The following is a 144,179-nucleotide window of genomic DNA, read 5'->3' as shown; positions in this document are numbered from 1 at the left end:
TGGAAATTTCAGATAAGCGTTTGGAGATGCTTTGTTACTTCTGAACCTCTTCTTTCCTATTGTCTTCTTCCAACCATGCGTGCTCCCTTCCATGGCAAGCTGTATGATCCTCTCGGATGAAAAATACCAGGTACGGTTTCTGCACGGCTAATCAACTGTCGGATTTCTCGTCTCGGATGAAAAATACCAGGTACAGCTACCGCACGGCTAATCATCTGTCGGTTCTCACTAGCGTCGGAATAGGATCTCTCTATCTTTTGCACACTGTCACTGTGCCCAACATTCACGAGTTTGAAGCTCGTCACAATCATCCCTTCCTAGATCCTACTCGGAATACCATAGACAAGGTTTAGACTTTCCGGATCTCAGGAATGCTGCCAATTGATTCTAGCCTATACCACGAAGGTTCTAATCTTTCAGAATCAGTCCGTAGATCAGAGACTCAAGAGAATATACTCCGGCTATCATCCAATGACTACGTTGAACATCATGTAGACCGCTTGTGGTTGTCAGGCACGCGGATCTTGGTTAAGCGAGTAACGAAGATAGTGGGTGATTGTCACGGGTCACCCCTTCATTCTGACTTAACTAAATTAAGTACGAGAGTATATCTTGGAGAAGAAGTAAGCGTGAATTGAAAGAGAAACAATAGTATTTGCATTAATTCATGAAGAACAGCAGAGCTCCGCACCTTAATCTATGAGTTGCAGAAACTCCACCGTAGAAAATACATAAGAGAAAGAGGTCTAGGCATGACCGTGTGGCCAGCCTCCAAATGTAACATAAGATGATCAAAAGATGATAGCATGCGAATACAATAGTAAAAAGTGCTATTTATATTAAACTAGTTACTAGGGTTTACAGAAAGTAAGTAACTAAGTGCAGATAGTGCAGAAATCCACTTCTGGGGCCCACTTGGTGTGTGCTTGGGCTGAGAATTAAAGCTTTCACGTGCATAGGCTGTTCTTGGAGTTAAACGCCAGCTTGGGTGCCAGTTTAGGCGTTTAACTCCAGTTTTGGTGCCAGTTCTGGCGTTTTACGCCAGAAAATTTTTGGCTGGCATTTAACGCCAGTTTGGGCCATCAAATCTCGAGCAAAATATAAACTATTATATATTGCTGGAAAGCCCAAGATGTCTACTTTCCAACACAATTAAGAGCGCGCCAATTGGGCTTTTGTAGCTCCAGAAAATTTCCTTCGAGTGCAGGAGGGTCAGAATCCAACAGCATCTGCAGTCCTTTTTTAGCCTCTGAATCAGATTTTTGCTCAGGTCCCTCAATTTCAACCAGAAAATACCTGAAATTACAGAAAAATACACAAAATCATAGTAAAGTTCAGAAATATGATTTTTGAATAAAACTAATAAAAATATAACAAAAAGTAACTAAAATATACTAAAAACTATGTAAAAACAATGCCAAAAAGGGTATAAATTATCCGCTCATCACCCCAGAAAGCTTCTGATTGCCTTAACATTGGCCGGTGGTGGTAATTTTTCAATTACCTCTACCTTAGATTGATCCATATCTCTTTCCTTGTTCAAAATTTTGTGTCCAAGGACAATTCCTTCAATCACCATAAAGAGACATTTCTTCCAATTTAAAACCAAATTAGTCTCTTGGCACCTTTTCAGAACAAGTGCTAGATGGTCAAGACATGAGCTGAATGAGTCTCCAAATACTGAGAAGTCGTCCATGAAGACTTCCAGAAACTTCTCTACCATATCAGAGAAGATAGAGAGCATGCACCTCTGAAAGGTTGCAAGTGCATTGCACAGACCAAATGGCATCCTTCTGTAGGCAAATACTCTAGATGGACATGTGAAAGCTGTTTTCTCTTGGTCCTGAGGATCTACTGCAATTTGGTTGTAACCTGAATAGCCATCCAAAAAGAAATAGTATTCATGGCCTGCTAGTCTCTCTAACATCTGGTCTATGAATGGTAAAGGAAAATGATCCTTCCTGGTGGTTGTATTGAGCCTTTTGTAGTCAATACACATACACCACCCTGTAACTGTTCTCGTAGGAACCAATTCATTCTTTTCATTATGAACCACTGTCATTCCTCCCTTCTTGGGGATAACTTGGACAGGGCTCACCCAGGGGCTATCAGAAATAGGATAGATAATCCCAGCCTCTAGTAACTTAGTAACCTCTTTCTGTACCACCTCCTTCATGGCGGGATTTAGCCGCCTCTGTGGTTGAACCACTGGCGTAGCATCATCCTCCAATAGGATCTTGATACCATATTAGAAACAAGAGAGTTATCTGAAGAGTATATTATTCAGTCTGTGAAAAATGAATAATACATAGAGGTATATATAGGAGATAGAATAATCAAAACAATGAATGCATACAATCTTATAATTAATATACAGATATTCTATATAAATATGAATGATACTAATTGATCTAAATTGATTCTAATTATTTTCTAACAGATTTTAAGGATATTTTAGAATTTTAAGTTTTAAGTAAAATTTTAATGGAATAGAATTTTATATTGAACCTATTTGGATTGGAATTGATTTTGAGAGAAAACAATAAAATTAAATTAAATTTCATCTAAACTAATTTAATTATTTTTATTTCGAACACTAAAATTGAATTCAATTTATATAGAAATTAAATTTTAAAGAATTTTTAAATATTCTATTAATCTAATTTTTTTAATTTACTAATTTAATAACATATTTATTTTATATATTTAAATATTAATAACTAACTAATAAGAAACAAGAGAGTTATCTGAATTTTGATCTTCTTATTTCAACAAGTCAATGCATGAATCAACTTTTGGAAGTTTTAACTGTAGTACAATACTTTCTTGGTACATTGATATTCCATTCTTTTTTAGCATTAAGATATATAATAAAATAATTAGAAAGATAAGATTGAATAGAAATATATTGAGTGGTTTTGATATTTTGGAGAGCACCGTAAAAAAGAGATAAGTTATTCTCTTAGTCTACAGACAAAATGAGAAAATTATTGTCTTGTATTTGTGTTGTGTTGTTTCCTTTTGATACACTTTTACTTTTCTTTTTTTTTCTAACCAATTTTCATTGATCATTTTATCTCTCTATTATTTTTTTCCCTCCTTTTTGTTTTTCCAAAACAGATGGCTTCTTTGACACAATGTACTTTATTTGTCTATTTATTTTACAGGAATATTATTATTATTATATGAGATAATACTATTTTGTAATTTAGTTTTGTTTCTCTTGTACATATATAGTTCTACTTATTAATCCAACTTTTTTTCTATTATATCGAAAACATATTATTTTACTAAATGCATATTATTTTTCAAAATTTTAAATATTAATTATTTTAAATATTAATCTATTTTTATTAATTATTTAAAAAAGAGAAAAATTAAAAAATAAAGGATAAAAAGACCATTTTAATAATAGTATAAGTTAAATTTAATTGCTCAAGTAAGTACCATTATAATAATATTAATAAAAATTTGTGCAAGAACAATATTACTTATATTTTAATTTTATCAATTAAACTCATTTCAAAGTATAATTATTAAATTTATTCTGCTAAATTTTTAAGGATAATATAGAATTTCACAATAAATTAATTTTATCTAATATTCGTTAACTAAAAAAATAATTTATTAAAATTTTTTTAATTAATTAATTAATGATAAACTTTAGAAAAAAAATAATCTCATCATTCTTGTTAATTAAATTATGATATAGGATACTGGTATAGATAGTTTTATGGGTAGGACTCGTCAAGAAATGACTTAGAAATTGACAATAGATAAGTAATAAGTGATTCATAAAAAAATAATAAATTTTGTGCATCATTAACATTATAGGTGAAAATTATTTATTAAAAAAAATTAAAATATTAAGTCATTAATTAACATCTTTAGGTAAAAGACATATGTAGTCAAATTAAAAAAAAAAAACTAAAATTATGGACTCGTAAATTTTGTAAAGTTATAATGAATTAATTTTTTTTAATATAAAAAACCATTTAATAACAAAATTTAAAATTAATATTAAATCTATTTTTGTTAAATTATATTAATTAATAATTGCTTACACTTGTAAGTTAAGAATAACTACTTATGCTACTTATAATTGATTAAATAAAAAATTTTAGGATCATAATGGTGCTAAATTAATATTTTTTTTTAAGTCTTTTCTTCCATTTTGTTTTATGATAAAATTTAGTTTAACATGTTAAAAAATAATGATAATTCTTATCAAAGAAATAATGAGCAGATATGAACTTTTTTGTTGTAATTTTTTAGAATCTATTTAGTGTAATCATCTTTTAATTTAGATTTTAATAAGTATTATTATTAATATTTTTTCCATACCTTATGATAATTAAGAAAAGTAAACGAAACAAAAAGGATCTTAATATTAGTAAATTAAAGATGGACGAAAAAAATATTGAACGGAAAACAATATGTCAACTTCACTATTAAGATATATGTGCAATATTTTTTACTTATATTATGTGTTAGTTTTCAAGATAATAATATTTAGTTTTACTTTGGGTTAAGTATTGTTTTTGTCCCTAACGTCTTGGGTCAAAATCAAAATCGTCTCCGACCTTTTTTCGTTATTAAAATCATTCTCAACGTTCAAAAACGCTTTAAAATCATCCTTTCCTAAATTCTTGGACCAAAATAATTACCAAACATGAAAATGAAGTGTAGAAATCACTTCTGTATTCGCAGGATAAAAAAGTTACCAAACATGAAAATGAAGTGTTCAAAAGACTCAAATGCACCATCAATTTAATTCTTTTACCGCTTATTTAAAAACTTTTAATAGTACATAATTGTATTAAATTTTAGTGTTTAAAATAAATTAGTAAAATTGTAAAATTAAATTGAATTTTGTTGTATGAAAGATTTATCAGATGGATTAAAATTTTATAGTAGACAACTTTATCTTTTATTAATATATATCATTATATTTAAATAATAAATATATTTATTTATTAAATTATATGAAATAATTAAAAAATTTGTGTTTTTTAACCAAAATTTTCTTCAACTAAAATTTATTCACCTTTTTTTTAAACAAAAATGGATTAATCTAAAAATATTAAATTTAAATAACATAACATTGTTATTAATTAAAAATATTAAGTGGTTCTTCATGATTAATTCCAACGACAAACGAACAACAAAAAATAAACATAAATTATTAAGAACGAACCAATTTATTGAGTGATTTAATGACATAGCAAGTAAAAAAAAGATAATTATTATTAACAACAAATTATAGCAACTAATTAATGTCATTAAAATGAAACAAAATTATGCCATGTTTTATTAGTATCATGATTGACACAACTTCACTTAAAATATTAAGATGTAGCATACTGACAAATGTTTAGCATTATTAATCTAAATTAAACACATAAAATTTATACGTGTGAATTTTTTTTAATTTACATAGTAGACTTTTCAAAAAAAAATAGATATATATTATATTAAGTGAGTTGAAAAAAAAAGAAAAGTGAATGAAGTAATTATGTTATATTAGAAACAAGAGAGTTATCTGAAGAGTGTATTATTCAGTCTATAAAAAAGGTACAATATATAGGGGTATATATAGGAGTTAGAAGAATCAAAGTAATAAAAGCATACAATCCTACAATTAATATACATATATTCTATATAAATATAAACGATACTAATTGATCTAAATTGATTTTAATTATTCTCAAACATTCCCTCTCAAACTCAAGTGAGAGCTAAAAATACCATCTTGAGTTTGGATACTAGAGCCCGGAAACGAGTAGAATGATGAGCCTTCATGAAGATATCAGCAGTCTGATCCAGAGTTCCAACAGCGATGAGGTGAACAGCATCAATAAGGAGACGTTGCCGAAGAAAATGACAATCAATCTCAATGTGTTTGGTGCATTCATGAACCACATCATTGTGTACAATTTGAATAGCACTGTGATTGTCAAAAAAAAATATTGGTTGGAAATGACTGAGGAGCACCCAAATATGCAATAAGCTAATGAATTGAGACAACCTCAACAGTGGTGTCAGCGAGAGCACGGTATTCAGCTTCTGTACTTGATCGGGCAGTGAATGTTTGCTTCTTAGCTCGCCAAGAGATGAGAGTCACCAAGGAACAAACAATAACTAGTAATAGAACGACGATCAGTGGGTTCACCAGTCCAATCAGCATCTGAGTACGCCTGAAGGGATAAAGATGAATGGAAAGAAAAATAAAGGCCATGAAATAAAGTGCCTCTGATGTAGCAAAGAATACAAAGAGCTACCGCATACTGAGTAGTACGAGAAGCTGACAAGAACTGGCTAGGAACATGAACTGGATAGGCGACATCTAGTCGGGTGACAATCAAGTAGACGAGACATCCAATTAACTATCGATAAATAGTGGGATTATCTAAAATAGTGCCATCTATAGGGGTAAATCAAGCATTAGGCTCAAGGAGAGTAGACTCAGTGCGACTATCTGTAATCCCAACGCGAGCAAGAAGATCTGAAGCATACTTAACTTGAGAGAAATAGATACCATCATATGTGGAATTGACCTTGAGACCAAGAAAATAACTGAGAGAACCAAGATCTTTTATCTCAAAAGTATGGTGAAGAGAGGCTTTGAGATCAGAAATACCATCAACATCATCTCCGGTAATGATTATGTCATCAACATACAAAAGCAGAAGAACAACTCCACATTCACTTTTACGAATAAAGAGAGCATTCTCATTAGGGCTACAAGTGAAACCGAGATTACATATATGGTGCTGAACTTGTTAAACCATTCACGAGGAGCTTACTTAAGACCATAAAGTGCCTTGCGAAGGAGACAGACTTTGCTAGAAGGACAAGGATAACCCAGAGGTGGTTTCATATATACCTTATTTTTCAAATCTCCATTAAGAAATGCATTCTTCACATCCATCTGACTGAGAGACTATTTTTTGACCACAGCAATGGCAAGAAGAGCTTGAACAAATGTGAGACGAGCAACAGGAGCAAAAGTCTCTTCATAGACAATACCATACACTTGCGTACAACCTTGAGCAACCAATTGTGCCTTATAACGGTCAATAGAACCATCAAAGTGAGTTTTAATCTTGTATACCCATCAACTACCCACAACTTTCTGATCAGAAGGGGGATCAACCAAATTCCAAGTGTGTATTTTTTCAAGTGCTTGGATTTCTTCCTGCATTGCTTACTGCTAATTTGGATTTGTGGAGGCTTCTCTGAAAGACTTAGGTTCATGTTGATGAAGAATAGTAGAAAAATAATGATAATCAAGAAGATGAGGAGGTGGATTCCTTACCATAACAGAATGAGTAGAAGGAGGAGGCATGACGGCAGGAGCAGGATCATCGCCTGGTCTGTAATCATCGGGAGATGGAAAAGGTGGAAGAGTAGGAGGCATTATAGGTTGACTCGAGATAGAACCTCTAGAATCATCACTAGAAAAAAGATCAACATTTGGGTTTGTGATAAAGGGTGACAGAGTAGGAAGAATGGACACAAAGGAGGAGAACCCAGAAAATATGTGATGCTCCCAGAAGACAACATGACGAGATATACAAATACATATAGATAGAGGATCCCAAAAACGATAACCCTTGTGTTTAGTGCCATAACTAAGGAAACAATACATGTGAGCCCAAGGTTTAAGTTTACTATGTTTATGAGGCTAAAAAAGAACAAAACTGACACAACCAAAAACTTGAAGAGAACTATAATCTGCAGAGGTATGATAAAGACGCTCAAAGGGAGTAACGTTACCAAGGAAAGAAGAAGGAAGTCTATTGATAACATGAACAGTAGTAAAAACAGCTTCACCTCAAGTACGCTCAGGACACGAAGAAGAAAGAAGAATTGCACGAACAGATTCAAGAATGTGACTGTATTTGCGTTCATCTCATCCATTTTGTTGAGACGTACCAGGACAAAAAAAACTCAGACAAAGTACCCTGTTCTCAGAGAAAAGTTAAAAGTTTGGAATCACGATATTCCATAGTATTATCGCGTCGTAAAACCTTTATGTCCTTGGAAACCTGAGTTTTAATCATAGAGGCAAAGTTAATATAAATTTGAGGTAGCTTATGGCGATTAGACGGATTAGTCATCAAATAAACCTAAGTAAATCGTGAATAATGATCAATGAAAACGACAAAGTATTGAGCTCCTCCCATAGAAGCGGTAGGAGCGGAGCCCCAAACATCAGAGTGGATAAGATCAAACGGAAGCAAGCAAGAGATGAATTATTATGAAAAGATAAAGTAGGTTGTTTGGCAGTTTGACAAGAAATTCAATCAAATGACTAATTATTAACCTGACCCAAAACACTCTCACACAAGAGGACGCAATTTTTTCAAGGAGCTGTGGGCAAGATGGTGATGCCACAATTGAAGGGTAGATGGAGAAGAAGCAGCGCAGAGATTTGGCACAGGAGGAATATGAAGATTCTCGAGTTCAAACAACCTTCTGACCTTACGTCCAGTCCCGATGATTTGTCCTGTCTAACAATCCTGTACACGACACCCAGAAATGGAGAAATTAACATCAAAACCGAGATCAACAATTTGACTAACAGAAATAAGATTAATGTTCAATTTGGGAATATAATAAATATCAAGGAGATTAAGAGTTGACTCAGAAATAGAACCCTTGTGTATCATGTGCAAGAGGGAACCATTAGCAGTATTGACAAAAGGTGAATTTGTAGTGGTAGACAAAGATGAAAAAAATGAGAAAAATGAGACATGTGATTAAAGCAACCAAAGTCAAAATACAATTTAGAATTATCTGGAGGAGTCGAAAAAGCAGCAGGACTGTAAAAGGAAAGAAGATGCTTAAAAAAAGATGCAATATCAGATAGAGAGACAGAAGAATGGTTGAGAGGAGCAGAAGTGGCAGATTCAGTAGTAGCAGCAATAGCAGAAGTAGACACAGTTGAGTTTTCTATAATAGTAGATACAAGGAACAAAGAGAGGAGAGAAGACTGCAAATCCGGGGCCAAAAACAAGAAAACAGACAGCCAAATAAAAAAGAGCTCATAAAAAAATCTTAGGAAAGGTCTCACTATCTACCATATCAGCTGCTACGTCAGATGCCATGTCAGCAGGGTAGGACACATGGCAACGCGTGACAAGAGGAAGCAGACGCGCAGGCGCTGACACAGACAGAAAGCTGGCACGCGAGTCGGAGCGGCATACCGGGTCGGGTTAGACGAGGGTTGGAGCGGGTCCGTGTGCTTGTTGGGTTCAACACGTGGCTCGACAGCGGTAGGGGCGTCTGGAGAGAGGAGAACTTAAAGTGGACATCGATCTTAAGGTGGTGCGTGAGGGCACGTCCAGTGCCGGCAGACGACAAGTCTAGCGGCATTGGAATCTTGACGAAGAGACGAACACGATAGTGGCGGCGGTGACGAACCAAAGCGTCAGGAAAAGATCAAAAAATGAGGGCAAAAAGGCACTGACGAAAGAGAAAAATAAAGGAACTATGAACGAATTTTCATGGAAAAAAAAAAGAACTTATGCTCTTGATACCATATTAGAAACAAGAGAGTTATCTGAAGAGTATATTATTCGGTCTATGAAAAATGAATAATATATAGGGGTATATATAAGAGTTAGAATAATCAAAACAATAAATGCATACAATTCTATAATTAATATACAGATATTCTATATAAATATGAACGATACTAATTGATCTAAATTGATTCTATATATTCTCTAACAGATTTTAAGGATATTTTAGAATTTTAAGTTTTAAGTAAAACTCTAATGGAATAGAATTCTATATTGGACCTATTTGGATTGGAATTGATTTTGAGAGAAAACAATGAAATTAAATTAAATTTCATCTAAACTAATTTAATTATTTTTATTTCAAACACTAAAATTGAATTCAATTTATATAGAAATTAAATTTTAAAGAATTTTTAAATATTCTATTAATCTGATTTTTTAATTTACTAATTTAATAATATATTTATTTTATATATTTAAATATTAATAACTAACTAATAATTAAAAAATAATAAATTTTGATCTTCTTATTTCAACAAGTCAATGCATGAATCAACTTTTGAAAGGTTTTCACTGTAGCACAGTATTTTCTTGGTACATTGATATTCTATTCCTTTTTAGCATTAAGATATATAATAAAATAATTAAAAGGATAAGATTGAATAGAAATACATTAAGTGATTTTGATATTTTGGAGAGCACCGTAAAAAAAGATAAGTTATTTTCTTAATCTACAGAAAAAATGAAAAAATTATTGTCTTGCATTTGTGTTGTGTTGTTTTCTTTTGATACACTTTTACTTTTCTTTTTTTTTAACCAATTTTTATTGATCATTTTATCTCTCTATTATTTTTTTCCCTCCTTTTTGTTTCTCCAAAACAGATGGCTTCCTTTGACACAATGTATTTTTTTTTGGTGACTTCACAATGTACTTTATTTGTCTACTTATTTTACAGGAATATTATTATTATTATATGAGATAATACTATTTTATAATTTAGTTTTGTTTCTCTTGTACATATATAGTAATTACTTATTAATCCAATTTTTTTCCATTATATTGGAAACATGTTATTTTACTAAATGCGTATTATTTTTCAAAATTTTAAATATTAATCTATTTTTATTAAGTTATTTAAAAAAAGAGAAAAAAATTAAAAAAAAAAGGGTAAAAAGACGATTTTAATATTAGTATAAGTTAAATTTAATTGCTCAAGTAAGTACCATTATAATAATATTAATAAAAATTTGTGCAAGAACAATATTACTTATATTTTAATTTTATCAATAAATTTATTCTGCTAAAATTTTAAGGATAATATAGAATTTCACAATAAATTAATTTTATCTGATATTCGTTAACTAAAGAAATAATTTATTAAAATTTTTTAATTAATTAATTAATGATAAACTTTAAGAAAAAAAACTAATCTCATCGTTCTTGTTAATTAAATTATGATATAGGATACTAGTATAGATAGTTTTATGGGTAGGACTCGTCAAGAAATGACTTAGAAATTGACAATAGATAAGTAATAAGTAGTTCATAAAAAAATAATAAATTTTGTGCGTCATTAACATTATAGGTGAAAATTATTTATTAAAAAAATTAAAATATTAAGTCATTAATTAACATCTTTAGGTGAAAGACATATGTAGTCAAATTATAAAAAAAAAAAAAAAAACTAAAATTATGGACTCGTAAATTTTGTAAAGTTATAATGAATTAATTTTTTAATATAAAAAATCATTTAATAACAAAATTTAAAATTAATATTAAATATATTTTTGTTAAATTATATTAACTAATAATTGCTTACACTTGTAAGTTAAAGATAACTAATTATGCTACTTATAATTGATTAAATAAAAAATTTTAGAATCATAATTGTGCTAAATTAATTTTTTTTTAAGTCTTTTCTTCCATTTTGTTTTATGATAAAATTTAGTTTAACATTTTAAAAAATAATGATAATTCTTATCAAAGAAATAATGGGCAGATATGAACTTTTTTGTTGTGATTTTTTAGAATCTATTTAGTGTAATCATCTTTTAGTTTAGATTTTAATAAGTATTATTATTAATTTTTTTTTTCATACCTTATGATAATTAAGAAAAGTAAACAAAACAAAACGGATCTTAATATTAGTAAATTAAAGATGGACGAAAAAAATATTGAATGGAAAACAATATGTCAACTTCACTATTAAGATATATGTGCAATATTTTTTACTTATATTATGTGTTAGTTTTCAAGAAAATAATATTTAGTTTTATTTTGCGTTAAGTATTGTTTTTGTCCCTAAAGTCTAGGGTCAAAATCAAAATCGTTCCCGACCTTTTTTCGTTATTAAAATCATCATCAACGTTCAAAAACACTTTAAAATCATCCTTTCTCGAATTCTTGGACCCTACAGAAATTAAACTCGAATGCAGACTCAGAAATTCGCTGGGGATGTGAGTGTGCTTGAGTGTATTTCTGAAGAAAAGTTCCAACCCCTATTCCCTAAAATTTACTAATATTTATAACCTATTGTTTGTAACCGATCCTTAATTACACCACATTGTCTTGTATGCAGATTCTTAGGTAACTGTTCCCGCTCTTTTGCCCACAGACGTTACCCATTAACTCCTCCTTTAGAGAAAACCTTCAACTTCTTCATTTATGTAACTGTTCGATTCCCTATTCGAACAATTATTCGATTTCTCATTCACTTGCTCGACTATGCTTGCTCGATTTAATAAGGTGTCTAAATCGAGTCCGTGTCGAGTAATTCCCAATTAATGCTCGTACGTGCGCCTTTTTTACCTCTACTTCCATCCTAACATCTTTTCAAAATTTTGAATTAGCTTACCCTAGTCGAAAAGATTTCTCGACTAACAAATTGCTCCCTAGGATTAATGTGTTTACTTTCGAAGTCACTCCTTGGAAGATGAAACACTTAATCCTAATCCAGTTTTCGATCACTTTAACTGACCATAATTATCATTTACCTTCTCCATTAATTCTGACCCGTTTGACACATTTCCCATGACTTGCGCTCTCTCTCTCCACCACTTTGCCTTCTTCGCAAAGTTACCTCTTTTCTCTTTGAATTTCCTCTGAAATAATGGCTACAATGAAACTCCCTTTAAATTCGACACTTCCATCTTTATTCAACTTTCTCGAGCCCTTGTTTCCTACATTTCTCTTGCATTCATCCTTCTTGTGCAACTTTTACTCTTCAAACTTCATTCTTCTTTACTCTGCAATGGCTGCTTTCTCATCTCATGCCGCTACCCAAGACAAAGGCAAAGACCCCATGGTACAACCACCAGCCCCACCAGCTATCCATATTTTAAATCAAGTCAATGACGAAGTTATCGGTGACCCACAACTTCAAATCAACGACCCCAGAATCCTTATTCCTTTTACTGTGGGTGAATACATCTATTATTTCATTGGTCCCATCGAGAATTTGGAAAGGGCAAACAAAAAACTACCTTTCTTCCCCAGTACTCAAGGGGAAGACTTGTTGATCAATCAAGACCTTGATATCTCCTTCTTCACTAACAAAAAATCCTTTCAGAATAATCCCAAAATCACTCCTCGAGGAACTGACTTCACAGCCTGGTATGAACGTCTTGCTCCCATCGAAGAGCGCCGCTTGAGGGCTCTGGGGATTCAGGATCTTTTGAGACTTTCTCACTTTTCTCCTTCGACGCTCCTTTGGATGATCGGAGCCGTGACCTTTTTCTGGAATAGGACTACCAATAATTTCCACATTCCTTATGGAATGATTGGTATGTCACTGCTAGATGTGGCTGCTATTACAGGACTCCCGATTAGTCCTCCAGACTTCACCTCTGATATGCAGCCCAGACAACAGTACAACATTGCCCCCACAACTTCTTATAGTGACTTCATTGCTCATCACATGGGTGCAGAGAACACTATTATCACAGATGATGAGCATGTAGTCTTTCTGTTCTATTGGCTAAATGCAGTCGTCTTCTGCTCTCGAAGTGTCCAAATGTCAAAGCTTTTTCTTCCTCTTGCTGCTCTGCTTCATGAAGGAAACAATCTTAATTTGGCCAAGCTTCTTCTAGGGCATATCTTCAAAGAACTTGACCAATCTGTCAACTGTCTTCGAAACAACTATTTGATCAGTACAGGTGGCTCTCTTTGGCTTCTTCAACTATGACTTAATGCCATTTTCGAAAAATACATGATTACACCTGGAGGTGGTGCTACGGACAAACAGCACATTGAAGATTTTCGATTGGCCAATTTTAAGCCAAATTTTTCAGAAGCAGAATCGGACGAAGACCCATTTTGGGCTGTATTTTCTCTTCTCCATTCTTGCAAAGACTTTCACAATGAGGATCTCAATTTCACCCCCTTTTTGCGTTAAAATTGCGGTCCTACTTGGCTCGAACGCCTCCTCTTCCCCAACGATGCTGAAGAAAATGAGCTTGCTAACAGGAATTGGGCAATTTTACTGGCCGTACAAGCGATTCCTACAGGGTTACCTCAACACAAAAAAGAACATTTCAAAGTAATTCTGTATGCCCCTCATTACACAGCCAGGCAACTTGGATTTTCACAAGCTATCCCAACTCCACTTCCCCGAAACAGTAAACTGCTTTGCCATATCACTTTGACTTCTCAGAAAGAACTTGATCTTTCCTTCTTAAAAAATCAAAAACAAAAAGAGGGCTATAATTTCTTGGTTTACGATCGAAGTTCATACATCACAGAATCTTGCTTCGATTGGTGGACTACTTACTGCTCTAGGTACAATCGTACTCTAGAGGAGATCAAGCGTTCTGCTGTTCAAACGATCCCTGCTGCTGAGGGTTCTCCAAGGAGGACTCAAAAAAGAAAAGCTGAAACCATAACTTCTTCACGCCAACCATTAAGAAAAAGTCGACGGACACCTTCGAAAACTTCTAGGAAGGTAACTATATTCATATGATTATTCTTTAACTGGAATTCTTCGATAATCACATTCACTCGTAACTTCTTTTAATGTCAACTTCTCTTTAGTTACAGTTGCAACCGTCGAGTGAGAGCTCTGATGAAAGTGAGCCATCTATTCGGAATATTCATGTTGCATCCTCACAGTCAGAGGATACGATTGACTCAGATTCAGCCTCTCAGCTAGTTCGAAGGAAAAGACCCATTCTGGTAATATTATATCATTTCTACATATATTTCAATTGAGTTAAAATAAATCTCGACTTCTAGTGATGTACCTTTCATTTTAGCCTGTGACTGCTGCACAATCAATCACCTCATCTTTGGCATCAGATCAGCCTCAACAACAACAACCACAAGACCTAGGACAAACTACATCTCATTCATCAATCCAAGTCACAGATCCTGTTCAGCCTCTCCAAGTCGATTTTCCAATTTCGATTGGGACACAGGTAGTCGACTTAATAAAGGAGCACACCCATCACTCTCCAACACAAACTTTGATCCTTGGACATGCCTCTCCAACCAATCAGGCTACACTTTCTTCTGAATATCAAGTGGCTCCTGATTCTGACTCCCCTTCTCGAGTCGCTGAAACTACTGCTTCAGATTCTCCATCTAGAGTTCTGAAAACCTTTCTTTCTCCTCAAAGAACCTCCAGTCCTCCTCAACAAGCTGAACTTCAAACTCCCCATGGTCAAGGTTATGGAAATCTGGGTATTTCCACGGGGTCTGTAAATATCACCTTGGTTAACCTAGTCACCATTCTAAATCAAGCTATTCAAAAAGACCAAGTGCCTATTCCTACCCCTGTACTCCTTGAACTTTCTACATCTAGTCCTTCATCCGAGCTGACTCTTAATGCTCGAGAACAACTTCTATCACTTCTCAAACTTCTGGACCATTCACCCATCGAATGGACCAATGATGCAGCCCTGAACAAGCTTTTGTCCGATCTTCTGAGTTCACCTTTCGAACTCCAGGCTTCATCCCCATACTATGCCATAATTCATCAATTCAAATAAATTGCCAACAGAAATGTAACTACCCAGGAAAAACTTCAAGAAATCACAAATGAAGAAGTTAAACTCAAAACTGAGGCAGAAAGCTATACTGCGGCCCTTCAACCAATCAAAGCTTCTCGTGAAGAATTTGATTTAAAGATCTCTCAAGCTATTTTCATTCAAGATCACTATGATAATGAAGAGAGAAAACTCGAAGCAGAATTGGCTCAGATTAATAAAAAACTTGCCAAAATTTAGAAAAGAAAAGCTGATATAGCTACACCTCTAGCCACTGCCCAGCAAGAGCAACAACAACTTATTCAAGAAACCGTTTCTATTGACACCAAACAAGAAGAATGTGAGAAACAACTTGACAAGGTCCAATATGAAAAATTCAAGCATGCTAAGGCACTTTCAGTTCTGGACAATGAAAGGGTAAAACTCCGTTCAGACTTAGCAAAACTTATGGCACCTTATATTTCTCCACCTTAGACTTCAGTACTTGTAATAGTTTTCTTTGTTCTCGAACTTATGCATTTTTAATTTTAAGTCAGCAAACAATGATATTGCTTTAAATACTTTCCATTAGTCGAATTGATTATATTTTCTGATTCGATATCCTTGATTCGATATGCATTTCCAGAATATAATCCTATCACTTGGAAAGGGCCTTCCCAAGTATGGGACCATTTGCCAAGAACTTTCAATTTCTTTTCCATTGGCAAAATAACTTTCAAAACCAATTCACCTATACTGAAGTATTTCTCCTTTATTCGACGATTGTAATTTCGAGCAACACTTTCTTTTTGTCGAATCATATTTTCAAGTGCCAATACTCGCTCTGAATCTAATTCATTCAACTCATCGAACATTACATTCCAATAATCATCGACTGACAAATCATTTTGTTTTGACACTCTCAAAGTATTCAGATTGATTTCCAATGGAAGGACAGCATCATGGCTATAGACTAATTTATAAGGCGACGTATCAGTCGACCTTCTTGGTGAATTTCGATAAGTCCATAGTACTTGACTTATCGTTTCATGCCAAGTTCAAGGTCTATTTTTGATTTTTTTTAATCAAACTTATCATAATTTTATTTGCTGCTCAACTTGTCCATTAGCCTGTGCATAATAGGGGGTTGAAGTAACCATATTAATATTCCTCGAAGCTGCAAAATTTTTAATTCGCTGACCAGTAAACATAGTCCTTTGATTAGTTCTCAATGTTTGAGGAATTCCAAATCGATGGATTATATGTTCCTCAATAAAATCTATTATTTCATTTTGACTAACTTCTATTAGAGGAACTGCTTCAACCCACTTTGTAAAATAATCAATTACAACCAAAATAAATTTATGATATTTCGATGAAGGAGGGTGAATCAATCTAATCAGATCCAAAACCCAACCTCTAAAAGGCCATGGCTTTATAATTGAATGCAACCCAGATGCTGGGATCTGTTGTATCGAACCATGCTTTTGACACTCTTAACACGCCTTTGCATATTAGATACAATCTTTGATCATAGTTGGCCAGTACACATGATTGCGATATAACACCCATTTCATCTTCTTCCCAGCTTGATGAGCACCACATATCCCTTTATGGACTTCGCCCAAAGCAATGTCTTTATCACCTTGACTTAGACATCTCGACAAACTTCCATCGATTCCCTTCTTATACAATTCATCAGCCATCAAAACAAAATTTATTGCTCGCAATTTTACCTTTTTATCAACTGGGATATTGGGATTCTTGAAATACTCAGCAATAGGATTTCTCCAATCATTATCCTCCCACTCGCCTATACATAAAGCCTCCCTTTCATCTGCAGGCACTAAAATTTGATGGATACTAGCTAATTTTCTTAAAGTTTATGGACCGATTCTATATCTCGAAGCAATTTGGGCTAACTTATTAGCTATCTCATTATGAATTCTTGGTATATGAACCAAAGAAACTTTTTGAAAAGAAGCTAACAACTCCCAAGTCGTTGATAAATATTTTTGCAACTTCTCATTATTGCATTTAAACTCCTTTGATAACTGCTTTAGGACTAACTGAGAGTCTCTTAGGATTTGGACTTCCAAAGTCCCTTTATCGATCAATATTTCAAGACCCAAAATTAAAGTTTCATACTCTGCCATATTATTCGAGCAAGGATATTCAAGCTCGAACAAGAACTCTGATGGAATCCCTTCTGGCGAGATAATAAGAATTCCGACCCCTGCACCATCTTTGTGCTTTGATCCATCAAAATATAACTTCCAATAATCGACTTTAATGTCGAGTACATTTGCCTCTTGGTCATTCAGATTATTCGAATTATCAACGAGAAAATCTGCAATGACCTAACCTTTCACAGCCTTGGCCAGGACATATTGTAAATCAAATTCTGTCAATGCTAGCATCCATTTCCCTAACCATCCTCGTAACATCAGAAAACTCAACATATATTTAACAAGATCAGTTTGTGCTACAACTTTTACCGATTTAGCAACCATATAGCACTTTAATTTCATACAAGTATAGTACAAAGACAAACACAATTTCTCTATCGGGGAATACCTTGTTTCAATATCAGTCAGAACTCGACTAAGGTAATAAACTACCCGTTCATGCCCATGCTCATCATCCTGGGCTAGCATACACCCAATTATGTTTGCAGATGTTGCAATATACAATTTTAAAGGCTCATGTGGGCGAATATTTGCCATAATCGGAGCCTTAGATAAGTAAGCCTTTATGGAGTCGAATGCCTGTTGGTGCTCATTTGTCCATTCGAACTGTAAATCATTCTTTAGTTTCACTAAAGATGCAAACACTCGAGTTTGATCAGAAAGATTCGAAATAAACCTTCAAAGATAATTTACTTTTCCCATAAAAGATTGCACTTCTTTTTTCGATTTAGGCGAAGACAATGCTAATATTGCATCATCCTTACTCTTATCGATTGCAATTCCTTTTTTATGAACAACAAAACCTAGAAAATTCCCAGCCGATACACCAAAGGCACATTTTAAAGGATTAATCTTTGATCCTTTCTTCCTCATGGTGACAAATGCTTTTCTTAAATGATCAATGTGTTGATTTACCGAAATCGATTTTACCATAACGTCATCGATATACACCTCCATAAATTTCCCAATGTACTCATGAAATATAGCATTCATTGCTCGCTGGTAAGTTGCGCCAGCATTTTTCAAACCAAAAGGCATAACTACCCATTCATAAGTGCCTAATGCCCCAGGACAATGAAAGGCAGTTTTGGACACATCATTTTCAGTAATGAAGATTTGGTTATATCCCAAATAACCGTCCATAAAACTTAGAATTTCATTTTCTGCTGTAGAATCGATTAACATATCTACGATTGTCATAAAATACTCATCTTTTGGTGTAGCATTATTCAAGTCTCTAAAATCAATGCATACTCTTAAATTTTCATTTTTCTTCATTACAGGAACAATATTCAAAACCCGTTCAACATAACGTACAGTTCAAATAAACTTTGCTTTAATTAACCGTTCTATTTCTTCCTTAATCTTTTGATTGATTTATTGAGAAAAATGACAAAGAGTTTGCTTCACAGGTCTATCATTTGATTTCAACGCTAATCAATGTTCTACAAGAGAACAATCGAAACCAGGCATCTCATGATAATCACAAGCAAAATAATCTTTAAATTCATGTAAAAGATGGAAAAGTTCAAATAAAAAAGGATCCACCAGATCTTTACAAATATAAGTGATTCGAACATCATCAAGAGACCCTAAATTAATTTCTTGTAAGGGATCTTGAGATTCAAACCCTTTAAAATGATCTTCATCTTTTGCTGACTGTTTTTTAAAACCCCAAGGTTCCAAATCATAAATGTAATCAAAAGAGAAATCAACAGATTCACTATAAACAGAACGGACATGATCTTTTACTGGATTAACAACAGCTTTATTTTTAACACAATGGACTTCTGCTATTAAATCAGTAGTTGAACTAACAATGTCACTTGCATTACATAACGAAGAGAAACTTAAACCATGACTAAACTCGATCAAAGACATCGAGTTGTTATAACTAAGAAAAGAACTTGCATCCCTAAATGATTCCACTTCATCAGAGGAACCACTTTTATTTTCTACAGAAGAGAAATGACTTAAATAATTATTTAAAGTTACCAGGTAATCAGAGACATCTCGAACATGCTCCATCGAATAATGCCTCAGATTCTTTAAGACGAGCAATCCCAGCCAGTCGAGGTCACGTTCAAATAACGATGACGTAATTTCACTATTAAACCTTCTGAAGACAAATAACAACATTCACAATTATACGAATTCAACGCCCTGTCAACATGCAAAGGCTTCAGTTTCGAGCTATATACCCTGAAATCGACATGCAGTTGTTCAACATAAAGATTTGAATCTGCCTTAACAACTTCAGGCTTGTCATCCTCTGTCCAAAGGATGACACTTTGATGCACAGTCGATGGTACAGCCCCAACTCCGTGAATCTAGTCTTGACCCAGGAAAGCATTGTAACTTGCTTTTGTTGGCACCACCACAAATACAACATTTCGTTCAGATGACCCTACTTTGACCCCCAAAGTAACCAGACCCTTTGCAGGGGTAGAAGAGCCACTAAAGTCTATTACAGCAATATTGGTGGGAACCAAGTCATCAGGATGCTTACCAACTTTTATCAGCATCCTTTCTGGTAAGAGACTAATTACTGCTCCACCATCAATCAAAACATTATTTACTTTAATCCCACTCAAAGTAGTAGTAATATGGAGTGGGAAAAGATGAGACTTTTGCTTCTCAGTAGGCCTCAGGAAATATCCTGGTTCGTCTTCATATCGGATAAAGGAAAAAGCCTCTTCAGAATCCTTATCATAGTCCTCTTCTGGAACACCTTCATACTCACCCACATACTCAGTTGGAATAATTGAAATAGTTCTAACCATCTCATCATCTCCTTCTTCGAAATACTCCTCATCCAAATCAGCCTCTTTTCCTTTATCAATTCCTGAAGAATGAGCTATTGCCTTACCTTTCTCTAACTTTGCAGGAGAAAGAATTTCCTTTGGGCATGTCTCCCCATCAGAAGGAAAGACTATTCGGGAATGCACTGAAGGCGTTGCCCCCTTGCTTTTGTCTGATTGAGGCTTCTTGTTCTGATTTAGATTCCTTCTTTCTCTACCCCTTGGATATCCCCTTGCTCAACCATGGTTATAGGGATATTGGTTTCGAGGAGGTCCTCGATGTCCTACTGTGGGTTTCGTCGATAAAGAGCATCTCGATTTTGGAATTCCTGACAATTCCGAATCTACTGGACACCTATGGCCTGAAAACGGCTCAATGGGGCAACAACATTTTGTTGAGGGGCCTTAGAACTTTGCCCCTCTATACGCCGAATAGGTTGCCTTTGACGAGCTTGCTCCTCTCTATGAGCTAACTCCTTCTTCATCCTTTCCTTTTCAAAAATTGCTGCAGCTTCAGCATCAAATACAGCATTACATCTTGGACACAAAGATACATCTCGATCTTTATTTTTTGTTGTACTAAGAAATATAATAGGCCATCTCCTGCTCAAGGATATACCGATCGAACTTGTGACTCGAAATCATCCAGAGCCACATCAAAGTCATAAGACATACCAACCATATTCACTCCAAAATATGGTTAAGCAAAACTAGCTTCAGCATCAAAAGGATCGGTATCCACTTTCATCTCTTTCTTCCCATCATCGAACTTCAACCGTCCTTCCATTATAGCTTCCTGTATCAAATTCCTAAAACGAACACAGCTGTTAGTCGAATGACTGTTGCTTGATGAAATTTACAATAAGGTTTCCCTTTTAAATCTTTCACCGAAAGTAAAGTTTTATCCTCAGACAGGATTAATTGTTTATCTTTAAGCAACACATCGAAAATCTTATTAGATTTTGAAATATCAAAACTATATTATTTTCCACTCTTTATTTTGAATCATTCGACCTTTCTTTACTAGGAAACTTTTTGAGTAAGCAACAAACATATGGAGGACCCTTCTTAAGTTCGGCCAAATCAACCTCTGCTTCGAGATCGAATTCCTCATCTGAGGACTCCATGGTCACATAAGCAACCTTCTTCTTTCGAGTAAAAGGTTTACTCTTTAACTTTTGTTCATTCCTATATTTCTCATTTTCTTTCTTCATTAATTCAACCTGACAAACCCTTTCAGCCAAATGGGCTAAATCAGGGATATGCACATTAAGCAGTTTTCGACGCATATAAAACCCTAACCCCATAACTGTTATTTTCACCACTTCACTCTCGGGTAATGACAAATAGCATATACTTCTAGCATTTTTGAAACGTATCATATAATCATCAATGGTTTCACCATCCTCATATTTCAAAGCAACTAGATCAGTAACTGCCACATTCAATTCCCCTCGATAAAATTGAGCATGAAAAGCAGTTTCCAACTCATTCTATATCGTTATCGAATTTGGCCTGAGATTCAAAAACCAAGTAAACGCATTCTTCGTCAACGAAGAAGGAAAGAACTTCATTTTCAAATTCTCATCATTGGCTAAATTCCCAATCTCGACCAAATATCGAGCGACATGTTCAGTGGTTGATTCTCCAACTTTTTCTATAAATTTTGTGATTATCTTTGGATTTTTCACCCCTCTTGGCACTTCAACCATTTGAACTACTTGAGGGAAAGCAGACACAAAATGGGGTCGATTCATAAAACCAACATTCAAACCAACTCGATTGAGCACTTTTTCCACAATTCTTGTGACTTGATAACATTCACCACCATAATTAGCACGTAACCTGGCTAAAACGTCATCTGCTTTTTGACCACGGGGAATTATTTGAGGATTCTCTTTATTTAAAATATTGTTTTCATTTGAAATATATTCTCGAATCCTTCGTTGTTTCCCTGACATCATGCCTTTCACCATCATCATAATCAACGATTCGAGCAATTCATTCGACTTACCTCGCAAGACGTTCGAATTTCAATTCATGATCAACCATCATGGGATTTAGAATTGTGGTCATTTGTTGAGTCAACAAGTTGACTAAATCATGATGATTTTCCTCTACATGCTGTCGAAATACCACCATGGAATTTGAGGCATTTGAGTAGATCCCACATTATAATCACGTGAGTACTCAGAATAGTATTGTGGGTTTTGAGAATTACTTTCTCCATTTACACTCCCGAAACGAACAGGAGGAACAAAACTATTCACCGGGGAGTATAACCGAGAGGAAGGCCATAAGGAGGCCAACCAATAGTTATTGGAGGCTGGATTGGTGGTAAAGTACCACGTGGACGAATATTACGTCCAATATTTTGAGTTTGTACACTAGTAACCACTATACTTTCACTTAGAACCACTCCTTCTGAACGTGAAGTAACGTCCGAAGATTGCACAGTTACTGGTATGCTATCATTGGTGGACGAACCACCATTCACATTTGACGCTTCATCAGCCATGTGAATAATCTTTCCACTTCTTAATTGCATACACTAAATGACACCATGATAAGTTTTTCGACACACTTTAGTTTAAAACTGTCCCACCGGGCGTGTCAATTTGTTTTGTCGATTTTTAGCAAATCGATGGTGGTTCGATTCTAATGACCTGGGAGTGAAACATACTCCTCTTTTGCAGGTACCAGTTCTATAAGTGCATCAAAGGTTCTTGAATTAGACGAGTATTACAACAAGAAATAAAATCGAAAAAGTGCCAAAAAGATAAAAGAAGTGTAAAAGAAAAGATTCGAAAAGTAAATTGACTGAAATCGAAATGTTTTGCATTGAATTGAAACAAAGCAGTAAAATGCCTTCGACTGAATCAAAGGGTTTTTGACATAGAAATTAAAGGTGCTAGGATGTAAATTGGGCAAAGAAATTAAGCATTGCTTGAAAGATAAATTGGGCAAGAAAAGTAAAGTTTAAAGACAATGGAAGGAACCCTACAAAAATTAAACTCGAACGCAGACTCAGGAATTCGCTGGGGATGTGAGTGTGCTTGAGTGTATTTCTGAAGAAAAGTTCCAACCCCCTATTCCCTAAAATTTACTAATATTTATAACCTATTGTTTGTAACCGATCCTTAATTACACCATATTGTCTTGTATGCGGATTCTTAGGTAACTGTTCCCGCTCTTTTACCCACAGACGTTACCCATAAACTCCTCCTTTAGAGAAACCTTCAACTTCTTCATTTATGTAACCGTTCGATTCCCTATTTGAGCAACTATTCAATTTCTCATTCACTAGCTCGACTATGCTTGCTCGATTTAATAAGGTGTCTAAGTCAAATCCGTGTCGAGTAATTCCCAATTAATGCCTGCACGTGCGCTTTTTTTACCTTTGCTTTCATCCTAACATCTTTTTGAAATTTTGAATTAGCTTACCCTAGTCAAAAATATTTTTCGACTAACAATATTATAAATAAGTAGATAAATAAAAGCAAAGAAACAGAAAATTTAAAAAGAATGAGAAAAAAATAAAAGGTAAAAAAATCATTTTTAATTATAGAGATATATTTAACATTTATCACCTTTTTTTTTCTTTTATTTCTCTTTGTTTTTATTATTTAAAATAATATAGTAAAAGACAAATCTCAATAATATATTATAAAAATATTTTTAAAACGATATGTTCATGCTATATTTAAATATTATTATATAAGAAAGAACTAAGAAATTCATTATAAGTAAGACACATATAATTGTCTTTTTAGTTCATCTATATTTATTAAAGAGAAATAATATTAACATTAAATACAGTGAATAACCTAAAGAAAAAAAAAATAATGCTATACATTTTAAGTTTTTTTGTTAACCAAGTTAGTTTAACATAATAAAAATTAGCTAGTATTATTCCAAGTCTTATTGTTTAATTTAGTTGGATTTAGTGCATAAAAAGATTTGATGTGTAGCATTACTCAAAAAAATATTTATTTGGATTAGAAATTTTTTTTTTTGTGAAAAAACACTTTTTTAAGTGATAAAGTATTTTTATTAAATTTTAAACATATTTAGATACATTTAAAAGAAAAATGTTTACTAAAAAATTAAATTATTTGATTTTTTTAAAAATCAATAATACTTTGATGTTTAAAAAATAGAAGTAAAATAAGTTTTAATTATTTTCTTTATTAGGCATATCATTTATCATAATTAATAATTACAATTTATACCTTTAAAAATAAAAAATAAATTACTCAAATTAAATAATTTTATTTGAGCAATGAAAAAGTAAATTGTAGCAACATAATGTTATCATTTTTGCAAATATTAAATTTAATAATTTGTTATACATAAATATTAAATTTAATAATTTGTCATGTATGAGATAAGATTAAAGTTTATGATTTTAATTTTTTTTCAATTAAAATTAATGTGCCAATTATATAAATCATAACTTCTCAAATTAAAAAATAATATATAAAATAAATATATAATTATTTAATCAATATAAAATAACATGATATATATAATTTTTAAAATATAAAAAAGTGTTATTTCTTTTATTAAATTTGTTATTTTTATACGTTTACCTCAAACTGTTGCAAATAATTTTATTTTTAAGTATCTTCTAAACAAAATTCTCTTTTTTTTTATGAGACTTCATAAACAATATAATTTTAATAAATAAAGAAATAAAATTTCTGCACGACTTTATTGTGCAGCTGTGCAAGTTTCTTCAAGCTATGTGTTACCTTTTTGTGTTTTTTTTTCCCTTTATGATTAAAGGGTTATTTTTGTTTTTTTATAAATAACTACAAGATAAAAAATTAACTTGCAACTTAATGGTATATAGAACATTGAAATTCCAATAAAGTAAGTGGAGCACCTGAAAATTTTTTCCTAAACTTTTTTTAATTTTATTCACACATTTTGAACTTTCCCCTTCTCCCTAGATTAAAGTACAAAATATTTTAACGTAAAACAAAAGGGCACAGGATTCGGTGGTCCAGGAACCTTTGGATCACTTAGTAATCCAAGTAAAAAATATATTTTTGGAGTTTTTTTATCAATTGCTACGTAGTCTTTGAACTAATTTTAATTACAAATCAACCCCATATATTTTATTTAATTATAAAAATAGTTTTTTATTTATAAATTATTATTTTATCAATTATCTATTATATTTATTAACAATCAAAAACAAAAATAACAACCAATTATATCCTCCATTCATCCTAATAATTCCAATTAATTAAAAAATTAACTTTGATCTCGTTACGTTCGTCCATGGCTTCCAAATCGTGTTTCCTTGAAATTCAATCGATTGGTTTTTCAAAACAATCGATTGAATGATAACTCAATCGATTGGTTTACACTATATCACAAAACAATCGATTGAAAGTTGTAAGGTAGAATGGTAAAAAGTTTAAACCAATCGATTGTTTATACTTTCCAATCGAATGAATACCTCAAAACAATCGATTGTTGTTGTTACTCAATCGATTGAATTCACGAAAACAACATGGATTTGCCCAATACAATTGATTGGAAAGTGATGACATTGAAGTTTTAGCCAAATTCAATCGATTGGTAATGTAATCCAATCGATTGGAAGGTGATGAAGTTGAATGTTTTGCCAATTTCAATCGATTGATAATGGTACCCATCTACTCAATCAATTGTTTTTTATTATACCAATAAGCTATTGAACCAACTTGGTTAAACTTGGTTACCAAAATAATTTCGTCATGTAGTATCACGGATTTAATTAATACTAGTAGAAATACATTTCCTTCGTCCAAACTAGACCAAACTACAGGATCAATGATTTAAGTTAAGTGATAAAAATTGTTCTTATATTAATACATTGATATTGGTGCAAGAAGATAATAAGATCCTGATCATGGTGATTGAAAAAAAAAATTGGATTAATGAGGATTTGTACAACCTATTTGTGATTTATGAAAGTAGAATAGAATAAATTGTGCAAAATCCTACAGAATTATGAAAAATGATAACATTACCAATTGATTGAATAGATGGATATTCCATTACCAATCGATTGAAATTGGCAAAACATTCAACTTCATCACCTTCCAATCGATTGGATTACATTACCAATCGATTGAATTTGGCTAAAACTTCAATGTCATCACTTTCCAATCGATTGTATTTGGCAAATCCATGTTGTTTTCGTGAATTCAATCAATTGAGTAACAACAACAATCGATTGTTTTGAGGCATTCATTCGATTGGAAAGTATAAACAATCGATTGCTTTAAGCTTTTTACCATTCTACCTTACAACTTTCAATTGATTGTTTTGTGATATAGTGTAAACCAATCGATTGAATTTCAAGGAAACACGATTTGGAAGCCATGGACGAACGTAACGAGATCAAAGTTAATTTTTTAATCAATTGGAATTATTAGGATGAATGGAGGATATAATTGGTTGTTATTTTTGTATTTGATTGTTAATAAATATAATAGATAATTGATAAAATAATAATTTATAAATAAAAAACTATTTTTATAATTAAATAAAATATATGGGGTTGATTTGTAATTAAAATTAGTTCAAAGACTACGTAGTAATTGATAAAAAAACTCCAAAAACATGTTTTCTACTTGGACTACTAAGTGGTCCAAAGGTTCCTGGACCACCGAATCCTGTGCCAAGTAAGTGCTATATATGTACAAGAGAAACAAAACTAAATTACAAAATAGTATTATCTCATATAATAATAATAATATCCTGTAAAATAAATAGACAAATAAAGTACATTGTGTTAAAGGAAGTCATCTGTTTTGGAGAAACAAAAAGGAGGGAAAAAAATAATAGAGAGATAAAATGATCAATAAAAATTAGTTAGGAAAAAAAAGAAAAGAAAAAGCGTATCAAAAGGAAACAACACAACACAAATGCAAGACAATATATTTCTATTCAATGTTATCCTTCTAATCATTTTATTATATATCTTTATGCTAAAAAAGAATGGAATATCAATGTACCAAGAAAGTAATGTGCTACAGTGAAAACCTTCCAAAAGTTGATTCATGCATTGACTTGTTGAAATAAGAAGATCAAAATTTATTATTTTTTAATTATTAGTTAGTTATTAATATTTAAATATATAAAATAAATATATTATTAAATTAGTAAATTAAAAAATTAGATTAATAGAATATTTAAAAAAATTAAAATTTAATTTCTATATAAATTGAATTCAATTTTAGTGTTTGAAATAAAAATAATTAAATTAGTTTAGATGAAATTTAATTTAATTTCATTGTTTTCTCTCAAAATCAATTCCAATCCAAATAGGTCCAATATAGAATTCTATTCCATTAGAGTTTTACTTAAAACTTAAAATTCTAAAATATCCTTAAAATTTGTTAGAGAATAATTAGAATCAATTTAGATCAATTAGTATCGTTCATATTTATATAGAATATCTGTATATTAATTATAGGATTGTATGCATTTATTGTTTTGATTATTCTAACTCCTATATATACCCCTATGTATTATTCATTTTTCACGGACTGAATAATATACTCTTCAGATAACTCTCTTGTTTCTAATATGGTATCAAGAGCATAAGTTCTTTTTTTTTCCATGAAAATTCGTTCATAGTCCCTTTATTTTTCTCTTCCGTCAGTGCTTTTTTGCCCTCGTTTTTTTATCTTTTCCTGACGCTTTGGTTCGTCACCGCCGCCACTATCGTGTTCGTCTCTTCGTCAAGATTCCAACGCCGCCATACTTGTCGTCTGCCAGCGCCGAACGTGCCCTCACGCGCCACCTTAAGATCGATGTTCACTTCAAGTTCTCCTCTCTCCAGATGCCTCCAGCGCTGTCGGATCAGCGCCCAGATCAACGGTTCCACGTCAAGCCACGTGTCGAACCCAACAAGAACACGGGCCCGCTCCAACCCTCGTCCAACCCGACCCGGCCTGCCGCTCCGGCCCGCGTGCCAGCTTTCTGTCTGCGTCAGCGCTGGCGCGTCTCCTTTCTCTTGTCACGCGTTGCCATGTGTCCTACCCTGCTGACATGGCATCTGACGTAGCAGCTGACATGGCAGACAGTGAGACCTTTTCTAAGATTTTTTGTGAGCTCTTTTTTATTTGGCCGTCTGTTTTCTCGTTTTTGGCCCCGAATTTGCAGTCTTCTCTCCTCTCTTTGTTCCTTGTATCTACTATTATAGAAAACTCAGCTGTGTCTACTTCTGCTATTGCTGCTACTACTGAATCTACCACCTCTTCTCCTCTCAACCATTTTTCTGTCTCTCTATCTGATATTGCATCTTTTTTTAGGCATCTTCTTTCCTTTTACAGTCCTGCTGCTTTTTCGACTCCTCCAGATAATTCTAAATTGTATTTTGACTTTGGTTGCTTTCATCACATGTCTCATTTTTCTCATTTTTTTCATCTTTGTCTACCACTACAAATTCACCTTTTGTCAATACTGCTAATGGTTCCCTCTTGCACATGATACACAAGGGTTCTATTTCTGAGTCAACTCTTAATCTCCTTGATACTTATTATATTCCCAAATTAAAAATTAATCTTATTTCTGTTAGTCAAATTGTTGATCTCGGTTTTGATGTTAATTTCTCCATTTCTGGGTTTCGTGTACAGGATTGTTAGACAGGACAAATCATCAGGACTGAGCGTAAGGTCGGAAGGTTGTTTGAACTCGAGAATCTTCATATTCCTCCTGTGCCAAATCTCTGCACTGCTTCTTCTCCATCTACCCTTCAATTGTGGCATCACCATCTTACCCACAGCTCCTTGGAAAAATTGTGTCCTCTTGTGTGAGGGTGTTTTGGGTCAGGTTAATAATTAGTCATTTGATTGTATTTCTTGTCAAACTGCCAAACAACCTACTTTATCTTTTCACAATAATTCATCTCTTACTTGCTTCCGTTTGATCTTATCCACTCTGATGTTTGGGGCTCCGCTCCTATCGCTTCTATGGGAGGAGTTCAATACTTTGTCATTTTCATTGATCATTATTCACGCTTTACTTAGGTTTATTTGATGACTAATCCATCTAATCGCCATGAGCTACCTCAAAGTTATATTAACTTTGCCTCTATGATTAAAAATCAGGTTTCCAAGGACATAAAGGTTTTACGACGCGATAATACTATTGAATACCGTGATTTCAAACTTTTAACCTTTCTCTGAGAATAGGGTACTTTGTCTAAGTTTTTTTGTCCTGGTACGTCTCAACAAAATGGATGAGATGAAAGCAAATACAGTCACATTCTTGAATCTGTTCGTGCAATGCTTCTTTCTTCTTCGTGTCCTGAGCGTACTTGGGGTGAAGCTGTTTTTACTACTGTTCATGTTATCAATAGACTTCCTTCTTCTGTCCTTGGTAACGTTACTCCCTTTGAGCGTCTTTATCATACCTCTGCAGATTATAGTTCTCTTCAAGTTTTTGGTTGTGTCTGTTTTGTTCTTTTTTAGCCTCATAAACATAGTAAACTTAAACATTGGGCTCGCATGTATTGTTTCCTTAGTTATGGCACTAAACACAAGGGTATCGTTGTTGGGATCCTCTATCTAGATGTATTTGTATATCTCGTCATGTTGTCTTCTGGGAGCATCACATATTTTCTGGGTTCTCCTCCTTTGTGTCCATTCTTCCTACTCAGTCACCCTTTATCACAAACCCCAATGTTGATCTTTTTTCCAGTGATGATTCTAGAGGTTCTATCTCGAGTCAACCTATAATGCCTCCTACTCTTCTACCTTCTCCATCTCCCGATGATTACAGACCAGGAGATGATCCTGCTCCTGCCGTCATGCCTCCTCCTTCCACTCGTTCTGTTAGGGTAAGGAATCCACCTTCTCATCTTCTTGATTATCATTATTTTTCTACTATTCTTCATCAACATGAGCCTAAGTCTTTCAGAGAAGCCTCCACAAATCCAAATTAGCAGTAAGCAATGCAGGAAGAAATCCAAGCACTTGAAAAAATACACACTTGGAATTTGATTGATCCCCCTTCTGATCAGAAAGTTGTGGGTAGTAGATCGGTATACAAGATTAAAACTCACTTTGATGGTTCTATTGACCGTTATAAGGCACAATTGGTTGCTCAAGGTTGTACGCAAGTGTATGGTATTGACTATGAAGAGACTTTTGCTCCTGTTGCTCGTCTCACATCTGTTCGAGCTCTTCTTGCCATTGCTGCGGTCAAAAAATAGTCTCTCAGTCAGATGGACGTGAAGAATGCATTTCTTAATAGAGATTTAAAAAAGAAGGTCTATATGAAACCACCTCCGGGTTATCCTTGTCCTTCTAGCAAAGTCTGTCTCCTTCGCAAGGCACTTTATGGTCTTAAGTAAGCTCCTCGTGAATGGTTTAACAAGTTCAGCACCATATATGTAATCTCGGTTTCACTTGTAGCCCTAATGAGAATGCTCTCTTTATTCATAAAAGTGAATGTGGAGTTGTTCTTCTGCTTTTGTATGTTGATGACATGATCATTACCGGAGATGATGTTGATGGTATTTCTAATCTTAAAGCCTCTATTCACCATACTTTTGAGATGAAAGATCTTGGTTCTCTCAGTTATTTTCTTGGTCTCGAGGTCATATCCACATATGATGGTATCTATCTCTCTCAAGGTAAGTATGCTTCAAATCTTCTTGCTTGCGTCGGAATTACAGATAGTCGCACTGAGTCTACTCCCCTTGAGCCTAATGCTTGATTTACCCATATGGATGGCACTATTTTAGATAATCCCACTATTTATCGATAGTTAGTTGGAGGTCTCGTCTACTTGATTGTCACCCGACTAGATGTCGCCTATCCAGTTCATGTTCTTAGCCAGTTCTTGTCAGCTTCTCGTACTACTCAGTATGCGGCAGCTCTTCGTATTCTTTGCTACATCAGAGGCACTTTAGTTCATGGCCTTTATTTTTCTGTCCATTCATCTTTATCCCTTCAGGCGTACTCAGATGCTAATTGGACTGGTGAACCCACTGATCGTCGTTCTATTACTGGTTATTGTTTGTTCCTTGGCGACTCTCATCTCTTGGCGAGCTAAGAAGCAAACATTCATTGCTCGATCAAGCACAGAAGCTGAATACCGTGCTCTCGCTGACACCACTGCTAAGGTTGTCTCAATTCATTAGCTTATTGCAGATTTGGGTGCTCCTCAGTCATTTCCAACCGACATTTTTTTTTGACAATTGCAGTGCTATTCAAATTGCACACAATGATGTGGTTCATGAATGCACCAAACACATTGAGATTGATTGTCATTTTCTTCGGCAACGTCTCCTTATTGATGCTGTTTACCTCATCGCTGTTGGAACTCTGGATCAGACTGCTGATATCTTCATGAAGGCTCATCATTCTACTCGTTTCCGGGCTCTAGTATCCAAACTCAAGATGGTATTTTTAGCTCTCACTTGAGTTTGAGAGGGAATGTTTGAGAATAATTAAAATCAATTTAGATAAATTAGTATCGTTTATATTTATATAGAATATATGTATATTAATTGTAAGATTGTATGCTTTTATTACTTTGATTCTTCTAACTCCTATATATACCCCTATATATTGTACCTTTTTTATAGACTGAATAATACACTCTTCAGATAACTCTCTTGTTTCTAATATAACATAATTACTTCATTCACTTTTCTTTTTTTTCAACTCACTTAATATAATATATATCTATTTTTTTTGAAAAGTCTACTATGTAAATTAAAAAAAATCCACACGTATAAATTTTATGTGTTTAATTTAGATTAATAATACTAAACATTTGTCAGTATGCTACATCTTAATATTTTAAGTGAAGTTGTGTCAATCATGATACTAATAAAACATGACATAATTTTGTTTCATTTTAATGACATTAATTAGTTGCTATAGTTTGCTGTTAATAATAATTATCTTTTTTTTACTTGCTATGTCATTAAATCACTCAATAAATTGGTTCGTTCTTAATAATTCATGTTTATTTTTTGTTGTTGGTTTGTCGTTAGAATTAATCATGAAGAATCACTTAATATTTTTAATTAATAACAATGTTATGTTATTTAAATTTAATATTTTTAGATTAATCCATTTTTGTTTAAAAAAAAGTGAATAAATTTTAGTTGAAGAAAATTTTGGTTAAAAAATACAAATTTTTTAATTATTTCATATAATTTAATAAATAAATATATTTATTATTTAAATATAATGATATATATTAATAAAAGATAAAGTTGTCTACTATAAAATTTTAATCCATCTGATAAATCTTTCCTACAACAAAATTCAATTTAATTTTATAATTTTACTAATTAATTTTAAACACTAAAATTTTATTCAATCCTGTACTATTAAAAGTTTTTAAATAAGCGAATTTTTATATTTGGTAATTTTTTTACCCTGTGAATGCTGAAGTGATTTCTACCTTTCAATCCACGTTTATTCTTTTAGTTTTGAAATTCAAAAAATTAGGGTAGTGACAATTGTTTTTTCCTTTTTATAACAGATATTTTTTAACTAGTTCGCTTTAACTGGTTACCTTCTAGTTACTCCCTGACGAAACAGAAACCATGTTGTATGGTCCACATTGGTTGGGGAACGAAGCATGCCTTATAAGGGTGTGGATACCACTTCATAGCATGACGCATTTTGACGAGTGAGTGTAGGGGTTTCAGCTATCATCCCTGTCGTCAAAATAAAAACCGTGAAGCCTTGTGTGCCAAAGCTGACATGTTGGACTGAAATTTATTTTCTATGTACCAATTGTGTCTTTCATTATTCATATATTTGTTATTTTTTTATAATATTTTTTTCCAATACTCTCTTATGCATATTATTATTTTTTATAAAATTTCTATTCTTTTTAATATGATTTTTCTACGGTTATTATTATTTTTTTATATAAAATATTTTTTGCTTTGTATTATAATTTTATTAATCCTATTAGAATACTCAAGAGTATTAAAATTACTAAAAAAATATTAAAATTTATTTAAATATTTAAAATAAAATTATAAGATCACGTAAAATAATTATTTAAATTTATGTTCTTTTCTGTAATTTTTTTATCTAAAATTAATTTTGAATAATGCAATTTAAATAATATTTAATTTATTATAATCTATTTTGACTAAAAATTATCAAACATAAACTATGTTACTACCAATTTATTTTTTATCAAAATCAATTTTACACAAACTTTCATTTACCAGATTAATCCAAACATTTGCAATTAACCCAAAATAAATTATATTCGTTAGATCAGCATTAATGTATATATGCTAAGAGTACTACCTATATATATTTGTATTTTCTATTTGCATTAGATCAGCACATTCGTGATTTATGAAGTGGCATATTAATGTAAAGCATGGAGACAAGCTGAAGGTAAGAAGATTAGAAGAATATTCTACTACGTTTTCTTATTGAGATGAAATATTGTATACTTGTCCATAATTTTGATTACTGTGCTGCCAAAAAGTTTATAATCCTTACCCACCCGCGTTCAATGGCCTAGGTTATAATGCCTACATTATTAGTGTTTTTTCTTGTGTGGTATCAGAAAATGTCAACGCAATCTCGCTATTACTGTAGAAGTTGCTGGGACCGCATAAATGTTGTTCAATAGTGGCCAGTAATATTGAGCTATAATTTTAGTTTAACTACTGGATATTAAGTTATTGGTATTATTGAGGTGCTTTGGCCTTGGAAAATAAAATGAGAGGAATTGAGCCAAGTGTAAGGTGAGGAATCCTAATCCAATAAGTGTAGGCATAGGTGATGCATGTTAATAACTTGTCAAAGAAAATGTATACTAACACCTAATTTGCTAAAAAACAGGGTGGGTTTGGGTTTGCGTTGAAAGAGAGGAGTATGTTTTGAATTTTTTAAACGTTTCATTTTTATATTTTAACTTTATGCAGAAATGATTTTTATCTTTCAACTCTCACGTATACCAAAAGCTACAAGTTTTTGTTTTTAAGTTCACTTTTTTGTTGTACTGACAAAATTTTTTATATACCAATTGTGTCTTTCATTATTTATATATTTGTTATATTTTTACAATATTTTTTCTCCAATACTCTCTCATGCATATTATTACTTTTTTATAAAATTTTTATTTTTTTATATGAATTTTTTTATTGTTATTATTTTTTTGTTTGTATTATGATTTTATTAATACTATTAAAATACTGAAGAGTACTGAGAGTACTAAATAAATATTAAAATTTATTTAAATATTTAAAATAAAATAATTATTTAAATTCATGTCATTTTTTGTAATTTTTATCTAAAAGTAATTTTAAATAATGTAATTCAAAAAATATTTAATTTACTATAATCTATTTTAAATAAAAATTACTAAACATAAATATCGTTGATACTAACTCACTTTTAATCAAAATCAATTTTATACAAATTTTTTTCTACAAATATTAATCCAAAAACAAATTAGTATAGTTAGCTTTTGTTCATTTTACAAATTATAAAAAAATATTCATTGGTCTTTCATGTTATTTGTTATTTGTAAAAAAGCTGTTATTATCATAAGTACGTAACTTTTATCGATAACTAATATTAATGTATTATATAATTTTTTTTTAAATAAAAAATAATTTTTATTTAAATCAATACTAAATTACTAACTATTCCCCTATCTTTTTGAAAAAAGAAAAATATTCAAGCTCTAATATTTTTTAGAATTATGAGACATGTGTTGGTCGTCAACGCGAAACTTAATAAGTAGAGTTTAACAGTATTTGTTCTCTTTCAATGAATGCTGGCTGGTGTTCATGTGGGAGGTGGGATCCACCACTTGACCATAGAAGCATCAACGTTCGGTTCTAAAGCAGCTCTTAGTCTCTTCAATCTCCCCCAATTCTTTCCATGTTTCTTCCTTTTCTGACACGTTGATTTCCCTTTCCCTTTAAACTTTTAGCTCAATTTTTTTTTCACTATAATTAAAGTTGTTCTTTTTGTTTTATTTATCTCTCAAATATGGAGGACAATGTATAATTAATACTTATTTAATTAATCTTATCTAAAATCCCTACTATCAATCTATCATCATAAGAGATGAGTGGTGACTGTGGTTGAAAGAATATTAAGGGATAATATTGTATATAAATATAGGTAATTTAATTTATTTTTTAAGTATGTTTATATTTTAATATATATTTTATATTAATAATTAATTTAATGATTGATTTTATATACGTAATATGATTAATTATATATAAAGCAAGTACAGTTCAAAATGTATCCATTTTTTTATTTGATAAAGTTAAGAAATAATAACTCAATTAATTAATTTATTTTAATATTTATAATTTTATATATATAATATTTATAATTATATATTTATTATATCAAATTTTATTTAATTATTTTAGTAACAATTGAATAATGAAAAATAAAATAAGCAACAGTTAAAAAAATACAAAATAAATTTTGATTCAATCTTAAGTTAATTTTCTATTGTCTTCAAAAAGATATTTATTTTTTATTTTATTCATATCCTTTGCCTATAATAATTCATAGTTTTTTCATTGATTTTCTTCTGAAATAACGCATTAGATATCAGATGTAATATTCCATTTCAACATTATTTGAGTCCACAAATGATAAGAATGTAATTTTTCTCATTTATTCATAATTATAAATAAGGAAAACAAGTGTCAAACTGGTAATATTACTTGAAAATAATAAAATATCGCCAAGCCACTTTGACCCTACTGATGAAAATTTAATTTGTGCTTGTTTCACTTGAATTAACTAAACAATACTTATATTTAGTCTTGTACGTAATTATACACCTATGTATATATTTGTATTTCGTTACTTTTAATAAGATATTGTACCTAATTTCTCCAGATATGAGGATGAGAGGGTGTAGAAAAATGCCAACGTTAATTAAGATGAGAATTGTTTTTATAAATAGGGTGGAATTTGTTGTTTATATGAGTTTTTTTTATTGTTAATGTTTTTTTGTATAAAATACTTTTTTGTTTTATATTATGATTCTATTAATTCTATTAGAGTATTAAAGAGTACTGAGAGTACTAAAAAAATATTAAAATTTATTTAAATATTTAAAATAAAATTATAAAATAATTATTTAAATTCATATCTTTTTCTATAATTTTTTATTTAAGAATGGTTTTAAATAATATAATTTAAACAATATTTAATTTATTATAATCTATTTTAAATAAAAATTATTAAATATAAATCTTGTTAATATCAATTTACTTTTAATCAAAATTAAAATTAATTTTATACAAATTTTGATTTACAAATGTTAATCCAAGCATATTAGTATGGTTGGTTTTTGTTCATTTTACAAATTATAAAAAAAATCCATTGGTCTTTCATGTTATTTGTCGGTTGTAAAAAATTGCTATTATTATAGGTACTAAATTTCAATGATAACTAATATTAATGTATTATATAATTTTTTTTATAAAAAAAATAATTTTTGATTAAATCAATACTAAATAACTAACTATCTCCTTGTCTTTTGAAAAAAAAAAAATTTGAAGCTCTAATATTTTTCTAAAATTATGATACATGTCTTTTGGTCCGTCAACGCAAAACTTAATAAGTAGAGTTAAACTTAATAAAGTAGAGTTCGGCAGTATTTGTTTTGTTTCAATGAATGCAAGCTGGTGTTCACGTGGGAGGTGAGATCCACCGCTTGACCATAGAGGCATGAACGTTCAGTTTTAAAGCAGCTCTTAGTCCCTTCAATCTCCCCCAATTCCTTCCATGTTTCTTCCTTTTCTGACACGTTGATCTTCCTTTATCTTCTAGCTTTAGCTCAATTTTTTTTTATTATAATTAAATCTGTTTTTGTTTTGTTTTATTTATCTCTCAAATATGGAGGGCAATGTACAATTAATGCATATTTAATTAATCTTATATGATGGTGTGGGACGAAGAATTTAAATCTCTATTATCATTGTAAGAGGTCGAGTGGTGACTAAGGTTAAAAAAATGTTAAGGGATAGTATTTATATATAAATATATATGTAATTTAATTTATTTTTTATATATATTTATATTTTAATATATATTTTATACTAATAACTAATTTTAATAATTAATTTTAATGTATATATAATATGATTATATATATATAAGGCGAGTACAGTTCAGAATATATCCATTTTTTTATTAGGTAAAGTTAAGAAATAATAACTCAATTAATTTATTTATGTTAATATTTATAATTATATATATAAAATATTTATAATTATATATTTATTATATTAAATTTTACTTAATTATTTTAGTAACAGTTGAGAAATAAAAAATAAAATAAACAACAGTTAAAAAATATCGAATAAACTTTGAACTATCTTGAGTTGATTTTGTATTGTCTTCAAAAATATATTTATTTTATATTTTATTCAGATCCTTTACCTACAATTCATAGTTTTTTTCATTGATTATTCCCTTCTAACTAAAATAATGTATTTGATATTAGATGTGATATTCCATTTCAACATTTGGATCCATAAATTATACAATGCAATTTTTCTCATTATTCGTAATCATAAATAAGGTAAACAAGTGTCAAACTTGTAATATTACTTGAAATGCTACGTTAGCAACAGCATATCTGCCAACTTCTGCTAACTCTTATTTATAATTGTGTTTCATGAAAGTGTGTTCGTGGATGTGTCTAATAAAAATATCTTTTTTATAGCTTTGTTTAATAGAAGTGTCTTTATAACTATATTTTCTGGATGTGTCTCTTTATATATGTATTTAAAATATATTAATTATTAGACACATCCACGAATACACTTCCATGAAACACAATTATAAATAAGAGTTGACAGAAGTTGACAAATAGTATGTTGGTACCCTATACTTTTTCTACTTGAAAATAATAAAAGATCGTCAAACCACTTTAACCCTAAGGATGAAAATTTGATTTGTGTTTATTTCACTTGAATTAACTAAACAATAGTTATATTTAGTTGTATGTAAATTATACATCCATATACATTTGTATTCCATTACTTTTAATAGGTTATTGTATCTAATTTCGCCAGATATGAGGATGAGAGGATGTAGAACAATGCCAACACTAATTAAAATGAGAATTTCTTTATAAATAGGGTGGAATTTTTAAATGGGAGTCATTTAGATAAAGATGTCAAAAATATTTTTTTTAAAGATATTTTTTAAAAATTAAAATTTAACACATATAATCAATTAAATTGTATTATTTTTATTAAAATTAGACTGGACAAATCAATTTAGCAAAAAAAATAATAAATTAAATTTTTAAACCGGTATAAATTAATATTTTTTATAAAAAAATTACTACAATATCTCTATTATAAAATACAACTAAAATATTCTTATCAATATATATATATATATATATATATATATATATATATATATATATATTGAAAACTTTAAATTCTAACCCTATAACGATAGAGAAGAAAATGGCTAGAATTTAGAATTTTTAAAATTAATATATATAATAAGAGTATTGTAATCATTTTTTATAAAAAATAATATTAATTTAGACAAATTTAAAATTTAATTTATTATTTTTCGGTCAAATTAATTTATCTGACATAATTTTGATAAAAATAACATAATTTAAATGATTATATATATTAAATTTTAATTATTATAAAATATCTTTAAAAAAATACGTTTTCTGTGTCTTTATAACAGCATCCTTTTTTAAATTCATGCGCAAGGGTAAGCATAATTTCCATTTTAAGCTTTCTAGTACTTCTTCCTCTTCATATCTACGTAACATAAAGAAAAGGTGACAAATAATTAATGCCGTGTTTTTGTTTTCCTCCGAGGAAGCTGATTCCTAATCTTTTCGTCGTATGTCATTAATTGTTTAATATATACCAAGTATGAAGTTTATTTAGCTGAAAACATAGTTTTTAAAAGTTTAGGAAGTTATCTATAATCCTTTTTTTTTTGTGTATATTACCAGACCAACCGTCATATATCTATAAAATTATTAATTTTTTTTGCCTACAACCACAAAATTGATGCTACCTTTTTACCGTATTACCCAACCCGCTATCTTAATTTCGTTAACAATATTATGAGCCTATGAAGAGAAGTCAGATTAAATAGAAGGTCAGAGTGAAAGGGAAGGTGACACAAGCATGAAGCATCTACTACTCAGAATCAATCATTAATTTTTATTTGCGGTGTATCGCCACATATATTAGGCATATTAATTAATGAAATTTTTTAAAATAAGTCCTAAAAACATAAATAAAAAATATTATAAAAAATATTTTATAAAAATTGTTAAAAGAAAAACAAATATTTTTATATTTTTAATACATTAATATATTAAAAATATTAAAAAATTTTATTATTATATTTTTAAAAAATATTTTTAAAATATAAATTAACTAAATTTTTAATTAATTGCACTTAAATTTTTTTTTTTCCTTTGTGATTAATGCACTACAATATGAGATTGCACCCGCTTTTAAGTTACGTGGCTGTGACGTGTTACATGTAACGGAAAGTCCGCAACTAGGCGATAAACTTTCCAGTTAGTATGACGGTGTTAGTGGTCCGCTTGCTGACATAGATAACCTTTTTCTGACGTGTGGTGCCACTTCACCCTAGCTTTTCTTATCACTTACCGGTTTCTCAGACACGCGTTCAAGCACGTGAAACTCACACGATCTAATGGTCCTTCTCCTTCTTGGCTTCTTCATACTAGTGCTGTATTGCAAGTACTCTTTATTGGTTTTTGTTGCAATGCGCCCCACCATAACTTCTCCTTCGTTCAAAATGGGAGCAATGAATTTTTAATATGGTGGTTCACAGGTTCACTAAAATAGATCATTATTCAAATTTTTTAATTTTTGTTAGTGTATCTAAATTTTATATTTTAACAAATACATGATGAATATGTTAAAAATTAAAGTTTTATATAATTTTTATAACCCATTAAAAGTTAACAAAATAAAAATACCAATAGTTTTCGTGCTTCATCTCATATTTGGCATCTCTCTCTGTGTCATAACAGCTGTTAACAATAATCAATTAGAAATTAATAATTTTTTTTATATTTTTAATATGCAAGAGGTAAAAATGTTGGAATAGTTAAATTTATATTCAGTCTAATTTAACGTGTCACAAAATAAATTTATTTTATTTTTTAAAAGTCTAAATTTATTAATAAATCAAATTCAGCATCACAAATTAATCAAATTAACATATAAGACCAACCTAACTTTAAGAATGACAATATAGAGGAATAGAGATGGAAGACAACCCTCCATTTTTTATCCCATATAACCACAAATTTCTTCTCATTTTCTATGATAGAAAAACATTTATCTCCATCACATTTTCTATGGAAAAATATAGTTCTACTGAATTTAAAAAAAAAATCCTTAATTTCATAAGACGTCACTCTACGACCCATAATGTTAAGCTTAGTATTGTTAAATGCCGGAAACTTATTCTTAAGCACGTAGGAAGGGTTGTCACAGGTGTCTTGATAAAGGTTAGAAAAGAAGAAAAAGATAAAATGCTCTGGATCATTTTTTATCCTAACTCACATACCATCATCATTTTGTAAAGAAATAGCTTTATTTTTTCTTCTACAAATCATAATATACCCATAAAAAAATCTAGTATTACAATATCCAAATTCGATCCATTTACTCTGAGATCGGTACCACAATAATTTCTCCACTTTTTAATTTAAGTGTGGAAGGAGAAATGGTGTAGTATATAATTATGGAGTGTATAGGTGTTTTATGCGACCGTGGTGTTAGGAGTAAAAATCGGACCGTCCGATTTTTGAGTACACAAATCGGAGGGTCCGATTTCTATTTAAAAAATTTAAAAATTTTGGAGTACACAAATCGGATTTTTAAATACAAGTCGGAGGATCCGATTACCTTCACCAAAGTTTAAATTTTCTTTTCCACACTAATCGGACTGTCCGATTAGTAAACTTAAAAATTTTTTACAAAGAAATCGGATGGTCCGATTTCTTCATTCCTTATTTCAGACAAAATTGTCCCACATCCATGTCTAACACTCACAGTTTCCACAACGATGCACAACACACATATATTTTTCATATCCAAAAAAATTAGCCTAATTTCTCTTGAGCAAACACTTTTTCATATTTTTTGCACAAATAAAATTGCAAGATGTTTTAAGTAATAGTTAACTCTATTAGAGAATGAATTTGCAATACTTTAAAGTCTAAAGAGAATTCTTTTTCTTTTGAAAATTTTTCAAAAATGGAATTGTTTCAGTCTTTGAGAGATCGCTGAAAATTATTGACACTACTAAACCAAAAAGTTTCAAATTTTCAGCTGTCCTTAACCATGCTATCAAACTCGAGTGAGTCGTAAAAAAATAGAACAATCTTTTTTCTTTGTTGCACATGGTATTTTGAAATAATTAAAGATAAAAGTTGGTGTGATCAAATTTGAGCATATGAAGATACTTAACAAAGTTATCTAAAAATTAGATTTGTCAATCTGAATTTTTAGTAGCACAGTTTAGTTTAACCACCAAATTACCTCTCTTCTAAGTAAAAGGTTAGCTCATAAAACTTAGATAAATTAAATCATAGTCGAAAACGCAATCCTAAAAATATAAATAAACACCAGAGTCATTCCTAATAGCACCACTACGTCTTTTATGATCATGGAGAATAGCATTAAAATCACCTATTAAACACCAGAAAGTATTAATGTTATCTTTCAAATGTCTCAAATTATTCCACAAAAATTTTCTATTCACTTTTTGGGGACTATCATATATAGTTCTGAGTAACAAAAGAGCCGAATTATTACAAGATATCAAAAGATGAATGAACTGTCTATTATGATCTAGAATGTCAACCTTTTAAATACTTGAATCTAATAAAACTCAGATACCGCGAGAATGGCCACTAGCCTCTTCAACAAAGCAACCATCAAAATCTAATTTATTCCTAACTTCTTTTTTCCGATCCCACTTAGATGAGTTTCGAACAAGAGCAGAAAGTTTGCATCAACTTCACGTCTTAAGTCTATAATTAACGAAGATAACCATTTAATACCAACGCTTCTACAATTCTAATTGATAATATTAAATATTCATAAGGAAGATATAGAAGAGGTAGGTCATAAAAAACTTGGATATCAGTTTTGAGCATTCGACCTTTATTTCAGACCAAGATGGTCCCAGAGAAGGAGCTCGCTACCATCTTGTGAATGAAAAAATCATTTTTAACTACGTGTTGATCGAGACACTTGCCAGAATCTTTCATCGCTAGGAAGGCATCCATCTGCTCTTGTTGTAGCTGGCGCATGCTATCAAGCATTACCACTTTCATAGTCTCCACATTCAGACTCCTGCATTTAGATCTTTGTGGAAAGAAAGATTTTGGAGAGTCGACAAGAATGGCTACTTGTTTCCGATGGTTTTGACCTCTAATGAGTGTGAGCTTCTCATTTTTTGCGGCCCCGTTTTGACATTGAATTTTTCTTCTGGATTGATTGGTATTTGAGAGTATTTATCTTAAGGGATTTTTTTTTTTGAGAAGCTGGTCCCTTCTTAAGGCCGCTTTGGGCCTGGACAATCTGGATCCCAGGATCGTTAGGACTGTTGCCCTTTTCCTCAATAGTTCTCATAATTTTCTTCCCATTCCTCATAAAGAGCATTAAAACGTGAACCTTCTTTCGAATAATTAGAATTCAGATTTACCTTCTTTTTTATATTGGAATTCGAATCATAACCATATTGGATTCATTTCTTTTTTAAAAAAGAATTTTTTTTTCCGTCCAATTGGCCTCTTGACCAACATTCATGAGCCAAAATTCGTAAATTCCTTTGTATTAGACTTTTGTGCATTAACTCCTGCGTTACTCTTTCTATTTTGGTCTTCCTTTCCATCAACGGCAGCCCCTTCTCTAGTCATATCTATGTCACCTGAATTTTGTTGGTTGTAGCGACTTTTGGATTTCAAAGTTCTCGTAGCAAGAGTTAAGGCGATGCCTGTATTTTCCACAAGAGAAACAAATCTGATGCAGCCTTTCATACTCAATGTTTAGTTCGCTATCCAACACAGAAATACGAGGCACCGTTTTTAGCAAGATCAATCTTCACACATCTTCTAGCAAATTTTTCTGTTAAGTGTATAGCAATTAATTATACGATCAATTTTGAACATATATACAATGACTGACTCCACCTTTAATAGAAAACGTTGAATATTAAGGTCAATGGGCAGATTATGAATGTGAATCCATACAACAATCTTTCAGACAATATCTTTAAACGTGAGAAAGAAAGATCTCCATCTTTGAACGATGAGGTAGTGACCCACAATCATCGATAGTCCTTCCATGAGAGTAGTCCTCGTCATCTGAAAAATAAACAAAAAAATAATCACAATTCAAATCAATGATATCAATCATACTATTTTTTACTCAATCTCTTTTTAGACATTGTTTCATGAAAGTCAAACCAACCGTTTTTCCCAACATTTTCACAATAAAGACGTTTTTCCAAAATTTACACCAATCTTCGAATTCTTCCTTTGAGACTGGAATTATCCGATAAGGATCAAACTCTAACATTTTTGTGTTGGTCATTGTCTTCTTGATACATCGGTCTTCCAGATTGGAATTATCTTTTGCCATATCATCATCCAGATCAAAGTTATGGAATTCCTTTAAGTCAAGAGATCCAAAGAGAGTCAGAAGTGAATCTTTTACATAATTTTTGTATTCACACGTTCATTAGGATTTCCCATGTCCGAAGTATCCATGGACTCTATCGGTTGATTAAGATCAATCTCATCGCGTGTTTTAATTATTTTTTGTACTACGTTTAACTAGATCCTTCTCTTGTGATAAAACTCTAAAAGGGCATTCCATGTTATTAACTTTTGTTAAGGGAAAATAATGTTTAAAACGGGTCTAAACAGACTAAACTAGTCTAGTAGTTATTACATTTGATTTGTACATGTAAGAATGTTCTCATTGTTAATTATTAGTTCTTAATTAATTAGCGAAAGGCCATTTTTTTAAATTTGTTTTTCTCCAATAATCACAACTGTTTATTAGCGATAAATGTTATTTATTATTGGATTTTTTTTGTGACTATTTATTATTGGATTTGAGTTAATGTTAGTTAATTTTTTATTTTCAAATTAAAATTATTAATTTTCTAACTTCTTTTATTAACAGTCATGAGGATAAGTTTAATTTTTAAATGAGTAAGAAGAAATAAGAATGGTATACTTAATTTAGTAAACTTGTTAATTTTTATAAATATTCTAATAAATATATTAAAAACTTAAATTTTATGATATATTAAATTTTAACATCTAATAATCTTAATATGTTGTCTAAACTCTTACTAGATTTAAAAAATCTCTTCCTAGATTTGAGTAATGTTGTTAGAGAAATACCATTAAGTGTCTGAATAAACCGAAGACTATGGTCCACGTAGGTGCAACATGTGGACTCCACTAAGTAGTTGGTAATCATGCAGGCAACACGAGAATAACACGAGCAACCGTTACATTGTGCCGACGTGGCATGGAGAGAATTTCCATGCGTCAGTTGCGGGTCCTACTTATCTGACATGGCACACCCCCTTTAACTGAGAACGGAAGGAGAAGTGTGTGACCCTCTTCTCAGAACGTGCTCTCACTCGCCCGACGAGGCTTTCCGACTTCAATTAGTGGCTGGTTATAATTTAAAGTCTTTCCCTAGTTTGAGAGTTTCCAGGCTAGTCATACCACATTCTTATTTTGTTATTTGACTTATTTCCATTTAAGTAGCACTATAATATGGATTAATAATTGTACATTATTAATTATTTTAATTGAATAATTATATAAAATATTTTAAAAATTAATTAAAAGAATTAAATAACAATTATATTAGTGTTTAATTTTAATGTATTAATAATATAAAATATTTTACACAATAATTTAATTACATAATTATTTTTACTAATATAATATTATGTAATAGAATGTATTTACTTTATATTGATATTGCATCAAAATTAAATTTATTATATTATATTAATATAAACATGTTTTACTAAAAAGTTAAGAATTTAATTTTAATATATCATCTCTATAAAAAATATATATATTTAATTATATAATGTTACATATTTATATTAAAAAAATAATTATTTTTTATATTAAATGTGTAAATATTATCCAAAAATAGATATAATTAAATAATTATATAAAAAATTTTATAATGCATCAAAATTAAAAAAATATTATGTACACACAAAAATTAGTTATTATGTATTTTTATATTAATATATATATTATTTTATTTATTTTTAATATATATTTTATATTTTAATATATATTGTATACAAATAAACTAATTTAATAACTAATTTTTAGCATGCAACTAATATAATTACAAAACTAAACTTAAATCATTACATGGAAATATATAATTCTATTTAATGTTCACAAATAACTTTTTAAGTATTCTAATTAATTACAGGTAATTTTATATTTAGAAAAATGTATAGGGGCATTTTGGGAATGTGAAAGTATTTTTATAAGGAGCGGGGAGAGGCAGAGACAGCTCCATGTATCCGAAGTACGGCAAAGAAAACACATCAACTCTCTCTGACTCTCTCACTCTCACTCACTCTTTCCCTTCCTCCTCTCTCCAATGGCGACCAAGAACCACGCCGATGATCCCACGGACACCGAGAAGGCCGCCAACGGAGGAGACCCTCCGTACGAAAGATGCCCCATCGAGGAGGTGGCTCTTGTGGTGCCGGAGACCGACGACCCTTCTCTTCCGGTGATGACTTTCAGAGCCTGGTTTCTTGGGATAACCTCATGCGTGCTCCTCATCTTCCTCAACACCTTCTTCACCTTTAGGACTCAGCCTCTCACCATTTCCGCCATCCTCATGCAAATCCTTGTTCTTCCCATAGGAAGGTTCATGGCTGCCACTCTCCCCACAGACCAGTACAACTTTCTTGGCTGGCGCTTCTCGTTGAATCCTGGCCCTTTCAACATGAAGGAACACGTCATCATCACCATCTTCGCCAACTGTGGTGTTTCCACTGGTGGCGGAGATGCTTACTCCATTGGTGCCATCACTGTTATGAAGGCTTATTACAAACAATCATTGACCTTCCTCTGTGCTCTCCTCATTGTCTTAACTACCCAGGTTTTTAATCTTTTCCTTCGCCCTCATTTTCAATCACTGGAGCTCTTGCTTGCTCATTTTTGTTTGGATGGAGATGCCAGGATGTAATCCTAATTGTTTTTCTTCTTTTTCTTTGTTTTGTTTTGTTTTGTTTTGTTTTTTCCCCTTATATAAATGAAATCTGTCTTCAAAATCTGTCCTTTTTTAATCGTCGACAATAAAATATGTTCTCCTGTATTTGTTTATTTATATACACAATCCTATCTTCGAATTGCTGGTTTTTTTTAATAGATGCAAAAAGTGTGACAGATTAGTCGAATTTTCAATAGTAAAAGTCCTTCTCTTTTGGATTTGTTTATTATTATTATTATTATATCTTTGAAGTTAATATTCTGGTCTTATTGGTCTCAATCTGCTGTGGAAAGTTTTCCTTTTTAAAAAGTGAAATGTTCTGAATTGCGTTGCAGGTATTGGGGTATGGATGGGCTGGGATTTTGAGGAGGTATCTGGTTGATCCTGTTGATATGTGGTGGCCAGCAAACCTTGCTCAAGTCTCTCTCTTTAGGTTCATTTCCTGCTCTCTTTCTTTCTTCCATCCTTCCATGTTACGGTTTCATAAGGACCTTGGTAGTGTGCTAATATTCCCTATTCAATATTCATTACGAATTCACCAATTTACAAAACCATGGACCACCCTTTGGTTGAGGAAGAACTCCACAGAAGTTTGCATTTCTTGCATTTTTAGAATTTGGGACATCACAAATTAACTTTAGAATGACTTGAAACAATTAAGGAAATATTTGTTTCGTTTGATATCAACCCAATTGGAGCCGTGACATTTCTTCCAAGTTCTAACTGAATAAGGAAATAATCAAATGATAACACGAATCAATTTTGTCATTGACTTGGAATTCTTATCACTAGCATATGATGGGAAACGCAAACATATTCTTTAGCCTTAGTGGACTCAACCGGGCAGTTGTAAGTAACAAGCGTCACAATTGGGCTCTTTTAGATGCCTTACGCCTGTGGAGTAAGGCATCTTCACTGCTGATGCTGAAAGGCTTATGCTATTAGTTCTGTTTTATTTTGTTACATTGGTGCAATATTTTCTTGAGGAGAGACATAACATTGAAAAGGTTAAAAAGTTCAAGTGGAAGATTTGTTAATATTTTACTCTCAATGTTTAAAATTGACTTCTCTAGATTTTGCATGTAGGCAATGATTTAGAATCTTGTCAAAATGAATCTATGCAACAGAAAAGTCCAATAATTAGTAGTCATATTTGCTTGTGCATTATTCCCTTTGTAATGTTATTCTGATTGCATCAGTACCTTTGTGCTACAGGGCACTCCATGAAAAGGACCACAAAACAAAAGGACTCTCAAGGATGCAGTTTTTCCTCATTGCCATGGGAGTGAGCTTCTTGTATTATATTCTCCCTGGATATCTGCTTATGGTATTGACATTCTTCTCATGGGTGTGCTGGGCATGGCCACATAGCATCACAGCGCAGCAAGTTGGATCGGCCTATCATGGACTCGGCATTGGTGCCTTCAGTTTTGATTGGGCTGGCATTTCAGCTTACCATGGCAGCCCTCTTGTTACTCCATGGTCTTCCATTGTTAATGTTGGAATTGGATTCATCATGTTCATCTACATAATCGTGCCCATATGTTACTGGAAGTTTAATACTTTTGATGCGCAGAAGTTCCCTATATTTTCTAATCAGTTGTTCACGGCCACCGGACAGAAGTATGACACCACCAAGATCTTAACCAAAAACTATGATCTTGACATAAATGCATACAACAAATATGGGAAGTTATACCTTAGCCCTCTGTTTGCACTATCAATTGGATCAGGTTTTGCAAGATTTACAGCAACCCTCACTCATGTTGCGCTGTTTTATGGCAGGTAGGCTGCTATCATAGCCTTTCACAAATTGTTCTCTCTTATATTTATATTAATGAATCACTTCGATAGATGGTTGGATTGATCTTCCATAAATTTCCTTTTCCCAGTGACATTTTGAGGCAGAGCAAATCAGCAATGAATAATGTGAAATTGGATGTCCATGGTAGACTCATGAAAGCTTATAAGCAAGTACCCGAATGGTGGTTCCTGATTTTGTTATTTGGGAGCATAGCACTATCCCTGCTGATGTCTTTTGTGTGGAAAACGGATGTGCAACTTCCATGGTGGGGAATGATCTTTGCTTTTGCTCTAGCTATTATTGTGACCCTCCCCATTGGTGTCATCCAGGCAACAACCAACCAGGTATTTCTACCATCTCTATCATCTCAATGTCCCTCCATTAATGTAAAGTGGGAATCCATGAGCATTCAAGCTTTAACATGAATTTTTCCCTTGTTACTTAACAGCAACCTGGATATGACATTATAGCACAATTCATGATTGGTTATGTCCTTCCCGGAAAACCAATTGCAAACTTGCTCTTCAAAATTTATGGAAGAATCAGCACTGTCCATGCTCTGTCTTTCTTGTCAGATCTCAAACTCGGACAGTACATGAAAATTCCTCCAAGATGCATGTATACTGCTCAGGTACGAGTCTCCTACTTTGCGTCCTTTTTCTTTTCTATAAATTTTCTTTACTCTTATTACTCACTTTTTTCTTTTGCCCTTCCAAAATAGCTGGTGGGAACTATAATTTCTGCTATAGTAAACCTTGGAGTGGCTTGGTGGATGTTGGATAACATCAAGGAACTATGCATGGATGACAAGGCCCACCATGACAGTCCTTGGACTTGCCCCAAATACAGAGTAACCTTTGATGCGTCGGTTATATGGGGTCTGATCGGACCAAGGCGCCTGTTCGGTCCCGGCGGGCTGTACCGAAACCTGGTGTGGCTATTCCTGATTGGAGCCGTGTTGCCGGTTCCTGTTTGGGTGTTGAGCAAAATCTTCCCTGACAAGAAGTGGATTCCCCTGATAAACATCCCTGTTATATCTTATGGCTTTGCCGGGATGCCACCTGCAACTCCCACCAACATTTCAAGCTGGCTAATCACAGGAATGATCTTCAATTTCTTCGTGTTCCGCTACCACAAACGATGGTGGCAGAAGTACAACTATGTTCTATCTGCAGCACTGGATGCAGGCACTGCTTTCATGGGCGTTCTTATCTTCTTTGCTCTGCAGAATGCAGGCCATAACCTGAAATGGTGGGGATCTGAGCTTGACCATTGTCCATTGGCTACTTGCCCAACTGCACCAGGAATTGTAGTTGACGGTTGTCCAGTATTCTAATAGATAGGCACAAACAACAAAGGGTTAAGCCTTTCCTTTTTATTGCTTCTGTTTGGGGTTGGGGTTGGGAAGAACCTAGCTAGTTAGGCTTTTAATGACAGGGTGAAAGGAATAACCAATTGCTTAGCAAATTATGTACATGTACATGCATGCATGCATGCTTATTATCGTGTGAGGTTTTTCTATATAGTACCTCTCTCATGTCCCTTGTAACTTGTAAAAGATATAAGATACTGTATGGGTTTTCACCATATTAAATGGATGGCTGCACAGTTGTATCTTATCTTGTGAGTCGTGTCACATGTTTGGACTTTTAGCATCAATATGCACTCATCGTTTAGCACCTAAAACGAAATAGAAATGGAATTTGAAGACCAAGGATATTTATGAACAGAAGTGGTGATCATGACTGGTGGAAATTCAAATTCATAGCTTTAGCAGAAAGAGACTCGTGAATAGTGCATGATAGAGGAGAGGAATCTAATACCAAAGGGAATAGGATGCATATAACCAATGAAAGATAACACAGGTGGCCTTGAAGTCAAGCCAACACCAAGTTCAACGAGTTTCCTATTCCATTCATCAAGGCCAAAAGTTGATGAGGACCAAATGCTTTCTATCTCCAATTACTCACCCCTTATCTGCAAAGGAGAGGTTCCACTTAGCTGTGAAAACCTCACTTTGATGTTTCCATGGATCTCTTACACTATGATTAGGATAGAAAGATTAACAAGAAGTTAAGGATTGCCATAGAAAAAAGATGAATTGAATTGAAATTGAAATTGAAAATAAAAGACAAAAATATAAATTAAAATTGAATAAAAATAGAATCACTATTTTTTTTTTTAATTTTTTGATATAAAAAGAAAGGAATTCACCTAACCTAATTTGTCACTCAACTTTATTTGTCTACCGGTGTAATAATTCGTGTCATGCACGCAATAAGATTAAAATTATAATTTTAAATTATTCTATTAAAATTAATTTGAATTGTAATAATTTAATTAATAAATAAATAATATGATGTGCATTGTTCGTGTTTTTTTAAATATGATATTAAATGTATTATTCCGTTTAAAATATTTAAATTATGTCAATCATAAATTATAATTATGATTTAAAAAAATTTCTTTGATATGATATTATTTTTTTTTTCTCCACTTTACTATTAATATATTGATATTGCAAGTCTAAATTACAGTATTTTACTGTATCTTGACTGAAAAAGAAAATAGTTATGTGTTTTTATCATTTAATTTATTTAATACACTATGTGCTAACATTAATGGTATTTTTTAAAAAATATATTAATAAAAATAGATATAATATAATTACAAATATAACATAAATAAATAAAATATATAAATAAATGCGAAACCAATATGTTTACCAATGTTGATCACATAGATGATCAAGTAATTGGATTGTAAATTGATCTCACAGTGTGCATTTTTTTTTTCATTTCTGAATAGAAGCGAGAATTAAGAGAAGTAAGTAGTAATACATAAAGAAAAAAAATTGCACCACAACACATAATTATTACCAAAAGAAATATTCATATTAAAATATTAAAATTTTACATACTGCAAATCATGAAGATCAATCACAATGTACGGGTCACTTCTCTCTATTTTTGACCATGATATAAGTTTTTCTTTTCCAGTCAAATGAGTGAATAATATAAGAAATTATAACTTTATACGTGTATAAATAAAGAGAATTTACTGATTTATTTTATGTTAAATGATAAAACTAACAATAGTATATTAATAAAAGGATATATCTTTAAAAAAAGTCACAATACAATTTCAAATATTTTCATAAATAAACTGTTAAAATTTTTGTTATCGATAAAATGATGCTATTATACAATTTTTTGGCAAAACTTAAAATTAAAAAGAAAATAATTTTATGTGGGTTAATATAAATTAACTACGTACCAAATAAGTAGAATCATTCATTTGTTTGTTTAAATATATCAGCATGGGCAAGCAAATTAAAATGATTATCCGGAATTTTACGATCATCGACCGTATGTACTATACGTGACTCCTTCTTAAAAGATATTTTGTACGTGTGTACACTCAGAAGATATATTCCGATTGATTTCTCAATCTCAAAATTTGAGAAGATATAGACCTTCCTTTCTACCAATTCATTCTCAAATATTGCAAAATAAATTAAATATAAAAGCTATTAACATTTACAAAGCTATTAAAAAGAAGATTTAATTACTGTGTTGGTTTCTATAGTTTCGTAAAATTTTCAATTAGGTCCCTATATTTTTTTTCTTTTTAATTGGGTCCCTGCACCAAATATTTTTTTTCAATTAAGTCCTTCTTAGTAGTAATTGGCGTAATTTTATAGGTACCCAACTAAAAAAAAAGAATTGGTACAGGAACCAAAATAAAAAGAAAAAAAAGTGTAAAGACCCAATTAAAAAAAATTGGTGCAAGGACTCAATTAAAAGAAAAAAAAGTATAGGGACCTAATTAAAAATTTTGCGAAACTATAGGGACCAGTAGAGTAATTAAACCTAAAAAGAATTATCTTTGACTTGTGAAATGGTGTACTTATAAAATTAACTTAAAATATAAACTACAAATATTTATAAGAATTTAATTTTGATGCACTGATAGTGTAAAATTTTACACGTGCATCCAATTATGTAATGACACATCAATAAAAATAAATACCTTTCACATTGACCGCGTGAATGGTCATCCAAAAGAACGGATGTGATTGCACGACTGTGTAAAATGCTTTACATTGTTAGTGCATCGAAATTAAACTCTATATATATAAATTGAACTTAGCATTACTTGAAAAAATTTAGTAAATGAATCAACTAATCTTATCATCTATTAGAACTATTTCTATGTAAGTCGTCTTACTCTTGTCAAACTTGGTTGGGACTTTTTATAACTTTATAATTTTTGTCTTTATTTTCCATACTTTCTCTTCGTATAATCTACTATAGGTGATATTGATAGGATCGTAGTCAGTAGCCATTAGGTATGAAAAAAAAAATCGAATAAAAACTATGTCAAAATTATAAATTTTTTAAATGATAAACATGAGAAGAAATTTACTATTTCTTGTTATATATACTAATAATATATCAATAATTTTAAAAATATATTAATAATATTAATAGTTTAAAGATAATTATAATACAGTTATAATAAATTTAGTTATTACTCTAAATAAATAAAATAAATAACATATTTAAAAACTAAAAAAAAAAGAATTACCGGTAATTATGTTTGGAATGTTTCCATGTTTTTTTTATTAAGGAAACTCTAAATTTGAAATATAATAATAAATATGTTATGTAATAGAAAAATAATGAGGTAAAAAGATATATATATATATATATATATATATATATATATATTATCCAAAATTAAATTGAGATCATATTTAAAGTCTTAATATCGTAATTGAGGTATAATTAATACCTAAAATTTTAATAATTAAATACCTAAAATAAGTTAATCAAATAACAATAATTAATACTTGAAATATTAAAAAGGAATTTTTAATAAATGTGAGAAATAAAAATAAAAAATTAATAAATAATATTAGTATTTAAATGAAAGAATTGATAAAAAATAATTATTATAAGTAAAAATAATGTTTTTATTTTGGAGAAAAAAAACACATGAGAAATTGTTTAATAACCCGTGTCATGTACATGATAATAAATTATTCAATAACTCATACTATACACGTGATAAGGTTGAAATTATAATTTTAAATTATTTTATTGAAATTAATTTGAATTGTAATAATTTGATTAATAAAAACGTAACATGTTATGCGTTTTTTTTTTAATCTAGTGTTAAGTGTATCAACTCTAATATAGTTACTAATCGTTTTTATTAATATATTTTTTTTAAATTTATGATTAAAATAACAATTATAAATATTAATAATTAAATAATTTATTATATTATAATTATTTACGTTTTATTCCCAAAATTAAAAATATATTATTTTTTTATTTTATAGTTTTTTTATTTATACTACCAGTATATATTGATCGTTTAGTCAATATTCGTGAGATATATTTATTTATTTTGTTTAAAAAATTTTAAATCTTTCCTTATTTAAATATATATATATATATATTAAGTCACATATGTTAACTATTTTTTGATTTTTTAATTAAAAATATTTTTTTTTACTTACAATCATTCAATAATTTTGTTATTCCATTAATACCATCATACATGTAATAATATTTATAAATCATACTAATTTACGTATTTATTTATATGTATATATCAATTGTTTAGTTAATAATTTTCTTATTTTTAGAATATATTTATTTTGTTAAATAATTCTAAGTACTTTTTTATTTAGTTTATATATATATATATATTAATTGTATGTAAATATATTTAAATTGCATATATTAATTATTTTCTGATCATGATTAATTTTTTTTAGCCTACAATTATTCAATAATTTTTTTATTCTTTATTATTAATGTCATCGTATGTCTAATTTTTATAAATTATAATAATTTCTTTATTTATGTATACGTATATATTAATTTTGTTAAATAATTCTAAATATTTCTTTATATATATATATACACATTTAAGTCACATATATTAACTTTTTTTTTTCTTTTTCACGCCTTAATCTTAATTAATTAATTTGGATCCATACAATATAATTAAACTTTTAATCATTTTAATCTATTGATGAATTATATTTTTTTTTAATAATTGCATTACTAATCTGAAATACAATAAAAGAAAAAAAAGGTGATACATATATCCAAGAAAGAAAACAAACCTAAAAAAAAAATTTATATTAAATAGTTTAAAATAACATATCCAAAAAGAATAGTCATAATATATAAATTGAGACAACAATTTAAATTTCTCTAAAACTAATTTAATCAAATACCAATATTAGAACTAAATTATTTAAATAATATATAATATATTTTAATCCTTAGATACATATAGATTAGAGTCATTCTCGTAACAACCAACCGAAATAACATCATAAGATCGAACATTTAGATCCGTACAAATTCAAACAATCTTCTTGTTTAAATTGTCAAACTAAATTGACTTTTATTCTCCTCAATGGCTTTCATTAATGCACCAGAAGGCCGGTAGTTTCTGAAAAAAAATCACAATATATTATAAAGTTATTTTTAATACAAAAAGCTTAAAGAGAATAAAATTTAAATATAGTACCAATAATCTTTGAATTACATTTTCAAGGTTGACACAATTTTCCAAAACTGAACCTAAATTGAGGAGATCCAATCTCATTATATGCTCTACTTCGAATATTTTCGAATAAACGTTGAAAGTGTAGAGGGGATGAGACTTGAACTTTGACATACAAAACTCCTTGAAAACAATTGCCCAATCAAAGAAGAATAATAAACTAGAAAAAAGAATGCTGTTGATTCTTAGATTTAGACTCACGAACCACAAAAAAATACTATATATAGCCTTTAGTGGTATAAAAATAATTATAGAAATTAATTATTGCAATATCAATTTACCACTATCAATGTTAATATCATATTTATGGCAATTAGAATTTTAAATTTATGTTTAATTTTTTATATAATTATAATTAAGATATTTTTCTAAATTAGTATAATTATGCATTATTCATTAAATGCTAATAGTAATATAATTTTAACAAAGATATTTTTTTAAAATAAATTTAGAAGAGAGAATAGTGCTTTTATTTTAAAAAAATAAATTCATGAGGAATTGACACCGTATTTTCATTAGTTGAGGAAAAATTTAATTTTAGTATATTAAGTAGAATATTTTATATAATTATAATAAAGATATTTTCCTAAATTAGTATAATCATGCATTATTCATTAAATGCTAATTGTAATATAATTATAATAAAGATATTTTTAAAGTTAAATTTAGAAGAGAGAATAATGCTTTCATTACATGAGAATAGTGCTTTCTACAAATAAAGATATTTTTCTAAATTAGTATAATTATGCATTATTACTTAAATGCTAATTATAATATAATTACAAGTGTATTAACCCGTGCCATGCATGTGATAAGATTGAAATTATAATTTTAAATTATTTTGTTAAGATTAAATTAAATTATAATAATTTGATTAATAAAAATATAACATGTTATGTATTATTTATTTTTTTCTTAATCTAGTGTTAAATATATTAACTCTAAAATAGTTATTAATTGGTTTTAGTAATCTACTTTCTTCAATAAATCAAACATATATACTCAATGTGACCATAAACAACTTAATAATACTTAGACCCACCAATAAATTTTTATATGTTTTACTGTCAAGTAAGAACATATCAAAATTAGCTCAAAATAAATAATAAATTATTAGAGAATTCTAATGCACAAAATTCGCTAATAAACAATAAATAATTTAAATCTACTAAAAAATAACTCAACACTTTTCTTTGATGCCTGCAAAACATATACCTGAAATAATATTATATCAATGTTAGTATACAATTTTACAATCATCGACCGTATTTACTATACATGACTCCTTCTTAAAAGTTATTCTACACACGTGTGCAGTCGAAAGATAAATTACTGGACTTTATTTTATTTTTCTAAATTATTATCATTATGTATTATTCATTAAATGCTAATTGTAATATTGTAATTTAATTATAAGAAAGATATTTTTCTAAAATAAATTTAGAAGAGAGAATAGTGCTTTCATTTTAGAGGAAAAATGAATTCATGAGAAATTGACATCTCACTTTTATTAGTTGATAATGTATTAAATATTGATTGTATATAATTATAATAAAAATATTTCTCTAAATTAGTATAATCATGCATTATTCGTTAAATGTTAATTGTAATATAATTATAATAATATATTTTTCTAAAATAAATTTAGAACAGAAAACAGTGATTTCATTTTACAGAAAAAATGAATTCATGAGAAATTAACACCTCACTTTTATTAGTTAGAGAAAAAAATCCAGTTTTAGTATATTTTGTCATTATTATACATTTTTCTCTAATCATATATCTACTGTTTTCTTTTCTTTGTTTCAGCATTTTGAACCTGGGTTTAACTTCTCGTAGTTCTCACTTCTCAGTCATTCTATTAGATGTAGTTGATAACTATTAAAATTCTTCGATTAATATAGGAAAAAAATATATTATTATATGATAGAATTAATATGAGTATATTTTATTATTAAATAAACAAAGTTAATATAAAATAAAATTATACATAAGAAAAAGCAAAGAAAATAAAATTAAAATAGCAAAAATGATAAAAGATTATTTTTATAATTTTGTTTTGTCATTTTTATTTATAGAAGATTAGAAAATAGTAAATTTTTAACTAAATTAATTTATATTTGTTGTATTTAATTTAAATAAGTAATAAATTATCTTATTTTAATTTATTCCTTAAATTTATATATCATAAAGATTAAATCAAATAATTAATATACATAATTTCAAATTGTGTGATACTTAAATATCTATTCAAATCAATTAGTTGATATAATTAATTCATCATAATGAATTGTCTTTAATGAGTTAAACAAAATAAAGCAGAAGCATGCTACATTGATTCTATCATTAAAGGTAAAAATTCGATTTTTATATAATAGAATAGATAGAATAGATAATATAATAAACGGCGAAAAAGAGAAAGATAAATATTTTAGATCCTAAGTTGTTTCATTTGGATGTTGTAATGTGGGTATCACATTATTTTATTTATTCCATCCTATAGACCATTATGTAACTTTATTTCAGTATCAATGGAATTTCACTACCTTTCAGTACTAAATTAAAATTCAAAATGAAATTGAAAAAAAGTAAAGAGTATAAAATTATTGATTGAAAAATATTCTAAATAATAAAAAGCCAAATTAACTTTAATATTAAATTCATTAATACGATTTTAATTTTTATTTACAATTATTTGATTGATATAAATTATAATAAACGGCAGAGTTTCGTTTGAGTCGTGGTTTAGCTTTATCTAGCACCTGTCATCGGTGTCAGAATGGTTCTGAATCCATTCTTCATTGTCTTCGGGAGTGCCCTAGTGTCAAAGAGGTCTGGAACCTTTTAGGCCTGTATTCAGATAACTCAAATTTACATGATTGGCTCTACAGAGGTGCAAGGAGTGGAGATGTTTTTCTTTTCTTTTCGAGCATTTGGTGGATTTTGAGAAGCAGGAATCATGACTTATTTAATATAGATGATTCATGGAGTGCTAGTAAAGTGGTGAGTTTGATTCGTAGTTCAGTAAGGGAGTTTCACACTATTTTTGCTATGCATCAATCTCTGTATCCTCCTTCACTTTGTTTGCATTGGGTTCCACCTCCAGTTCATTCTGTTAAATTGAATTGTGATGCTAGTTGGTTTGCTCCTTTTGGCTATGCTGGTTTTGGTTATATCATTCGCAATCTTGATGGATGTTGGTTGAAAGGTTGCACTGAGAAAGTCGAAGTATGCAGTGTTCTTTTTGCTGAATTGTATGCAATTTGGAGAGGTTTACTTCTTGCTTGGGAGAGTGGATTTCATGAGGTTATTTGTGAAACAGACTGTTTAGAAGCTCTTTTCTTGGTAAACCAAAGAATGTTTGGTAAGGATATTTCGGAATGGGATTTGGCAAAGCATATACAGGAGGTTATGAATTGGAATTGGAGAGTCTCTATTCTTTTAATTCAGAGGACTGCAAATAGTGTTGCAGATTGTATGGCTAAAGCAGCTGCTTCTGTCGCGGACATTCACTCGAATTGAAGCCAACCATGGAGTGAGCTTCAACATCTAATAGATTTAGATATGACCCTAGCCAATTAATTTGGTTTTGTCTCTTTTTTTCTTTCTTTTCTATTTAGTCACAAAAAAACCTAATCAAATCAATTAGTTGATATAATTAATTTATTGTAATAAATTGTATTCAATGAGTTATAAAAAATAAATTAAGAAACACGCTAAGAAGTATGCCACGTCCATCATGAAGTGCAGAAATTTAATTTTTATATAATAAAAATATACATTCTTATATATGTTATAGAAATATGATTTGATTCCATTAACTTGCTTATTTTTTTTAACTTGCCACCGATATTCAATATGGAATTTTAATTTTTCTAAAATAAATTTAGAAGAGAGAATAGTACTTTCATTTTGAAGAGAAAATAAATTCATGAAAAATTGACACCTCACTTTCATTAATTGATAATGCATTAAATATTAATTTTATATAATTATAATAAATATATTTTCCTAAATTAGTATAATCATACATTATTCATTAAATGTTAATTGTAATATAATTATAATAAAGATATTTTTCTAAAATAAATTTAGAAGAGATAATAGTGCTTTCATTTTAGAAGAAAAACGAATTTATGAAAAATTGACACCTCACTTCAATTAGTTAGGGAAAAATACAATTTTAGTATATTAAGTAGAAGTATATTATTATTATTATTATTATTATTATTATTATTATTATTATTATTATTATTATTAAAAATATTTCTGATTGATAATTGATAAGTAGTTTAATAATGTATTAAATATGGATTTTATATAATTATAATTAAGATATTTTTCTAAATTAGTATAATTATGCATTATTCATTAAATGCACTCATTTTGGAGGGAAAATAAATTCATGAGGAATTCAAACCTCACTCTCATTAGTTGAGAAAAAATCCAATTTTAATATATTAAGTAAATTATATAAATAGAAATATCTGCTAAGTATATATAAAAGAGGAGATATATAATTATATATAATATAATTGCTATATTTGTAACAGATATAAATTGTTATAATTATAGAGACTTATTATAATTATATTAAATTTAATTATGAATGTAAATAAATAAAAGTGATAATAATTAATATTATTTGTTTCTTTTTTATATTTAATATTTACCGTAAATATAAAAAATATTGAGAAAAAAGTAGATACTGACTTTATTTTATTTTATTTTATTTTACGTCATGGATTTCTTTACTAAAATTAATGGAGAAAAAAATATTTATGATTATATATCAATGTCAATCACAATAAATAAGATGAATCGGTTGAGCAACTAACAAATTTAAGAGGTAAATGTTATTTTTCATTTATGGAAAAATGAGATAATTAACATGCATGCGTATATTAATATAGGAAGAATATATACTCACAACTTTAAAATCTTCAAGAATATTCGATTGTATTATCCTTCAAGCCAAAAAATCTATCATTTATTTTTATTAAATATTGATATTAATTCAATTAGATGAGTGTTTTAATAAAAGAATAGATTATTAATATTATTATTATTATTATTAAATAATAATGATAATTATCGTTATTAATATTAAATTGGTTATTAATATATATATATATATATATATATATATATATATATTGAATTATCATTAATATTAAATTAGTTATTTATATATATATTTATTGTTGCTTCTACAATCGTGCAATAATATTTTCTTTCATTTGTTAACTAATTAAACTTGGTTATTTATATTAAATATATATAATGATTACTAAAAATTAATCATATAATTATCATTATTAATAATCAATTATTCATAACCAATTTATATTTCTCTAAAATATATTTTTCTATCTTATTATTATTATTATTATTATTATTATTATTATTATTATTATTATTATTATATAGGTCACCATTAAGATAATAACTTGTCACTAACAAAATTTTAAGATAATGAATAATAAATAGAATTATATCAATATAACTAAAATCAATATAATTAAAATAGTTAAAATTATTTTTGATTGATAATTAGGTTAATATTTCATTAATTATTGATTTTATATAATTATAGTAGAGATATTTTTCTAAATTAGTATAATTATGAATTATTCATTAAATGCTAAGTATAATATTGTTATATAATTATAATTAAGATAATTTTTTGAAATAAATTTAAAAGAGATTAGTATAATTATAATAAAGAGATGATCTTAAATTAGTATAATTATGTATCATTCATTAAATATTAATTATAATATAATTATATCAATTAAAGATAATTTTTAAAAATAAATTTAAAAGAGAGAAATAGTGCAATCATTTTGGAAAAAAAATGGATTCACAAGAAAATGACACCTCACCATCATAAGTTGGAAAAAAACTCAGTTTTAGTATATTAAGTAGATAGATTGGTATAAATTATAATAAATTATATAACATTTAAAAAGAAAATAAAATGAATAAGAAGAAAATAAAAATAAATAGAATAGATAGAAGACTACAATAAAATAAATTGAATGTAGGAGTTTTTTTTTTGTACATTTCATATCACATCCGTTTCAATAATAATAATAAATAAAAATACGTCAACTTGATATCTAAGAAAAAATAATGAGATAAAATCATAATACAGTTCTAAAGTAAAAAGTTTAAATTAGAACATAATCTCATTACACAAAACATATTAGAAAATAATTTCACACTACAATATACCACAAACAGGTAAATAACTTAAATTTAAATACGAAATATTTTTTATTTATACATACATAATAACACCATGGTCTATAAATACTTCATAGACATATCTTATATAGCTCCGAATGATGAGCACGAAAGTTGAAGAGTGTGGTAGTTTGTGTCCACGATAGTTGCCTTCTTGCAACGACGCCTCATAGAAAGAAAAAGAATTGTTATAAAAGCTATCAAATGAAAGAGTAACTGGTAAACGAATGATATTTTCTCCTAGCATACATGGTCTTTTATAGTGGTAAAATAAAAATGAAAGGAATTAAATTTTATATTTTTATATTAGGAATAGAATTTGATATTTATCCTAATAAAATTATTATTATCAATATGAATGGATTAACAACTTGCTACTAATAAAATCATTGGATAATGAATAAGAATTAGAAGGATATCAATATAATTAAAATGAATATAATTAAAATGTTTAAAAATATTTTTGATTGATAATTAGTTTAATAATACATTAAATATTGATTTTATATAATTATAATAAAGATATTTTCTTAAATTAGTATAATTATGCATTAAATATTGATTTTATATAATTATAATAAAGATATTTTCCTAAATTAATATAATTATGCATTATTTATTAAATGCATTTATTTTGGAGGGAAAATGAGTTCACGAGAAAGTGACACATCATTCTCATTAGTTGGGAAAAAACCCAGTTTTAGTATATTAAGTAGATAATAAAGATATTTTTTTAAAATAAACTTAGAAGAGAAAATAGTGCATTTATTTTGGAGGAAAATATATTCATGAGAAATTGACACCTCACTTTTATTAGTTGGGGGAAAACCCAGTTTTAGTATATTAAGTAGATTATTATTATTATTATTATTATTATTATTATTATTATTATTATTATTAAAATAATTAAAAATATTTTTAATTGATAATTGATAAGTAGTTTAATAATGTATTAAATATTGATTTTATATAATTATAATAAAGATATTTTCCTAAATTAGTATAATTATGCATTATTCATTAAATGCATTTATTTTGGAGGAAAAATGGATTGATTAGGAATTGACACATCACTTTCATTAGTTGAAAAACAACCCAATTTTAGTATATTAAGTAGAGTAAATTTCATCGTATATGTAATTTTTATAAATTATAATAATTTCTTTATTTATCTATAGATATATATTAATTTTGTTAAATAATTCTAAATATTTGTTTGTTTATATATATATATATATATATATATATATATATATATATATATTAATTGTACATATAAAAATTTAAGTCGCATATATTAATTATTTTTTTGTTATGATTATTTTTTTATACATATATGATTATTTTTTATTCTACAATCGAGTAATAACTTTTTATTTTTTATATCCATGTGTATTTTCCAATCCCTTTTAATTTCATATGCATGATTAACAATTTTTTTTTTAAATAGTGATATTTTAATTTTTTTTCTTTTACGTATTTTTATATATTAGCAAGAAAGCAAAATCATGTGTTGTGACTCTTTTTCCTTTTTCACACCTTAATCTTAATTAATCAATCTTGTGTCTACACAATATAATTAAACTTTTAATCATTCTAATTTATTGATGAATTATATTTCTCTTAATAATTGCATTACTAATCTAAAATACAAAAAAAAAGGTGATACATATATCCAAAAAAGAAAACAAACTTAAAAATTAAAAAAAATATATATTTCATATTAAAAAGTTTAAAATAACATATCCAAAAAAAATAGTCATAATATATAAATTGAGACAACAATTTAAATTTCTCTAAAACTAATTTAATCAATTACCAATATTAGAACTAAATTATTTGAATAATATTTAATCTATTCTAATCCTTAAATACGTATAGGTTAGAGTCATTCTCGTAACGACCAACCGAAATAACATCATAAGATCGAACACTTAGAATCCGTACAAATTCAGACTATCTTCTTGTTAAAATTGTCAAATTAAATTGACTTTTATTCTCCTAATGGCATTGTATTAATGCACCAGAAGACCGGTAGTGTCTGAAAAAAAAATCACAATATGTTATAAAATTATTTTTAATACAAAAAGTTTAAGAGGAGAAAATTTAAATATAGTACCAATCTTTGAATTGCATCTTCAAAGTTGGCACGAATTTTTCAAAACTGAACCTAAATTGAGAAAATTTAATCTCATTATATGCTCCACTTCGAATATTTTCGGACAAACGTAGAAAACGTGGAGGGGATGTGACTTGAACTTGACCTACAAAGTTCCTTAGAAACAATTGCCCAATCAAAGAAGAAGAATAACATATTAGAAAAAAAAAAAGAATGCTTTGATTCTTAGATTTAGAATCACTAACCACAAAGAAACACTATATATAGCCTTTAGTAGTACAAAAATAATTATAGAAATTAATTATTGCAATATCAATTTACCACTATGAACGTTAGTATCATATTTATAGCAATTAGAATTATAAATTTATGTTTAATTTTTTATATAATTATAATAAAGATATTTTTTTAAATTAGTATAATTATACATTATTCATTAAATGCTAATTGTGATATAATTTTAATAAAGATATTTTTTAAAATAAATTTAGAAGAGAGAATAGTGCTTTCATTACATGAGAATAGTACTTTCTAAAAATAAAGATATTTTTCTAAATTAATATAATTATGCATTATTACTTAATTTCCAATTATAGAAGAGAAAATACTGCATTTATTTTGGCGGAAAAATGGATTCACGAGGAGTCAACACCTCACTTAGGAAAAATCCAATTTTAGTATATTAAGTAGATACCATGGTTTTATCACAAAACCAAAAAGTGTTTTGACATTCTTCTAATCTCTTTATGGCGATTATAGCAGCTTGGGGGGCTGATTTGTTGGTCCCAACTATCTTTAGGACTAACGTTAGTCCTTTAGTCTAATTTTTAATTTAAACTGTTAGATCATTTTAATATTATATCTAATGGTGTAGATTAAATATAAATTTATATATTTAATTTTATTAAATACTCCCTAATATTTAATATTTTTATAAATAAACCTTTTCATCTTTCTCTTATTATTTTTTTTTTGCATACGGGTCTCTTCTTCTTCTTATTTTCTTCTTCTTCTTCTTCTTATTCACTATTGCAATGAACCCTTCTTCACCACTGCAATGAACCCCGGCACTAACAGCAACTACCAGGGTCTAGATTTGTCTTCTTCTTATTATTTGTTTTGCAGATGGGGTCTCTTTCTCTTCTAATTTTCTTCTTCTTTTTATTCACCATTGCAATGAACCCTTCTTCACCACTGCAATGAATCCCGACACTAACAGCAACTATCAAGGTCTGGATCGAGACTACCCACGAACGCATGCAAGTGTCAGATCCTAGATCGACATTATTCCGCACCTCTGCTCACCCCGCCACTAAAATTTGTGATGTTCTTCTCGTCTGTATGGTCATCGACGTCGTGTGGTGTTTTTTGAGGAGGAGGTATTTTCATCGAAGCTGCTTCACATACATACACAGAGACCCAAAAAAGAAGAAACATAAAAAAAAGGGAAAAAAATGTTTGCTGAAGAGAATGGCCTCGAAGGAGACCCACGACTTCCAACCATTTGTGAAGCATCAGAGTCGTTCCTTACTTCCCCAAATAAGGTTTTCATTTTTTCTTTTTCTTTTCTTTCTTATAACGTTTTTATTTTTATATTTTTTAGAATAACATAAAAAATATTTTATTGTAATTTCTTTAATTTTTTAACCTTCTTCGTCAACAGATCTATAGCTGTGGCTGTTTGGATTCATAAGATGCTTAGAAATCTGAAATTGATAGTGTGCCGCACAAAAGATCAATGAAAAGACATACATGAGACCAACTATAAGCTAATAGAATAAATCTAGCCATGGAATAAAAAAGGTCAGTAAATAATCTTGCATTTTTCTTAATGTTGTTGAAACTTATGGTTGAGCAGGACATAATTGAACTTTGTTAATTGGAGAGAGTGAGTGAAGGATTGTTGATGAATTTTTTTTAATAGCTAATTGGTGTTAAAAATACATTCATGAAAATACTCATATCTCTTTAAAAAGAGTTACTTAATGATAATAATTGAACTTATTTAACAGGGTAAATATGTATGATGTCAATTTTTACTCAATTTAATGTCAAGTATGGCATATATTGTCCTATTTCTTGCATCGAATAGCTTGTATTCACTCATAGATATTGTTTGTATGCTTTATGGAGAAAATGATTGTGAAACTGATGGAAAAAATCAAGCAAATAGAATTCTAGGAAGACTATTTATAGCTCAAAATATGTTCATACCACATAGAAAATAATGTTAGCACTATGGTTAGGACAACAATAAAGGAAAAGTGATTTTACTAGAATTGAGTGAAAAATTTGTATTAAAATTTTGAATGCCTCTGGAGATAGTTGTGATAAATATAACATGTGCTTGTATAATAAGAAAATTGTCAGAGTTCTTTCTAAAGAGTTCATTAATGAAAAGAATCAAATTTCCTTATTTATGAGTGAAGGGTGTTTTCTTATATGGTAACTGGGTTGATTTTAATAGTTAATTCATGTCTTCATGAAAAGTCCTAGAAATATCCCTTATTGTTTTAAAATTTAGCTTATAAAAAATATAGAGTTAGTTTAAACTTAAGAAATGGCTCAAATATGATGAAGATAACATATATTAGCTCAAATAAGTAATACACATGCATATATACATTAAGTCAAGTTATGAGCCAACCGGTTAAATCAGTATTTATTCAAATTCCACTTACTAATATATGGATCCAATTTCTTAAACTATTAATGAGTTTAGCTCAAAGGAGCTCACGGAGGCAGTTCCATTAAATTAAACTTATGAGTTAGCCAAACTTGTTAAAATAAATGTGTTAAAATAGTTTTATATTTTATAATAGAGTAAAATATTTTTTACATATGTGAGTTGAATTTATACTTGAGATTAAAGTAGAAAAAAAAAGTTACAATATTCATAAATTTAGTGTGTTGTGTTGAATTTATACTTGAGATTAAAGTAAAAAAAAATTTATATATGTGATGCCTTGGTGTGAGATGGAGCAATTTATGCCGAGGAGGCATGAGTTCTTTGATAATTGGAATCTCAATAAAAGCATGGAACCATGAGTTAAGCTTAGGCATTGACTCTGCATCAATAAGGTTGATGGCCACAACTTCCTCAGCTATTCCAATCCAGTATGAAAGCCAGCCATAGCAATGTCCGCAAAGCCAATATTATCACCTCCAAAGAAGTGTTTTTCCTCAAGTCCAACTTCAAGCCTCTTGAGATTCTCTCGAGCTTCTTCTGCTGCCTTCTGTTGCTCTTCTCCTACCTTGGAAAACGCTGCCATCTTTTGCGGTAAATATCATGTTAACTTATATCACTTTTCTTTGAATTATGCGTAATTCATTAGAATGAGATCTCTTTAATCCTTTTAGGTGGAACACTTTATGGGATATTCACTGGATAAAATGATTTCTACCTATATATATCACTTTATGCCTGTCACACCGGATCTTAAATTTGTGAGTGCATGTGAATTCTTTAATGGATTAATTTATGCAAAACCTCATTAAATCTAAATTTACGAGTTTATTGTGAAATGACCCACACTTAACTATCCGTTGTAGATTTATGTGCCAATTAAGGAAGAAGGTGACCACTGGTATCTTATGGTCATTAGCTTATTGGATGAAAAATTATATCAGTTTGATTCTAATCTAAATGACGATCAAGTTGAGCCAAGACAAGAAATTATGAAATCCTTGGTGAGGTGTCCTTAATCCATTTCTTTATACACATGTAAAATAATATATGAACCTTAACAGTCTTGTCATGAATATAATTTTCAGGCTTTAAAATTATCAGATATGGTAACTTTTGGTCATTACCTAAAAGGTGACATTCCTGAAAGAAAAGATTTTATGAACTCTGATGTGAAAGAGGCTAGGGGGTGCCCAAATGTCCCCAAAAGTACACATAATTGCAATGAATCTTTTATATTCATCTTTAATTAAAGCGATCTTTTATTGACACTAACTATTTAATATTGCCACTGAACTTTTAGTCGCGACTTTGGTCTCTGGGTTCTTCAATGGTTGTCTATGAAAGAGAAGTTTAATCCCATATTGTCGGGCATCGTAAGTTAGCCAAAGACATATTGATTAATTATATGCATGCTGAGCATATTATTTAACTAATTAATCCATATTTGTAGCTAAATGAGCAATATATCCGTACATCCGTTGTGGTAGATCTTTTGTTGGGGGTGTTCAATGACTACAAATACGAGTTTCAGAAGAAGAGCGATGAGTCCTGGGCTACGCTTTAGCGTGAACAGCATGGAGAGTAACATTTTTGCATATTTAGTTATTATTTTCAAAATTTGCTTTAATCCTCAATTGTGAACGAGATTAGTGACATTTATAATTTATTTGTTGAATTATTATTTTAAAGGAGAAAGTTTGTTTGGTCTGAAAACTTTGTTATATTATTATATTCGTAATAAATACAAAGATCAATAATATTTTGCTATTTTTATTTTAGGAGTTTGTTGGAACATGTGTATAAGTTTACATGTGTGTGAGTTTATTGTAACGTTATGCTCACCTATATTCATCATGTGTTTTTTGCCATTCCAAATTGAAAATGATTAATTAAAGATTCACACATGATTTTTTTTATTCCAGGTTCAGACACATGTCTCAACAAATACATAACCACACTATCATGCCATAGAAAGGATTCATTTCATGCATCAAGCTTATATTCCCCCGAAATCTTGGTCTAACTATTACTGCAACCATACATTAAATATAAGCTATCTACTTTCATGCACATATTCCTCAATAAAATTCATACAAAAGCTAAGAAGAACAAAGAGTAATGTCAATATACAAAAGCGCAAGCAACAACCTTTTTGGAGGGTCCTCAAACCGTATTGAACCTTCTTCACAATTAACCCAACTGCACTTCTTTTACAATCTTTCACGCCTTAACTAATCATAATAAGACTCTTCTTGCTAAGTTCTGCATTTTACAATTACAGGATCACAAAATCGTCTCTTGTAAGCCGTAACTCAAAATGTACTCATTATTGTAAATATACCAATCTTGTCTCAAATCTCACTTTTTGCATAGCAATTAAGCAAATAACACCAAGTTCATCACGAAAATTCATACACAAAGTTCAATTACTCAAGTTTTATTCAAATATCACATAATAATAATTTATATAATACTACATCGAGAACTCTTCACTAAGTTCCATGTCGGCACTTGCATCAAAATCTCCTGTCCAAAACTCTTGTTCTTCATAATCTTCTTCAAGATTAGATGCCCAAAATCCCTGCAATATCAAATTAAATATTGATCAATCTCCACTCTTATTAATGAAAATTATATAATTAATATATTGTGGTACGCAAATTATTAAAGCAAGTATTACCATTTCTATATCTGCATCCAAACCTTCCTCAACATGGTTCCTATTTATACCATAAGAAGTTGCATTGGTCTGCTGCTGAATGTCCTTTGCCAATGGATAAGATTTTTTATTGTGCCCTTCCATGCGACAAATACTACATCGTTGTGGTTTTCGTTTTACCTTCTCACCAGGACGACACTTAAACCTACAATTTTGTGGATTCACGAGAGCACACAAACAATTGCTTCACATATTCTCCTTTGCTATTTTTCCAAGTCTTACTTTTTCTAGCACCAAAACCAACAGATTTCGCATAATGGTTATAGAAATCAAATGCTATCTGAATATTAGGAAAATGAAAACATTCCATCTCATGAGCACCCATGTTCAGAAAATCAACCATGGCAATATTTTCAATATCTTCTATTCGATATAATTCATCCACCTCATGTGAAAAATCGTTCCCATCAAACATTGCTTGAAATTCTTGCTCCCCTAAATCCTCAGAATTCACAGCTTCCTGCTCAATTTCATCTTGATACATTCCTTGAAATTCCTCTGTATCATCTAACTCTTCTATCATCTCATCAAAGAATACTCTTTCTTCCATTTTATCATCCACTTCAAGATCCTACTTAGCAATTTTATTTGCAACCGGAAAAACATAAAATAAATAGTATTCTAATAAATCAAAGTGCAGAGACCACTAACATGAAAATAATAGCACTGTTTTGGTTCTATATTTTTTTAACTTAATAAATTCTAAAATAAGTAAAATAGAAGAAAGCGTTGAAAATGTAGAAAACAATCTCCCATCAAACTCAATATCGATTAAACAAACAAAAGGAAGAAAAAACATCAATGTCCAAGCAGAAAATATCAACAACTATGTACAAGAAACGGATTTAAATTTATGAAAAAATGAACAGAGAACCATTAATGTGGAAGGAAGAAGAAACTATGTGATAAAATACAATATTCATGCAATAGAGAGGACTTACTAGTGGTCGCACTTCTCTTGTGCCACTGTCGAAACCGCCATTGCTGCCTCCATTATCAGGTGCGTGCTCCATATGAACCCTAAGAGGTTTCAGATTTTCTGGTGTTTTGTTAAATTAGTCATTAATATAATTTTAATTGGCCCAATAAAAAAAATAGGGATATGATGGTAAATGATTAATATTGGGTTATTCTTGTAATAAATAAGAGATATAGTACTGATGTTATAATAATTGACTAAGGGTGTTTTTGCAAAAAAAAAAAAATAATTGTGTTAGACAAACATTAAGAGGGACCAACGTAAATGCCTCCCAGTTTAGGAGGTATTTATTACCTCTTATTTAGTTAAAATAAAACAAAATTTTAAATCTACTATCATAAAGTCAAATCTAGTAACTAAATAAACAAAATTAAAATACATTAAATTAAAACCAACTTGAGTTGGCCTAATAATTAGCTCATTAGTTTGCTTAAGATTCGAATCTTATACATGCAGCAACCCATTAGTTAGCAATAAATTCTTAAATGAAGTTCAATTCCACAACGGATTAGTACTTGACTTGCTAGGCAGAGAATACTATGGAAAACAACAAAAAATATATGAAATTAAATTGAAGATTCTAATTCTTAAAAATATAAACTCACAATCCCACTAGGTGAACAATGAAAAATGCAAACAACATGAACAACATGCTCCATTTTAGACCCACTACCTATCCAATTTCACTTTCACCTTACACCCACTACTTTTACCTAATTATACCCCCCTTTTAACCCAAACTCCCTTCTTACCGCAGCCAGCCGTTCGTCACCTACCCCAACATGCACGCAGTCGTCCCCCTCACCGGTGAGATGGAGGTGCGACGAGGCTGGACTACATGTGGTGGTTGGGGAAACGCGACAAAGCACGGATGCCTGTGGAAGTTGCGGATGCCGAGGAAGCCAGAATGCGTGCGATGGTTCGCGAGAGACGGCGGGAACCGGGGAGTTGTGGAGAGCAAGGGTGGGGCGCGGTGCAGGTGGAGAGAAAGATTTGTTGTTATTGAAAGTTAAATTCAAAACAAAGATTATATCTAATTAATTCAAAATTTAATTTTTAAAATTAAAATTAATTTTCCGAATTTAACATTATATTACAAACAGTTGAAGCAAGTTGAAGCACGTATCACACTTCGATTGACAAAGGCATTCCGAATAACATGCTCAATCACCGATTAAAAGGACCATATAACCAATGAAAACGTATTCTCGGTCGATATCGGCTACAATGTAAAACTGATTTTCCAAGTTCCAACTACGTGTTCGTGTTCGTGGTCGTGGATATAAGAATAAATTAAAGAACATGTAATAAATTATTTTCATTCTTTTTTAATCGCAACAAAAATTCTTAGAGAAACGCATCACCATCACCATATATGTAAGGATGCGGATTTAAATAGTCTGACAAATCACCATCAAGCAACTGCATAATATGTGATACAATATCTACATTCTTATATTGGCCCTTATCGAGGACAAAGCATTTCTCTTTTATAGGTGTATGATACTTTACTTTAAGCTTCTATTGAAGACTATGCTCCATGTCATTCATGTTTTACCTCTGCAGAGACTTGTACAGCACCACAGTGACGTACTTGGCAAGAAACCGATGCGTTGTGCCAAGCGCAACCACTGAAGGAGTGCTCTTTCTTTTCTGCATGTAAAGATGATTGAGCACTCCATGTTGAGGTCTTGACATAGGAGGTTGCGTTTCCATATTTGTCACTGGAACATTTAGCAATGTCATTTGCAAGTGTGGGGGAACCAATGGTGGTTCCTTTGCATAATCATCAGAACTAAGATGTAAACTGCTATAACTTGAGTCTGGTGATTGAGGAGGTTCAAAACTAGAGATGCTTTCAATGTCCTCAGGAACATAATCCTGCATATATCAAACAAAATAATGTGTCTTGATTTAGACATACCACTGCCAGAAATTGTAAACCTTTACTGCAACCATTTCTGAGTTACTACTATAGTGCCATGAAAATAATTGAAAAATATGGAGCTGCATAAAACTGGAATAACAACAATTTGTGTAACCACAGAAAGTCAGAAACTATAACAGAAACCATTCCATCCACATTAAAAGGTTAGCTAGCCAGTGATCATAACTTATGCTTAGTTACATTTTAAAAAGAAAAATACGAAGCAACATGTTATTGATATAAGATAATTAACCGATTCTTAGTCATAGGTAGTGACTACTGTTTGTGGTATAGCATCATAAATCATGTATTCTGTTCAAGGCCGTTCAATGTTAAATACAATGCTGTTATGTATTATTGAGGGGGGAAAAAAAGGTAAATGAACAAATGATTCATAATCCCTCATGGAACAAAATTGCACAAATCCTAGGTTACTGAATCTGAAAAATGAAAAGGCTAGCCCTTTTACAACTTGATCGCAAGGCATTTACTTTGTGAAATGTGCACATGCCATTAATTATCATGTTATCGAAGCAAAGCTCCACTTTACCATAAATTTGATATTAACAATGTTTTCTATGCAGATGGTGATCGTTATATACCAAGTTTGACTGCAATTTAACACTGTCAATAATAATACCTGCAAGTCTAAGATATTGTAAGCATTCCCTGCATCATCTTGTGTCCATGGCGAGTCCGGAGTGTACCTCCACCGTCCATCCACAATAAATCTATATTGGTAAACACCAGAAGGCAGTACCTTCATTATTGTGAAGTCTTTCCCTGACCTCTGCAATGGTATTCTGATCAACAAGGAACATCAGAATCTGACTAAGTTACAACAGCCTTTGAAGAAAAACATGATGATACCAGAGTTTCCAAACCTTGTTTTCCAACTATCCCAAGACCCTTCCACAGCTACTTCTTTCCCACCATAACTCCAGGTAATCATTGTTGGAATTCCGAGTTCACTGTACATGTCTTCATACCCTGAGGTAGATTGCAACCAGGATTGACTTGGAATATGCATCTCATCTGGTCTCTGTAGTGGAACCACCGGAGCCTATGAAAAGAAAGGGAAATGATTGTCAATTGATGAAAACGTAGATTCTCAAGAACAATATATAAAACAAGGACCACACCAATAACATGAACCTGTACTCAAAAGGAACAAAATCAAGAACAAAGTTTAGAAGAGGGTAGAAACCAAATGGTACAACAGCATAAATTACAGATAATGAAAACTGCGAAAGCTCAAGTATCACAATCAGTACTGTCCCCAACTTGGGCAAGGAAGGGACAGCACAATTTATTCTTGATTCGGACAAGAATCTAGAAAGCTGTTTATAACACTGTCCTTAAAAAAACAATTCCAATAGACCAATACCATAAGCAACTTGCTTCCCACTCAGCAAATTTTAATTTGGTTCCATACAGTGATATTGGCTGATTGCCAATACCAAGTCTTAGGTCCATAGGTTAGCATGTCATGGACCTCACCTCCTCTCTTGTTCCAGTGACCAAATTACCCAAAAATCACAACCACATGGTGAAGGAATTAGTGGAACTGTAAAGTATTAAATGAAATAACCAAATAAAAAGAGCTTTAGAAGTTAGAAACTTGGTTATCGACATCAGGACTTGCATCAAACAGGTGGTATGCGCAGAAAACAAAGTCTGTCTGAGCTTAGTGCAAAATTTAGGTCCCAAATTGTAACGAGTGGGAAGGAAAACATTGAATGAAAACCTGTGTGAATTGCTAATAAATGATATGGATAATCTACATGATTTGAAAAAGGGTTTTAGATAAATCCCAATAATAAAGAATTAAAGGGAGAAAAAGGGAACTTACTTGAGGAGCGAAGATGAAGGGAGAATGGGTAGCTCTGGGGCTTGTAGGTGGAGATTGACCTATCAATTCGGTGGGAGGTGTGGGAAGAGTACCCGAAGAAGAAGCTTCATCGTCTTCGTCGTCTTCTTCTGAATGAGTAGCACCGTTATTATTATGATTATTGACATTCACATTCCCCATGGTGGGAAGAGAAGAATCGATGTGATGAGTGATGAGTAATATACTAATACGAGAATGTGATTATTATTCTGCGAATAAAAATGGAACTTTAAAAGAAGCACTTGGAGAGTGGGAAAAAAGGAGTAATAATTAGAAAAATTCTCCGACGAGTTAGGAACATGGCGATGATTGTGGTGACGTCATCACATCATGTACTGGTATGGTATACTATGCATCTGTTGGTGTCGGGATCCATGGGAGCCACTGCTAAGGGGGCAGCTGGTAGTTTTCCCTCTCCTCCCTCGCATCACCATTCACCACACCTCCTTTCTTTTTATAGCAATTTTCCTCCAATAATTTCATCTTTCACAAATTTAATTATCAAATTTATTTTTAAATTTTTATTTTATTATACAAATTATCACATCAAATTGTTTGTTTACATAGAGTGATTTATCTAAAAATTTTAAAAATTATTATATCTTTTATTAAATGGTATGTATTTAATATTTTATTAAAATCTAACGTTAAAATTGATATGTCTAACTAAATAAAAAATTAAATATTAATTTGGTGATTAAAATTTTTTGAAAATTAAGTTATCTGACTACAAATTTTTTAAGAATCGATTTGGAATATTATTTTTTTATTTTATATATAAAAAGTAATTTTTCATTTTTAATAAAAATATACAAAAAATAATATCTATATATATATACAACGTTATTTATTTTAATTTAAATTTCCATCTTTATACTTGAATCGTTATTTTGATTATACATATTCTTTTTTTTTTGGGTAAGATTATACATATTCTTTTGAAGAAGAAAGATCTATCTCTAGTGTTGTATTGTATTCATCACCAAAATATATAAATGATCAACTTTACTTATTCTTCGTTCTAATGTGAAATAAAATAAAAAATAAAAGGTGTTTTTTTGGACATGAATAAAAGGGGTTAATAAGATGTGTTGTCCTCAATTTAGAAAAGGCTATATTCATGGGGCGAGGCAGCAGTCCAGAATCCAAATCCTGTAGGTCCATGGGATGATGATTGGATCTATATTGGGCTATGCTTATAGATCCATGCTTTCTTCCTTGCTTCCTTTGTTTCATTACTTTTTTATGCAAATATGCTTACTTTATTGACTCTTAATTGATCGCAACGTCACCTCACATGACATTCTTCTTCAAATAAATCGCTTCACGGACGGAAACTGTCCAGAAATCAATTTCTATATAGAAACGAAATTGATATAATCCACTAATATTGGCCATTGGTAGGAGATATGTGTCTGTCCTAGCAGCAGTTTTTTTGCCATTTGTTGAAAAACGAACTGATAGAAAGTTTTTCTCAATTTGTAAAATGGGTTTAAAAAAATAATTATACTTTTCACAATTTGAAAAAAAAAAAAACTTCTAGATCAATAGTTACTTTTCACCATCTGCGAATTGTGTTAGCTATGTTTGCAAGTTGCGAAAAGAAATATATCATATGCAGATATTTCACTTAACAGATCCATTTTAGTAAAAATATATCAATTTTAAATTCATATTAAATTTTTTTTACCCGGTATGCACATCCATTGTATTGCACAAGGATTTCTACAATAAAGGAAATTGTCCTAATCTTATGGTATTTATAGAGCGATAAAAAAATACATGAAACTTTAAGATAGACAAATATACATTCTAATCAATAGAAATATTTATTGTATTCCCAACCGATGAGTAAGGATAGAAAAAAAATAACATATTATTAGTGGGCTCCTTGTCGTTAAATTTAGTGTCTACCAAACTAGATAGGATGAGTAGGTGACAAAATGGATCTTTAGTGAGGTTCAAGTGAAAATAATCTCATTTAACAAATTGAAAAAAAAAAAAAAGTTCCAAATAAAATTGGGTATTCCAATTTCTAAATGAACTCTATCTCTTATTCCAATTGTAGTGGTTTGCAAAATCGAGAGATTAGAGATGAAACTCAGTCCAAATTTAAAAATTAAATAAAAACTAATATGTGAGTAGAACAAAAAGAAACATCCTTTTAATAGTGATAAATGTTACCATGACATATATGATATACTACTAAAGTCACGAACAGTTAAAAATTCAGATAGATGGTTCTTACGATACTCGCATTATAAGATATATATATACACTAATTGTTGTGCTTCATTGTTAATAAAAATTTTGGTTGATGCTGATTCATTCTCTACAGAAAGACAATGCAAATATCAATGAAGAGAGGAATAGGAATGACACCAATATAAAGGTGATGTTGAAGTTGATTGTTAGAATAAATTTAGAAATTAGTAACCAAAAGACATTGATAATTAGTTTGTACATTGATTTGGAATGTTGGGTTTGATGAGTTTGTATAAGTTGTTAAAGTGATGTATATAATTAGGGCACCCAATTTTATTTAGAATTTTATTTAATTTGTTAAATTTGGTTATTTTCACATAAAACTCACTAAAGAGTCTATTTTGTCACGCTACACAGTCACGTAGGCACTAAACTTAATAGAAATAGAACTTCACTAATGATGTGTCACTTTTGTCCATTGTTACCAATTTTTTGGGCAGTATATTGAGTATTTTGATTGATTAGAATGTATATTTGTCCATCTTAAAATCTTTCATATATACTTTTGTCCATTTATTTGATATTTATGACATAAAAATAATGTAATGTAATTTATAAAGAAGATGCTCTGCTAGGGTTATATTGCACCTCTTAGAATTACTGCTACACGACAAATTCACACCAAGTCAATCACCAATCATTGATATGCAACATGGATGACCTGCGAAGAGACCCTGATGTAGAGAACAATGACAGTGGAGGAGATGAGGTAGATATCGTAGTGCTAGAAGAGACGGATATCTCTTATGGTGTAAAGGCATGCACAAAGAGCTTAATAGGTCGAATTTTTTCGGCACAAAAATTCTCGGCAGGTACTATGGAGAATGCTCTGTCCGCAATCTGGGATAAACCAACAGGGTTCAGAGTAGTCAATCAGGGAAATAACCAGTTTCAGTTCTTCTTTGATGAAGAGAAAGATATGCGGCGTATTGAGAAAGGATCCCCCTGGATATTCAAGAATTACATCCTCCATGTGTGATAATGGACTGACACAAGAAATTCTGAAGATAATACAGATTCAAAATTTTTCATTTGGGTAAAATTTTGGGGTGTTCCTGAATGCTATAAGACATTGGAAGCTGGGCGAAAACTTGGAGAAAAATTGGGAGAACTCATGGAGATAGGAATGTTTGAAGTCAGAGGTAAAGAATCTCGGATACTTAAAGCTAAAATCATGCTTGATGGGGATAAGGCAGTGAAGGATAGTCTCAGGATGAAATGGTCAAACCAATGACTGGTGGAGGTGGGGCTGAGGTATGAACGCATCGGGATCTTTTGTACGTACTGTGCCCACATTGGGCATAGTATGAAGGTGTGCAATATTCTATTAGAGGATGCAGCCACAAACAAATTGAACCAAGACTTGGTGGGAGAATGGTTGAAAGCTGATCAAGTTGGAAGAATGGTGAATGTACGGGAGAAAGATCATCAGGGCAATGATAAACAACATATGCATTCAGCACCAAAACTAGCAAAGAAACCAGTCCCATCATGGCTACTTGATGGCTTTGCAAAACTTGAAGTTAATAACCAGGAGCAGCAAAGCAGTAGTCTTAATACAAGTAGCAGCACTAATCTAATGGGAGAAATTAGGGGCAACCGAGAGACTATAGTGGAGAGCGTACGCGTGGATCCACTGGTTCTTGAAGACATTACCTCTGCTACAAACATGGAACTAAGGAGCCCAAATTTCCCTGTTCAAATGGCAGAACCAAAGAAGCCAATGAAATTGAAACAAAAGGCCCGTCAGGGCAACAGCGAAGTAATACCGATCATTGGAGGTAAACAGAATCTGGAAAGGAAAGAAAATGATGGGAGCCATAAGCGAATATGTATAAAGGACATGCTCATAGAGAATGCAAAGGTGGGGGATGCCAGCCTCAAAATGGCACCCGAGAAGCTATGAAAATCCTAATGTGAAACTGTCGGGGTTTGGAGAGACCCCTGACAATCCACAATCTTAAAGGGATCATTCGATCTCACTCCCCCGAGATTGTATTTTTGTGCAAGACAAAAATTCCTTCTCGAAGTGTGGAGCAAAAAGTTGAGAGGATGTGGATTCAAAGACTGGAGTCTAGTCAACTCGGAAGGAACAGCAGGAGGATTGGTAATAGCATGGAAGGAAGGTTTGGAGGTAACGGTTATCAATTCTACTCATTTTTTCATTGCTGTCACCGTTAAAGATGAGGTTACAAATCATTATTGGTGTTTGCTTGGCGTTCATTTAAGTATTAACGACCATATTCGATCACAGCAGTTTGTGGAGTTATCATTAATATTGCATCATGTTCATGGGGAAGTTGCAATCATCGGAGACTTCAATGCCATCACAAACCAGCGTGAAAAAGAGGGCGGAAATGAGAAATCCCCAGCTTCCATGGCATGTTTTAATAACTTCCTTAATGACTGTGAACTGGTGGACATTGGTATGATTGGTAGGCCGTTTACATGGACAAACAGAAGAACAAGATGAGACCTTATCCAGGAGAGACTTGATAGAGTGCTCGCTGGAAGTGGGTGGTTGCAGAAATACCAAAACTCAACTGTTCTGAGACTTTCTGAATCTGGTTTGGATCATGCACCACTACTCCTAGACACAAACCCGAGGTATGAACAGTCTAAACGACGATTCAAATCCATGAGCGATGGTGTATGGTTTTGGATGTTAGGAATATTATTCAGGATACGTGGAAAGACGAAGTGGGGGTTCATCTATATATGGCTTGGCCCAAAAAGTCAAGAAATGCAGGCACAGGCTCGTAGCATGGCATACCAGGAGCAGGTCAAATTCTAAAGTGAAAATTGATGAGCTTCTTCAGTAAATTGAGGGTTCGCGAGCCATAGAGACACACAGTGGTGAGGAGATGGTCGAGTTAGAGCGTAGTTTGGAGATAGCTTACCACGATGAGGAAATGTATTGGAAGAAAAAGTCTAAAGTTGAATGGCTTCAGGCAGGGGATCAAAACACGAAATTTTTTCACCAGAAGTTTAAGACTCGAGCTCGCCGGAATCGTATATGGAGATTGTTTGGTGAGAATGGGGATGTTGCGACCACAAACACTGACATTGCAAAAGTGGCTGAACAATATTTCAAGAATATGTATTCACCTCCACTTGCCATATAGATCCAACACCATTCTTTACTGATTTTGAGCCTAAGGTCACAGCTGCCATGAAACGACGGCTCTGTAGACCAGTTTCTAGGGAGGAAGTCAAGAGAGCAACATTCAGCATCCACCCTCAGAGTGTCCTAGGTGAAGATAGCATGACGGAGAAATTCTTTCAATCTTACTAGGATATTGTTAATGAAGATGTCTGTCGAGCTGTGCAGAGTTTCTTCACAGGGGGAGGATTCTTAAGAGATTTAACCACACTCGGATATGCCTTATTCTGAAGGTTCTAGATGCTAGCAGTATGACTTAAAATTCAACCTATCAGTCTATCCATGGTTATCTATAAAATCGTGTCAAAGGTAATTGTTCACAAACTCCAACCTACTATGAACAGCTTGATTAGTCAGTCTCAGAGTGAATTCATTAAAGGGAGGCTTATTTCGGATAATATCCTTATTGCTCATGAGTACATGCATTATCTTAAGAATAAGAGGCAAGGGCTTGAGTATGAAATGGCGGTTAAGCTGGACATGAGTAAGACTTATGATAGAGTTGAGTGGGCCTATTTGTGGTTCATCATGGAAAAACTGGGCTTTGAAGAGAGATGGATATGATGGATCTGGGAGTTAGTCACTACTGTTTCTTATTCCATTAATGTGGAAGGTCAACATTTTGGTTATTTCAAACCAAATAGAGGTATCCGACAAGGAGATCCTCTATTGCCATACCTATTTCTTTTTTGCGCTAAAGGATTATCCTTTACGCTACACAAGGCGGAGCAAAATAGACTAATTCAAGGAGTTCAAATTAACAGGAGGTGCCCTCGCGTCAGCCATTTATTATTCGTAGACGATTCGTTACTCTTTAGCAAGGCTACAATTCCAAACTCTGAGAGAATTTTGGATATTTTGGAGCATTACCGAAGTTGCAGCAGCCAGCAGGTCAACTTGAGTAAGTTAGCAATCTTTTTCAGTCACAACACCCCAATGGAGACTCGGTGCCAGCTGGCTAATGCTCTCCAGATTGACCACATTGGGACGCAAAATAAATATCTTGGGCTTCCAGCTGTGGTTAATAAATCCAAGTGGTCTACATTCAACTTGATTAAAGAAAAAGTTCGGAAAAAAACCCAGCATTGGAAGCGCAACCTCCTCTTGGCGGGTGGAAGACATGTTTTAATTAAGGCTATAGGAGAGGCTATACCAATTTATTCTCTGTCCTATTTTCGATTGTCGGATTCTCTGATTATGGAGATTCATTATATCCTAGCTCAATTTTGGTGGGGTCAAAAGGGGGAAGAATGTAAGTTGCAATGGGTTAGTTGGGATATTATGACATGACCTAAGAGTGAGGGAGGACTGGTACTAAAAGACCTCAGAGCCCAAAATCTTGCTCTCCTATGAAAACAATGCTGGCGATTAATTACTCATCCTAATTCACTCCTAGCTAGAATCCTCAAAAGTAGGTACTTTAAATACTCTGATGTAATGAAAGTAGATGTTGGAGTATTACCTTCTTGGGGATGAAGAAGTGTCATCGAAGGCAAAAAAGTGGTGGAGAAAGGGTTGCAATGGAGAATTGGCACTGGAGAGGACATCCAGATTGTTGGCGAGCCATGGCTTCCTCTACCATACCCCTGTATATTACCTCTGGCAGTGTACCTACAAAACACAACATTACTAGTGTTCAAAGTGAAGGATTTAATAAACTAAGATCATAAAAGTTGGAACCAACAACTCATCCAAGAGATTTTTCCTGTGGACATCAGTAATCGAATACTAACAATCCAATTGGAGAAAAATGAAGACAAGCTACACTGGGCTCTATGTAATACGCACCAATATTCTGTTGCATCAGGGTACAAAGTCGCCTATTATTTCTTCCACAGCCTAATCGAAAGCTGCCTAGACTACTTCAGACAAAGATCCATGTGGAAAGGACTATGGAAACTCCTAATCCCTCACAAGAGAAAGATTTTTCTCTGGAAGCCGCTGCATGACCGCCTCCCAGTTCTACAAAATATCCACCGCAGGTTTCCAGACACATCGAGGGAGTGCCCCCACTGCCTAATCTACTATACCGAGGCTCAAGAAGTGTGGAAGAGAACGCCTATTAACTACTTATTACCGCTGCAAAGAATGACGACCTTCCGGGAATGGTGGACACAAATGAAAGAAAAGATAGCACAACAATACCATAGCGAATTTGAGCTTATTATTCTGGCTATCACCTATTGGAGTGTCTGGAAAAGCAGGAACCTGAGAGTCTTTGAACAAACCAACAACCCAGCCACTGCAGTGGTGGAATCGGTAGTGAAACTATGCAACGAACTTCAATGCCACCCACAGAGGAGTTTTGAGCCCTAATCTTTAAAAGATCTTCTTTAATTTTTTGTTCCCCTTTCAATTATTCCAATGCTACGCTATTGTTGCTTTTCACTATTGCTAAACAATCTATGAGAGATCTCCAAATTCTGATTGTAAGTCCAATTTGGACATTTCAATTATTTTAGTAATAAAATAATATATGACATTGTCTTTTGAAAAAAAAATTAATTTATAAAGTAACCTCGCTCATTTATCTCTCTCATATGTTGACCTTACTTAGTTACAATCTTTTTTCAAGTAATCAAATAATGCAAAGCATAATCAGCAGAATAATTGGATTAATTAACAAGTATGATATAAAACTGCGTTTAGAAGAGAGATTGAAAGTGAGAGACGGAGATCAGAAGATAGAGATTGTGAGACTAAAACTGAATTAAGTTTCTATAGTGTGTTTGGTGTAAAATGTATTAGACTGAGTTATGTCTAAGTATCATATTTAGTTTAAAATAAATATAAAGATTGAGAGTTAGATTTGACTCTATCTTCATTTTTTGGAGGGTAATAAAAAAATTAAAATTTGTGTATCGATATTAAAACTTGTTTCAAACCACCAATTTTAATTTCAATATCTAAAAATAAATACTCCTTAAAAGTATTTGTAACCCACCTTACTATGATATATGACTATTATATAACACAGAATTCTTCAATGTTTACAAAAATCTTGTCGAATTTATCGAAATCTGAGTTGATTGAGGTGGGATCTATTCTTTTATATTTGATTTTAACAAGTGAAATATAGACTAACATACCTATATATTATAGTAAAGTGTCTCTGATCTGTTGCTGACTATAAGACTTTGAAAAATCTCTCTGACTTTTCAGTTGTTAGTTTTTTTTTAATTGGTTGAGCTGTGCTCTGCCGTAATAATGTTAGTTGAACTTCTTGTTGCTTCATTAAGGTGAATACTCCATTAACTAGTTTATCTTTGTTGAACAATTTTAGGACACTATAATTTTCTTCAAGACCAAAATATTTTTAAAAAAAAATCTCAAATATGAGGCAGGCACGTATATATATTTTACAAATACAAGAAGAAGAAGAAGAAGAAGGGTGCCATTTTTGTACCATGTATGGGAGGGTTTTGTAAAAGACAAGCAATGCAACCCAATAACTGTGACTAAAGCGCCATCCTATAGGGTGCTCTCTCTTAGCTTTCTAGTTACTAATATAACAATACAAATAATAAATGTGAATGATTATAATATAAGTAAGTAATAACGAAGGCTTCAATTGCTGTGTTTGAATGGTGCATGATGGAGCCTAATGTCTCCGGCAGAGTAGGTACGGATGCCATTCCCAAAGGAAGTGAGGCTGAGTTGCTGCTTCTTCTTCTGTCTCTTGTTCATCACACCACACATTGATCCCTTTGGAATCTCATTTATTTTCACTCTACATATCTTTTCCAAGTTAGGAATTGCGTGCAAGTAGGAAGGCAGCTCCACCATGAAATCTCCAAACTCATCCGTCACGCCTATTGCTACCGCCGCCGTTCTGCCTCTCCGCTTCCTCCCATTGCTGTGGCAGTTCACAGCCACAGAAGCCCCTGCATATATATGAATCTTACAATTAGCATTAAAAAATTATAGATATCTACTTACTTAAAGATGTATGTTTTCGTGTAAAGTTATACAGGTGATCGCCAAAGTATGAATAAATACACATTATATTAAATAATTCAATCAAAATATCAAATTGAGTTATGGGTGAGAAAGATGATACCATGTCCGTACAAGATTAGTGAACCACTGAAGTATTGAAAAATGAGAAATTTTTGGAGCAAGTAATATTTATTAATTTTGATTATTATTTAATCAGATTAAATATTAAATTATTTTTAAAAAATAAAATTTATTAATTTATGTATATAAATTTTAAAAATATATAAATATAAATTATATTAATTTATTTATGTAAAATTTTAATAAATATAAATATAAATTATATATTCTTTTATAAGTAAAATTACAAAATACTGAATAAAAATAATAATATTTACTATTTATGTAAGATTATTTTTAAAAAAAATTTTAGGAGCCTTATTATCAGCTATTACCATCCTTGTCAACTTAAAAGTCATATGGCTGGCTTGCAATATATAACTTGATTTTGACCTCTTTTATGAGGTATTAATATATGATAATTCATATTTTATATATATTCAACAATATAATAATGTGCTATGGGTCCATGACATTGATCAAAATCAAATATATAGCCGAAGGTGTTCTTTTCTCCTCAATGCAAAACATGCATGTGTTGTTGTTCATATATTATTATTTTTTATCCATTGTATGTCTTTGACGAATTATCTTTTTTAATTATATATTTTACTTACTGCTGGCATGTATGATTATCTTATGAAGATCGAGATGAAAGCTTCTCAATTTTAAAGATTATATATCCCTATATTTGATGATATATCTTGGCACGCTATTATTTAATTAATTTGAGATTGAGTGCAATATCATTTTTCGTTATTAAACATGGTAGACATAACATAGTTGGCAAAATGTAGCATTCAGTAAATATAAAGGAAAACGAAAATACAAATAGACATACGACGTATAAAATGTAAATATATATGCAAGGTGCATATTAAAGCTTTATTTTTTAAAAATAACTTATAAAAATTAATTTTAAAAGAAAACTTTTTTATAATAAATTACAGTATTTATATTTAGTAAATTAAATTAAAAATATTTTCAATAAACATAAATAATAATAAATATATTTTATAAAATAACTTTTAAAATTTAAAAATACTATAATAAATATTAATATAAAAATTAAATTTAGATATTAATTAATATATGAAATTATATTAAACATTTTAATTTTAATAAGCATAAGTTAATTTTAAAAAATCAATTCTTAAATACTTTTAAAACCACCCATGTATTTGAAAAATTATAAACATAAACATAAGTGTATTATCTTTTCGATTTATCAAACATAAAATAAAAGAAAAAATTTTACCAAATCGGACCAAAAAGTAATGGATTATTGTAACAAGACTCTCCCTTGATCATTACTATTTCACTTCTTTCTCTTACCACTTAGCAGCAAGCATGTTAATAATAACTTAATAGTCAATACTATCTATGTTATAACATATAACATACTATATACGTACAAATACTTATTTTTTTCGTTAGAGACATCAATACATACTATATTATTACATTATTTAATTAGTTAAATTATAGAAATTTAACAACTATATCTAGCACACCTGAACCTATCATGAAAAGCAATCAACTACTAAAATGACCACACATGAAATAATAATCTATATTTTACAAAATCATAAACTATTCATTCTTTATCTGATGGTTAAAACGTAAAAGTATACCATTAACATTTTGAATGTATAGCACCACACTTTATTGGGAGTGAAATTTATCATCATTTTAAAATAACCTTTATTTTTTATTATATATCTGTTTCTCATTAGTTATAATTAACTAATTAATTATATCCCTTGATGCCACTATCATGATAATATAATAATAGAGAATTTTCCCTTAGATTGTTGGCTTTTCATGCATTATTCAAAATTAAATGGCACCATATATCTTTATTTCTTTTTCATTTGTATTGCAATCAATCATAGACATCTCAGCAGCCAGCAATAATAATAATAATAATATTCTCCAATGCGATTCATCAGTAAACATACATGAAACAAAAAGCTTTATCTTTAAATCTTTAATTTCCCGAAGTAGAAATTTTACCAACTTGGCGGTAAATCAAGACCTTTATTTTGTTTGTCACCAAACAATGGAACACCAACTGCCGAATTCGTCTATCATGGAAAATAATAGTATAACAGTCCTTCTTCTTCAATTCTTCTTATTCTTTTTCTTTTCGATTTTCAATTTTTTAAACCGTAGATAGCAAGCTAAGAAGAACCTTACCCGCCCTATATATCTATGTATTACTTATTCTTTCAATCTTAATTTGATTCAATCAATATATATAATAATGAAAAGGTGATGAAAACTTACGTACAATTATTTATTTTTATGTAAAGTTGATAATTGAAAATTGTTAAATTGACAATTTGTCAAATTATCTAATAATTTTCGACTATTAACGAAGAGAACTGCATATAAATTTTCACTTAATGAAAAACATATGTACGGACCGGAGGATCCTAATATATAACCTTATTTATTTGATATATAATGTATGTATTAATGTGGAATATAAAATAAGAAACAAACTTGATTAATTAAAAGTAAAGGGTACCTGGTATTGGCCATGCATGAGGTTGGTCTTGATCTGGAATAGTGGCCTGATGACAATTAAGGGAACCAGTGATGAGGACAGTGGAAAGCTTCTCCTCTCCATAGCCATTCATTTGCACTACTTCATCTCTGCTTGAAAACTCAAACAAAGGGTTGTTATTAATATCTTCTCCATTAGATGATCCAACCATGAAGAGGAACAGGATCAACATAGAAATAAGGGTGTGGCAGCAGCACCGAAGAATAATATCAATGCAGCAGCTCATCGTCTTCAATTTGCGCTTCTTGTTTTGTGTTTACGTAAAGATATATAGGAATATGGAGATCCAACACACATTTGAAATGAGGCACTTCTTCCTTCGCTTTTAAATAACACACCTCATTCCACCTATGCCCTCTCTAGTTTCCTAAAATTTCACTTTTGCCTTCTTTTATAGGTTTGACCCTTTTTTTTATTATTATTATAATAATAAATTTAATTTGTGCTACTATATGTGAAATGACAAGTTTATTTTGGAGGAGGGGCTACAGGATGCACGATGATAGGAGATAAGAGAGTAAGTTTTTTTTTCTTTTATCGAGCTAAATTTAAAATTTATTGTTCACATTGTTAAGATTTTTTATTATTTGTCTAACGGAATTGATTTATTATTTATACACTATATAATATGCCAATCAAAACTAAAACAAATCATGGTTCTGAAAATCTAACCAATAATTAAATTTATAAAACTAAAATTTAAAGAATTAAAAATTTAACTCAATCTGAGATAATAATATAATATATTTATATATAAATATATTTTTTATTTTTTTATATTTTATTATTTTAAACTAATTAATTATTAAAAAATTAAATCAATTTAATCGATTAAATGATATTTTGATTGATTTTTTCAATGTTTAATTAATTTATTACGATTCATTTTTATTTTAAAATAAATTGGTTTGATGGCTGATTTTCAATTAATCTAGTCAAATCGATTTGATCTAACTCTCAAAATTATGCTGGAAATCAATAAAACCTAATTTATCTACAAATTCGACTTGGTTGTAGGATAATTAATAGGAGGAAGAAGACAAATAATTATGGCGATTGTTGATGTACTAGAGTTATTACAAATTATATATTTCTTGTCATTTTTTATCCTTCATTAATTTCCCGTTCGATCAATAATAATAGTATAATTTACCATGTTCACTCTGTATAGTACTGCTGATAGTTATAGCTAATTACGAAATTCATTGATGTTTGTTCTTGAAGGGCAACATAGGCACATAAAAAATCCAAATTAAATTTGAGAGGGTAAATTGGGTATTTCAGACAAAGGAATGCAAGCAACAGAAGTAAAAGAAGTTGGGAGTTAGAAAGGGAAGTTAAGGTATATTAGGTTGGTAGCCTACTCTTATCGTCTACGTATTCATCAGCTCTAAATTTCTTAATAATTTAATATAAATTAAGTTTAAGAGAAGCAAGACACTAAAAATCGTTTACAGAAAAGCTTTAAGAAGGGACAAGTGTCACATTCACAAAACAATAATATAATAATATTACTGGTTGCTAATCTTAGAGGTTCTCTCCACTTTTGATGTGTTATTTTTTCAAGCCTGTCCCAACGGTTTTTTCTCCATATATGCAACACAATTCTTGTGTAACTACTTTCCCTAAGTTAGTCCCCAACCCCAACTTCCATTTTCAAAACGAAACTAGAACCCTCGTTTAACTTTCCAAAATGTCAAAACTCCTTAAAACGCCTCCTTTTTAGAGTTCAACTTACTTGTTCAATCTGAAAGATAAAAATTGGTTTTTTCAATCGGTAATTTCAAACATTTGGGAAAACATAGCATTATTATTAATGTTTAAGCCCGTCAGCAACGCTTAAAATTCAATATATATTGTAATGATTGATATTCACATGATAACGCTCTTGTTAAGATAGACATATTTGCGCCACGTCAAATATTTAAAGACATATAATTGCGGCCTTTATTTTTTGAATCCCTTCACTTTCATGTTGCCTTCGTAAGTCGTAACTAAATGAGTCCTTTTATTGTCACAACGATAATAACTTCAGAGCAGAATAATGCTTCATATTAAGGGGTAAATGTGGATGAAACAGGGGCTTTATGTATAATTTTCGGGGTTACAAATTTCACATATGGGCCTCGTATTGCAGTCTTTTTCCTCTTTCTTTCTTTCGGCCATGAATGCGAGTTCTATCCAAATTTCAAATCATTTTGTTGGTCAAGAAAAGAAGAAAAAGATATTGGGTGGACGGGAAATTGAACCCGACGTGAATCGAACACGCAACCTTCTGATCTGGAGTCAGACGCGCTACCATTGCGCCACGGATCCACCGGTTGCAAAGATATGCATGCTTAAAAATGAGCCCGTCATTACAATTAATTAGAGCAAATTTATGGGAGGTTAATGTATTCTGTTCTAAATTAATTAGTGGTTGTACATACATTGAAATTGCAATCATTTTTTAAATAAGGGTTTAGTTAATATTTAGTGGAAGGTTCTAAATTTTTTTATTTAATAGATATAAAATAAATGTATTAAAAATTTAAATTTTTTTATATTTTTAATAAAAGAAATTTAATTTATAATTTTAACCTATGTCCTTAGGGCACGAGATAAATAAATCTTTTAAATAAAAGTTTGAAATTGACATGAGTTATTATATGAAAGGAATTATAGATAGCATAGTTACAAATCAAAGAGCATACCATTTGAATTTGGCCATTTGCTATGCAAGTATATTATCCTGTCCCAAAAAGAAATTTTGAATATGATTGATAAAAACTAAAAAATAAAAGACGAAGAGGAATACTGAGGACAGTATAATTTATTATTTTTAACTAGTAATTAATTATTTATATTTAAAGTATAAATTAATAAATAAAAATAACTAATTCTATTAATTTTTTAGTATTTTTAAAAAATGAGCCTATCCTTACCATTAAGAATTCATCATTGTTTTCTTATCACATATAATGCTTTAATAATTGGCTTGACATTAATATGAACTATGAATAACGGATACTTCGATGACTTATTGTATCGGATACGATATATATTGATATTTGTCAAACAAATATGTTTTATAAGAGTGGTAAAGCAGGCCGACTTGTCTCGTCTAGACTCGCATCATACATGGGGAGGGCTGTTCGTCCCACCAATTAAGGTGGATTTAAAATGTTAGTCCGTCTCGCTTTTATGATGGATTGGCGGGACGGCGGGTTAGTCCGCTTGACTTTTTTTTTAAATAAAATTTATTAAAATTAAACAAAAATAATAATTAAAAAAATTAAAAATTAATTTTTAACTTCAATAAAATTGTTCAAAATAATATTTATCAATAAAATAATCTTTATTTTAAAAAATAAATCACATAATTTGAGCATATATATAAAATTATAAAATAAATAAATAAAGTTAATAACAAAAAAAGGAATAAAAACACAAAATGAAAAAAAAGTGTTTGAGAATTATATAATTATTAATTTTGTAGTAGTAATCACTCTTTTATTTAATAAAAAAAATAAAAATAAAAATCTTTAGTCCGGCGGTGCGGATTTGGCGGATATTTTTAGTTTGACAGGTTCCAAATCCGAGCTCGACCTGCATTTTTTAGCGAATTCGGCGGGTCGGCCCGACGGGTTCGACCTTTTTGTTACCTCTAGTATCTTACTATATCTAATCGTATCTTAATAAAAAAATAAAAAAAAATTTGAATACGTTTAGACACACTTAAATATCATTACGTGTCAGCGTATCCAACCATATTCTTAATATGTATTTTTAAAATAAATTTAAAAATAATATATATTATTATTTATTAAAATAAAAACATTTTAAAATATTTTATATAATTAATATAAAATTTTAAAATAATTAAAAATTAATTTATATTTTGGGCAATTTACCTAAATAAAATGGTTGGGAGAAATCTTTACTCAAATACAACAATTGCAATTCCTTTACTTGCGTGTCCTGATTCATTATTATGTAAACTGTGGTAAGTTACCACGTTTTACAATTTACACATAAACCATGGCAGGTAAGCACGGTTTATGAAGTGACCAAGATGAGCATAAACCGTGGTAAATAAGCACGGTTTATGAAGAGAGAACTTTGATCATAAGACCTTGTTAGTTCCCACGATTTATGAAGGGATATGTAAATGCAAAAATCTTTGTTGCTTGCCACGGTTTATGAAGAGAAAAATTCTATATATATGAGTGAGATTTAACCTGTTGAAGAGAAGTATTTTCACAATGACAAGTGAGGAAGAGAGTTTTCTTGTCTTAGTGCATTGCTCTAGAAAAATTCAAAGAAGCAAAAAATACGGTGTGAAGTTCATTGACAGAGAATCGTTGAGTGTATTTATCAGTTCATCAAGCACATTGTCAGATGTAAAGAACAGTATCTTGCAGAAGTTTGGAGTATTTGGGAACAAGTGGGTGAAGAAGCTATTCTATAAGATTCCCATCGCAGTTGTGTCGACCGGTGTTAAGTATGATACGTTTGTGATAGCGGCCGATGAAGATATTCGGGTTCTGTTTTATTGTGTTAGGAGTTTTTCAAAGGTCAGAATACACAAGCTGTATGCAAAGTTAGAGGTTGGTGTTGATAGTTCTGGGGCATCAGGTCCGGTTCATAGCTCGACTGCGGTGGGCGGTGCGTCTAGTTCGATGCCTGCGGCCGCACCAACTGTTTCGCAGGTAGAATTCCCATCCTTTGCGGCTGATTTAGATCGAACGGAGGTAGTTACTTTGTACCGTTCAAGAATCGTAGAGTCCGACAGCAAACATTTGAGGTGGATACTGGTCATGGCATTATTCACGATGTTCAAGTGTTCGGGGAACCTGATCGAGTTGAGAATGCAATGCAGGACAATGACTCAGACCAAGAGCCTGTTGATATAATTGGGGAAAGCGACGATGACACAGATGCCAATCCATATACACAGCATGGCCCTTCAAGTTCCGGCACACAGCAGTACCCTCCGCACTTCTCCACTCTAAACTTGGAGGCTTTGGGGCAACAAGCAGACGGAGGTGCTACTATTGGGGGTTCTTCTACAGAGTTTCAGATTGGACAATCATTCCAGAATAAAGATGAAGCTGTTTTGAGTGTGAAGGACTATAGCATCTGTCGAGGTGTTGAGTACAGAGTCTTAGAGTCGAATCATTTGAAGTATCGTGGGAAATGCAAGGAGTTCGGTAAGGGTTGTAGTTGGTTGATTCGCATATCGCTTCGTGCACGAAAGGGCACTTGGGAGGTTAGGAGATACAATGGTCCGCACACTTGCTTGGCCACCTCCATTTCCAATGATCATCGGCAGCTTGATGACCACGTTATCTGTGCGAGGATTTATCTGTTGGTTAGGGTGGATGCTGCGGTACCAGTAAAGGTCTTGCAACAAGCAACGGAAGCCGATTATGGGTTCAAGCCTAGTTACAGGAAGGTTTGGATGGCAAAACAGAAGGCAATAGCACAAATATATGGAGATTGACTTTATTCGGCGACGGTATCTCGCCAAACAATTTCCGAAACCACTCCCATGCTGGTCTTCCGTTGTCCATCAGATTCTCAAAATCAGTCAGGCACCCACTAACGGCCTCTCCATCAATGGGCAAACCCAGCTGATATGCCACATCTTGCAAAGTGACAGTGCACTCCCAAAACGGCATGTGAAAGCTGTGGGTCTCAGGGCGCCACCTCTCAACGAATGCGCTAACTAGAGGCTCATCAACCCAGAACCACTGACTGTTTAGCCTAGCCAAGTGATACAAGCCCGCGGTCTCCAGATACGGTATAATCCGTTCGTGTAGAGGCATATTCTGTTGTCTCCTAACACAGGTAATAACCCTAGTAGGTTGCAACATGTGGATAAGAAATTATTTCAACACTCAAAAAATCTAAAAAATTTACGATTCATTAATGACAAAACTAATTTGCCATATATCAAAACATAAAACAAAGTGGTTCACATATATCATGTAATCCTCATCATACTTGCAATAATAATAAGAGTAAATATAATTTAAAAAAAATAGTATAAACATACAACTTGAGCATACATATTCTTTATCCATAAAAGAAACACGACATTTTTTATTTCTCATATTGGTTTCCTATTTTCTCTAATAATAACAATAATAATAATAATAACAACAATAATAATAATAATAAAAATAATAATAAGGTAGTATAACTAACTTCTTGGTCGATGTTTTCAGCCACGTGCGCAACACCATTTAATCGGTACATGCGAGCTGCGTCTTCCATGGCTCCACCACCCAAAGGCTTCACCACCCCCAGTGACGGATCCAGAAAATTTTAGAAGTGGGGGCAAAATAATATAATAAAATACATAAAAAAATATATATTAATATTAATATATTTAGATATTTAAATTTGGAGTATATTAGCTAATCAAATTTTTAATAAATAAATATAATTAATACATTTAAAAGTATAGTAATTTAATTTAAAAATATTTTTTCATTTCAATATTTCAATAATATTGCACGAAAAACATTTATTATTAATACTTGCGCTTAGTCAAGCATCTAATATCCGTCAAATTACATTTAAATTAATTATTTTTTATATGATACAAAAAAATTATAATTCAATAGCTAAAAAATCTATAAGGAATATAATTCGAATGAACTAATTTAAAATTTTAACTATTTTTTATTTTGATGTCTAATTTTTTTCTAAAATTATGTGAAAAAGACAAAAAAAATTATAAAAAAAATAAAATTTTAAATTAAACAATTACAATTATCTTTAGAGAAAATAATATATTTTTTCTATTAAAAAAATATCAAATAATTTTTTGATATTTAATTGCAAAGTTGACATTTTATAATATTATAATATTTTTTTAACGAAAACAATATTATATGTATGTATAAACAAAATTAAATTAAACAAAACAATAAAAAGTAAATAAATGATACATATTATAAAAAAGTATTAAACACTCATAACCTCATTTATATTTAAAAAATTAAGCTTAACTTTAGGTAATTAAATAATTAGATTATTATTAGTTATTATTAATATTTGTTTTGAATTTATATAATACAATAATTTTTATTATCGTATTAATATCTAATAATATAAATGTTTCTTACATATAATTTTTTTTGAAGTGTGGGGCAAATAAATTATTGTAATGGAGACAATGCTCCACACATATATATACTTACTATTAATTTTTTGAAAGTTCAACGGGCAATTGCCCCCACACCTCTACATATAAATCCTGACCACTCCCAAAGACTTCTCTGGATTCTCTCTCAAACTCCCAGAGTTTCAAAAATTTTGGCCCACCACATATGAAATCCGTCAAAACTTAACGCAGATTATGTATTTATATTACTCTACCCATAAACTGTAGTAACTTAGGGAGTTTTATGATCACACGGACTACTCATAAACCGTGGAAATCTAGTACGATTTCTACCCACGTTATTCATGCATAATCCGTGGTTACTTCCCTTTATGCTCATTTTGTCTCATTCATAAACCGTGTTTACCTGTCACGGTTTATGAGTAAAAAATAAAAGGTGGTAATTTACTACGGTTTACATAATGAATGAGAATACGCAAGTAAAGAAATTGTAATGGTTGCATTTGAATAACTAAATCTCCCACTAAAATATTAAAATATTATTAAAAAATACTTTATATTTTTTATATATATTTGGCTGTATTTGTGTTACTGTGTACGCAGGATATTAAAATGAAAATTGTACTATAGATTTTCTCACACACATTATTATTATTTTTTTTTATCAAAGATAGAAGACTCGAACCCATAATTTTTTAACTGAATATGAAAAGACTATGCCATTTGAACTATTACTCCTTAGCTTCTCACACACATTATTGCTGGTTGAGAAATGCAACGGATTTACCAAGGCTATTGTTTTACTAAAGCATATTTAAATCTCACAGTAATTATTTCAGTAATATATATTTACGTTTGGGCCTATTGGAAAACAAAGACAAAATGCTCTGCAAGTGGGTTATCCAACATACGTCATCAAAACACCAACCAATTAGTGTGTAATTAATGACTAATGACACATGTAATTATCGTACCCACGAGTGAAGTGTTCGGTGTTCCATTAGTATTATCCATGTTAAAAATAAATGAAAAATTCATGATGTGTATCCAGCATTTGATATGAGTGGCACTTAGCATTTAGCAAGGTGGCAATCATATATTGCTTATTGGGCCAAGAGAAAATCTTCGTAGTCATGGTGTACTTGAGTAGTAGATTATATTCCACTTAAAGATGGATACAATGACACGTCCAAAAAAAAAAAAAGATGGATACAATGAAATTTTAATATTAATTAAACCAAAATGACTTTTCATCATAAATAAATGTTATTTTGTGAAAGCATAAATATTTCTAAAATTTAATTGAGAAATCAATTATTCTTAAGTTAATATTAATCAATCTTTTAATTTTAAATTTTAAATATTAAATTATAATTTTTAATTAAAAATATTAAATTTTAGAAAATAAAATATAATTTTATAATAAAAATTAATTAAAAATATTTAATAAAAAATAATTCTTATAATTATTCATAATTCTTTGGGCCATTCTTTATTAATAGCAATCAAGCGAATTAATAGGTATGATTTATCATATCAATTTTATGCAAGGTATATATTTAGTGATTAATTTATTAGTCTACTAAAATATATATTGGAGATTTAAATTCTATTTGTTGTATGCAAAAACTCATCAGGTGAAGAAATTCTGTGGCACATATATATATGTTGTCCACACACTTTTTAAGTTTTTATCACTATTATTACTATTTAATTTTGGTTTGATAAAATTTTTATTTTTTAAAAATAATCTATAAAATTTAGTTTTTAAAATATAATTTTTTAAAAGATATACTATCTATCTATACTTGGTAAATTAAAATATTAAATTAAAATAATTTTTAATAAACACAAATAATAATTAATATATTTGATAAAATAATTTTTAAAATTTAAAATTATTATAATAGACATTAATATAAAAATTAAATTTAGATATTAATTAATGTATGATGTTATATTAAATTCTTTAATTTTGATAAATATAAGACAATTTTAAAAAAATTTACTTATATATTTTTAAAAACATTCATAACTTTAAAAAACAGGTCAATAGTCAAATTAGTCTCTAAAAAATAAAATATTTTTTAAATTCGTTTTTGAAAAATTTTTAACAATTAAATTGATAAATTTTTATAAACATATTTAATTATCATTTAATTGGATATGTTAAGTATTATATATACTATTACTTAATATTTTATGTCATCAATTATTAACAAAAAGTATGAGTGCTTTGATAAAAAAAAAAAAGAAAGAAAGTGTGGGTGGAATAATTGAAAAACAAATTTAATTAATTTGTAATATTTAAAAGATCAATTTAATTAAAAAATATATTAAAAATAAATTTAAAAAATATTTTATTTTTTAAAAATTAATTTAACTATTAATTATTTTAAAATTATTAACAAAAATATATAAACTTTTAATTTTATCAAACCAACCCTTATTACTTGCCAAGCCCAGCCAATTGAGAAGCATGTAGAACTTTAGGCTATTTGTTGTGTGATTTTATCGATGAATGTGGATCACAATACTTCTCTATCTAATACACGCACCATTAGCTTAATTAGTTACAACAAAAACCGAGATATGTTAGCCATCTAGTAACAGAGTTACAAATATTACGGTTAAGAGATAAACATAATTGACCTATTCAATCAAAGTATTGAACTGCTGTTATAATATTTATATATACACTCGTAAGCACTTAAAAATATAATATTGCACCCAACAGCAATGGCCTCAAATCCTCCACACGTGTCACAATTAACCAAAGCAGAAAACCAAACAATCCAAATGTGTAACGAAACCTTAATGAACCCGATTTAATAAACAAGTCACATTATCTTAATTAACAAATAGCGATATATAATTAGGCAAAAGTTTTCACTTTTTAAAAATATAATTAAACCCCACACACTTCTCTCCAACCAAACAATATTGCTTTTTCTGCCTTTCTAAAGCCCTATATTCTCCTCTAATTGATCTATCCCACTCACCATCATCATATATATATATATATGAGGAGCGCAGAGCAGCTGTTTTTGTATTTTGTAATTATTAATTAATTATTAATAATATTTTTAATAATATAAAATTATATTTAATAATAAAAAAATTATTTTTTTAATAATTAAATATTAGTTAAATTTTAATAAAAATCCTATCCTTTAAATTTTTTCTATATATATATAATTAAGCTAATTAATTGTCACTAAGAACAACAAACGGCTAGCACTAGCCATATGAAACCAATCAAGAAAAATAAAAATAAAAACAAAAAAAAATCTAATTCTAATCTAAACTTAATTAAATCATTATATATATAAAGAATTGAATTTTAATATACATGTAAAGTAATTTTACTTATATAACATTATATAAATAAAAATAACTCTTTTTTAGTGGTCATATAATGTTCATTTAAAATAATAAATATAATTAAATAATTATATAAAATATTTTTAAATATGAATATATTGATATTAAATTTTTAAAACATTTTAAATATTTTAATAATATCAAAATTATAATAATATTAACCGTTAATTTTAATTATAAAATATTTATAATTTAGATCAACCATCGCAGAATTACTGGAATACAATATTCCTGCAATATTTTAAAATTTTGTTCTTTTTTTTTTTGGTGACTGGTTGTTAAATTTTGTTCTAAAGTTTCGTATAAAATACAAAATAGTACTAGTGTATTAATTAAATAGCATATTATAACAACCTCTCTACAGAAGCGCAGTACGATTTTTCCTACTGGCTAGCCGCTAGCAAGTTAAATAATTAGGGTTGCAAGTTGCAAAGTAAGTAAGAAAAGAGGTTGAGAGAGAAGAGAAGAGAAATTTGAAGCGAGTTTGAATGATGGGTGAGTCAGATAACGAGTCAGGAGGTCAAGGAGGGAACGAGTTCTCATCATCATCAGGAGGTAGTGGACTATGCAGAGAACAGGACCGCCTTCTTCCGATTGCCAACGTCGGCAGAATCATGAAGAAGGCACTTCCGGCGAACGCCAAGATCTCAAAGGAGGCCAAAGAGACGGTGCAAGAGTGCGTTTCTGAGTTCATAAGCTTCATAACAGGGGAAGCTTCTGACAAGTGCCAGAAGGAGAAGAGGAAGACCATCAACGGTGATGATCTCTTGTGGGCCATGACTACGCTCGGATTCGAGGATTATGTGGAGCCTCTCAAGATTTATCTCCATAAGTACAGGGAGATGGAAGGTGACAAGACTCCCATCGTTGGTGGCGGCAGACAGCACCACTCTGATGATCACGCCGGTGATGACGCTGCCACCGCCGGAGCCCTTTATGGTGGTGTGCCTTCTACTATGATGATGATGATGGGGGGACACGTGTATGGATCTGCGAATAATGGATCAGCATCTTCTGGAAGAACTACTAGGTAGCACTTGTTCGTTACCTCTTTAATTATTATTATTTTTTGTTTTTTATGACTCTAGATTACACTACTTTCTTGCTTGTAATCTTGTTCTTAATTAATTAAGATATATATAGACATTATTGTGGATTATTCTGGATGGCGATTTAGTTTGGAATACATATATACATTAGGCTTGTATAGTTGTATTTCTTTATTCACTCATTTTTCTTTCTGCAGTAAGAGTAAGTGAGAAGAGTAGTTAAGCTGTTAAGAAAATTGGAAATTCTGAAATTATTGAATATATTTATCGAATTACGAAGCTAGTTAGCTAGGCAGGCTCTTTTTTCTGTGTAACTGCTGATAACTGCTGCATCTTTGTTTTGTTTGTTTGTTTTCTCCATTTCTAGTAGTTTTGAACTTTGGATGTGGGATGCATCTCTGCTTTGTATAAAAAGTATTATGTGTATATTAAAATTAATTGTTATAAATTGTGTATATATATATAGTTATTTAATTTATTTTTAGTATTATTTTATATTATAATATATATTTTATACTAATAATTAATTTTAGTATATATGTGTCCTGTATTCATAATTGCTGGCATGTTTCCCTTAATTGGCAACTTGGTTATGACCATGAATGAATAAGCCCAGATAATGAATGAGGTGGATCAATTTTGTCATGAGACAGCATCCCCCTTTCAGTGTACACTTGGCGTTAATGTTCTAGACTTCTAGTGCCCCATGTGTTGCTTGAAATGTTTGCTTTCTAACTCAAGCTCAAGAATGGTTGTTTTATGGAGAATAATAATATTTGAGTTGTTATTTGTATTTAGCTTGTTTTATGTATTGTATTGACACATTCTTTTTAGTTTTATATTAATGTGTAGTAAGAAATAAATACAATAAGTAATATTTTTATAATACTTTTGAAACTTTTATACTTTTAAAAGGTAGATTTTTAAACATAAAAAGATAAGGTATGGTCTTTACACGGTGAGTCTAGCCTTCTTATCTTCTTGGCGAAAGGGTGATTAAAATAGATTATGTTTCGCCAAAATTAGTTATTAATATAAAATATATGTTAAAATATAAATATATATTAAAAATAAATTAAACCATATATATATTTATACATAAATATGTTAGTGACTAATTTTAGTAGTTAATTTTAGTGTATAAATAATATTTTTAGTTCAAAATCAAATCAACTTTAACAAAATCGGCGAACCAAATATAAAAAAATTTAACAACCTAAAAAATTAAAAATAAAAAAAATCAAATTTTTACTTATTTTAATCGGTGCGATTTAATTTTTATTTTTACGGTAAAAATTAAAATCAAACTACACTAAACCAGTCTTCTTTATATATAGTTATCTTTACATATAGTTCTTTCATAAATTTTTAAAAATATCTTTATGCTCGTTAATAAATTAATATATATATAAAATAAGATTTAAATTCTTAATATTTATTTAAATTAAGATAGAATAATAAATTAATTATTTAACCAATTTAAATTAATTAGCGGGATAGAAGTATTTGAAGTAATTAAGACTCTCTTGAAGACACCAAAACAATTATCCAAGTCCAAGACATAGAAGCCATTACATGTTTTCTTATTGGGGCAAAATATCAGTAATCAGTAATGTTACACTAAAACTTGGTTTTTGTATGGATATTTATTCAAATTGTACCATTGCTGTCTACCCTATTGATCCTTCGGTTTTTATTTTATTCTTTTGGGTTTAATTTATTGTTGGAAGAAAGGACAAAAGTACATTTGAAAATTTGTACGCTGGACATAATTATACTTCAACTATTTAATGAGTCACGCGTACATACCATTTATACACTCTGACGGATACAATATTTTTTATGTTTATTTTGTTTAGAAAGAAGGGACAAAAATACATCTAAAAGTTCACACAATGAACACAATAACACTTCAATCATTTAAAGTTGTCACACACCGATGATCAGAAAGATAAATGTGTCTGTTAAAATGTATAAATAATGTGCACGCGTGACTCATTAAATAATTAAAGTGTAATCGTATCCCGTGTGTGAATTTTTAGGTGTATTTTTGTCCCTTCTTCCTTTATTGCTCTACACATACACCATCATTGTAATTCTGTATGAAAAAATGTCCAAAATTATTATTTAAATGTATTTTTGTGAAAAGTTTTAAAATATCTAATAATTAATAACTTTAGTTAAGCCCTCCCTTTTTTGATTAAAAGAATTGGATGGTTCAGTAGTCGAGAGATCCATAAAAGAAACGAGAATTCATTTTTCATTTATAATGCCAGATTTTGATATCTGATCAAGATTCAGTAATGATTAATTAAAAATTTTAAAAGTATCAATTTATAAATTTATTTAATTTAGTAATAAATTATCTTTTAAAGATATAAAATTGATTTATTAGATCTTAACTACACATGAAATTGCTTATAGAAAATTTTATAATTGGATGGAAGAAGGTGGAACAATGACATGTCAATTTTTTTGCTATGTGAATATTGTCTTCCTCCAAATTAAGATCAATCGACCCCTTCTAATTTTAGAAATGGCATGTCAAAACTGTTTTAAATTTTCATAAAACCCCATTCTTCTTTGTCATTTATACTTTACCCTAAATCAGATAAATTCTTCATCTTCATTCCTTCAAAAAACTATACCTAACGTTGACGACCTGTGAGTTAAGGTATGTACTCATAAACTTTCAGGGACGATGAGTTTGCGACGACGGTAATGCATTACAAAGTAGTCGGACACGGTGAGTGGCATTTCTGTTCTTCTTTCTTTTTCTTCATGTTTCACTTAATGTGAGTGAAGAACATCAGATAGGTCGTATTCTGTAATAGGATGATATAATGAAAAATTTGTACTGGATGAGAAATCAATTTGGTTAGGGTTAAATTTTTTGTAATTATTTATCTGCAAATCAGGAAAATCACAATTTTTTATCCTTGTTACGTTTAAATTTTGTAGATTGAAGTTCCAAAATTTATGTTGGTCGATATTTTAAGGTGTATATAATGTTATTTTTTAATGTGATGCAGATGTTTGTTTTTTGTTATGCTTGTATTTTTATTATGGTAATAGATTTATTAGAGATGAAAGTGAAATTGTACGTTATAGAGATGGGAAGGTGATAAGATTTCTTTCCATGAATGTAAATCTTGTGAATAAGAAAAACTTGGAAGAAGTGCTTAAGAGCTTAGGGTATCTGGAGTACAAGACAATGTATTGTGGTCTCAATTTGGAGGAACCACGTGGCGAAAACCAGAAACTGACATGTTATTACTACACCTTTTTAAATTTGGTTGCATGGTCCGCTATAAGTAATTTCGTGTGTGGTTGGAATTCGATAGATCAATTTTACATCTTCAAAAAACACTTTGTACATTATTCAAATAATTAGGATAACACATGATATAATTGTCCAATTTTAATAACACATATTCATCAAGTAATGGTACAATTTAACTTTTAAAATTGTAAGTATGATTAATTAGGATTATTTTATAAAATTTTAAAAGCATCAATATAATTTTAAAAATTTACATTTGGTAAGTATTCTTTTTATCATTGACTCATCAATAGATAATCAACCGTTATATTTTGTTGCATGGTATATGTAGTAGTGATATAATATAATTAGTAGGTTATTTTTTAAAATTTAAATAATTAACATAAAATATAATAATACAAAATTAATATTTATTTAATTAATAAAAAACTACATCAATTTTTGTTTCATATTTTGGATATGAAAAGAAATTATTTTTAAAATGAGTTTAATTTTAATACATTAACAGTATAAAGCGTTCTATACTGTCGTACAATCACATCTGTTCTTTTAGATGATTATTCACGTGGTTAATGTAAAAGATAAAAAATAGTTATTTTTATTGATATGACGTTATGTAATTAGATGCATATATAAAATTATTTTACACTAATAGTACATCAAAATTAATTTTTTTAAATAACATTTCAAAAACTAATTAAGTCAAAGATTACCTCAATATTCTTCATCTTTTAAGGAGTTACAATTTGAAAAGACATTGTCTTAGACTTTTAGGCTCCATGTAGAAAGAAAATTAAGATTAAAAGACAGACACAGATTGATAATGAGTTAAATTTTTATATTGTGTTTGGTGTAAAATATACTAAATTGAGTTATGTTTTAGTATTATGTTTAATTTAAAATAATATAAAAATTAAAAGATAAATTTAAAAATATTATTAAAATTTTAGTCTCTGTCTCTAAAATTTTAATCTTCTATATCTCTATTTTTTAAAAATACTGAAAGACTAAAATTTTGTAAATAAAAACTGAAATTTTAATTTTAATTTCTAACCACTAAATACAATATTAAATCTCAATTTTCTAATTTCAATTTCAGTTTATGTGACCAAACGCTACCTTATAGTACACAGACTTCCAATCCTATATAAGTTGAGGTCTCTGATTGAAGTTAGTAAATTCATATAGAGTCTCATCCGAACGAAAGAGGTGGGCAAGATTTCTCCATAAACTTAAGAGCAACAATAACTTAAGAAGTTGAATTGTGGTAAAAGCTACCGAAACAAAGCAATGTATTTTGATAGGTGAAAACTTAATTATTGTGCAGATAATTTTATGTGAATTTAATAAATAAAAATTATTAAATAATTTGATAAATTTAAAAAAAGTAAATAAATGACTCTTAATGATTAATTTTATATAAAATTAACTACACCTAAATTTTTATCATTTTGATAAGTTTTTAAGTGACATGCCTAATTCTATATGGTCATATTGTATATTATGTAAAAGAGATAAAACCGCTATTAAATGAGTAAATATTATTATTTTAGATTAATATTTAGTTATCTATATTTATAAAAATTTATACACATAAAAATACATAATTTTTATATATATTTATTAGAATTTATAACATAAATTAATATCATTTATATTTATTAAAATTTATACACATAAATTAATAATAATAAAATTTATTTAATAAAAAGTAATTTAATTTTTGTATCGGCTAAAATTATCAAAATATATATCGGACTCAAGATTTTGAATTTATTTGGGTGGATTTTAAAAAAAAATATTTTTTTTGTGTTATCTTTTTTTAAAAGATTTTATAAAAAAATTAAAGTAATTTTATATTTGAACATATTGTGTAAAAATATTTTTATTAATTATATTTAGATATAATAATATAAACATTTTTTTTAATTATTTATCATGCAAAAAATATCTATTTTGAAAAAAAATCTTTTAAAAAATATAAATTATAACTTTTATAAAACATATTTTTTTATTTTTTAATATTTTTATTTTTATTTTAAAAAATTTAGTAAATATACTAAAAAATAAAAAAAAGTTTTTATTAAAAAAATATATATTTTTTTTATCAATGACGCCTACACAAACACTTTAACATATAAAAATGAGTAGTTTTGGTTTCATGTAGATTCATGTTTCTGACACAGCTATTAATTTTTGTTTTGTTTCGTAACTTGCCTCCACGCTTCTTGATCTCATCTATCTCTATGTGTGCAAGTGTAGAAGATCTAAGGAGGAGAGAGAAATCTAGAGACAGCGACATCAGATCACCATCAATGACTATTAGGGAGTGGTCTTTGGTCAAAGCTAAGTAATAGATTTGCATTCGGTGTAGCATTCTCTAAAGTAATTATAATTTATAAATTGAACCCAAAATTCATAACCGTTAAATCATAAAAGTTTCTCTGCATTTTTTTTTTTACGTTTGAACCCTCTTTCGTTTGTTCTCTTCTCTTGTTCGAGGTCGGGGCTTATCCAGTTACCCTCAACACAGTGAATGACGCTTCAACGCAATGTGAGGGCACGCAAAACTCCAAATTCCAAATCACCATTTCAACAACGGGATCGATTTTGTTGAATATTGTCAAACAAGCAATGGAAGATACCTTTGAAAAAAGTACATATTAGTTTATAAATTTATATATTATATTACAATCAGGATAATACGCCAAAGAGTGAAAAAAATTTCTTTAGTCGCCATTATGTTTGGATAAAGTTCATCTCTTTTATTGTAAGTGAATATAAATAAATAATAAAATTGTATTCATCTGTGAATTTTTAAAAACTTTTCACTACTTGAGAAAGGATAAATAATAGATAATTAAAATTTAGTATAAAATACTGTCATTATGCATCTAGAAGAACCTAGATGAGTGGGACTGCAACACTGCTACTTTAATAACTTTATGCATGTACATTGTTTATTGAATCATGGTGCAGAAGGCCGAGAGGCCAATAGTTTTGACTTTTGGTACAATTTTGTAGTGCAGTGGGTATATACAGTTGATTGATAATTCAACATCAATCTTTTTGTTTAAAAGTTTATTTTTTCAAGTATAGGAATTACCCGAACGAAATTATAGAAAATAGGTTGGAAACATGAGGTTGTTGTCAACTCATCATCCTCCAATTCTAAGTTTTTAATGTCCCAATGATAAGGAGTGTTCTTACAAATATTCCAATGCTCAAGTTAGCATGGTTTGGAAGAGAAACTAAATTAGAAATCATACCTTAATGCAAATATTTAAAATAATACATATATTGTGAGGTTGTAATGTCATGAACTCCTCTCTTTATGTTCTTAGGCTACGGAGTTGATTTTCAAATTAAATTGATTTAGAAGAATGAGTTATTATTCTCGTAAATTGTTTGATACTTTGTTATAGTATCACATGTTCATATGATACTTAGGTTTATTTGTAGCTGATGTTGTTAACAATCTTTTTAATAGTAGAATGATGATTACAATACGGAAAAGCTCTGCATACAAGCCATTAGGACTTGTATGCTTTACAAGTTCATTAAACAATAAAACCAAAATACGCGCTCCTCCACATACGTTGATTACACGCGCTATATAAGATCCCGCGTATATCTAACTACCAAATTTAAAATATTTGTTTCCTTCTTCGTTTTCGTTATTTTGAGATTTGGTTGTTCTTCTTCTCGCGCGTCTTCCCTGCTTCTTCTCCATCGTTTTTTTCCTCTCCTTTTCTCACTGGTATGTTCTTCGTTTACGTTACCTTTTTCTCTCTCTGCAACTCGAGCTTCGTTTTCTATTTTGATTTGTTGTTTTCTGAAATCAAAGTTTGAACTCGTTTTGAAGATAATGGATCATTCAACCTCAGATTGTCAGCTGAATCCAGGCGAAGTGGATTATGAATTTGAATCTAACGAAGTTCCTAAGATTTGATTTACATAATGAATTTTCTTTCAGTAATTTGTATAGCATTGTGTAGTTGAAAAATTGCTGAACATTGACTGTGAAACTAACACGTTAACATGAATCTGTCGATTCAATGTATTAGTTGTGATTAATTACCTGGAATTTATAGCAGACGCTCGGGTGTAGATCAGGTCTTTTTTTGGGTGTATTCTTCCTTGAAGTGTGGGTGTATCTACAGTACTGGTTTTGTTATTTTAATTGAGTTGTTGTTGTTCAGGTGTATTATATCAGACATGATTGGGTGTGTTTTTAGTTTTTGACATGGTGTATTATGCAGCCTGTGTATTTACAGTTTATGGCTTTAAAGGTCATTGTGTAGTTGAGTTGTTGCGGTTCGGGTGTATCATATTAGACATGATTGGGTGTATTTGAATCATATCTATGGGTGTATTCACAGTTCTGACACGGTGTATTGTGCAGCCTCTCTCGGTTGTTGATGACGAGCTTGTTCCGAAGGTCGGAATGACCTTTACCACCCTTGAAGATGCTGGAAAATTTTACAGGAACTACGCCAAGGCTGCAGGTTTCTCTACAAGAGTTCGGTGCACAAATAGGAAGGGAAACGAGATTAAGAATCAACTGATTACATGTAGCAGAGAGGAAAAATGGAAATCTAAAATATCTCCGACCGAGAAGACCAATCCGACAGCCGGTCTAAACTGTCCTGCAAGAATTTATATACACACATTGAAGGATGTCGGTGCTTGGATCATTTCAAAGGTTGTGCTGGATCATTCACACCCCCTGCTGTCCAAGGAAAGCAGAGATGCTCAAACAGCACAGGGAACTAAGCATGTCCATTCGTCGTACGATAGAGAATAACGAGGAGGCCGGTATCAGACCAAGCAAAACCTACCAATCATTTGTTGCGGCTGCCGGGGGTCACCGCGAGTTAAATTTTATCGAAAAGGACGTGAGGAATTACATTACCAGGGAAGTGCAGAATGTTTCCGAACAAGAAGATACAAAGGAATTCGGGAAATATTTGTTAAGAATGAAAGAGAAGAATCAGAATTTCTTTTTTGAGCTCCAACTCGAAGAGGATCAATCGATTAAGCTGGCTTTTTGGGCCGATGCAAGAAGCAGAGCTGCCTTTGAGTATTTCGGAGACGTTATTTCATTCGACACCACCTACAATACAAACAGGTAACAAACTGTCCCTGTTTATGATGCTAAATTAATTTATTTTTACGAATCCGCAGCAGAGGTGTATATTGGCTGTTTCATTGGGTGTATGCGAAGCATTTGTTAGGGTGTACCTAATGATTTTGCATTCTGGACCATGGTAATTTGTTTCAGGTATAATTTGGTCTGTGGTTCTTTTGTCGGGGTGAATCACCACGGTCAGTCAACACTTCTCGGATGCTCTTTGATGAAGAACGAAGAAATTGAATCATTCAAATGGTTATTTCAATGCTGGCTTCGTTGCATGGGAGGAAACGCTCCGAAAGGGTTTCTCACCGATCAGTGCGCATCAATGAAAAGGGCTTTAGAGGCCTGTATGCCAACGACAATTCACCGTTGGTGTATTTGGCACATCATGAAGAAGATTCCAAGCAAATTAAACGGGTACAAGGGACATGCCGATATCGAACAAGAAATTAGCCAAGTTATTTGGAACTCTCATAGCAAAGACTCATTTGATAGGAATTGGAATGATTTTCTGCTGAATTTTGGTCTTGTGGACAACAAGTGGCTTTCAGGTAATGTCTTTTTAAAATCTGCAGCAGAGGTGTAAATTGCATGTTCCCTCGGGTGTATTTATAGTCTGTGTTTGGGTGTATTATGCAGATCTGTACGAAGACCGTCACATATGGGTTCCTATCTATCTGGATCACCACTTCTGGGCAGGGATGAGAAGCACACAAAGGAGCGAGAGCATGCATTCATTTTTTAACAAGTATATCACCCAGAACAGCTCGCTTATTCAGTTTGTCAAACAATACGATAATTGCCTCGGAAGCAGGGAGCAAGCAGAGAGAGAATCAGATGCTGCAGATTTTCATACGGTCATACCGTGTGCAACCAAATCCTCCATTGAAGCTCAGTTTCAAGATGCGTACACTCACGCAAAGTTTAGGGAAGTCCAAGCGCAATTCAGAGGAAAGGCGAATTGCATCACCAGATTAAAGAATTCTGCTCTAGGCTATTCAGTATACGAAGTCGGAGAACAAGTTTCCAGCTCAATATTCAACAAGTTCGTGGTTACTTACGACTCAGTTGCAGCCGAGGTAAAATGCCAATGCTTATTATTCGAGTCGAGAGGGATACTGTGCCGTCACGCACTAAGCGTGTTAAGCTTCGAACAAGTAAGCCAAGTGTCCCCTAGATACATACTGGAACGATGGAGCAAGAAGGTAAAGAGGCGACACACACACATCAAGAGCAGCCACGACGAGCCACTAATGGAGCCAAGAAGCAAGAGGTTCGACCAACTGGTTTTTCGTTCGCAAAATATTTGCGAATTTGCCTCCGAATCGGAGGAACTGACTGCAATTCTGCACCGTGCGTACGATAACGTCATGGCCGAGATGGAAGCCTTAAAAGCCAAAAGGAAGGGGACATCTTCTTTATCCCACGAAGAAGCCAACTTGGAATCCGTTAACGAGCTTCAAAGCCCGCCAAGGATTCGAACAAGAGGACGTCCAAAAAACAGGCTAGGTTCAAAGCTGGAGAAACAGATCGCAAATGCCACAAAGAAGAAGAAGACGAAAGTTTTAAGCGAGGTAAAAGTAATGTTCTTTAAATTTGTGGCGATTGAGTTTATTTTTCTCGTTAATAGGTTAGCTAATGTGTGAGTGTTATATTCAGATAAACCTGTTTGATGCTGCATCAGCGGCGCATTCAAATTCTAGCCAATATCAAGGACACGTTATGAATTATCAGTTCAGGGTACCAGCAGCAGGGGATAACTCTTTGGGTGTATAATTTTATAGAATATGGGTGTAAAAGCACTGTTTTTTTGGGTGTATTTTTGTTAATTCACAGTTTACATATAGACACATATATAGATACATATAGAACAAAAGCTGTAAAAATTCGCAGGTTATGGGTGTATATTTGATTTGATGTTTTTCTTCATATTTTAGTACATGTAATTCATACATTTTGAATACAGCACAGACAGTTTGGGTGTATATTTTATGCAATCTTGGGTGTATTATTAGACTTGCGTTGGGTGTAACAGTTTATAATTTGCGTTTATATATGCCTTAATTTTTTCCTTCATATTTTACCACCTGTAATACAGCTTTTGAATACATCACAGACAGTTTACCAGCACAGATAGTTTAACTATGGGAAAAAATATACATGGAATAGAAGTTGTTGATAAATGGCAAATATTTACATCATTTGTTCAATTTACAAACTACCCAGCAGTTGGATTACGCAGTTTCTATATCAGCAGAATTAATCTGACAAAACGGACTCAATAATACAGAGGATGGCTTCGACAGCCTTATAGCACTACTCTCTCTAATTGCCCGATCTCTTTCTTTATTCATCTCACTGAATAGTATCCGGGAAGCATACTCCACTCTATAATGGTCCACCTCCTCCTACAATTAAAAAGTATATTCTGTTTAAACAGTAATATTAATTCAGTAAAGTAATACAGAGTTATATAGTTCTAAAGACAGTTACCTGTGGCCAATTATCCCATTCATACTTCCCCTTATTGATGTTTTCCGGCTCAATTAACTCCATCCACTTCATAACGTAGATAGCGCAGTCATAGCTGAAAACGAAGAAAATAAATTACAAATCTCATTTACGAAAGTTTAATGTTCAAACTCACAAATTTATACCTTGTTTTTTAGCCTGATATTTTAACATATGATGCTTTAATTTTCTTCTCGTTCTCCCCTTTCTGCAGAGGTTCCCCGCCGACATATGTTATCAATCTTGAAAATACACATCCCTTAAATAGCAAAACAAATCAGTAATACACCCGAATAAATGCACAAGATACACCCAACTGAATGGACAATATACACCCAACACAACTAACGAAATAGACCTAAATATTAAAGTAAAGAAGACAGAGGCAACTTACAGTGAATTTATTAACCTTCTTTCTCTCATCGCTTGGAGTTTTTTTGTGTAGCGGGTCAAGTATATGACATTTCCGCTTTGTTGTATTTATCAGCCATAACCACCAATGCCCCAAGTGGCAAACAAGAGCAAAAATCTGAAGGATTGCCACATTTCAACAGTGTGTTATTTTATTTGGCATATAAGTAAATAAGCGTACTAACAAATTTAGCAAACGAAAACTTACATATGGATGCGAAGTTAATTTTTTTCTATCTATGAAGGGAATGAAACTCGGGTAGGCTTCCACCCTGAATTCCTTTTTCGTTTTCGGTGATATGAATTCCCCCTTTGGGTGATCCGAAAGTGCCATGCTCTGCAAGAATTGCGAAACAAGAAATGAAATACTAAACTTACACCCAATTGAACGTAAAAAATACACCCAAATCAATACAGAAAATACACCCAAAGTTCGTAGAAGTAACACTTACCACAATATCGGGGGGGGGGGGGGAGACAGTATATTTGTTCTTGAAACCTCTTTTCATTTTTCTGGTTGAGGATGAGGCAGATGGCAGATACAATCTAGAAATATATGCCGAAATCAATTTTACATTAATAAGCATTGCAATTGACTTTGGTGTAAAAACATTAATGTTATTCTAATATTGCCTGAGATTCTATATCACTTTTTGCCTGGAGGGATACAAGGTGCATTCTCATCAAAATGTATTCTCCTTGGCCAATCAGAGTGCACATCTCCTCATACTCGTTAGTATTGCCATCTGCATCTTCCTTCAGTCTCGTCCCCCACATGTAGCACTTTTGTTTCATATCATCCGTAATCTGATATAATCCCCCAGGAGTTTGAAACTTTGCAAAACTTTCTCCCCCAGTCTCCCTCTGAATTTGTGGACTTTTGTTTTTTCCCTTCGCCGCACTGCTTGCTATTTTTTGGACCAAATCGTCCAATTGTTCTATCAAATTTGCAGATTCTGGAGATTTTGCCCTTTTTGTCTCCTGCGTTGACGCCCCCTCCTGGCTTGAATAAGTCAATCCAAGGCTGAATGATGGCACCCCTGGATCTATTTTAGGAACATAGGATGCTGTCCGTGCCATCATCAACAGGGCAGCAGCGTCTTCTGCGTCTGGATGACTGCGTCATCATGTATAAGAATAAGAATAAGAATAAGAATATACGGATGATAAGCAAAGATTGATTTTAGTCTGATGAACTTACATTTTAGTTGGAGCTGGGGGAAGCGTGGATGTGGTCTCTTGAAGTTGTTTGGGGGTTTCAGGAGTGCTGCACAGTTTCAAAAAATTAATCACGGCGTAAAAAAACTAATCAGGAACAATATACACCCAAACTGGTAGCAAATATACACACAAACTCTAAACAAATATACACTCAATACTATTTCTTACGTTTCTGTAGTCCCTTCAATCTGTAGCATAGGGGTTGGTTCAAAATCTGTCTCAGTGGTTGTTTGGGATGCCAGCACAAAAACCTGATTCGGGACTCTAAACAAGAAGAAAAATGAAAGGTTAACAACGCCTTTGAAAATAATAAGCTTATAAGGTTGAAATATTCTTGCAAAACTCACACTGCAAGTGCACCCGGCGGTGTCTGTTCCCTCACAACCATCATATTCAAATCAGCCGGACTCAACCTAAAATACACCCAAAGAAATTCAAGAAATACACCCGAACAATTCAAAAAGAAGACAGGCTTTTTTTTTTGAGAACTTACATACTTGCAGTTTTTGCTTTTTTTTCCTGCCTTTTTTTTTCTTAAATAAAATAATAAAGGGCTTTTTTTTCTAAAAAAAATATATACAGAATTAGAAGTAGAAGGGTAATAGAAGAACAAAAGTAACGATTATTTGAAAGAGAAATTACATGCTCTGTGACGGCTGGTTTACACTACTCTGTTCTGTGCGCCCTTGAGAGGAAGGACCATCACTTCCCAAGTTCACAGCCGGTATTCTAAAACAGATTTCATGTTATTCAGACAAAATAAGATACAGGTATAAAATACACCCAAATGAATGCACAAGATACAACCAACCGAATGGACAATATACACCCAACACAACAAACTTAATATCCCAACTTAGTAAACAACATACACCCAACTTGATCCACAAAATACACCCAAATGTTTCCACAAAATACACCCAAATCATGATAACAAGATTTTATTAAATAATAAAGCTTCTTACGTTTCAGATGACACATAGCGACCTTCTGTCGATCGCAGGTCAGGTTGGTTCTCCCTGCGAAACAAGAAACAATTATTAGCAAACAAAACACAGCAAAATCTGAAATACACAGCCCAGCAAGACATACCCCTCTGCAGCAGATTTATCAACATTTTCCCTTAGCCATTCATCTAGTTCGTCACTTGATATTTCATATGTCTCACTACATTCATAAAAGAAGATGTTAACAAAAATAATTACAATGATAGATGGTAATATAGCTTACAAGGTACTGTACCCGTCAAAGTATTGATCTTCTTTAGGAGGTGAATCCTCCACAACAACTTTTTTCTTTTTTGGTTGTGTTCTGGGTGGAAAAAAAAGAGTAACAATCAGAAATAAAAAATTAATTTTATCACAGAATATTATGCAAAGAAGTGCTTACTTTTTTGGTGTTGTTTTTGTTTTTTTCTTTTTCTTCTCCTTCTCTGCAGGTGATGATTCTTCGCTCCTATAAGTTAATAATAGACACTTCAGTTAATACATGAAATCTTTATAATGAAGCCAAAAGAAATGAGTAATAATTTCAGGACATTACTCATCACTTGGTTCAGATTCAGATTCTGAATCAGAATCTGACTCCTCTTGCCTCTGCTTTCTTTTTCTGGAGTCCATTCTGGAAGGCAAACAATCATTATTTAGAACAAACTAAAAATACACCCAAATGAATTCACAAGATACACCCAACTGAATATACAATATACACCCAACGCAGAAAACGAACACACCCAGCTTAATAAACTACACACACCCAACGTGATCAACAAAATACACCCAACTCGAAAAAGAAATTACACCCAAGTATGGTACTTACTTTTTCCCCTTTTTACTGGAGTGTTTTCTTCCTGAATCCTCTGAGTCTTCTTGAGTCTCAGACTCAGAGGTAGAAGTGTCACTGTCAGTAGTTGTTTCTGTCTCCGAAGACGATGTTGGACTCGTCTTCCTTTTTTTTGTTTTTTTTATTTCTTGTTTTTTTTCTTTTTTTTTTTTTCATTTTTTCTCTTGCTCTTGTCTCCACCATCTTCACAATCCCCTGAAACATTAGATATTTTAGCTAGCAGCATTCAGGTAAATAAAATACAAGCAACATATTATGTTTACTTACCAAAATTTTCTCTCTTTCTGCAGTCATTCTTTCCACCAACTGCTCCTTAGTCCAGTTGGCAATCCAGGGCTTTGGTGGTCTTTCAGCCCTCTTCTTGCCTTTGTTTTCTGAAAGATGAAAGTATATTATCATCAGGGCGAAGAGACAGCCATCAATTGCCTTCTTCTTCTTCTCCTGGTAGTCTGTGATGCCCTTGATCATGAAGGTCAAAACATGCCCCCTCAGTTTCTCTCCGATATGCCGTCCATCTTAAAAATTGGGGTCAGGTGCACGGGTGATATTTTGTTTATCGTCGTTGGCAAAAGGAACACCATCTGTATGTAGAGGATGAATATCCTCTTGAACATCAGGCGTTCCTCTTCGTTGCCAACGCCGATTTCCATCATTTCATCGGTAAGACTTTTGAGGGTCTTACCCTGGAATCTTCTATAAATTATTTTGTCATCATCAGAAAGTTGCTTATACTCAACTTTCTCAGGAAACAGATTTCCTACAAAAAGGAAAACAACAAAGTATCAAAGTCGGTTCAAATACACTCAAGCATCAACCTTAAATACACCCAAGCATCAACTTAATATACACCTATAATTTTGAGCTAGTTACCTGTTGCATTGATGCCAAGCGCATGACCTATTGTTTTTGGTGTTATTTGGAAAGAACCATATCCTGTCTTCAGTCTGTTCTCCCCAAGTTTGAAGTTGTTTGCCAGTTCCCTTAAGAGTTGGTGATCCACCCTTAGTGGTGGGATGTGCATCAACCCACCGAATCCGAGATCCCTCACAATTGCCTTCTTCTCCTCAGTCATGTTTCTGAACTTATCACTCAGGAGATGTGTGGCACACTTAAGGTCTTTTGTTTGGTTTCTTGCTGCCATTTTCTCTGAAACGAAAAATACACCCAAAGATATCAGTAAGATACACCCATATATATGAGTCAGATACACCCATTAATAACAGTAAGATACACCCATAGATATGATTCAGATACACTCATTGATAACAGTGAGATACACCCATAGATATGATTCAGATAAATCCATATATATCAGTCAGGTATCACTCAAACATGCTTCAATATCAAATTAATTGAGATATCAGTAAGATGCACGCATATATGAGTCAGATACACCCATTGATAACAGTAAGATACACCCATATGTAAGAATCAGATACACCCATTGATAACAGTGAGATACACCCATAGATATTATTCAGATACATCCATATAGATATCAGTAAGATATCACTCAACCATGCTTCAATGTCAAGCCACATTACAAGGTTAAGCAGTATACACCCCCCAATCTACGGAATAAACCCCCAAAAATCAACAACAATAGCAGGAGAACTTAGAACAAGAACGTAGAACGACGTAGAACTTAGAAGAACGACGTAGAACTTAGAACAGTGTAACAAAAAAGCAAGAATAATAGTAAACCCTAGAAGAACGACGTAGAAGAAAAGTAAAATATACAGGAATCTTAATGAACTTACGTTGAGTATTGTTGCTTTGTTTTCTCTTCAGATTCTTCACGGAGAGTTTGATGGTGTTTTGATGGAGGTTTCGAACAACGATTTGTATATTTTGAACTTTGATTTTCGCTCGAAAATGGGAGGGTTTCCTTGTTTTCGAAGCGCTTTGAGAAGTGGAAGAAGTGGAAGAAGAAGAAGAGTATGGCTAAGTGGAAGAAGAAGAAGAGTCTGCCATACGTAACGGTTGTAGTGTTGAGCGCGTGATTTTGACGCGCCATGTTATCTCTCTTTATGCGCGTGAGTTCTATTTGGGCTGGGCCAACTTGTAAGCTTGTAAACTTGTATGTGTAGCAGGCCCGATTACAATATAGTAGTTAACTTCATAAAATTGAGTTATTAAGTATTATAGTGAGTCTTTAGAATCTGAAAGAATACTTAATCATCAAACTGATTTATTGAAATTTCTCATACTCTTAAATCCAGTTCTTTGTATTGAACTTATAGAAATATTCTAGAACAGTCTCGAAAATCGAAAATAAGGAAATACGAAAACTTCTGAGTACAAGCTAAATGAAGAAAACACCATTCTAAAGATATACAAATAGTAATGTTCCAATGTTATGAAATTATCATCTTAGCACAACAAGAACATGAACCTGTACACAATATTCAGCACTAACATAGATAGCACTATGACTCTACAGAGTCATGGGTGATGTCATAAGGCAAGTTCGCTTCTGATGCTTCCAAAGAAATCACATCATATCAGTTATTTATAACGTACAAGTTCACATTTTTTCGGGTATTTTGGTCAATGGCCTAGCATAGCCTTTCAACCAACCATAGTATAGATAATTTGAGATGAAGTATGAAACTAACTTCAGGATCAATATTCACATATACAATTATTTAAAGTTACTTTAATTAACCTTAGGAAGCTAAGACCTGCATTTGTTCACCTTTAATGAATCAAATGATAGTAAATAAGATGGCAAAGACAGAAACCATTCCAGCATTATATTCCTAACTGAGTAAAAACATTTGCTGATGATGCTTACAAAGAATTGCACCTCTTGAGGCCCTTGGCATTCAGGTAGAGATAACTGATTTTGTCATCAGATGGCAGTGATGTTGTAGATACAGGAGTTAATCCAGAATACCAACCATTCATCTTTGCCAAGTATATTTTATTTACATGTTTCATAAGTTCATACTTCTCCATCCAAGCCTGAGCTGCATATTCATCAAATGGCATCCACTGCAGCAGAGAATAATAGCAACAATGGATAGGATAAGATAACATACTTAGCTAGTAGCGGTATGCATCAATTAAATTAAATAGTAGGTACCTTTGCAGCATCTATCTCAACCTCCTGTATTTTTATGTCAGAAGTAAGAGGCCGCAACAAGCACACAAAAAATAGATCTGACTTCTCAAAGAATGTCTTGTGACTTTGTCTGTCCATCAGATATTCAGGTTAAATAAGAGAGCAATACATATTTTCACCCATAAACCATTTTATCAATAGTAGTGTGTATGGAAAAGGAAACACTAGCAAGTTTAGAACTTTCAAATGAACCATGCAAGACCAAAGGTGGAGCCAACATTATCTGAATAAGGTGCTAATAAGGTGCTAAGAATTTCCTATTGTTCTTCAATTGTTTTGAACCTTGCAGCTAATGCAGCCTCCAACCTGAAGTCGCCATATTCAACCATTCCTTTTCAAACACGTTACAAGAATGAAGTTTATGTAAAAATGCTACCTGAATGCCAATACTTCCACAAACTCTGAGTCAATCTGAGAAATTGAGAGAACTCGGAGTCAATAAGCTTAGATTGACGATGTTAGACCTGATTAAATAGCCAAATTTAAAATGATACCACATTTAAAAGGTTCCACAAAGAGATTACTTACTCCTGTTTCTTCTTTGACCTCTCTTACCACCGCTGCATTAATATCTTCCCCCTGTTAGGTTGAATGAGTAGATTATATATGCACAGAATAACTTGTCAAATATGAAGAAAGATATCCAATCCTTTTCACCTCATCAACAACTCCAGTAGGGAGTTTCCAGTATCCAGTTCCTTGAAAATGTCCAGTCTTTTCTTGAACCACAAGGATCTACCAAACAGTTGATAATTCATAAATGAGACATTAACACTGAATGCTAATAGAGCTGGATTCCCAAGAATTATTGGCAGTAAGATACAGATTAGTCACCATTTTTCACAAAAACTGAAATATAGCGTTCTTCACAGGAACTGGAATGAAGTGGCAAATTTTATAATTTCTGTTCCCTCCCATTTTAGAACATGAACATTTTATAACAAATAATGTGGATATACCTCTCCTTTTTCATTCGAAACAAGTGCACCAACCCCTACTCGATGTGTGGCATTTGCTGGAATAGTGTTTACACTTTCAGCTATCCAATGTACAAGCATCAAATAATTTGGTTCTGCATGGTGATACCAAAATCCTTCCTGCATTTAATCCCCTCATAAATAATGGTTCATACAAAAAGTTAGAACCGAATGAAACAAGGTAGGTCCATTAGCTGAACACAATTTTCCATAATCATTGATCAAACTCACCTTAACTAGAGCTTCAACAAGATTGACTAAATGAATAGGCACTTTTACCCACAGGCCTCTCTTACCCTGCAAGATAATGATGATAAAACAACTCAAAACAAACATAGCAGTAGATTCTAGATAGCAGCAAGCATTTTATCAAATCAAGAATTGTACCAACCATGCATCCATCATCAGATGATATCAATTTCAACATGCAAGCTGAAGGTAAAGAATACCTGCTGTTTCCAGTGTGAAATTGAAGCCCTGAGAATGGGGACAAAGGTTGTGGAGTCCATAGGCTTATCCAATTCAACAATAACACCACCATGATCGTCATCGGTCGATGTTAGTAGTTCAATTTGTTGCTCTTGATTCCCAGCTGTCATTGGTGCTACAACAAGGAGTGTATTTGTTAAGATTAATATGCAATGAATGCATTAAAAACCAGGTTTATCACTTATTACTATAGTCACTGCCTAAGAAACAGGACAGAAATTTAACTTAGATGCCAAAAAATGTTAGTTTATAATGAATGAATGAACTCCTCGTGGATTAAAAATTACAGGAGATAGCAATTAGCATTTGTAGATTGTAGTAATAGTTCTGCATGGATGCACAGATTTTCTCTTTGAAACACAACCTTACCACAGTTAAAAAGAAAAGAAAAGTTGAAGAGGACGTGAGAGCTTTTATAAAATGCAAAAATGAGAAGATTCTGATGGAAAGGAAAGCAAAATCATTCTTTTATCTAGACATGACAGCAGATAAAAGATAAAACGATGCCGAGAAAGTAAGAAGCCGAATAAGTGCGGGGATTAACGGGGTAAAGAGAACAAACATGCAATACAACACATTCAAATTCACCACACATAGATAGAGTACCTGTGGCGGTGATGGTGGTGGCGAGGGCGGAGATAACGAATGAATGAATGAATGGAATATCAATGATTAATGAATCAGTATCACACTATATTTAAAATTAATAAATGATTTGTCCCTTTTTATTATTACTAAGTGAAATTATTGCCTTTGATTTGGATTCCTTTGGAAATTTGAATTTGGCTAATAGGCCAAAACAGCAACCGTTTCTTGGTGGCTGAGCAATAAACATGGTGGAGTTCAACCGACTTCAATCGAGATCTGATGTTGAATATAAAAATAAATTGGGCGCACGATAATGACAGGGATCGCCACCACAAATGGCAAGTTGCACCACGCAATTCCCATTATAGGAGACAGTGGGCTCGACACGTAATCTGTAGGGACAAGTTCGTCATTACACATACAATATCTGCTTCTCCCTTAGTTGCAGCTTGCAGGGTATTTGTGGTTGTTATATTACCACCGCGCAAAGTTTTTAACATGCATGTAGGACCGGCCAGCTGCTTCACGCGCCGCCGCAGTAGCTCTTCGGTTTAGAGTTTAGACTTAAAAGTTAAAAATCATTTCACGAACTTGTTATTTTTGTTGTGAATTAGAATTTATTTAAAATTATTTAATATAAAAAAAAATTTTATTTTTATGGATAGTACTAAATAAATAATGATTATCTACCAATTAAATAAAAATATATTACATTTTTAAATTAATCATCTAAGTCTTAATATTAAAATAATTATCTGTACATCTAGTGAAATGAATATCTGATATATTTATTATTTATTTTTTTTAATATTTTCATTGTTTACTTATATTTTTTTATTTTTATTTAAAATTTAATTTTAATTATTATAATATAATATATAATCATAAAAAAATATATTAATAGAATAAAATTTAAATTTGAAGAATTTGTGAGTAGATTTAGAAATCAAACATTTTTTAATCTGATTTATAAAGAAGATAAAATAAAAATTAAAATTTTCAAAAAAAAATTCTGATACGATAATTGCATTCACTATTCAGAGTTGCAGCATCAGACCGAGTTTTTTTTTGTGTGGATAAATTGGACGGCCTTTAATCTTAAGCATTGTTTCAAACCGAGTTTGAGGAGAGCGACATGACTCATAGAGCATACATTTTTTTGGGTTTGACTCATGGGGCATACATAGGTAGCACAAGAGGGGATACATTTTTTTGGTCCTTCATTTGGTCCTTTAACTAGACTGTATTGTGTAAGTGGAAAATTTTTGGACCCTTTCTGTTTTGAGGCCCTTTGTTCTTTTCTCACAAAATTTGTATGTGCCTATTCTTCTTTGTGTTTTTAATAACGGGTGGCCATGAGCCCATGACCAACAAAAAAAAAGTGCAGTTATTTTCAAAGGCTTTAATGATTTAATTGTAGTGACGTGATAAATTTAAAAATATGGTACCACAATAAAATATCAAATAAATAATGATAATAACAATTCATTTTTCTAGATCAACTTAACTTAAAAAATAATTCATAGCCTCTAAAAAACATAAGAGAAGTTCATGACATCACAACCTCACAATATATGTACTATTCTAAATATGTGTACTAAAGTATGATCTCTAACTTAATTTTTCTTGCAATTTATGCTAACTTGAGTGTCAGAGTCTTTGCAGAAACATCCCACTATTGGAAATGACGAACTCGAGACATTAAGAATTCGGAAGAAGAGGTTGATGACAACATCGTGTCTTCAACCTACTCTCTACAATTTTGTTCAGATAACTTTTAAATTTAGAAGAGCAAAAACACTTCAAAACAATTTATTTAGACATCAAAATGTGATTGCAAGTACTAACCCTGACTCGTAAATTTAGACGAGGCGAGATTCCGAACTTTCTTGAAGGTGAGTTCTAAAACCTTTGAACACGTATAAACTTGCACAAAACAAACTTGATCAATCGATATAGAATAACTAAAATTTTCAAAATACTTATCATATAAACGTGTTATTGTTTGTGCCTTTTGATGAGGTTACGAACTAAGAGGATTCGAAGATCTTAATCTGACAGCGTTGAAATCAAGTTGAGAAGGTAACCTGCAAGATACTCCGATACTTAAGTCAATAGTGTTTTAGGTGATAAAGTGAATAGTTCGTTATCTGCTAAGTTTTTCTTTTCTCTTTTATTACATCTCTTCCATATAACCGCTATTAGACCTTTACTGCCTTTAATGTACACATTTAATGTCATGATTTGATAGTTTGTAAGTTAATGACTTTATTAATTTTAATGATTTAGTCATTATCTAGTAACGTGATTTTCTCATTTATTTGTATTCTTGTTATGTATTATTGTCCAGAATAACTATATATATAAATTAAGATATATAACTATTTGTATCTTGAGCTAATGATACGAGCTTGAGAGTTCAAGGGGTTTGGAAATCCTACTCCGCGTAATGTCAGAACCAGGTTGGGAGAGCAACTTAAAAGACACTCCGATGATTAAGTCAGTAGTATTTACTAGTGTTGGGGTTGTGTTCAAATTTACCTACTGAGCTCCCTTTCTCTTTATTCCCTTTTTCCAGTGTAACGGCTTTCCAGACATTTACTGCCTTCAATATCCGTTTTGAATGCTGTAATTTGGCAGTTTCATGAGATCACGGCTTCAGTAGTCTTAATGGCATATCCATTTGTTTATAACATGATATTTTCTCTTTACTATGATGTCGGACACCTGATCTTGTCCAGAACAGTGCCCCAACTCAAATTTCTTAACTCAATGACTTTGTTGAGAGGACCCGAGTTTATGGGATCAGGCTTAAATAAATAAATTTTATTTATAAGTTTTTTAAGTGCAAAAAATCTTTAAGAGATTTTTCAGTTTCCTTCGTGCAGGGGGTAACTCTCCCCGGTTTACGAACTGTCGGGTTATCACCTCTTTTTTTTCCCATCAATCAATGCCTCATTAAGTGTCAATTAAATAACTCCACTTTTAACTTCCACTTTCATGTTTCTTCGAAACATTTCTTTTCCTCAAAAAAGAAAAGAAAATTCCTAAAAGATTTCCTTCTTCCTTCCTCTCGGTCTTCCTTCCGAGTGAAGAGTTACCAGCTTCTCGCAAATACTAATAGTTAAGTTTCTCAATAGTGAACTAAGTAAGGTTTTTTCTTTTATTTTTTGAAATTTCATCCGTCGATATGTGTATCTTGTTTGAAAATTTTCTTCATGAACCCTTTGCTTGTCATTGTCACATGCATTTTCCCCGTGTTGATATAGTAGGGATACCACTATTTTAGTTTTTTTCTAATCCTAGTAGTATTGATTTTAGGTTTTATTTACCCTATTTCTGAGTTTTGTGCACCTTTCTGGGTTTTCAAGAATTTGGTGTATTTTCTTTGAATTTTCTAGGTAAACTTCGAAGCTTCCTCTTTGTAACATAGTGGTGGTGCCCCTATAGGTTTTTCTAAGATATCAAGAAAAAAGGTAGTTGCAACTCGTAAACATGTTGGCACCTCAACTAATTTGGACACTGAGCTTGAAGTGGATATTTATACTTTCTTGGTACTTGCCAAGATGCCCTTGGAGGACACTTTTTCTCGAGTTCGGAGATTGCTCCTTCGCTCGACAACTTATGTCTGAGATGTTGAGGTGGAGATCTCGAATCTTCGGGCCGAGTTCACAGTGAAGGATAAAGAAATTTCTAATGCCAATTCTCATGTTAAGAGCCTGAGTGCTGCACTTGCTGTTCTACAAGAGGAGTAGATCACCCTCCGAGGTGAAATAGACAACTTGAAAGGGGCGAAGTCCTCTTTATATTTGAAAGTAGAGAATATGAAGAAACAAGTTTCCGAGTTCATGACTCAGATTGAGACCCTAGATACATCAGTCAAGCGAGATGACCGCGCTGCTGTGGATGGGATTTTTGATGCTGAGCAAAACATCCGCGACCAGATCAGTCTTATAGCTCCCGACTTGGACGTCTCCAAAGTCAACGCTTTCAAGAAAGTGGTGGGTGAAAAAGTTGTAGTCATTATGTAATTTCTTTTTGAATTTTATAAGTGTTTTGAGTTAGGAAATTCATATTACCTTGAACAATTTCCTATTTTCCCGGAGTTTGATTAGCTCTTTTGTGAACTTTCTAAACTCTAGCTAAGTTGTTATAACTTGTGATGTTATTAAATTTCGTAATTGAACTTGTTATTTCTTACCATTTTTTCGATATCGACATTAAATGCTTTTAGTTGTTACTTAGCTATTTTTATCATTAAATGCGCTTTATTGCTTTACTTAGCTATTAATTCGGCTTTAGCACTTGATCGCATTAAGAAATATCAGATAAGGCCGTTAATTCGGCTTCATCACTTGATTTCATAAAGAAATATCAGATAACATACGTATGTAATTAAATAACAATTAGCCAAGTATCAAAACATGTCGTATTATTGATGAAATTTGAATACAAAATTTTCGAAAATAAAAGAGGCCTCATTAAAAACCTACATTCTTAGGAAAAGAGTGCCTTTATTCTGTTCACGGGAAGCCTTAAGAATAATACCTTTTTCAGATGAGTTGCATTCCATATTTTCGGTACTTTGGAACCATCTAAATTCTCTAGTTTGTAAGCCTCTTTGCCCATATTCTCTCGAACCCGGTAAGGCCCTTTCAAAGTTGGAGCCAACTTCCCCTGGGATTCCGAGGTTTTGGTGTTGGATTTTTTAGTACTAAGTCTCCTGTTTCCAAACTCCTTGGCCATTACATCTTTTGGTGACTCTTTGCTTTAATGCTTGTTTAGCTAGATTAACTGCTGCCCTTACTTCATCAATTTGGTCAAGTCCTTCATGATGTTCTAATCTCTCAAGTAGCATTTTTGGACTGGGCTCTCTAACTTCCACTGGAATTACTACTTCTTCTCCATAGGTAACTCTGAATGGCATTCCTCCAGTAGAAGATTGGGGCGTGGTGCGATTGGACCATAACACTGACCACAACTCGTCAGCCCATGACCTTGAAGCATCATCTAACCATTTTTTCAAGCCCTTTAGAATTATCTTGTTTGCAGCTTCAGCCTGTCCATTTGCTTGTAGATGCTCCACTGAGGCAAAGATTTGCCAAACACCCAAACCACTTAGTAATTCCCCCAATTTACAATCTGTAAATTGCGTTTGTTATCCGTGATAATCGCTTATGGAATTCCAAATCTTGTGATGACCTCCCTTCATACAAACTTCCAATATTGAGCTGAGGTAATGCTTGTTAGTGGCATGCTTCAATCTATTTTGTGAAATAATCTATGGCCACTATCAAGTATTTTACCTGTCCAGGCCCTTGAGGAAATGGGCCTAACAAATCTAACCCCGATTTTGAGAATGGTCTTATCGGAATGACGAATACGAGTTCATGAGGTGGAGCCTGATGGAGATTCTCATAGAGCTGGCATTTTTAACATTTCTTTACATACTTCATAACATCCTTAATGATAGTGGGCCAAAAGTATCTGGCTCTAACGACCTTTTGAGCCAATGACCTTCCACCCAAATGATGTCTACAACATCCCTCATGGATCTCCTGCAACACATAAAGTGTTTGTTGAGAATTCAAACATTTCAGCAAGGGTTGTGATACGTCTGTTTTGTACAACTGCCCATTTATTATGGTATACTTAATTATTTTTAACTGCAGCCTTTTAGCTTCTTTAGCATTATTAGGCAAGATTCCATGTTCTAAATACATGTATATAGGATTCATCCAAGTACTAACGTTGCTAGAATGTGAAATCGTAACCTTAGCAATACTAACGGAAGGCTTTGTGAGCACTTCCTATATCAAGCTTTGATTCCCACCTCCAGGCTTAGTACTTGCTAATAATTTAGACAACACATCAACTCATGTGTTTTGTTCTCTTGGCACATGCTTAATACAAACAGAATCAAATAATTTTACCTCCTCTTGTACTTTTTTGAAGTACTGTTGTAACTGTGGATCCCTTGGTTGGTATTCGCCATTGACCTGGGACGTTACAATCTGTGAATCACTGAATACAGTGATTTCCATTGCTCTGACGTCCCTAGCTAACAACAATCCTACAAGCAAAGCTTCGTACTCAGTTTGATTGTTAGAAATGGGAAAAATCGAATTTAATGGACGCTTCAATCGCCATGTCATCTCCTTTAACTAGGATGAGACTGGCCTCACCATTTTTAATGTTAGATGCCACATCTACATGAATTTTCCATCCCAAGTTCTCAAAATCGGGTGAGTCATTTCCATAGTTCTTAGAATCGAACCGGTGATCGAATCGATCAGGCTACTGGGTCACTGGTTCAACCGGCTAACCCGGTCCCACATAAGTAAAACATATAAACTAGCCAAAAATTTAAAACTTAAAATTCATGTCTTCAATAACATTTTAATAAATATTAAGTCTCAAATTCTAAAAATAAGTAATACGAAAATAAACATAAAATTTGTTAGTACTATTACATTAGTATCTCAATTTAACATAATAAAAATAACAATTCATGGATTATATCCAAGGAGTAATTTCAATGGCCCCATTCAGGATCAATTTTTCCTCTATTGCTATTTTTTGGATTCTAATTATTGCATCAGGAGTTGATCCTTGTTCTTGAAAAGTTGGTATTTCTAATGGTGTATTTGATGAAGTCATCCTAAATTCCTAATCAACTAGGACTAAATGACTAATCTACCAGCAATAATAATCTACTAAGAATAATATACAACAGCAACCAAATATAACAACAATATATTACATATAACAAGAATATATTATAGCAACAACATAAAACAAAAAATTAAATAATCTAACAGAAATCAACAAGTTATAAACTTATAATCAACTAAATATACTCAATATAGATAATCAACATCATTAATCAATTAATTCTAACTGAAGTACTAAATTATTGAAAATTTGAAAGACTGAATAACTTAAAAAAAAATTACATACCTTATGGTTGATGCACCACCGTCAGAGAAGGGAGACCAGAGAAGAAGCATGGCGTCGACGATGATGACAGGGACAATTAGACGATCGGATCGGCAAAAGGAGGATGACGACGGACACACACCAGCACAAGATAAGAGGCAACAAGCCGAGCTACATAGGGGCCACCGAGATGACGATTCTGAGTAGCAGTAGCCGATGACGTCGCACCGTTTAGTGGAGGTGGCGCTGGCTGTGGTCGGGACCGTCAGATGGTGCAAGAAAGGCTGAACCTGAACGGGTCTCTCTCAGTCTCATCCGTTTAGAGTTTGGGACTTTGGGTGTGGGAACTGGGAATTGAGTTAGGGTTTCAGGCTTTCAGCCTTTCATTTTTTTAAAAAAATGGAAACGACGCCGTTTCACTTGAAGAAAAAAAATTAGTCTGAACCGGTCTGGTTTTATCAAACCTGTTGGTTGTCGGTTTTTGTCAAACCCTGATGGTTCAAACTGGATCTTGCCGGTTTTTTCTTTGTCCGGTCAGCTAGCTCATCCAGATCAGCTTTGTTACCGGTTCAACGGGTTTTCGGTCCGACCGAACGTGGCTCATACTGTACATCAAATTGAGACAAATCTATAGACGAACTTACCATCCGACCTGCCAAGTCGGGTTTTGCAAAACTTTTTTAATCCGCTGGTCGGTTCATACAATAATTAAATAACTTTGAAAGTACTGACATAACCAACATGCTGATGTGAGCAGAGCAAAAGCTAACTTTTCTAGTTTCAAATATCTTAGCTCAGGACCTTGAAGAACCTTACTAAAAAAATAAACAGGTCGTTGGCTTTTACTTTCATCCTCTAGGATTAAAGCTGAAGCTATAATCTCCTCAGTTACAGCAAGTATAATTATAAGGGTTTTCCAAGTTCCGGCTTTGCCAGTATGGGAGGTGATGATAACAAGTTTTTAAAATGTTTGAAAGCTATCTCACACTCTTCTGTCCATGAAAAATCCTTACCTTTTTTCATTCAATTAAAAATCGGCTTCACCTTTTCAACTGAAGCACTCAAAAATCTTGACAACGCGGCTAACCGACCTGTGAGCCTTTGCACCTCTTTGAGATTTTGAGGACTCGACATATCTAGTATAGCTTTACATTTTTCAAGCTTAGCTTCTATACCCCCTTTGTGTTACCATAAAGCCAAGAAACTTATCTCTCCAGACTCCAAAAGCACATTTCACTGGATTTAATCTCATTTGATGAAGTCGGAGGCTACTGGATATCTCCTTCAGGTCGGCAATCAAGTCGAAATCTCTTTTAGTCTTTATCAGCATATTGTTAATCTAGACTTACATTCTTTTTTATTTGTGTCTTAAATACCTTATCCATCAGTCTTTGATAAGTGCTCCCTGCATTTTTCAATCCAAAAGGCATTATAGTATAACAATAAATCCCTTAAGGGGTAATAAAAGTGGTTTTGTCCTCGTCGGGCCTTTGCATGGGTATTTGGTTATAACTACTATAAGTATCTAAGAAACTTAGAATCCGATATCCCGAGACTGAATCAATCATGTTATCGATGTTAGGTAAGTGAAAACAATCCTTTGGACAGGCTTTGTTTAAATCTGTGTAATCCACACACATACGCCACTTCCTATTATATTTTTTCACCATTACCACATTAGATAACCACATTGGATACGTTAATTCTCTAATGAATCTAGTATCCAGCAACCCTTGAACCTGCTTCTTGGCCTCGGCAGTTCGGTCGGACGACATCTTCTGACGTCGTTGTGCAACCAGTTTAAAAGTAAGGTCAATAGCAAGTTGGTGAGACATGAATGTGGGGTCAATTCCGGGCATTTGGAAGGTTTCCAAGCAAATAAATCCATATTACCTTTCAAGAAGTCCTGAAGCTCCGACTTCAAGGGGTAAGGCAAATCCTTGTAGATCATAATGTATTTTTCTAAAATGTCATCAATTTGAAAATTTTTCAAATTCCCATTAGGTTCCGGCCTCAGTTTCTCTTGAACTCGAGAGTCTAAGTCGACCAAAAATATTCTAGTAGAATCTTTGGCTTTATCCCTTAAAGTTAAACTTGCTTTGTTATATTTAACGGCAGTTGCCCGATCTTCCCGGGTTGTGGTGGCCCAACCTTCGGAGGTAAAAAACTTTATAACTGAGAATTTGGTTGAAAAGAATGCACGGAGGTCATTTATTGTTTTCCTCCCAAGGATCACTTTATCAGCCGTTGAATCCTTTAGGACGACAAACTCGGCTTGTACCACCCATACGTCTGGACCTTCTCCAACTGTAAACAGGAGGTCGATAGCTCCATCGGGCTTAATGTAGTGATCTCCTAGACCTAATACACCAGGAACATGTGACTTCAGGTGCTGATCTTTTAATCCTAGCACGTCAAAAGCATTTCTGAAAAGTAGATTTGAGTCTGCTCTTGTGTCAACCAAAATTCTCTTTACACTTCCATTTCTCAATTTTGCAGTGATTACTAATGGCTCATCATCTTCTGTTGTGTCATACTGAAATACTTCCGCAGTGAATTGCATGGTTGGGACGATGGTGACCTTCAGTGTCTCCGAGTTCACAACTTTTACATCTTTCTTGATGGCATTCCTGCACTTCGAGAATCCATTTTTGCCTACAACCACGTTTACTATGACTTGAGTAGTATCATCTTGGACTTCTATAGTCCTGATATTTCGAGAATTCCTAGTCCCGATCTTCATTGTCATTTTGTCGTCTAGACAACTTGACATGCTGAACAAACTCAGGGAGCTTCCCATCTTGAATTGCTTGCTCCAATGTATCCTTTAAATCAATACAATCCTCCGTCCTGTAACCATAGGACTCATGATAGTCACAGTATTGTGACTTATTCAAAGAAGCCCTTGGCCGAATTTGCCTTGCTCTTGAAAGGATACTCTTGTGAGACACTTGCTGGTACACCTTTGTTAACGACGCCACCAGGGGTGTGTATGTAGAGAACTTGCCAACCCGGGGTGTAGATGTCTTCGAGGTTGAGGATTGACCCGAGCTCCCAGCCTTATTAGATGATGGGGCTAGGTTTTTCCTTTTTATAGAGACTACCCTCGAGACATCCTCATCTTGCATATACTCCAGGGTGATTTGATGGATCTCTTTCATGGATTTTATATCCTTGGAGGTTAAGTGTCTCCTGAAATCTCCTTCTAACAGACCAACAATGAGGCATAGACACACGACTTCGAGAGTTCGTATGTTTACCTCCAACAAAGCTTTATTAAAACAATCCAAGTAATCCTTGATTCTCTCCCCCATTCTCTGTTCCACGCCAAGTAGTGAGATCGAATGCTTGGCTTGAATTTTTCTTGTGGTAAAGTGTGCCAAGAACTTGGTTTTAATACCGGTGATGAAGAGATTAAACCAAAAGGCAGTATATTAAACCAAGCCATTGCTGGGGCTGACAACGTCACCGGAAAAACCTTACATTAGATAACATCTCCCACTCCTTCAAGGTTCATCCTAGTCTCAAAGGCATCAATGTGCTCCTGAGGATCCAACTTCCCTTCATACTTTAAATCTGTTAGCTTGTCAAAGTGCTTAGGCAGACGAACCTGGAGGACATGGGAAGAAAATGGAGTCTGGCCCATAATTAAATACTCCTGGGTATCCCTATGCCTTTTAGGATTCGGTCTCCTTTGCGGAGTTTATAACGTGGGTGATCGAGATTCGTCCCTCTCCCGTCTTTCACCTTCTCGACGCTCGTCATCGCATCGTGGTGACCTTGTGTGCCTTTGAAGTGAATGGGATCGCTGCCGATTGTTATCCTGTTGCTGATCAATGACCTTCCGTAGGGTTTCCTTATCATGACTATGATCTCCATGTCCTATGGTAACACGACTCCGAGACCTGGACTGTCTCATTTGTGATCGCTCTGCCAGTCGACGTTCCAACTCTGCCAGGTAGCGCTCTAACTCCTGCATTCTGTGGCGCATTTCTTGCATAGCGTGAACGTAATCATCCCCTAAGCCAGCGAAGTGATGAGTCCCTGCGTTTTGAGTTTCAATGTTATGCGCTTTAGCATTGTGGATTTCTGGTTCTCAAATCCCGGGATTTGATGTTCCTCATTGGTAGGAGGAGTGACATGTATTTTATGCCCATCCTCATGGAATTGCTCCTTGAAAGGAGTGTTCGGATTTATTACTTAGTGATATTTTGATCAGCTGTGGTTCTAATTTTGTAAGATCTCCACAATAGCATCAAATATTCGTATCTTGAGCTAAGGATATGAGTTTGAGAGTTTAAGGACTTTGGAAATCTTACTGTGCATAATATTAGAATCAGACTGAGAGGACAATTTGTAAAAGACTCTTTATACTTAAGTCAATAGTATTTATTGGTTTTGGGGTTGTAGTTCGAATCTATCTGTTGAACTCCCTTTCTTTTTATTCCCTTTTTCCAGGATAACGGCTTTTCAGGCAGTTATTGCCTTCAATATCCATTTTCAATGCTTTAATTCGGCATTTTCATAAGATCACGACATAGTTAGTTTTAATGGCATATCCATTTGTTTATAACGTCATATTCTCTCTTTATTATGATGTCGGATGCCTAATCTTGTCAAGATTAATAATTTAAATAGTATCCTTCAAACACTTATTTGCGTAATTTTTACTCTTTATATTCAAGTGCTTTTAGTGGAATTTAACTACACTTATGATTCAAGTGTCTTTCAAGCCACAAAGGTTATTAATTAGTCAATCACATATCACAAGGAATTGAATGGCTTGGCAGCATGAGTTTCATACTTTCATGTAGTCATCGGATATTCTCCTTGCAATATGAAATGGTTTCAAATGTCTACGCTTGGGAAAGATTAGGAAGTTACTATAATTAATAAGTTGGTTTAATTGCTTTGTTATTTATTATGATTTCGTTAAATTTATAATTAAATTTTTATATTTTTAATTGAATTTTTATGTTATTTTTATATTCGTAATTAAGAATTTAATTAAATCTTTAACTATATATTTTTTAAAAAAATATTCTATTAATTTTAATATTTTTTATAAAAATATTTAATTACAAAATAAAAAATATGTCTTTCGGGATCACCTTTCTTTACTAAAAGATCATTCCCTCAATTCTTTAATACACATAAGATGGTTATTATAATGCTTAATGTGTATGTAATAGAGTGACATTATACCATGGCATACAAATTCTAGCATCTATATTAAAAATATTTAAAATATGACACATAAAAATAGTATAAAACCCTACCTCCAGTGGAGTTCCTATATATATTCTAATGCAAATAGACACGATTTGTTAGCGAAGAGAGACTTGTTCCATGGCTAGACTTTGTGTATGTTTTCATGTAGGTAAAAACTCAGGTGAAGTTGACTTCACGTGAAGTTAATACCTGAGAACTGTTAGATGAAAATTTAGTCAAATCAGTCAAATCATTTAACAGCTCTCAAGTATCAACTTCACGTGAAGTCTACTGCATCTGAGTTTCCACCTTTCATGTAGATATGAATCTTTGACTGAATAGAAGAAAAATCTCAATACTCCGTAGTTTGCATAATTTAGAGAGGATATCTTTTCGAACAATATATAAGTAAAATCTGTTAATAGTTTGGCAAAAGATTTAAAGTGATAGTATAAAAGTGAAAAAGGATAAGGATTTTTTTTCTATAATGAAATGGAGAAAGTATATGAATAGCAATAATAGAAGATAGAGGAAATAGATTATCTAGAATTTTTGTATATAAAAAAAGGAGAATAGAATGAGAAAGGAAGAGCTTAAATGATTATTAAGTATGTGCCTCCGTTTAGGTGAAATCTTCAATCTGAATCGTCACTTTGCGACCTATAACATGTTGTAAGTTTGGAATTTGAAAATAGTTATTAGAGACAAATTTATAGAGAATTGAGTCAGCTTTAAAATGAGCTTTGAATGAAGTCAATCAAATAACCACAGATTGAAATATTTACGAAATACTGTTAGTATATCAGGCTGGTTGGTTAAAACGTGATTTTCTACTATGAATTTGTAACAAATTTATCTACCTAATTTAATTTGAATTTAGTTTTACACTGAATTTAAAGAATGAAGCTAGTTTTCTTATCTTTTTATGTAACTAAAGATTATTCAAATCTAATAAATATAGAATTAATTATGATGATATCTTAAAAGGTTATTTATTGTTGGTTAGAAATTCACTAAAATTAGTATTTTTAATATTCAAATTTTAAATTAGATATGATAATTTTTCAAATACATTATTTTCTAATTTTTTATTATAAATTTAAAATTTAAATTATTATCATTTTAATCAATTAATTATTGAATAATGAACATGATTCAAAAAGTTGGGATATTGCACTTGCTGTGAATCTTCTCATTCACAAACTGAATATATAGTTGGAAGTGCTTCGTTTTATCATGTAGGATAGGATTAGCAGTCAACAAAACTGTACTTAAGTTATCATAATATATGGTTGGAGTAGTATGAAGCTTGCTGTTTAATTTTTGAAGTAGATTCTAAACCCATGTGATCTCTGCTTCACAAGCTGTCAAGCTTTAGAATTCAGCTTTAGTAGACGATATGGAGATTGTGGTTTGCTTCCTATACGACTAAGAGATTAAATTAATACCAAGATAAACACAATAATCTAAAACAAACATCCTGTTTTTCAAATCAGCAGCCAAGTCTGAATTAGAGAAACCATACAACCTCATGTCTGAACAATTGTGTATAATTAAACCATCATCCTTGGTGCCCTGCAAATAACTTACAATACGTTTTATAGCTTTCTAATGAACTAAAAGTGGACTATGCATGAACTGGCTAACTTTCATTACTACAAAACTTAAATCAGGTCTGGTAATTATAACATATTGCAATGTGCCAATAATAGACCTGAACAATTTTGGATCATCAAACTTCTTTGATCCGATTGATAGTAATTGTAGGGATGAAATCATTGAGATAGGCATTGGACTAGCTTCATTCATTCCCAATTTTGATAGAAGGTCTATTATATATTTTGTTTGGGACAAACTGCCCAGAATTTGTTCTATGAACTTCAATTCCAAGAAAATATGATAAGGAATCAAGATCCTTTAATGTGAAGATTTTGTGCAATGGCTAAATCATTAGAGTAATTTGTGTAGAGTCATTTTCTGTAATAATAATGTCATATACATAACAAAGTATATATAAAATAGAATTGGTGCCTTGCTTAACAAACAGTGAGGTATCTGATTTCATACTACGAAAGCCAAAAAATTGTAAAGTGCTACTTAATTTTAAAAATCATTCTCTAGGAGCCTGTTTTAGGCCATATAGTGATTTATTTAACCTGCACACATGTGGTTCTGCATCTTTAGTGAAGCCAGTAGGTTGATGCATGTAGATTGTTTCATTTAAATTGCCATTTAAAAAGACATTGTTAAAATCAAACTGCCTAATGTCTCAATTTTGTGATAATGTTATACTAAGGATGATTCTAATAGTGATAGATCTAATAACAGGTGAGAAAACTTGTTCAAAATCAAAGCCTTTAAATTGGTGAAAGCCTTGAGCTACCAATCTGGCATTGTATTTTTGAACCTTACCATTTGGTAGTCTTTTAATGGTAAAGATTCACTTGCACCCAATAATTTTTGTATTTTCTAGTTTAGGTACAAGAGTCCAAGTCAGATTCCTAGTTAAGGCATTGAATTCCTCAATTATTGCTTCTTTCCAAGGAGGAATATTAGTTGATTTGGGAGAATTTTCTAAGGAGGAATCTAATTTCACACAAAAAGTAAGAGCTCTTAGTTTGAGATTACTAGTTTTAGATCTTGTAAGCATAAGATGCTTGTTGATAATCCTAGGTGAGAGGTCAGTATTTGTTATTGATTCAGTATGAGTTGGTAAGTTATGAGGGTGCTATAAAGTGGATGAGGTGGACTTAACTCCAGGAAGGCGAATATCTATGTCACACCTTGGAATATCATTGTTAATATGAGCATTAGCAGAGAAAGGTTGAGGAAAGAGACTAGAAATGTGGTCAGATGTGTTGTGTGGAGGTGGATTAGAGGTACTGCTATTAGAATTAGTTGGTGTGGAATACTAAAAACTGGAGTTAGTAGATAACAATGTTAGCATTGAACCAATGCTGGGACAGAATCTTGAATTTGTAAGGAAGAATTTTGAGGTGTTTTAGATAGAAATAACTCATTAAAGGGGAATGAGGCTTCATCAAATTTAACATGCCTAGTGATAAAAATTTTGCCACAAAGAGATAAGAATTTAAAGCCTTTAGGATTTGTTTGCATACCCTATAAAAATACATTTGTGTGATCTAGAGTCTAGTTTAGTTTTGCTGTAAGGTCGAAGAAAAGGAAAACAACTACTTCCAAAAACTCTAAAGAAGTTGTAATCATGTTTGATACCAAAAAGGACCTCATATGATGACTTATGTTCTAAAACTGAAGATGGAATACGATCTATGAGATAGGTAGTTGTAAGAACAACTTCATCCCAATAAGTTAGTGGCATTGCAGCAGTAGAGAGTATGGCAAGACTCATTTCTATGAGGTGCTTGTGCTTTCTTTCTGTAATGCCATTTTATTCAAGAGTGTAAGGGCAAGAATACCTTTGAATGATACCTTGTTGAGCCAAAAAGGTGGTGAAAAGTTTTGAATTGTATTTTCTTCCATTGTCAGATTGAAACTCTTTGATTTTGTGTCTAGTTAAGTTCTCCATATACAATTTATATTGAGTAAAAGCTGTAAAAACTTGAGATTTGGATTGTAACAAAAACAAGCAAGTATATCTTGAGAAAGTATCGATAAAAATCACACAATATTTAAAATCAAGATGTGAGGTAAAAAGGGCTGAACCCCAAACATCAGATACAACAAGTTGTAAAGGAGTAGTGTATTGAGTAGTTGACTTAGAAAATAGGAGTTTGTGCATTTTAGTCATCATACAATTCGCACATAAGTCTGATTGCAATGTATTAGAATTATTATTATGTGCATTGGCAATATTACAATGAGACAAAATAGAGTGCACTATTTTCATAGAAGTATGACTTAATCTTCTATGCCATAGTTTTAAAGAAACTAAAGAAGTAGTAAAAATACAAGGATTATAAGCATTTAAATGTGAATTAGGTGATGCAACATTAGATAACTTATATATACCTCCACTTCTAAATCCCTGCTATAAAATTTGGTTAGTAATTTTACATTTAACAAGACATACATGTGTATGAAATTGAAAATATACTTAGTTATCTTCTGTAAATTTAGAAGTACTAACCAAGTTTTTTATTATTTTTGTTGATTATATCAAATTCTGTAAAGAAAAATATCTTTTAGAGTCAAGAGAGTATAAGAAAGAATTGCCAATTCTTAAAATCTTTAAACCTGTTCGTCTCCAATCTGAATTTGGTTAGGGCCTGAGTATTTAGATAATGACAAGAATGATGAGGAGTCTGAGGTCACATGATGTGAAGTACCAGTGTTAAGGTACCAGCTTGAGTCTGTTACAGTTGATAGAACAACTATGAATGTTGTAGGATGGTAAAATGCTGGTGTAGGGGTGGAAGTATGCTACTAGAATTGCTATTTGTTAAGGGATTAGAATTGGTAGCTGAATTTTGAAATTGAGATTCTTGTAATCCTTGAGAATTCTGAGATGGTGGAGGGATAGATTGGTTGAACCGATTGAAGCAATACCAAGCAATGTGGCCAAATCGACCACGTACTTGACATTGACGATGATTTGGGGTGTTAAAAGATCTATTTCCACGATTAGATCTTCATGCTCTACCTCTTCTACCAGAAAATCCTCTTCCGAAATTTGAAAATGAAGGAAAAGAACTTTGTGTGAAGTTCGCTTGAATCATGGAGGAATCAGTCTTTCAAAATTTTTCTAGCATATCATCCAAGATCATGATTAGTGTTTCAACCTTACAAAGACTAAATAATTCAGGTTTAGAATTAACCATATGGATGAGAGTTTGACATTCTTCATTTAAATATTCAAGTAGTGCATCAACATGGTCTTCTACTGTAAGTGGTGATCCCAAAACTGCTAAGGAATTTGCCATACCTTTAACTTTTGAGATGTAATCAGATGCTGATAAACCAAGTTTTTTTATTGTCTTGATTTGTTTCTTAAGCGGTTTGACTTGATGTTTTGTTGATTCAGCAAAGTAATAAGCTTCTATTTTGCTCTAGATTTTATAGTTGTACTTGATTCCAACTATCTTATTCTTAAAGTCTGTTTCTATAGAGGCAAGAAACCATGAAGGTAGATTATAATCATCTTGCAACCACTATTTATATATTGAGCATATTCTTGGCCAAGAAGTTGGTCTTCAGCACTATTTTTGAAGGAACACATTCTTGATGAAGATGATCCTCTAAATCTTGATATCAAACGGCTGCTATTGCTTATTGTTGCCATGTCTTGTGATTACGCTCCCCAAGTTTATCACTAATAGGATTGAACGGTTGAGAGTTGAAGAATTGTAATGGAAAGAAAAAATTGTTTGGAGTGATGGGTGTAAGGATGCAAAACTCCTCGAGATGCGGGGATCCCTGCAGGGACTGTCCTGAATTGAGACTCGACTGTGGAAAATTTTTTCTGCGGAGATGGGGATGGGGGACAAAATTCTCCCGAGGCAGGCGCGGGGACCCGAGTGGGATTCCCGCCCCATCTCCGCTAATCTCCAAAATTTATAAATTTACTTAATTGTCCTAAATAGTTTATTTCTCATATATGTTTTTTAGTTATTTCACATACCATATATATATATATATATATATATAGAGAGAGAGAGAGAGAGATCCAAAATTCCTAATCCTCATTTGTATAACCCTTCTTCAATTCATAGATCCATAGCATCGTCCATACCCCATCCAACCTCTCTGCAGCCACCCCCTAACCATTCTCTTGTCTCACCACATTGTCACCCCTTACCATTCCATCACCGTCATCGCATCGTTTTCTATATTCGTGACGTTCCTTTCCACAACTCTATCGCCATGTCCATTCTCCTCTTTGCTGCCGCGTCCCCTCTTCATCCATTGGTTTGTGCTCTGGATCGCTGTGGCATCTTCAATGTGTCATTTTGAAAGAAGTCACCATCTTGTCGTTTAGACTTTTTGTATAAAATCTTCTTGTTTTTGTATAGGATAGATACTTTCAGTTCTATTCCTATAGAAATTAATAATTAGTCAGAACTATCATAGAAATGGAGAATGTGATCCCCACGAAAAATGGGGCACTGTGGAGAATGGGGATGGGGAGCAATATTTTTTCACGACGGAAACAGAGAGCAAATCTAGGGGAGGGGATGGAGAGCAGGGAGGCCTTTCACGCCTTGTCCCGCCCTGTTGACATCTCTACATGGGTGCATTCTGGTAAACACCAAAATTTTTAGAATTGAGATTTTCTGGGTTCCAGAATTTGAGTTTTTTTTTTTTAATTTTATTTATGGATTATGAAATTAGAAGTTCTAGATACCATATAAAAATTCTATAAAAATTCTATAAAGATTGTCCACTGAAAAAAAAATGCAAAAGAGATGAATAAGAAGACTAGAAAACAAAAATAGAATTTGTATTAGAGAAAATATTTCAGCTACATATTGCAATAATTACTACTTTTGTAAAAAATAAAAATTGTATATCAAAATTAAAGAAGAAAGAGTAAATAATAAGGATTTCATTGTTTATTGTATTATTTTTTATTAATATTATTTTTTAAAAATTCTCCTTCACTTTGTGTATGTCCCTTCTCTTTTGTTTTATCTTTCTTTAGCAGTCATAGTTATTAACATTAGAATATTATGCATGCTTATCTATATTTGCTTATCTATACTTGTTTGTGTAAACCATTCATGGTGAAAGTATAAATTATATTCATGATAAGACTTTTATTTGTTGTGGTTTCTCATTAAAAGGGAGTTTTTAGGTTTTTTTAATATTATCCTTTTGATATGTAGGAAATTAAAATCATTAATAATGGGAGTTTTTAGGTTTTTTTTTTTTAAATATTATCCCTTTGATATGTAGGAAATTAAAATTAATAACGAAAAACTGGAACCGAAGTTGAATGTATTATAGAACGTATGACCAGAGGCGAGGTCTTAAGTCCAGTTTGTTAAAGGGGTAAATGAATTTGTGGATGTATGTACTAGAACTCATGAATTTCTCGGAGGAGGTTTAGTTAGGTGTCCATGTACCAGATGTTAATGTGGGAGGTTTAAACAGTTGATCGACATTAAGATTGATCTATATACTCATGGGTTTAAACCAAATTATTGGGTTTGGCCAGGACATGGGGAGGAGATAACTACAGAGAATCAGATTATGATAGATGAAGATATTAAAAGTAACTCTGGATTAGGTGGTGTTACATGGAAAAAATTTTTATTCAAAGTAATACATTTGCATCGCTTAGACAAGCACATGACTGTTATTAAATGTGTCATGAGAGCATGGGAATTCTAAATCTGATTTTCTTATTTTTATTTTTTGTTAAATTACTTTTGAATCTAACAACTAGATTGTGATACAGTACCTCTACAATTTACTCCAATTCTATTCTAAATCTGATTTTCTTATTTCTAATTGGTTTTGCACTTTTGTTTAGTTGCATGTAGTCATCATCCTGCAGTGATGTATTATATATAGTTGTTTTTTCTTTCGGATTATTGTAATATTTCAAAAGATTGACTTTGTTGAAATAGTATGTTTTTACTCCAATTCTAAAGTTAAAAACTGTATTTTTTGTTAAATTACCTTTCACGAATAAGTTACTCCAATTTTATTGTGATCCGTTGTTCCCAGCAATGGTGTAGCACCAAGTTGCTAGATTTTATTTTGATTCTGCACCGATTTGCATTGTCATATGGAAGACTATATGATATTTAATTATGAAACTATTGATGATTCATTCAAAATGCGATGGATCATTCGGAAACACAGCATATGGCATATATAATTAGCCATAGAGTGAAAGCTGACAAGTCTTTTAATAATATTACTGTATCTACTGGTCCTATATAGCTATACTACTAGCTTGGAAGAGTTCTTTAATTCACCTCTCCCTTGCAACTTGCAAATTTTTTTTCGTCCAATTTGCACATGGTATAATGATTCCTTTAATTATAGTCATTTTACAAGTTTAGTTAAAGTATGTATCTGTTCCGAGGGTTACCTGAAACTGTAGGTCGATCTCGGATGAGATCTTCTGTGTTGGTCGGCGCTGATGTGTCCGACTTATGGGTAGTGGCCGGAGCTGTTGCGTCCGACTTGTTGGATTGAGGGTGATGCTGATCCTTCGTCACCGGAGGGTGGTGGTACCTGCAAGAGACTCCGATGCTTAAGTTAGCAAGGCTATTAAGCAGGTTTTTTTGTAGAATCAGAGTATGAGTTATACCTGGGTACTCCAGTGTATTTATAATGGTGTGGAGTGACCTTTCTGGAGATAAGATAGTTATCTTATCTTATCTTTGAGTGAAGTCATCTTATCTTCAAGGGAACCGCCCTTATCACTCAAGGCTTTGGGCTGCTTTTGGATTTTGGGTCGTGTTCCTCTGTTTGGGCCTTTTTTGGGCTTCTTTTTGGTGATTTGGCCGAACTCTTTTGAGAAGAGGTTAGGTAGTTCGGACCTGAAGAGGTCGGTCGACTTGTCGCCAATCAGCCCGGGTCATATAGCTCGACCCAGGGCATGAACAGTGCCCCTGCTCGAGCGTGGTCTTCCTTTTGAGGTCGAGTCCTTTTTTAGGACTTCAATCCTTCTTTTGGGGAAGTCGAGCTCGAGCACTTCGGTTGGTCCTGCTGAGGCTTCTTGAATGTGAAGCGTTTTTCCTTCACTCTTTTTTGTTCGAAACGCACGTTTTTGTGTTTGTTTTCTTCTTGGGAACGTGCGAGGGTTCTTTACTGCCCATTAACTCCTCTTTTTTGCCATTTCCTTCTTTCACATTTCATTTTGAACTTCCAAAAGACTTTGCTTCAGTTTCTTCTTCTCCTTTGCTTACTGTAACTCCATCTTTTACCCTTCTGTTTTTGCATTTTCTGGCTCGCCTGGGACTCTTCGTTTTCGCTTGCTGCCTAGTTTTCATATCTTCACGCTTCTCCTTGTTTTCGGAGGTGACTGTTGGCGCTTCGTTCGTTCGAAAGGTGATCATCTGCCGCGGCTTCGTCGTTGCTTTACTCTCTCAGTGTTTTATCGTCTCATTCTTGCTACCGGTTGGTCTTTCTTCCTTTCTCTTTTCTTTTCCACGTCTTTCTTTTCATATCTGATTTTGAGGAAGTTTTGATTTTTCTTGGAGAAAGTTTGGATCTTTCTTATTTTGCTGTGCCTAATTGCTGTTGTAATGTGTGTTCTGGGAGTTTCTTCGTCTTTTGTATGAACTTTTTTTGCGTTTTCTGATCGTTGATGATGTTAGGGCTTTGCATGTTGTTTCTGTATTCTTTGATTTTGAAGTTTTTGGAATAATGACTTGTTTGATTCTTGAAAAAAGGTTGTGTCTTTAATGATTTCCACTTGGCATGTTTTGATGTTGGTAGTTCCCTTTGCTGATAGACTGTAAAAAGATAGTAGCTTTGATGAAATTTTGTGATTAACTTTCTTTTTTCGAAGTGTTGCTATTTGAAATCTTCTTTTTCTTGTTTGAGAGATGTCGGGACGTAAGCTGTAGATTTTTCGTGAAACCTTGCTCTGTTACTGCCTCCAAAGGATGCCCTTGGACTTTGGTTTGAGTCTTGGGGTTTCCTTTTGCTACCTTTTCTGTCCTGTACGCCTTAGATCGAGTTATATCCGTGTTTGCCCGAGCTGTTTTATTGATTTGCCTGAGCTGATTGATTAGTAACCATTTCTTTTTTCTTACTGTAGGACTAGTTGACCCATGTCTTCTCGCAAAAATATTGTTGAGACCTTCTCCAAAGTTCCTGAGGGCATGTCTGACTGGCTGGACTTCCTCGTCTTGATGTGTGTCTCGGTGGTCAATTCTAAATACTGTGTGGAGCTTAGGAAACATCACCGGATTTGTAGTAGTAGGGATCAAGAGAAGAACTATGAGCTGGTAGCGTCAGACTCTGATGAGAGGGTTTGCTTCCCTTCTCTGACCCAAGGGGAACGCTGCTTCTTTTATGCTTACGATTACTTTTTTAGTCAAATGAACATTACTCTTTCTTTTACCTCTTTTGAGACCGATTTGCTGTGGTCATGTAATGTAGCCCCGTCCCAGCTTCATCCAAACTCCTGGGGCTTTATTAAGATCTTTCAGCTGCTTTGCCAAGAACTAGATGTCAAGCCTTCTCAAACTCTCTTTCTTTATCTCTTTGTCTTGACCAAACCTGGGATGACCAAATAGAAAGCTTCTTGGATTTCTTTCCGATCTGCTCAAGGACATAAAGTGTTTGCTATGTATGATGAGTCTTTTAGTGATTTTAAGAACTACTTCTTTAAGGTCCGAGCTGTTGAGGGAGCTCGACCATTTTTCTTAGAGCCGAACAATGAACCTGCCTTCCCTTTATGTTGGCAAAAGAAAGTGGTGGTGTCTAGATATTTGTGGGAGATGCTTGATGAGGTCGAGCAAGCTTTTGTTAATGTTTTAGAGGAGATTTGGGGGGAACCTCCCCATCTTGACACAAAGAAAGCTTTAGGGGACCCTTCCCTTGTCCGAGCTAAGCTAGGTAGTGGTCGACTTCTTTTTGTTTGTTTACTTGCTTTTTGTTTCTTTTTCTGCCAGTTTTGTAACTTGTTTTTGATGTATTTTTTCAGAGATGGATAAAAATAATGATTCCATGAAGGCCTTTAAAAAGGCAAGGAAAGCTACAGCTGCCCAGAACATCTCGGCTAAGGCCGCTGGGGAAGGGTCTTCTCAGGTTCCTCCTAAGAAGCCGATCTTGAGCACTTCTGGGTCGAGGAGGATGATTCCTACTCCTCAGGTCCATTTGGTTGATCCTCCCCAAACTTCTGCTGCTACCTCTTCTCCCACTGCCGGCCCTCCTCCAAAAAGACAAAGGACTGTTGAGCCTTTTAATTTGGATGCCCCTGACTTTGATGCTGTTGGGTTTGTTGACCAACAAATTGCTCCTTATGGTGTTGTTCCTACGGACGATGTATCCATTCTTCCTTATTTGGACTTCATTACCCGAAGTAGTATTAAGATGGTACACATGAGAGCCGCCTTATTCCGAACTGCTCAGGACCTTCCCATTCATGCAACAAAGGCTTTTATGGAGGAGGCCAAATCGGAATTTGACAGGATCAAGGGGTTGAGGAGGAGCTTGAGGTGAAGGTGGCGAAGCTGGAAAAAGATTTAGAAGGTGAGAAGACTTGAGCTACTGCTGCAGTGGCTTCTGCAAATCTGGTTGAGGAGATGGCGCTGAAGCATAAGGAAAGCTATGTCCTGACTTATGGTGAGATGATGGAGCTTAGAGAGAGGTTAGAATCTGCCCGGGCTGATTATGCCGAGCTCCAGGGTCATCTCGTGGGCAGTGTGACTTCTGCTTGTGAGAATTTGAAAGACCAGGTCCGAGTTCTGGCTCCTGAGCTCGACGTGTCTCTCTTCAGCTTGGACAATATTATGGAAAATGGGAAGATCGTCCCTGCCCCGGATGAAGATGATGATGATGTAGATCCACCTCCTGTGCCATCCACCAAGGCTTCTATTGCCCCGACTTCTTCAACTCCTACAGCCGAGGTCGACCACCCTGATTCGGATCCTGATGTTCAGATAACCGGTCGGATGGGACCGTCGATGCTGTCCCCCTCCAGACTCGTCCTCCTTCTCCTCAAGATGCTGCCACTAGAGAATCTTTGGACCCTTTGTAGTTTTTGTTTTAATGTGTTTGGTATAGCCCGGTCTGTGGGCTTTTGAACTTTTATTTTGATAACTTGTGTTTCTGATTTGGATATTTTAGTTGCTTTTCCTAGCAACTTTATTTAAAAAAAAAAACAAATACTTTTCCAATTCTTGAGGTCAATTTTCTGGTGACCTTTTGATTATATTAGTTTTGTTTCTTCATGATATGATTGTTTGCAATCTTTTGGCGTTTCCAAGAATCTTTAAGAGTGTTGGAGCTTTTTGCTGTCTGACCTCTTTTTTTTTATTTCCTTGGTGTTGGTTTCTTTCTTGTTTTGGTCAAAGCTAGCCTTGCTTGACTGTCCTTTTAGTATTCTCATAGAACACTTGTGAATTGATTTTGGGAGGGGTCGTGGCTTTCTTTAGGTCGAGCTGTGTCCCTTCTAGCGCACGCCTTTTGGTGGTCGACATCTTTCGTTGAGTCTTGCGAGTTATTCTTAATAATCCATTTTTAATTTAGATCTCGCTAGATCTTTTTTATGGATTTACTTTTTATAACTCTGTCGCCTTTGATCGAATTGGGCCGACTTCTTCATATCGGTCCCTTCTAAGTTATTTCTAGTAATCCATTTTTGATAAGGGCTGATCAGGCCTCTTTCTAGGATTACTTTTTATAACTTTTTGTCGTTTTGATCAGATGGTCCAACTTCTTCATGTCAGTCCATCTCAAGTTATAGCAATCCATTTTTTCTCAGACCTCGTCAGGCCTCTTTCTATGGAATGCTTTTTATAACTTTTTTGTTGCTTTGGTAGATTGGTCCGACCTCTTTATGTCGGTCCGTTCTTAAGTTATTTCTAGTAATCTATTTTTTAGTCAGGGCTGGCCAGGCCTCAGCTTATGGATTACTTTTTATAACTTTGTCGATTTTATCGTGATCGGACGGTGAGTTTGATCATCACCTTGCCGACCTGTAGCTTTGTCTTGATCGAGCAGTGAATTTTGGTTTTCACTTTGTCGACCTTTGTTGATATCAAACGATGAATTCAGTTTTCATCATGGTCGGACGATGAATTTGTTTTTTCACCTTGCTGACCTGTAGAGAGGCTTTGTAGAAGAAATCTGAAAAATTTTATTCCAAGTAGAAAGTAGACAAATAGGAGAAATATATACATGCAGGTGTTTTACCCTTCTAAGTCAGGCAGTTTATAGATCTTGGCTTGGTGCCATGTTAAAAAATCTTTTCAGGAAAAAGAGTGCGCCTTGACCTAAGATCTTTATTACCTCCTAACTATAATACCTTCTTAGGTTGCAGGCATGCCATGACCTTGGTAGCTCTCGCCTTTCGAGTTCGGACAGCCTATAGTAGCCTTTTTCGAGTACCTCTGTGACTTGATAAGGTCCTTTCCAGTTAGCCTCCAGTTTTACCTCTCCAGGTCGACTTGTTCCGATATCATTTCGGATTAGAATGAGGTCGTTATTGGAAAAACTTCGCTATACTACCTTTTGATTGTACTGACAAACCCCATTTGTAGGGTTTATCTTGTATTGATTTTTGGGGATTTTATCACCGTTTACCCATATTTATTCAAGAAATAGCATGGTTTTGTATATTCTCCTTTAATTGTGCTTGAATGTGAAAACATGCTTTTTAGGACTCAAAATAGCTAAATTTAATTCACCTTGATTCTATTAGATGCCTTGATATGTTTGTTAAGTGATTTAAGGTTTAGGAGGCAAAGATTGGATCAAGGAAATGAAGAAAGAAAGCATGAAAAGTTGGAGAACTCATGAAGAAATGGAAGAACCGGAAAGCTGTCAAGCCGACCTCTTCGCACTTAATCGGCCATAACTTGAGCTACAGAGGTCCAAATGATGCGGTTCCAGTTGGGTTGGAAAGCTAACATCCGGGGCTTCGAAACGATATAAGATTTGCCATAGTTGCTACACGTATGGTGGCGCGCACGCGCAAAGTACGCGCACGCGCCGTTGCTGCCACCTAGTTCACTTAAAGCAAAACGTGGCCAACGAATTCTAAAGCCTTGTGGGCCCAATCCAACTCATTTCTGATGCTATTTAAGCCAAGGATTGAAGGGGGAATAGGGACTTTTCATACTTTTCATACTTTAGATGTTAGTTACCAATTAGCTTAGTTTAGTAGTGAGAGTTAGTTTCTAGAGAGAGAAGCTCTCACTTCTCTCTAGAATTAGGATTAGGTTTAGTTCAATAATCTTAGATCTAGGTTTTAATTCATGCTTTCATCTCCTTCTATCTCTCAATTCTTTGTTGCTACATTCATCTTCTTCTATTCTTTTATTGTAATTTCCTTTATGTTGTTCTTATATTTTGTTGTAGATCTAGTATTGTTCCTTCTACTTTCTTCCAATTTAATAAGAGGTAATTCATAATAATTGTTCTTCTTTGCTTCTCTATTGTTGATCTCTTGCCTTTGTAGTTGTAGATTCCTTTAATTCTTGCAATTAATAATGTTTACTTCTATTGCACTCTATGTGTTTGTTGAAATGCATCTTTTAGTTTTAGTGTAGATTTTGTTCCTCTTGGCCTAGGTAGAGTAATTAGTGACACTTGAGTTATCTAATTCCTTTGTTGATTGATAATTGGAGAGATTGCTAATTGGTTTGGAGTGCACTAAAGCTAGTCTTTCCTTGGGAGTTGGCTCGGACTTGTGGCTCAAGTCAATTCATCCACTTGACTTTCCTTTAATTAGTAAGGGTTAACTAAGTGGTAGCAATGAACAATTCTCATCACAATTGAGAAGGATAACTAGGATAGGACTTCTAGTTCTCACACCTTACCAAGAGCCTTTTATAGTTGTTAGTTTATTTTCATTGCCATTTACTTTTCATGCTTCTTGTCCAAAACCCCAAAATAACTCATAACCAATAACAAGACACTTTATTGTAATTCCTAGGGAGAACGACCCGAGGTCCAATACTTCGGTTTATAAATTTTAGGGGTTTGTACTAGTGACAAACAACTTTTTGCATGAAAGGATTATTGTTTGGTTTAGGAACTATACTTGCAACGAGAATTCATTTGTGAAATTCTAAACCATCAAAAATCCAATCGTCAAAATGGCGCCGTTGCCGGGGAATTGCAATGGTGTTATGTTATTGGTTATTGTACATATGTGAATAGTGTGAATATCTTGCTTTTTGCTTTATTTGCTAGTTGTAGAATTTTATTTCTCCTATTTTCCATTATCTTTTGATTTTTGTTTTCTCTTTCCATTATGAATTCTCATTTTGGCTATGAGTGTAATTACAACTATGTTGTAGGCGATGAGGACTATAATGCAGATGTGTATCAAGGATGGGACAATCAAAGGTGGGAAGAGCCATATGCTTATGATCAATCATCATGGCAACAACCCCCACCAATGCACTATGGGGAAGAGCCATTCTTTGATGCATATCAATCAAATG

At 31.9% G+C, this 144,179-nt stretch overlaps 9 protein-coding genes, 2 long non-coding RNA genes and 1 other non-coding gene across 12 annotated transcripts; 4 read left to right on the top strand and 8 right to left on the bottom strand.

The window, feature by feature from the left end:
* The first annotated feature begins 46,043 nt into the window (after positions 1-46,043).
* Positions 46,044-50,224, top strand: OPT3 (oligopeptide transporter). The gene is made up of 6 exons (XM_016340311.2): positions 46,044-46,690; positions 47,137-47,234; positions 48,017-48,586; positions 48,694-48,949; positions 49,054-49,236; positions 49,327-50,224. Exons 1-6 carry the CDS (start codon positions 46,181-46,183, stop codon positions 49,939-49,941), a joined length of 2,232 nt encoding a protein of 743 aa, XP_016195797.1. The 5' UTR covers positions 46,044-46,180; the 3' UTR covers positions 49,942-50,224.
* Positions 50,225-64,608: 14,384 nt separating this feature from the next.
* On the top strand, positions 64,609-67,895 carry LOC107619758 (uncharacterized). Its single transcript, XR_015899815.1, has 5 exons — positions 64,609-65,111; positions 65,231-66,847; positions 66,928-67,257; positions 67,557-67,629; positions 67,707-67,895. It is a non-coding gene; the product is annotated as an uncharacterized LOC107619758 (long non-coding RNA).
* A 707-nt stretch (positions 67,896-68,602) lies between these two features.
* Positions 68,603-69,997, bottom strand: LOC107619767 (uncharacterized). Its single transcript, XM_016322055.3, has 3 exons — positions 69,917-69,997; positions 68,937-69,546; positions 68,603-68,837 (listed from the first exon to the last, which is right to left on the bottom strand). The coding sequence occupies exons 1-2, from the start codon at positions 69,986-69,988 to the stop codon at positions 69,121-69,123; spliced, it is 498 nt and encodes a 165-aa protein (XP_016177541.1). The 5' UTR covers positions 69,989-69,997; the 3' UTR covers positions 68,603-68,837; positions 68,937-69,120.
* A 1,250-nt stretch (positions 69,998-71,247) lies between these two features.
* On the bottom strand, positions 71,248-74,260 carry LOC107636842 (SNF1-related protein kinase regulatory subunit beta-2). Its single transcript, XM_016340320.3, has 4 exons — positions 73,734-74,260; positions 72,766-72,944; positions 72,522-72,684; positions 71,248-71,835 (listed from the first exon to the last, which is right to left on the bottom strand). The coding sequence occupies exons 1-4, from the start codon at positions 73,911-73,913 to the stop codon at positions 71,509-71,511; spliced, it is 849 nt and encodes a 282-aa protein (XP_016195806.1). The 5' UTR covers positions 73,914-74,260; the 3' UTR covers positions 71,248-71,508.
* Positions 74,261-82,513: 8,253 nt separating this feature from the next.
* LOC107619775 (uncharacterized) lies at positions 82,514-86,140 on the bottom strand. Its single transcript, XM_016322066.3, has 2 exons — positions 85,793-86,140; positions 82,514-83,084 (listed from the first exon to the last, which is right to left on the bottom strand). The coding sequence occupies exons 1-2, from the start codon at positions 86,055-86,057 to the stop codon at positions 82,768-82,770; spliced, it is 582 nt and encodes a 193-aa protein (XP_016177552.1). The 5' UTR covers positions 86,058-86,140; the 3' UTR covers positions 82,514-82,767.
* Positions 86,141-88,075: 1,935 nt separating this feature from the next.
* Positions 88,076-88,147, bottom strand: TRNAW-CCA (transfer RNA tryptophan (anticodon CCA)). Its single transcript has one exon. It is a non-coding gene; the product is annotated as a tRNA-Trp (tRNA).
* A 1,928-nt stretch (positions 88,148-90,075) lies between these two features.
* On the top strand, positions 90,076-91,316 carry LOC107613291 (uncharacterized). The gene is made up of 2 exons (XM_016315233.1): positions 90,076-90,522; positions 90,606-91,316. The coding sequence occupies exons 1-2, from the start codon at positions 90,076-90,078 to the stop codon at positions 91,314-91,316; spliced, it is 1,158 nt and encodes a 385-aa protein (XP_016170719.1).
* A 5,276-nt stretch (positions 91,317-96,592) lies between these two features.
* LOC107636852 (nuclear transcription factor Y subunit B-3) lies at positions 96,593-97,577 on the top strand. Its single transcript, XM_016340328.3, has one exon. The coding sequence runs from the start codon at positions 96,821-96,823 to the stop codon at positions 97,364-97,366; it is 546 nt and encodes a 181-aa protein (XP_016195814.1). The 5' UTR covers positions 96,593-96,820; the 3' UTR covers positions 97,367-97,577.
* A 10,471-nt stretch (positions 97,578-108,048) lies between these two features.
* On the bottom strand, positions 108,049-109,061 carry LOC110262881 (uncharacterized). Its single transcript, XR_015900214.1, has 5 exons — positions 108,932-109,061; positions 108,707-108,841; positions 108,459-108,571; positions 108,295-108,388; positions 108,049-108,209 (listed from the first exon to the last, which is right to left on the bottom strand). It is a non-coding gene; the product is annotated as an uncharacterized LOC110262881 (long non-coding RNA).
* A 228-nt stretch (positions 109,062-109,289) lies between these two features.
* On the bottom strand, positions 109,290-112,205 carry LOC148578586 (uncharacterized). The gene is made up of 8 exons (XM_088503112.1): positions 112,192-112,205; positions 111,037-111,111; positions 110,910-110,963; positions 110,587-110,673; positions 110,292-110,357; positions 110,113-110,208; positions 109,925-109,990; positions 109,290-109,840 (listed from the first exon to the last, which is right to left on the bottom strand). The coding sequence occupies exons 1-8, from the start codon at positions 112,203-112,205 to the stop codon at positions 109,342-109,344; spliced, it is 957 nt and encodes a 318-aa protein (XP_088359238.1). The 3' UTR covers positions 109,290-109,341.
* On the bottom strand, positions 112,054-113,680 carry LOC148578585 (uncharacterized). The gene is made up of 3 exons (XM_088501925.1): positions 113,547-113,680; positions 112,657-112,932; positions 112,054-112,543 (listed from the first exon to the last, which is right to left on the bottom strand). The coding sequence occupies exons 2-3, from the start codon at positions 112,925-112,927 to the stop codon at positions 112,275-112,277; spliced, it is 540 nt and encodes a 179-aa protein (XP_088358051.1). The 5' UTR covers positions 112,928-112,932; positions 113,547-113,680; the 3' UTR covers positions 112,054-112,274.
* Positions 113,681-114,121: 441 nt separating this feature from the next.
* Positions 114,122-117,432, bottom strand: LOC107636863 (nudix hydrolase 2). Its single transcript, XM_088501924.1, has 9 exons — positions 116,986-117,432; positions 116,340-116,494; positions 116,122-116,187; positions 115,873-116,010; positions 115,571-115,648; positions 115,442-115,492; positions 115,290-115,324; positions 114,875-114,983; positions 114,122-114,783 (listed from the first exon to the last, which is right to left on the bottom strand). Exons 2-9 carry the CDS (start codon positions 116,487-116,489, stop codon positions 114,580-114,582), a joined length of 831 nt encoding a protein of 276 aa, XP_088358050.1. The 5' UTR covers positions 116,490-116,494; positions 116,986-117,432; the 3' UTR covers positions 114,122-114,579.
* Between the last annotated feature and the right edge of the window lie 26,747 nt (positions 117,433-144,179).

This window comes from Arachis ipaensis, chromosome B1 (genome assembly GCF_059453495.1).
Source record: "Arachis ipaensis isolate K30076 ecotype BB chromosome B1, ASM5945349v1, whole genome shotgun sequence".
Classification (NCBI taxonomy): Eukaryota; Viridiplantae; Streptophyta; class Magnoliopsida; order Fabales; family Fabaceae; genus Arachis; species Arachis ipaensis.
The sequence above is the reverse complement of the archived record's forward strand: the minus strand, read 5'-3'. Positions and strand labels throughout refer to the sequence as shown.

Coding starts and splice junctions, on each gene's coding strand:
- LOC107636842 (XM_016340320.3), bottom strand. CDS start 73,913: ATGGGGAATGTGAATGTCAATAATCATAATAATAACGGTGCTACTCAT. Junction 72,685..72,765: donor TGGGATAGTTGGAAAACAAG/GTTTGGAAACTC, acceptor CTTGTTGATCAG/AATACCATTGCAGAGGTCAG. Junction 71,836..72,521: donor ACAATATCTTAGACTTGCAG/GTATTATTATTG, acceptor TGATATATGCAG/GATTATGTTCCTGAGGACAT.
- LOC107636863 (XM_088501924.1), bottom strand. CDS start 116,489: ATGACAGCTGGGAATCAAGAGCAACAAATTGAACTACTAACATCGACC. Junction 114,984..115,289: donor GTGGAAGTATTGGCATTCAG/GTAGCATTTTTA, acceptor TCTGATGGACAG/ACAAAGTCACAAGACATTCT. Junction 114,784..114,874: donor TTGAGATAGATGCTGCAAAG/GTACCTACTATT, acceptor TCTCTGCTGCAG/TGGATGCCATTTGATGAATA.
- LOC148578586 (XM_088503112.1), bottom strand. Junction 110,358..110,586: donor AACCAGCCGTCACAGAGCAT/GTAATTTCTCTT, acceptor GGTGTATTTTAG/GTTGAGTCCGGCTGATTTGA. Junction 109,841..109,924: donor CCCCCAGCTCCAACTAAAAT/GTAAGTTCATCA, acceptor ATGATGACGCAG/TCATCCAGACGCAGAAGACG.
- LOC107619767 (XM_016322055.3), bottom strand. CDS start 69,988: ATGGAGCACGCACCTGATAATGGAGGCAGCAATGGCGGTTTCGACAGT. Junction 69,547..69,916: donor CAAGAGAAGTGCGACCACTA/GTAAGTCCTCTC, acceptor ATTGCTAAGTAG/GATCTTGAAGTGGATGATAA.
- LOC107613291 (XM_016315233.1), top strand. CDS start 90,076: ATGACAAGTGAGGAAGAGAGTTTTCTTGTCTTAGTGCATTGCTCTAGA. Junction 90,523..90,605: donor CCGCACCAACTGTTTCGCAG/GTAGAATTCCCA, acceptor AGAGTCCGACAG/CAAACATTTGAGGTGGATAC.
- LOC107636852 (XM_016340328.3), top strand. CDS start 96,821: ATGATGGGTGAGTCAGATAACGAGTCAGGAGGTCAAGGAGGGAACGAG.
- OPT3 (XM_016340311.2), top strand. CDS start 46,181: ATGGCGACCAAGAACCACGCCGATGATCCCACGGACACCGAGAAGGCC. Junction 46,691..47,136: donor TCATTGTCTTAACTACCCAG/GTTTTTAATCTT, acceptor ATTGCGTTGCAG/GTATTGGGGTATGGATGGGC. Junction 48,587..48,693: donor GTTGCGCTGTTTTATGGCAG/GTAGGCTGCTAT, acceptor TCCTTTTCCCAG/TGACATTTTGAGGCAGAGCA.
- LOC148578585 (XM_088501925.1), bottom strand. CDS start 112,927: ATGGCAGCAAGAAACCAAACAAAAGACCTTAAGTGTGCCACACATCTC. Junction 112,544..112,656: donor GCTTGGCATCAATGCAACAG/GTAACTAGCTCA, acceptor TCCTTTTTGTAG/GAAATCTGTTTCCTGAGAAA.
- LOC107619775 (XM_016322066.3), bottom strand. CDS start 86,057: ATGAGCTGCTGCATTGATATTATTCTTCGGTGCTGCTGCCACACCCTT. Junction 83,085..85,792: donor TCATGCATGGCCAATACCAG/GTACCCTTTACT, acceptor ATATATATGCAG/GGGCTTCTGTGGCTGTGAAC.